The 140,739-nt window shown below is 41.5% G+C and overlaps 12 protein-coding genes and 1 pseudogene across 22 annotated transcripts in view; 9 read left to right on the top strand and 4 right to left on the bottom strand.

Annotated features, from left to right (window-relative positions):
• The window catches only part of map7d2b (MAP7 domain containing 2b), a 22,857-nt gene extending 6,532 nt beyond the window's left edge, over positions 1-16,325 (top strand). Inside the window, exons 5-17 of one of the 5 annotated variants that reach the window (XM_071484448.1) lie at positions 2,108-2,261; positions 4,173-4,262; positions 7,286-7,375; positions 8,215-8,333; positions 9,434-9,507; positions 9,604-9,812; positions 9,895-10,033; positions 10,486-10,666; positions 10,947-11,051; positions 11,557-11,620; positions 12,270-12,414; positions 12,811-13,106; positions 13,464-16,325. In XM_071484448.1, the coding sequence (XP_071340549.1) occupies positions 2,108-2,261; positions 4,173-4,262; positions 7,286-7,375; positions 8,215-8,333; positions 9,434-9,507; positions 9,604-9,812; positions 9,895-10,033; positions 10,486-10,666; positions 10,947-11,051; positions 11,557-11,620; positions 12,270-12,414; positions 12,811-13,102 (1,662 nt within the window). In that variant the 3' untranslated portion in view covers positions 13,103-13,106; positions 13,464-16,325. The remainder of the gene's footprint in view (positions 1-2,107; positions 2,262-4,172; positions 4,263-7,285; positions 7,376-8,214; positions 8,334-9,433; positions 9,508-9,603; positions 9,813-9,894; positions 10,034-10,485; positions 10,667-10,946; positions 11,052-11,556; positions 11,621-12,269; positions 12,415-12,810; positions 13,107-13,463) is intronic. The other 4 variants (XM_071484450.1, XM_071484449.1, XM_071484452.1 and 1 more) reach the window with 4 other exon arrangements.
• A 715-nt stretch (positions 16,326-17,040) lies between these two features.
• LOC139624964 (BCLAF1 and THRAP3 family member 3) lies at positions 17,041-28,797 on the top strand. Its single transcript, XM_071484447.1, has 11 exons — positions 17,041-17,272; positions 18,469-18,512; positions 18,680-19,342; positions 19,795-20,598; positions 24,158-24,327; positions 25,147-25,267; positions 25,415-25,487; positions 25,612-25,748; positions 25,980-26,079; positions 26,206-26,320; positions 28,050-28,797. The coding sequence occupies exons 2-11, from the start codon at positions 18,478-18,480 to the stop codon at positions 28,061-28,063; spliced, it is 2,232 nt and encodes a 743-aa protein (XP_071340548.1). The 5' UTR covers positions 17,041-17,272; positions 18,469-18,477; the 3' UTR covers positions 28,064-28,797.
• Positions 28,798-29,082: 285 nt separating this feature from the next.
• Positions 29,083-39,600, bottom strand: lipib (lipase, member Ib). Its single transcript, XM_071484454.1, has 10 exons — positions 39,387-39,600; positions 35,522-35,922; positions 35,046-35,154; positions 34,513-34,614; positions 33,917-34,006; positions 33,661-33,828; positions 33,036-33,125; positions 32,418-32,526; positions 31,793-31,966; positions 29,083-30,886 (listed from the first exon to the last, which is right to left on the bottom strand). Exons 1-10 carry the CDS (start codon positions 39,598-39,600, stop codon positions 30,802-30,804), a joined length of 1,542 nt encoding a protein of 513 aa, XP_071340555.1. The 3' UTR covers positions 29,083-30,801.
• Positions 39,601-43,320: 3,720 nt separating this feature from the next.
• On the bottom strand, positions 43,321-47,259 carry LOC139624962 (band 7 protein AAEL010189). Its single transcript, XM_071484445.1, has 6 exons — positions 47,145-47,259; positions 46,553-46,623; positions 45,813-45,895; positions 45,064-45,267; positions 44,633-44,767; positions 43,321-44,116 (listed from the first exon to the last, which is right to left on the bottom strand). Exons 2-6 carry the CDS (start codon positions 46,608-46,610, stop codon positions 43,907-43,909), a joined length of 690 nt encoding a protein of 229 aa, XP_071340546.1. The 5' UTR covers positions 46,611-46,623; positions 47,145-47,259; the 3' UTR covers positions 43,321-43,906.
• Positions 47,260-47,460: 201 nt separating this feature from the next.
• LOC139624963 (SH2 domain-containing protein 1A) lies at positions 47,461-54,964 on the top strand. Its single transcript, XM_071484446.1, has 6 exons — positions 47,461-47,603; positions 47,943-48,068; positions 48,857-49,187; positions 50,014-50,077; positions 52,800-53,025; positions 53,118-54,964. Exons 2-6 carry the CDS (start codon positions 48,059-48,061, stop codon positions 53,156-53,158), a joined length of 672 nt encoding a protein of 223 aa, XP_071340547.1. The 5' UTR covers positions 47,461-47,603; positions 47,943-48,058; the 3' UTR covers positions 53,159-54,964.
• A 1,396-nt stretch (positions 54,965-56,360) lies between these two features.
• cip2a (cellular inhibitor of PP2A) lies at positions 56,361-66,660 on the top strand. Of its 2 annotated transcripts, XM_071484443.1 has the most exons (23): positions 56,361-56,611; positions 56,870-56,972; positions 57,047-57,194; positions 57,393-57,505; positions 57,800-57,894; positions 57,982-58,078; positions 58,977-59,099; positions 59,640-59,785; positions 59,889-59,964; positions 60,253-60,492; positions 61,354-61,516; positions 61,597-61,744; positions 61,854-61,883; positions 62,101-62,200; positions 62,302-62,420; positions 62,818-62,998; positions 63,509-63,583; positions 64,216-64,326; positions 64,647-64,843; positions 65,209-65,322; positions 65,491-65,573; positions 65,776-65,915; positions 66,266-66,660. In XM_071484443.1, the coding sequence occupies exons 2-23, from the start codon at positions 56,871-56,873 to the stop codon at positions 66,410-66,412; spliced, it is 2,748 nt and encodes a 915-aa protein (XP_071340544.1). In that variant the 5' UTR covers positions 56,361-56,611; position 56,870; the 3' UTR covers positions 66,413-66,660. The 2 variants fall into 2 exon arrangements, with proteins under 2 accessions (XP_071340544.1, XP_071340545.1); XM_071484444.1 differs by lacking the exon at positions 61,854-61,883 and having other exon boundaries at positions 56,368-56,611.
• A 2,390-nt stretch (positions 66,661-69,050) lies between these two features.
• On the top strand, positions 69,051-76,420 carry LOC139624952 (B-cell receptor CD22-like). Of its 2 annotated transcripts, XM_071484427.1 has the most exons (9): positions 69,051-70,695; positions 70,948-73,258; positions 73,389-73,464; positions 73,833-74,216; positions 74,626-74,931; positions 75,057-75,317; positions 75,743-75,827; positions 75,954-75,990; positions 76,283-76,420. In XM_071484427.1, exons 3-9 carry the CDS (start codon positions 73,401-73,403, stop codon positions 76,316-76,318), a joined length of 1,173 nt encoding a protein of 390 aa, XP_071340528.1. In that variant the 5' UTR covers positions 69,051-70,695; positions 70,948-73,258; positions 73,389-73,400; the 3' UTR covers positions 76,319-76,420. The 2 variants fall into 2 exon arrangements, with proteins under 2 accessions (XP_071340528.1, XP_071340527.1); XM_071484426.1 differs by having other exon boundaries at positions 69,051-73,258.
• Positions 76,421-77,061: 641 nt separating this feature from the next.
• LOC139624957 (N-acetylaspartate synthetase-like) lies at positions 77,062-84,841 on the top strand. 2 transcript variants are annotated; one of them, XM_071484437.1, is made up of 4 exons: positions 77,062-77,200; positions 79,650-79,972; positions 80,585-80,749; positions 81,470-84,841. In XM_071484437.1, exons 2-4 carry the CDS (start codon positions 79,759-79,761, stop codon positions 81,856-81,858), a joined length of 768 nt encoding a protein of 255 aa, XP_071340538.1. In that variant the 5' UTR covers positions 77,062-77,200; positions 79,650-79,758; the 3' UTR covers positions 81,859-84,841. The 2 variants fall into 2 exon arrangements, with proteins under 2 accessions (XP_071340538.1, XP_071340537.1); XM_071484436.1 differs by lacking the exon at positions 77,062-77,200 and adding an exon at positions 78,820-78,975.
• A 695-nt stretch (positions 84,842-85,536) lies between these two features.
• Positions 85,537-88,085, bottom strand: LOC139624959 (GTPase IMAP family member 3-like). Its single transcript, XM_071484439.1, has 3 exons — positions 87,844-88,085; positions 86,424-86,467; positions 85,537-86,328 (listed from the first exon to the last, which is right to left on the bottom strand). Exons 1-3 carry the CDS (start codon positions 87,909-87,911, stop codon positions 85,736-85,738), a joined length of 705 nt encoding a protein of 234 aa, XP_071340540.1. The 5' UTR covers positions 87,912-88,085; the 3' UTR covers positions 85,537-85,735.
• A 142-nt stretch (positions 88,086-88,227) lies between these two features.
• On the top strand, positions 88,228-102,685 carry LOC139625735 (GTPase IMAP family member 8-like; annotated as a pseudogene).
• Positions 99,031-109,887, bottom strand: LOC139624958 (GTPase IMAP family member 7-like). Its single transcript, XM_071484438.1, has 4 exons — positions 109,730-109,887; positions 109,125-109,193; positions 100,374-100,413; positions 99,031-100,238 (listed from the first exon to the last, which is right to left on the bottom strand). Exons 3-4 carry the CDS (start codon positions 100,390-100,392, stop codon positions 99,520-99,522), a joined length of 738 nt encoding a protein of 245 aa, XP_071340539.1. The 5' UTR covers positions 100,393-100,413; positions 109,125-109,193; positions 109,730-109,887; the 3' UTR covers positions 99,031-99,519.
• LOC139624949 (caspase recruitment domain-containing protein 8-like) lies at positions 104,716-108,927 on the top strand. Of its 2 annotated transcripts, XM_071484418.1 has the most exons (3): positions 104,716-105,587; positions 105,841-105,949; positions 106,317-108,927. In XM_071484418.1, exon 3 carries the CDS (start codon positions 106,406-106,408, stop codon positions 108,338-108,340), a length of 1,935 nt encoding a protein of 644 aa, XP_071340519.1. In that variant the 5' UTR covers positions 104,716-105,587; positions 105,841-105,949; positions 106,317-106,405; the 3' UTR covers positions 108,341-108,927. The 2 variants fall into 2 exon arrangements, with proteins under 2 accessions (XP_071340519.1, XP_071340520.1); XM_071484419.1 differs by having other exon boundaries at positions 104,716-105,949.
• Positions 109,888-133,473: 23,586 nt separating the features above from the next.
• Positions 133,474-140,739, top strand: part of LOC139624940 (nebulin-like) — a 54,088-nt gene continuing 46,822 nt past the window's right edge. The window contains exons 1-3 of one of the 3 annotated variants that reach the window (XM_071484377.1): positions 133,474-133,558; positions 136,797-137,147; positions 137,561-137,611. The gene's annotated coding sequence lies outside the window, so the exon portion shown is untranslated. Of the gene's footprint in view, positions 133,559-136,796; positions 137,612-140,739 lie in introns of all 3 variants that reach the window. The other 2 variants (XM_071484376.1, XM_071484378.1) reach the window with 2 other exon arrangements.

Here is a 140,739-nt window from a genome sequence, read left to right as displayed (position 1 = left end):
CAGAAGAGGGTATGAGATGTTACTTTATTCACAAAACCTTCATTAGTATCACAACTATGCAGCACAGCTGTCTGTGAAACTGTGATTCCCTTAAAGGTAATTGGTATTGTACCTAGCATGGCCAAGAGATGTTTACATAGTAATCAATTAATCTCTGCTACTGAAGCGAAGAAGGAGATGGAGACTGATCTATTACAATAACAGGATTTAACACAGGGGATGTGCAAGTCTGAAAAGTCTTAAAAAAGCATTTTGTTTTAATTTAGTTTCAGTGAAATCTCTTGTCTTAACTCTTAACTCTTGTCTGCTGTAGGTTGCTGTGTTTTGTATGTGATTGTCAGCTGTCAGGGGGTGTTACACACTTATAAACTAAAAGTAGGATTGTTGTGGCAATGCACTGTGCTAGTGCTAGCTATAGTAGCTATGAAACTCATGGACTCGTTATGTGCAAGTGTAGGTTTTGTGACAATGTGAAAGAGGTCGTTCACAGAGACCCTACAGAGAATCAAACTCCGCTCTGCTTTATGGAGCGTCAGAGTGACTTTGAGCTCATTGTTTATCTGTCCAGACACAACTCTACTGTTCTGCTTTACACTCTCCTCTCTCACTGCATCGTTTTCAGCTGCAGGCCCGTGGACACAAACATGACTCTAAATGAATGATCATGTTGCTGTGTTGCTGCTGGATGTGTAATAAGCAAATGTTTGCTCACAGGCTCGCTATATCAATTTAGAGGCTGATTACCAATTTAATCCATCCATCTATTTTTTGAATTTAATCAATTATATGGGATCACTGAAAAAATGTGATGAATAATTGTAGACCATATGGTCCCTTTTGGTCTTCCATCATCGTGAAACAGATATTAAATTCCATCCCATGTGGTAATAAAAAAGCTTTAGATTTAATTTGGTGAACCCTGCAGAAACCCTGTAATAACCCATGAAATCCTGATATTAATATGTATCTGAATAATAGATTAGACACTGTGTAGTCACCAGATCTGACAATATCTCACAGTGTCTTCATTATAATGGTATAATAAAAACCCTAAAAGACTTTAGAGTGAATACCTAAGTTTAAAAGCAGAAAATCCAGAGAGACCATTGGAATTCTCTTCCCTAATTCAAGCCATGTTGGTGTTATGTACCTTATGTTATGCCACACCCTAATCATGGATGAATGCATGTTTTTTCCCTTTAAAAATATTATGTAGATTAGCCTGTTCAGGTAAACACAGGGCACTATTGATGTACACTCAGTTGACAGTTTACTACATAATTAAGTTTAATACACAGCCCCGTAATAAATCCTGTTTTCATGAGGGTATAGTAGGTAAGAGATGTGTTGATTCAATTTAATTCAATTTTACGATTTTTTAAAAATCTTATAGACCGAAAACAGTTAAATTGAATCATTGTAATATTTTATCATGCATCATATATGTTAACTGTGTATTTTTATGAAATGACAGCATGTAAACAGTATAGGTCCAGATGAAGTGGAGGAAGGTAAAAAGACTGAAGGAGACTGGAGATAAAGCAAATGCAACCAGTATCAATATCCAGTCCACCCACTCAGTCTGTGTGTGTGTGTGTGTGTGTGTGTGTGTGTGTGTGTGTGTGTGTGTGTGTGTGTGTGTGTATGTGGGGGTGGTGACGGGGTGCATTTGTCCCCTCCTGGAAAGTGCTCTGTGAAATAGACTCAGTCATTAGAGAGAGAGGGAGATCGAGGAAGAGAGATTGTGTGAAAGAGACAGAGAGAGAGAGAGAGAGAGGAAGGGTGGGGTGAACCACTGTGAGGTAGGAGAGAGATAGAGAGGGAATCAGTGCTACCTAGAGGGAGCAGCAGACGGAGAGAGAGAGAGGCAGAGCGGAGGAGAGAGAGCTGCTGTATAATGTATCACTGAGTGACAGACGAGCGAGCGACCGAGCGCTGGTGACCGCCAGCACACGAGCGTGAAGAGGACAGAGGGGTGAGGCTGCTGCGGTTGCATGCGGTAACCATGGCGCAGCCGTCTCCGAGCGCATCGCCAGGCGTCCGTCGCCGTAGTGATGGCTCAGTGAGAGAGAGTCTGTTTTTCCCTGTTTCTGAACGCAACGAGCAGGAGAGGCTGGAGGCCCTGGTTCGCCGGAGAGGTGGGGGCGCAGAGACAAGAGGAGGAGGAGGAGGAGGAGGAGGAGGTGGAGGGGAGGCTCAGGACCACCTGGATAACAGGCCCAAGCGGTGGACATGGGGAGGACCGCCTGATGGAGCGGAGGGTGAGTATGATGGGAGGTGGTTTTGTTGACGAGGTGATGGAGAATGAAGGAGAACGATTGTGATGATGTCAGTGGAGGGTTGGTTTGAGATGGAGAACAGGGGAGAACAAACGGGTGGATACTGAAGATGGGGGCAGGGAGTGGAGAGAGGTGTTTGGGGAGGAGGTCTGGAGGTCAGGGAGAAAAAGAAGAGGGGGATGGTGGGATGGGGATGAAAGGGTAGGGACGACAAAGCAGAAGAGGGCGGCTGTGGAAAGAGAGCCGGTGAAATGAGGATGAAGAGAGGGGGATGAGATGAAGTGATGGAGCAAAAGAAAAGAGAAGGGCAGCGGATGGAAAAGGGTGTGGAGGCTGCAATGCAGGAGCTGCTCAGCGCTTTGTCTCCAAACCTCATCAGGGTTAGGAGAGGCTCCGTTTGTTGACAGTGACGACGCTTCACTATGTGACCAAACACACTGAGGTTGTGCTTAGAAACTGCTGCTGGTTTTGGCTAAATGTGCTACAGGTGTGTATGTGTGTGTGTGTGTGTGTGTGTGTGTGTGTGTGTGTGTGTGTGTGTATGTGTGTGCATATGTGTTTATATGTGCGTGTCACTGCTCTGTTTTATTTCCGAGATGGGAGACAGGTCTAATTCCCAGAAGAGCGGGAGTTACACATCTAACCTTGAAGGCCACGCAGATGAAGTGCGACATGAGGCTGTTCATGAGCATCCATCTCTTTCTTTTTCTGTCGCGTCACATCTTCCTCGTCTTTTCTGGGATATTTCTGCTGTCACGTCGGCCAGCAGGAGGCCAGAGCGCCACCAGCTCAGCTTGAGATCCTGCGGTGCATTCATAACGCCATCAATTATTCACAGTACCCATCAGCCTTGCCGTTCTGGCACTGACCTGGGATCAGGGTCCACCCAGCAGCTCGTCTGGCTCCGGCTCGGCTGACTGGCAGAGAGGCTGCTCTGGGATCTGTCGGGCCCAGCAGAACGCTCACTGCAGCAGAAACAGCAGCATCTCATCTTACAGCTCCACTCGATTAAAGGACAGAGACTCACAAAGTGTGTGTATCTGTGGGTTTCATGCTGCGTATTTTAGTTCACTTTGAAATCTGTGTGCTGACGACAGCTGTTTTTTCTGAGTTTATTCTAAGAAGATGTTCAGTCCATCATGTCGGCAGTCATTTGTTTTTCTGAACCAGAAATACATCACAACAGACTCCTCCATGGCCACAAGCTTTATGGTCTGAAAGACTGAAAGAAATATGGAGGCAATTGATCAGCCAATAATAAGCTGACCTGCCCTGCTATAAATCAACCAGCTGTGACTTCAGCTTGGTAATAATATAAATACCACAGGAGCTTGATGCTCAGACATTACAAGCTCATGTTGTGCAGCAAACTTTGTTCAAACCCACAAAACTTTTTTTTTTTAAAGTTTCCAAAGACAGTGAACTCATCAGGATTGAATTTGGGGAATTGTGTTTAAAATGATTCACATTTGATGGAAGGGCTCAACAATAACAACGAGTCCTGTCTGAATATTTCACATAAAGCTTCAACAAAGAGTTGGAACAAGATGATACAAAAGATATGGGGGGGGTTTCTCAAGCTATTCAACCGTTCAACCTGCAGTTCTGAGTTTACCCTACGTCCTCTGCTGAAAATACAACCTCAAGTTCATTTTGAAGGAAGCTCTGGTTTACTTACAGCTTTATTTACCGATGCTTCACTTTGTTCAGTGAAGCTGTTGCTGCTCAGCTTGGCCTCTTCCTGGTTCGATGTGTGTGTGGATGGAGGCCGGTTGTTGTCACCAGTGTGTACGCCTTTGGTGTGTTAGTGATGCAGGTGTGATGTGTAAGTACATGCGAGTGTGTGAGTGTGTAACGCTTTGCTTTCTCCGCTCTGCTTCACCTGCTGCCCAGGTAACCCTAAGACCCCGCCCTGCCATGCCATTGGCTCCGCTCAGCCCAATGAGCTTCCCGCTGCTTCCAGTGCCAGCCAATCCCGTAACGGTACAGACCACATGACTCTCTGTGTGCCACGCTCACCCCACCCCCCCGCCACCACTCCTGCTGTCTCACCTGCAGCTGTTCCTGTGTCTGCATGTCTGTGGACGTCTCTGTGCTGTCACTCTGGCTGTAGCTTCGTCCTTGAGTGCGTTTCATTCAATTCAATACAGAGTTGGGGAAAATATTCTCATGCAATATATTCACAGTTCTGTTATAAAGACAGTCACAGCACGCTTTAGCATTAATAAACATACTGCACATATATGTCTGACTTTCTGTACAGTCTGGTCCAGGGAATGCAACAAACCCTCCAGTGCACAGATTAATAAACCCCCATTGGGGAAATCTGCAGATGAATCTGGAGGTCTTTGCAGATTTAGGAATATGTTTTTCTTGTCTTTATCATTACTTTAATGATTACTTTTTTTAAACTTTTTTACTAGTGTGACCTTATTTAGTAACTTTGATAGACCCAATACAACAATACAGTAAAACAACAGCAGAGTCCCACAGAGAGAAATTACAGTCTCCTTGATTTTCATTCTCTTGTTAGAACATGAACGAAGAGGCTTCATGTGTAAAGATGTGACGTCGACTGAAATGATCAAATAATAAAGCTTCAATACAAAAAAGAAGAAGTTTAAGACCCCAATACTACTCTGACGCTTAATTTTAAGTTCCCTTATTTAGCATTTACAGGCATCAAACAATATATTGTTCAAAATAAACTATGCTGTGGTTATAAGGACATTAACATCTAATATTTGTCTGAAAATATTTCATATTACACCTGTATTTTAATAAGAATCAACTTATTTGTGCCCACACGAGGAGTTATCATTATAAACACTTATATCTGCTTACAGCTGCATTAAGATAAGATAAGATAAGATGAGATAAGATAAGATAAGAAGCCTTTATTAGTTCCACAGTGGGGAAATTCACAGTGTTACAGCAGCAAGTGGCAGTGCAGAGAAAAGAAAGCTGCAAAGAAACTGCATAACAGATATTTAAGGAAGATAAATAATAACAATATAATAATATGCACATTATATATAGTAACAATAATAAAATTACATATCTACAGAATATACAATATAATTATAGTGTTTTAAACCATTAATTAAATGTTTATATGCTGCTTATAAATTTTAGTGTTGTAGCTGAAGCTCACCAGAACCAAAAGCCATCAAGTTGATGAAATTCAACGTAGGAGTAATAACAGAGAAAATGAGAACCACTGAAACTCCTGCTTTATTGTTTAAAGACAAACAGTTGTGTGACCTCCAGCACTGACACAGAAAGAGCCCATTTTCATCTACAGTTCACAGTTCATATTTCCACATACGTTCTCCTTTGTGGCTAATGAGTGTCACACACACACACACACACACACACACACACACACACACACACACACACACACACACTCCCCCACCCCCACCATTATCACAACAAAGGGCTGCTCCACTTCCTGTCTTCCTGGCTCAGAGCCATGTTTAGCGATGCATGCATATCATTCTCAGCAGGGAGCCCAGTCTATAAAACACCCAGCTTCTCTACACACACACACACACACACACACACACACACACACAAACCATCATACATCATACCAGACATTCACCCTGTAGCTATCTGTGAAACTTATTAGACCCCACCTACACCCAGGCAAGTGCAATCAGATCAAAACACACTCTCACACAAACACACACAGACATATGCACACACAGACAGACACACACACACACACACACACCAGACATTTCCAATCATCCCTGTCCAACATTACAGACGCAGCCTGTAGAAGCCCCTGCCCTCCTGCTCTGCACTCAACTGAACCGCTGCTGCATTTAGCTCAAACCCTGAGGGGACTTTCACAAAAACTCACACTCTTTTTGTCGTATTTTAAAGCTCTACCTCCATCGTGAGATCGTGGTGAAACATGAGAGTGTTGTTTTATAACCTGACGCTTCTTCTGCAGGCGGTTTGACCATCTTTGTTGAACTGCCTGCAGTATGACTGCAGGATGGATGCAGAGAGGATCATTAGAGGGGAAGAGGAGTTGAGACGAGGTCAGCAGGGACAACAGATGAACATGAGCCTTCGAGGTTAAATCTGCATCATTTCCAGCTGTTTCTTTCTGTTCAACCAATGAGTATTAGAAATAAACTAATAACATAAAATACCATTTTAAGATGCTTTAAATACATTTCTCAATGTGAAAAACTGTTAAATCCATTAAGAACCTTATATTTCCTCATCTTTTATTTACTGAATTTATTTATTTAGATATTAGTTTATTACAATGGATCATACAAATGAATGAGCATTGCTCTAATTGTACTGAAAATCTGTCTTTTTATCTGTCCAGGTTTTGCTTAGTCACCCTAAACAAGAGTGTAAAATTAAAACAGTTATTGACATGAGATACAAGCATTAACTGCAGTATTAGTAGAAAGAAATAGAAATATATTTGCATCTCTCTTCCAGACATTAGCTGTATATTATCAAGCTGAATATATGAACTCAGACGTGGTGGTTCTCAGTTGTAAAGTTACTCTGATGATGAACACACACACACACACACTGTTTATTGTCCAGGCTCCTTTCCTCTTTCCCCCTGGATGTTGTCACGGTGCCTTCAGGTGCTGTAGGAAACATTTTCCTCTCTGTTTCATCAGACTGCATCACCTGCATCTCTGTATCATCCACCTCCATGTCATGATGAAGCAGGTTGCAGACACTCTGCTGCTTCATGTCTGTCTTACATCACCAAGGTTAATTCATTCAGCGGCCTGCACAGCTTATCGATCGGCTGGATTATTTTCTGTGTGAGCTGGCAGTTTTGTGTTTGTCGTGCGATGGGTGTTTGTTTTGGGATCATGACGTTTATTGAACGTATTCCTGACATTTCCATCATCGGTCTGCACAGCAGCTGCAGCAGTCTGTGCTGCTGTGTCCGTCACAGATGCGCCTGTGTTGCTGATTTGTGATTTTTGTTTTGTTTTTTTTGTTTTTATCAGTCGTCGATTTCCTGTCTCCACCCGCCATGGATCCACCAATGAACAAACAGCTCTCCAACTCTTCAGCCGCCCTCCACTCACCAGATAGAGGTGAGACAGATGGTTCACATTCAGATCTTATTCAGGAATGTTTTATGAAACTATCGATGTAAAACAGGCCATGCTGTACAAAGCAGATGCCAGGCACATCTAATCTTAAATAATCTGTAGAGGTGTTTAAACCAGACAGGCTGGTCTGGGAAATCAGGGAAAATCAGCCTAAATATGGACAGCACAGCTGTGAAGTTTAACCCAACAACAAGAGTGGTTGTGGTTCAAATGACAGTGACAGTAAAACTATGATGAAATGATTTTTTACTGGAAATTATGCAGAGAATGAGATGGTTGTTTCTGCCCTGAGTAGAGCCTGCAGTGCACCTCAGGCTGCATGAGCCTCTGTGAGGAAAACAGGGAGAGTGTAATGAGTCTGAGAAACAAAACCTAAAGAGAAAAGCCTGTGAAGTAGCACTGAGCTCCTCTCCTGAACTCTGACGTCAGTTTTTGTCAGCTGGAACGTAGGAAGATACTGTTCAGAGAGATTTTAGTGAGAAAATCAACCTGGACGGATGAAAGTGTGGAGGTCATGTAATCCCAGTGGAAATGATACTCTTGATTACGCAGGATTAGGTAAAGCCATGATTAACAAATGATTAACCAATGATTAACTTTCTCTGTTTCCATCAGATGTGAAAGTAGGTAGATAATGTAATAATAATAATAACGTTGCTTTTAATTTAACTGACAGTTAAATGTCTGTTTGGGTTAAAGATCTTCACTCATGTGAGTTTCTGGTTTCTCTTTGTCAAACACTGGTGTCTTCATTTGTGTTCCTGTGTGGATTTTTCAATCCGTCTGTGTGTGTGTGTGTGTGTTGGTCTGTGACCCATCAGTGTCTTTTGTGTCCCATCGAACAGCTTCCCCCAACAACCACAGACCATACAGAAGTTCCTCTAACCGCAGGAGCATTGCTGGGCTCCCTGAAGAGGCGTCCAGAGCCAAAACACCCACGGTCAGCCCTCACACACACACACACACACACACACACACACACACACGCCTGCAGCTGATAACTGGAATTAATTTAAATACCTGTGCGGCGTCACTGTAAACTTCTTTGCTGATAAATGACGTTCGTCTCTCTAACACCTTCAGTCTTATAGTTTCTTAGACAGGTACAGATAAAGTTTATATGTATGTAATTAAAAATGGTGAAAATCTGATTTTAAAAGGCAACAATGCAAAAATCTGCCTGAACCTGAGGTGTTGTCTCTTTATACAGCATCTTATTTGGCTTCTCTCTTTATTTTTCTTGTGATCCAAAGAGAACATGGTTCACTGTAAATTATTGTCATCAGGAAACAAAAAACTTTCAATCTGTGTATTTTTGGATGTAAAAGAACAGCAAGCCTTAGTTACTACATTATTATCTTAAGTGCTGATATGAATTTAGGAAATCAGTCATAGGCCTGTCCTACAAATCAGGTGAGGGAAGCAGGTCTGATGCTTAATCTTCAACATTATCACATTTGAAGCAGCTTCTGCAGGACAATCACAACAGGACAATCACAACAGGTTTGCAGGTAGAGGTGAGAGAAACGAAGGCCGGACCGGGTCACTTTGACATGACAGGAAGATTTCATCGTCATGTCAGACTCTTATGTGGCTGACAGGCTTCTCAGTGATGGTCTAATATTGTTTTCTGTAGTTACTCTCATGTTTAAAAATTCATGTTGTTGTAAGTGGGTGAGTCAGAAAGCTGCACAAAGCAGGTTGAGAGGAAAAGCTTTAGTGATTCTCAGTGGTATGTTTCTATACAGTCAGTGAAGGGTTTGGAACGACCTGATGTTCTGCTTTAACCGGTCACAATCTGATCTGATCTTCATCCAGTCACAAGTTCAGACAAACACAAAGTGCTTAAGGTAAAAACCGTGTGTAAAGACCTGAAACCAGCTGCTTCACCTCAGACATATTCTCAGGGACGTATTCTGTGTTGTGGCTCTCTTCAGGTCATTGCACAGCATCTCTACTGGACGAGAGTCTGGGCTCTGACTGGGCCACTTCAGAAGGTGGATTTTCTGTGGTTTATAACACGTGTTCATATCATTGCAGGGGGAGACTCCAAACACACCGGTCCGCAGTTCTTCCTTCAGGGCCAACAGTAAAGGCCCAGCCACACCAAAAAGGTAAGACACACACACACACACACACACACACACACAAACACACACACACCTGGATTATAGTCCAGGTGATCTGATGCGGTTGTGTATTTTTTTCAGGGTGAGGTCGACCAGGAGTCGCGCCCAGTCTCCCTGCTCTCCCGGACAGTACCCCCCCTCCCCACTCAGACAGAGAGCCACCACCCCCGGCACCGACGACAGGGGTCACACTGAGGTCAAAGGTCACGGCACCCTGGAGAGGAAATCGACCAAATCTGAAAATTCAGAGAAGAAGATCCCCAAATCCACCAGCAGAGAACTGACTGCAGGTAGAGAGTTCACTTCCTGTTAATCCAGATCTTCAGCTCCACTGATTTTGTTTTTCAACCACACTTATGCCTCCGTACACAGAGTCTCCGGGCACACCCACAGGCAGGAGTGTTGGTGGGACAACAGATGCCGAGGAGGCGTCTAGGCTGCTGGCAGAGAGACGACGTCTGGCCCGAATACAGAAGGAGCAGGAGGAGAGACAGCGGCAGGAGGAGGAGAGGTGCGTGTTCTCGTATCTCACACAGACAACAAAATGTGACCTCAGAATATTCTGTAGAATGATGCTATAGTTTAAGAATGAAAATCACCAACATATGTGTGAAATCTAACGATGTACCTTTTCTGTGTTAATATAGACAATTAAAATGTTTCATTGATTGCAATTCAATCAATGTTGTGTTTTGTCGATGCACCGTGGAAAATATTATTTTTCTGACAAAGAGTGAACAATAAATATTGATCAGACCTTGTTTCCTCCATCATTGTCCATCATAGCAATCAATAATATCCACCCAGCTGTGTCAGGATTCAGGCTCCAGCTCCAACTAAAATTATCTCACCAAACGCATCTTTAATGATGCTTCAGAGAATATTTATAGAAAACAAACTACTGCACCCAGCTGATAAAAATGTCAGAGGCCGGTACGGTTCAACCCTCTTGTGCTCCCTCAGGCTGAGGGCTGAGGAGGAGCAGAGGAGGCAGCAGGAGGCGAGGGAGCGACAGGAGAGAGCTGCACGGCAGGCTGAGGAGGAGAGAGTGAGGAGGGAGGAGGAGAGGAGGAGCAAGGAGGAGGAGGAAAGACGGCAGAAGGAGCAGAGATGGAAGGACATGCAGGATCAGCTGGACAGAGAGGTCAGGTTACTGTGAATCTCCTGAAAGTGTTTCAGAATCATTCCAATTAACTTATAACTTATATACTTATATTAACAATATAATATAATTACATAAATTAAACACTTGCTAAATAGGCCTTATGGTGGTTTTCACTGATATCTTTGGACTGTATGATCATGAAACTGTAATCTTAAAGGTCTTTTAAGAGTCTTAAATTGAACTTGGTGATCCCCACAGAAACTGTGAGCACAGTTAAAGACAGAAGGTGAATGACTGGATGTTACTGGATGTTTTTCAGAGGGAGGAGGCCTTCCTGCGAGCCCAGAAAGAGGCTGAGAGGAAGAGACAGGAGAGAGAGCTGCTGCACATCCAGGAGGAGCAGGAGCGACTGCAGAGGAAGAAGGTCCACACACACACACACACACACACACACACACACACACACACACACACACACACACATACATACACACACATACATACAGTATATATGCCATAAATCTGTTTCATGAATTATAGACCAAGTTTCTCCTTTAAACATATCAGTGGCCTGTCTCTAAATTTAGTGTAAAGAACTGACATTACGCAATAATAAATAATACATTTTACAAACAGCAGTTGGTAAAACAATCCCACCACACACTCCATTTAGTTGCTGCTCTAGAGCTTTTTATCATATAACATGAACTTCATCAGCTCACTGAATTTTGTCCAGTTGTAATGAAAACAAACCCAGAAGAAATATTTTTTTTTATCCAGCATAAAATGGAAATTTGAACGACATCTGAGGAAACTCCCTCTGCTGATGAAGATCATACAATCTGATCAAAAGCTCCAGAAAACTGACTACATTTAGATTTACAAGCAGTAGAGTCTGTGTTTGAGCTGCGTTTTATGTGTTTTAACAGAGAATTGAGGAGATTATGAAAAGAACAAGGAAAAGTGAAGTGGAGCCTCCATCTAGTGCCTCAGGTGAATGTTAAATATGTCCTTCCTCCAATACACACACACACACACACACACACACACACACTTCCAAACTCCCTCCTCATATCCTTGATGGTTCATTATCTGCACCAGCAGCACAATTTATTCGCCTTTTATTTCTTTTCTTCTTTTATTCGTTTTTTTCTGTCGTCTCCTCTTCGTTTTACTTTCTTTGTGTTTTTTATTTGGGTGTAAAATATTTTTACCTCCTCTGTTTTTTTTGTTTCTCCAATAAGATTAGTTGTTGATGAAATTGGTTGAGATCGGCCTCAGCTGCAGTGTGACTCAGCAGTGTTAGACAGGCAGGGGGACAGTGCCTCCTGATGGTTGTTGGCAGTAACACAAACACCACGAACACTGCAGCGTTTGATCAACTCTCACAGCTCAGGTGAAACACGCTGAGAGTCACCACAGATTTTATATTTCTATCATCTGGGACATTAAAGCAGAACCTTGGGGATGTGAAATGAAAACCCATCACAAAGACTCAACTAAAACCTTCACATACAGACTGAGACGTGTTGTTTCCCTCACTGACAATAATTCTGTTTCTTTTTTAACAACTAAATGAAAAACAACATGTAAGTTAGAAAGGAGAGTGTGGATTCATTCTGACATCACTGTATTTTTTCAGCTTCTGACATGAGGGCCGAGGCCCCGGTGGTTTTGGAGGAGGACACCTCAACTCCTGCTGAACCCCCCGTCATCATGCTGGGCCCCCTGGAGAATAAGAGCTGCGTGGACGAGCTGTCTGACGGAGTCCAGTCCATGGACGTCAGGTAGGATGTGTCGGTTTGTTTGTCTCAGGCCCCTTTAACTGTCTGCATGACTCTCAGGTGTTTTCAGCTGTTTGTGACTCTTCATATCATGTTCAGTTCAAAATATAACAGCGTTGGCTCAGCATGTTTCTTCAGAAGACAACAAAAAGTTGTGTCAGTTGTTTTTCAGACATGTTTCTGCTCGTTTCTTCTTCATTTTAGTGTGACTGCCAAGTCTTGTCTGCATCGAGGTGACTCCCACATACCAATCAGCCTTTGTGGCCTCTTTTCTCATCGTCTTCCCATGTTCACTCTCTTCATCCAAACATCCAATGTTCTGTGTAAAGATTCGATCCTGCAGCTGTTTGAAAACTAATAAACGAAATATTGTGTCTGTGTCGTCATTGTGTCTTTAAGCTCTCCATCTGTCTCCATCAGTCCTGTGTCCAGGGACGAGCAGGCGAGCACTCAGGAGTTTTCACCTGTTACCGAGGGAACGGACGGATGCCCTCTGGAGCAGCTGATGGACCTCGACACCCAGGGGCGAGGACAGCGACAGGGTGCAGAAACGCCCCCCTACCCAAAGTTGCAGGCTGGCAGCGGGGTCGGAGACCTCAACAAGAACCTGCTGATTCAAGCGTACAGTGCCGCCTCTGAATCCTCCCAGCTCATCCACAGCGTCGGCCCAAGCAAGCTGGACGTCCAGTAGCCAGGTAGAGCCAGAACAAAGCTGGAAGCTTGACCCACATAAGAATTCAGATCTCAACCTCTGTTGCTTTGATTCAAGGTTCCTGTTCTTTCTTTACAACAGTACAATACTAAATATATGGACTGTCCCTTTAATGGGATAGTGACCAATTTGAGAAGGTTCAAGATTCAAAGTTCAGGTATCAAGGTGAAACTGTTGCAAATAATAGAACATTTAGGGTTTTTTGAACCAGTTTACAGCTGCCAGTCAGAATATTATGCATGAAATAAAATTAGGGAAACAAGGAGCTGCAGAAGACTGATGGGATTTAATGACTAATGACGACAGGAAGAAAAAATGTTCTTCTCTTTTTCTCTTTTAGGGCTTTTTTCTGGAGCTGGCAGGTTCAATAGAAACAAGAGCCTGAACAAACAGACCAAGAGACCATCATCTCCATCTGCAACAATAACAGTCATCATTTCCACAAGGAACAACAGCTGAATACCTGATTTCTCACCTGTATCACCAAACCACACACACACATAACTGTCAAGCTTTTGGCCACATTTTCAGGCAGTGCAAATGGGCAATTTTGACTCTTAGAAACAGAATTTGACAAAATCCTGCAAATAAAGTTTAAGTTTAAGAAAGTAAAATGACTGTATGGTCAGATTTATTTATCTAAAACTAAATCTGTGTTCATGTTGAGATATTTGTAGGCATAAGGTGGAGCTCAAGGTCATTGTCAGCTAATAACTGCACCCATAAACCCACTTTTTGTTTACAGATTACACATGTTTTTCCATTGAAGACATCTCACAGAAGCCTCTGACCTTGGACTTGGTCTCAGTCCTCTGAAGGTGTGAGGGTGTGCAGTACATCTCCTCTGCACCTGTTCCTGTTGAAGCCAATATTGCCCAGCTGCACTGCCACCAGATATCACTCGAGTATCATCTGCTTTAATCTCTCATCCCTGCTTTTGTAAAACTGTAAATAGATCTGACTGGGTGGTGGAGTCTGTCATCGTAGGGACAGGGAGCGGCTCTGTAGCAGTTTATCTGGAGGGACGCCGTAAAACAGACGCTGTTGTGTGAACCCTGTGTAGCATCTTCAGTGAGGACTAGCTAGTCGAGCTGTTTTATGGCCGTGGTTGTAGCTTTGTACTTCAACAGTGTGTGGGAGTTTCTCTCTTTCTCGTCAGTGTTTCTGATGGTTACTGTGTGTTTATCTCACCGCTGGCCTGCTCTTCTGCTGACAGCGACTCCTGCTTCTATAAAACCCAGTCCACTGTAGATTTCCTGTCATCCTAATGCTGGAGAAAACTATCACATATAGCCCCACTGTTGCTCCCTAACACGTAGAGCCTATAGCTTTGGTTTCTCTGCTGCTCGTCACTTACTTGATGGACGTTTTGAGGACTCACAACAATCCACAGCAAGGATATGAAGAAAACTTGGAAGGAAAAGGGTAAAAAAATACAAAATGTCCTGTATTTTTATCTGCAGGTCAGGAAAATATTGACACAGTGTGTTGTGTGTTTGTCTGGCACTGACTGTAACCACGCAAGCTGCAGTTTATAGTACTTAACAGTAGTTGTGTGTTTCACTGCTCTGAAGACGCTTACATCTCCACCTCAGCTCATTCCCCCAACTAAAATATACCTCACCGATTCAGAACAGACTCTGGTGTTAAACAGCGATCACCACCTCGCAGCTCATCACCTCTGAGGCCTTAAACCTCCGTGCAGTTAGCATCTTCCCCTACAGCGCCCGTCCTCTGTGCTTCACCCTCAGGCTGTGCTTCATCCAGCATGTGCACTTTTCGCTGTTTAAAAGCCCTTTTTCACTTAAAGATCCAGGAACTAGAGAAGCAGTTATGGGAAAGGATGGTTGGTTGACCATTTGAGCAAAACTCCTGAGGGCCGCAGACCCTCGGGGGCCCCAGCAGCCCCAGATTCACTGTGAGGATGATCAGGATTTTAGAAATACTGAGATAATGAATCTACATCTCCCCAGCAGAGCGCTACCCACTTATGAAAATTTAGATCAACCACCAACCAAACTCTGTACAATTTCCTCAGTATTTAGCATAATTCACATTCTATTTATTCAACTGTTCATTTATATTTTTGTAAATATTTCCCTACATTATGGTCTGGTGCCAGTGGATCATTCAGGTGGAGAACACTGAATTCTTTTAGTTTTTTTCAACCAACCGCCAACCAAATATCTGAGTATTTAAGGAAAATCACATTCTATTTATTTAACAGTTCAGTTGTAATTTATGTACATTTGATTTCACTACATTATGGTCTGTTGTCAGGTATGTTTTTCTGGGGCAAAATACTAAATTAGTTTTTAAATTTCATTTGTTGAGGTTTTTTTGGGGCTTAAAAACAGTCAAAAGATATTAGAACCAGCCTTAAAAATGCAACATGTGTGTAACTGTAGAATGTAAACTCCTCTTTAAGTCATTATAAACCTTCAAAATTTCCAGAAGTACTGTTCTCTCAACAGTAGCACCTTCTTTAATTTAGTTTAAGTCGGTGCATATTCCTGTACAAACAGCAAAGACAGGTGGTGTTGGTGAAGGTAGATCTTTGTCAGTGGGACTTTTTCCAGAGGCAACAAACCAAAACTAGATCCAGGTGCAAAGAGAGTTCTTGGAAAAGTTTCCTGTTGTGAAAAGTGGCTCCACTTCTGCTCCAAAGTATCAAGCTGAAGGGAGAAAGTGTTTCCCCATCACTGCTGCAGCATGTTGTTTTAGGTTTTCATGTTCCTTCTCTCCATCTTAGCTCATCATTCCTCCAGATTCTGCTGAAACTCATTGTAAGAGGGTCTCCTGGGTCCCCTTGTATATGACGTCAAAATAAAGGACATAATGTTTATCCTAATATTACTTAAACTCTGTGACACTGCAGCTTGGTGGAATATATCATTGTAGATGTGGTGCATGGATAACTGCTGAAAAAGAACAATAAACTTCATCAAGCCATTTGTGTCAGTGAGCTGGATAAATAAACAAATGTATAATAAAGGGAAACAGACGCCTCTGGTGACAGATTGAAGTGAAATAATAAAGATTCAGTCTGTATGAAATGTTTAGTCTTTGACATTCATGACAAGTGACGTATGACTTGACAAATCTAGTGTAGGGCTGAATGAAGCCACTTCTTTCTCATTATATCTCACTGTGTATTGACTTTATGCTGCACTGAAATTAAAACTCATCTGCAAAAACTGGAGTGAATAATGAGTTTTTGCTTGTTCAGCTGCAATTAACTGATGATATTAGTTAAAAAATATTATTAAGAACACAACATGACTTCCTACTTAGCCTTTCAAAATAAAACATTTTCTCACTTGATCGACCAATGTGGGATGGTAAGAACAAGATACTATCATCACTGATAAAACTGGTATAAGAATTACAATAGAAATACTAATAGTAAGTCAGAACTATGAGTTTTTAAATAAACAGCACAGAGAGATATAAAGTCACATTTACAAGATGCTATAGCTCTTGAAGTCAAAATTATAATGCACTTAACTACATTTAAATGCTATGGTAGAATTTCAAAATACTTTATATGTCTACTTTACTACATTTCATAGGGAGATATTGTAATTTTTGGCCATTACATTTATCTAACAACTATAGTTTCAAATGATCAGTTCACAAAATATAATGCATGTTATAAAGTACCAAGACATTAAAACATTATAATACTTCTTTTGTGTTAAGTCTGCACAATGAGCACTTTTACTTTCGTAGTTCAAGCATGCAGATAATTTTTGCACATTTTTACATTGTGGCGTTATTACTTTTATGATTAGTTGCTTTGTTGTTTGACAGCACAGACTGAACATAAAGATCTTTTTTATTATTTATAAATCTTTAATGTGCTGCTGTTGATTTCCACAGCTGGTGGTTTTATTCTGAAAACCGCGGCGGAAGTAAAGAACTCGTTGGTGTTCGGCGGTTTGAGGATTTCACCGAAGTCAACGACAACTCAGCCATTTTCTGACTTCAGTGGGAAGCAAGGCGCATTTAGCTAGGTTTTATTTGTATTTGGTAATACTTTGGGTTATGTTCCAACATTACAAACTGTTGTACTGCGGTGTTTTGGTGTGCTTGTCCCAGCTTTAGCTAACGGTAGCCTCGGTAGCCTGGCGTGTGCCGCGGACGGAGGTAAGTCAACTGCGTAACGTTAGCTTAGCTTAAATAGCAACGGTTTAATTTTTTACTAAAGGATATTAACATTAACATTGACATTACCTCTAACGTGTTCCTGTATGTGATTTTAGTAAAAGGTCTCTGGTACTGGCTTGTTCTAGACCTGTAAACTTAAAAACTGTAAAATTCTTGCTGTAATTAACTTTTCTTGCTTGATTAATTCATTCATTATCCACTTGCTGTTGTTTATTCAGGTCATGTTAATGCACTTGGTAATCAGGTCTGGGTCTGATCGTAGCCACTGGTTCATACTTTGGCTAGTTCGATAGTGAAAGTGACATTAGCTGTAGCCCATGTGGTGTTAAAGATGCCTTAAAAAGTCTAAATCCAACCTGCAAGCAAAGAGCTGCTGCTAATCTCCAAACTCATATTTTACTTATCATTGTTAAGAACATGTTTTTATGGTTGAAGAAACTCAACCTGCTGCTAATATTCATTTGTGCACCTGTGTACTGAAGATTGATGCTAATTAGGTACCATATTTCAAATTGTTAATGTCAGTATCTGCAACCAAACATCTGTGTCCCTTATTTATGCAGAATGAATAGTTCTTTGTCATGCAGTGAATTTCCAGTTTATTCAGTCCACCTGGCTGAAACCAGTGCAGTCGAAATCTAACACTTTCATGATGGTTTTAATGTTGAAATAGTTTGTTAGAGATGCGTTGTCTCAACTTTATGGTGGAGCAAGACAATATGGTTGAGATTGTGATCATAGTATTTATAAGGATAGTTAATATAGAGTTACTCCTGGAGAAACAAACAATTTCTTGAAAGACAGAATAAGGTCATATCATCATGATATGAGTCTGCATAAAGTTGTTTAACTTAAATAATGAATCATCTCTCAGTCCCACTATATACTCATTAATTTTAATGAGAGTAAAGACAGAATATTAGAGACGGTCAGAAAGTAACCTGTATCCTAGTATAATCATCACAGTCTCCTTGCTGTCTGTTTATTTCTGTTTATTTCTGTCTGTTTGAGCGGCTCAAGGATAAAGTCATAACTCATATTAACCTGCTGTCAGAATCTTGACAGTCAGGTTAATAGTTAACTTGGATGAAATAGTTAAGCAATACGTGCCTGTTCTGTGGTTTGTTGTGTTTTGCTTGCAGCGTTAATCTTGAAAACCTCTCCTTTTTTTGAAGGTTGACAAAATGTCAAGACCACGATCGCGATCTCCACACTACAAGTAAATACATTGTCATTCTTTTATTTTCATATATTTGTGCCTTAATTTAAACCCAAGTTTTTATTAGTTGCTTTTGTATAAATTATATTGCTGTTTTTTTTCTTAAGTTCCTGTGTCAAAAGCAGTGACATGAGTTTTTTTTTCCCCCCAATATGTGTTTTTTTCAGAAGGTTCCCATGGGAGGAACCAGACTTTGATCCTTACAAAGTCCTTGCAGAACTACACGGGAACCCATTGGACAGGAGTGAAAGGATCAGAAAGGATCCTGAAGAACACAGGGACTACTTCAGGGAAGACATGTACCCAGTAGATGAGAGAAGACCCCCTCCGTTTTCAGATGACCGTCAGTTTGCGCGTCGACGTCGTCCAGGCGAGGAGGAGTTTTACCACAGGAGGCCGTCACCCCATTATGATGTGCTCTATGATGACCGAAGGCTCTCACCACTGCGGAATGAGGGAGGAGATGGAGAGAGACGCAGAGGAGGGTTTAGAGAACACTTCCAGAGTTTTGATAGCAGGGAGAGGGTGACCCACTCCCCCTCGAGTCTGGTGAGGGAAAGATTGCCGCAGACACCAAGGTCTCACACAGACCACCAAGAGAGGGAGGCGGGGGTGGGCTGGAGAGGGGAGCAGGGCAGAGGTCGAGGGAGGTTCAGAGACCTCAGTCCCAGTGCGAGAACAGATGACCAAAGAGGGGGAGCAGGTAGGGAAAGAGGAAGGAGGAATGCACTGGATCCCAACAGAGACAGACGAAGGCAGGATCCACATCAAGAGAGGAACCCCCCCTTTAAAAGGCAAAGAAGAGAAATGGATGTCGCCAGTCACCTTGGGTAAATTTTAAGCAAAATGCTTTGCAGCACTATCGCAGGGAAAAAGGAAACGAAGAAATCAGAGGATTCTCATCATTCTTAAATTCATAGAGCAAAACCCCTGACTGTCTGTCATCGTGCCTTATTTTCCATAATACAAAATACTAATCTAACAAATATTGCATGGCTTAAAGTTTTCTTTCTTCGCAAGCTCTTTTGGTGCTTTTACATTTCTGCATGTCGAGTGGCGGACACTGCTGTAGTAGTTCATGCACATGGCAGCTTTAATGGCAAAAGTAGTTTTTAAAAAAATCATGTTGCATTGGTAACTGATAAATCCAAATACTTAATGATATAAGATTGTGAAATAAATCCAAAGCTAATGGCAAGTGTAAATTTAAGACCAGATGTGAAACTGCGATGGTTCCGTGTGTCATTGTTGAATCGTGTCACCTCCTCTTATGCTGTCACAGGTACAGGAATGAGGAGGACTTTGGGGAACAGCGTTACTCTGTGGACACACCCAGAGATGGGTTTGGAGGAGACATTCGGGGGAGCCCTCCCCATGGAGACATTCATCACTTGAGACCACTCGTCATTGAACATGATCATGGTATCACACGGAACAGAGAACCACAACGGTGGGAACAATTTAACAATCGCAGAGATCTGGACCCTGACTTTGATCGACAAAGGAGTCCCCGTCCACTAGGCTCCTCACAGGAGCGTTTCAGGACGTCAGACAGCAGGATGGATGATCGGGAAGACATGAGAGGACGCCGATTACAAGATAATTGGAGGGACACCAACTATATTGAAACCAGGAGGAGCCCTGTGACGCAAGATAGACCGAACCCCATGAGATATGATAATCGAGATGGGTCTGTGATCCACAAGAGCAGGGGCAGTCCTCGTCCTGTGAGAGGGAGATTGAATCGCGGACAGGGTGGAAGGACTGGACCACCCGCGAATCAAGCGTGCTTACAGCAGTCCTCCATGGGATACCAAGATCTTCCTCATGAAGAGCAGAGACCAGGGTACCGACCCTTCAGGCAAGAGTATGAAGATCCCATTGAAGGGAAGCCTAACTGGGCAGGACAGTGGGAAGATGTCAGGGCCGCAAGTCTGGACCGACAGCCACCGAGGGATGACTTGGACCCTAAAATGCCCCGTCAGAGGGAGCGCAGATGGAACGATCAGAAAACCAACATAGCCACTGTAAAGGAGGAAACGTTAACCATTAAAGTGGACATGAGCCGACCCATTAACCAAAACAGGTAGAGTATTTTTTAATCAAACTATCAAGGGTGAGTGGTGAAAGTTCACACTTCTGTTTCTAAGCTTGTGGAAAGTTGCTACAGGAAGAGGAAAGAAAAAAAGGCCAATGGAAGATGGAGATTTATTTAAAAGACTAATAATTACTGCAGAGAAAATACATTTCATTTAAGTGGAATCAGTAAAAGTAGATTCAAACACTGCCAGTTCCTGAAGGTTTTCATGAAACATCTTCTACCAGTGTAAGGCTCTGCTGGTACAAGCATCAACCAGATTATTTGCGCTTTTGACTCAAGATGCCTCGCAGAAGTTTCCTCAAGTAACAATACATTTCCATACAAAGGTGAAGTTGCCTTCATATTAGAACTTGTCACAAAACCAGGAAGAAACATGCTGCGATTCAAACTGAAGACCCAGGAGAAGCTCAAACATCCTGAAGAGATATGTTGAGATACGTATTCCTGAAGCTGAGCTTTGGGAACGTTTTGGGGAAGTGACCACGTTGTTGTAAACAAGCCTGCGTAACCTGTTCACATAGAGAAGCAAAGTCTTCCTCCGTAAAAATGAGTTTTAGTTGCATCTGATTCTGCATAAATGAGAGAAGTCACTCAGCACTCGACAGACTGGAAGAATTAACTGGAAATGAAATTCACTGATTAACTGGAAGGACCTGGTTTCATTCATACATCAAGACTACAGAAAAAGAAGCACCTCCAGATGACTGAATCCACAAATTCACATCTGCTCCAGCTGCTTTGTCAAAAACCAGACGACAAGGAGCTGTCATTGACCATAATGGACATGTTTTCATCAAAGGTGAGATGGCATAGACAATATATGAGAGGAGAATCTGGTAGAATTTCACCAAAGTCCTGCAGGTTTACACCCCAAGGCAGCAGATACAACCTCCACCGGTCGTCCCAGGTGTCTGTTTATCACAAGGAACCTAGAAGAAGGAAGACTATAAAATCTCTCAGGAGTGAAGAGGATTGGTCTGCAGAAATGCGCCATCACCGTCACTGTAGCTTGTTGTCTTCTGTGAAGACAAACATCTTGAAGAGCACGTTAATAAGACCTGAACCGGTCATTGATTTTCCTTTTACTCCAGTTTTCTTACCTAAAAGCGACTGTGAAAGCACACACCTCCAAACACACCTCGTTGTGTGAGTATGTTTGAAGGAATAATGCTGCATGTCATGTCTCAGTATGTTGTGAACTCTCTGGAAAAGTGGAGCACAGTCACTTAGACTGAAATGGAAAACTATCCTCATTTGACTATGATCAGAAGGAATGTTTGTGTTTTGCAGAAAGAAAAGAGAAGAAAATCATTATTCTACAAATGGCCCCATCTATGAGATTTTTATTAAACCAGCTCCTACGCCTCTGGTTGAGAGGACTGAGATGACTGGATGGTTTCCACTGACTCATCTGAAGAGACTTCCGTGTCTAAAGAGGTGGCTCTGGAGACTTAAAACCAGATTCTGTTGGAACTTTGAGGAAGCGTCTGTTCACTACTCTTGTCTCAGACAGGAAGTTGAGCAATGCTGACCGAGATGGGCGGTGATCTGTGAAAACATGGATGTTCAGACGTGCAAACCTGAACAGTTAAGCAGAATCACATGAGAGAAACCAAGACAGTAAAGCGGAAACATGTCAAGCAGAAATCAATCTGCAATGAAGAGGACAATGATCTGAATATGTTAGAAGATATAAGCATTTATGAGCTTGAGCCGAGCTGTTAGCTCAGGAGCTACATCATTTTTTTGGAGATACAGAAGAACATGGGAAGAACAAGCCAGACATAGTCAAGAAATTTACCAGCCTGGTTTCCCACCCTGTATGGAAGAGCAGGGAGAGTTTGTGTTTATAGCAGGGAGAAGATCAACTTGTGACTTAACTGAGCAGCCACTGAAACAGGCTCTTGGAATGTTTGGATGTTTATTTAATTAGTTTCTTATTTTGGAAAGAGGATTTCAAAGCGTGTCCACTGCGGGAATGCTGTGACATATCCAAGCTCAGACAAACATGAACAACTAAGGAGCCTTTTTCTTGTCCAGTGCCACAGGGACGGAATGATGGGGGAAAAACAAGAAGAAATTGAAACCAAGAAAATAAACATCATCAATCTCAAAAAAGAAGAAAATAAATCCATCACCTCAGTCGTCAGTGATTATACATGAAGAATTTACAACTTCATTAATGTTGTCAGAAGGATTAATCAAAACTATGACCATAAATATCACCAGTTGTGTTTGAAGGATAAATGAAGCCATAAATATAAACAGTCAGCCAGAGCTGAAAACTGCAGGAGAGTGAGGTTGTTTACATGAGAGATTGAAGCCATGAACGGAAATGTCACCATTCGCAGAAAAAGACACATTCAGACCATGAACCTAAATATTACTGTTGATGAATGGGGAAAAACTACAGCTTCATCAGCACTGTCAAAAGAAATGTGAATAAAAATATCATCAATACTGTTGAAAGGTGAAACTGAACCCACAGACAAAACTATGGAGGCAGAGAAATCAAAGCAGCATCAGATCTGTCAAAAGAAAAATCTGAAGCCATGAACATAATCGTTGATGCTGAAACACTGAGAAACTGAAGCATCATCAGTGCTGACCGAAGGACATGTTGATGTCATGAACAGAGCCATAGATTTGGCTTTAAATAAAACCAAGGATCAAATGAAGTGCTGAAGAACCTGTTGGACAAATTGGAAAAACAACAGCAGTCATAAACGTGACTGGAGTCTGAGTTTACCTGAGGAGGATCAGCGGTTGAACCAAAGACATGAAGCCACACTGAAGTGGATCAAACAAGAAAAGAAGTGTGAACTTTCACCCTACCTTTAACTCACCTGTCTGTTAAACAGAGCGGTGTCCTGGTCTCCTCTAGAGACACCCGTTAAGAGATTATGAATTTGTATGATTCTGTGCACTTAAGAGGTTGAACATCCCTCTTTTTAGTCAACATATAGGATGTAGTTACACTTAGATTGTGGGTTGTGGAACAGATGAAAGGTAAGTGTGTCGGGTAAGGTAAAGCTGTTGCTCGTTTTCCTCTCCTTTTGCTCAGATGTGACAAAGTTATTTTTAATATAAATTAGTATATTGGCTAAAATAATACAAATAAATACTCACAGTGAGAACATTCATAGTCTGCCTTTAAAATATTTCTCCTTCGGCAACAGTAGTAAGTGGAGAAACATTCAGAGGAGTCATTCAGTCATTGTCAGGCCACACTGATGTTGATGTTAGGCAGTGTAACTCTGTCAGCTTTCCTGCAGCACTGCAAATCATCAGAGATCATAAAATTACTTCACCTAACTCATGCAGCATTTCCAGCTGTTGAAGTCAAACACGAAAAGCAATGTAAACAAATTTCCCAAGTTTAGTGTCAACAAACTGGTGAATTCCCTGCCACAGTAGCTGGTAGATCAAATCTACGAGGCCATTTATCTTCTTTATTCACCAAAGGGCTCAACTTCATCTTGAGGGGAACCAAATTTGTCTTTTGGTTGTTTTTAACCTTCATCATCTTCCTCCTCCTCCGTAGCCCGCTGTGTTACTCCTCAGACAGGCAGCTCTCCTTAGACCTGGTCAATGTGGGTCGTCAGCGTCTGGACTTCCTGCCCATGCTGGAGCACTCTGGGACGTACCGAGAGACGGCCATGCACACTGGGACTTTTGCACAGGAGATCATCACACTGGTGCACCAGGTCAAAGGTCAATAAAATATAAATTTTTTTTTTTTTTTTTTTTTTTTCTTCGCTTTAGTTCTTCCTAATTGTCCTTTTATCCAAACTGTGACCATCTGTTGTTTAACACTGGGTGGCTCCTCTTTATACCAGTTTTTACTTGTCACTTTGCTTTTGCAGGCAACCAGTAGGTCACTTCTTAGCGCAGTGTCTTCTGTTATCTATACAAGATAAATATCATTAACATCTGATAACCTGAATTATCATAAAGGGTTAAATATAGATTTTAAAATTTAATAATGTATCCGTATAAACCTGAGATCAAAATAATGAAACATAAAAGACCCTGTAAACAGAACAGATTATGTTAACATAATATTCAGTAGAAAACAGAGACAGAATTGTGCTATAGTTGCTGTGCTACATAACAACCAAAATGAAAATGAAGTTTAATATTTCAGCACTGCGAACAGGCACAAACCAGACCTGAGAAAACCAGAAAACATAGACAAGTCCAAAAATTTACATCCCGGTACCTTTGTCTATTCAGTCCTCCAGTTTGTATCTGAAGGAAACAGCTGTGCTCAGACACCAAGCTCCTGGGACTCAGAGGAAGTTGTGAAATCTTAAAATGATTGATAGTTTCAGTCAAAAGCAGCTGTTTCCTGCGGCCAAACCATTTTAAATCTGGACAGAATTTGTCCATGTTTGCAGCCTGTCGTTTGTATACTGTCAGTAAAGCACATCCATAAAACCTACACATATTGTCCATGTGTTTCTTGGAATTTGATTGCAATATGGCTAAAGCACAAATAATGGGTTTCTGGTCTGTTGTCCGTGTTTACAGAGCAGTATTTCAGAGATGATGGGGTCACCCTAAACGAGCGTTTCTCAGCCCCTCAGAAAGGCGGCTCCTCTGAAGAAGAGACGGAGGAGCTGACGCTGGATGAGAGGTTCAGTTCAAACCGGTGCGTGTCAGACAGGCGTACTATGATTGAAGTAAAGTGAAACATGATATTTCAGAAGAAACTCACATCATCTTAAGAGCGATATTGAAACATTGAAGGTCTCTTAAACTCGGACCTTTTCCCTGTTTTTAATTTTCTCCTCTGCAGAGGCTTCAGTCTGAATATGAACTCACTGCTGGATGACGACGAGCCTCTGTTCTCCAGACTGGGACCAATGCAGGTTAAAAAAAAATAACTCTTTGTCTAATACTATGTTATGAGGACTATTGATTAGCTATGTATCAGTTCCCTAATGAATATATTGGTTGATTGTTTTATTAATCGTGTTGATGTTGTGATGACAGAGTTTGAGCCAGCAGCCGGTGCGAGGCCCAGGCGACCTGAGGCACGACCTGGAGAGGAGGAGGCAGGAGAGACTGGAGGGGGTGAAGGTCACAATACCAGGGAGCAGTACGTCACAGCGCCTGCTCAGTCCAGTCAGGTGAGACTACACTTTTCTTCTTTCACCTGTAGAAATGTGTGCAGTGTCATTAAATTCTCACTTATCTCTGCGGTCATAAACCTCTTGGATGCGATGAGGCAAAGTAACACACTGGAAGTTTTTCACAGCAGCTTTTAAGTGTCAGGAAGTAAAGGCCACCAAAATCCTTTTGTCAGCAGAGGAATTTTCATAACTCAAATTTTCTGCAACTTGCGTTTATGTCTCTGTCAGTGATCTGGGTTTAGAGTACAGTGAGGAGATGGCTCAGGTGGAGGACGAAGGATTCTCCACCTGGCCAGACGAGCAAAGCAGGAGACGAGAAGACAACATGGTGAGTGTTAAAGAGTGGGGGTACAGTGGAGTTTCTCCTGTGAACTTCTGGTCATGTGACCCAATGATGGAGATTACACAAAGCCAGCAAAGTGACTCTCAATCCGTTTTCTCTCCTTCTCTTTAGGTACCAAGGAGAGGAGCCTCTTACAGACCGAACACAGGCCCCCAACGCAGGAACAATCGCTTCGGTAACAGGGGTGGATCGATGAGGCGACAGAACAACCGCACCAACCCTGCAGGTAACTCAACACCTCTGCTTATTTATACCTCCAAACGTGCTTCACTCAGAATCACTTAAAGAAAAGTTGGCCGTTACACTGCTGATACTAATCAGAAAGAAGTGAAATACTAAAACAGCTGATGTATTGAGAAGATCTGTAGCAGAGGAAGTTCCCTCCTTTCAGAGGAAAATGTTCTTCAACATTTGCTTTATAATTTTGTTGATGTGCAGACAAACCAAAGCACAAGGTACTTTCCATGACCACATAACCACAAGTGTCAGTGTGATGTACTTTTATTTATCTGCCCAGGTCAAACACGACAACACGTGAACGTGTCCATGAATGAGGAGCTGCTACATTACTGTTAAAAAAGGAATCTTGATTTCTGTCACTACACCACTGAAACACAGAAGGCTGCAGTTGTGGCTAGATCATAGTTGTGTATCAAATATAAACACAACAAGTCAGACTGGGAACAAACAAAGAAAACTTGGGACTCTGATAAAGTCACTGTCGTTCCCACTATAGCTGCAGCACAGTGCATAAACAGATCAAGTGCAGATGTAGATTATGTAATGACCATTCTGTATTTTGCACAAGTAAATATTTTGTGAGTGAGAACTGGGAACTGTTGACAAAGGAGGATCAAATATTCACAGTGCCTGTAAATCTTATCAAAAAAACATGAGAAATGTGAAATTGTGCAAAGTGCACAGGAGGAGGAGTAGTTTGTTGATGTTAGTGCGTCTGGGAACAAAGTTCAGAACGGAGTAACAAGTCAAAACACGTTGATGACCTGGGCTAACTGCAGTGGCTCGGTTTGAATCAGACCCACAGCCCTGTGCTGCATGTCATCCCCTCTCTCCCCAACTTTCCTGTCTCTCTCTCACTGTACCTAGAAATAAACCTATAAAACCTGTACCTATAAATAAAGGCATAAAAAAAAAAAACAAAACCAAAGAAAAAACATGATGATCTGAGAGTTGGAGGCAACATCTTACTGGTCCAGACATGGAAACAAAATTGTGACTGGTTCCGGTATTTGATGGTAGTTATGTGAGGGTCCTATCACTCCTGACAGAGAATGAACAAAGACATTGAACTTGACTATTTCATAAATAAGAAAGAAAATGAAAAGAATGTTCTTATGATGGGCAACAGAAAGTTGTAGAACGATAACATGATTAGATTACATCATTGCTAAATGATTTTGCCACAGTTGATAAACAATAATATATATATTCTTCAACTGTAAATGTTTTGAAGCTACACAGCAGAAATCTGTCAGATGTGTTTTTCCCCTGAGGCTAACTGTTCCCACAGCTCAGTCCCGTCCTGTGTGCAGCTGCGGTCTCAGACTGTGATGCATTTAGTCAGATTTACTGTGTTGAACTCTTTTGGATGTGGTTGTGTAACAGCCCTGGAGGCTTCCTGCTCCTTCTCCTGGCAGCTTCATGTCGAGTCTTTGAGGTTGCAGGGTAGTGGAATATTCCCTTTGACCTTTGACCAGTTGACACGTTACCGTTTTAAGGAGGTTTCCCCGCCCTTCCACTGATCAGCTTCTAATCATACCTGAGCTCGTCCAATCCCATCCTCTCACCTCCTCTTTCTCCATTCACTCTGGTCAAATCCTCTTTTATTGTTACTGTTTATGCTTTCTGCTCTGGCCCACCCGTCAGCCATGACCCGGATTTCTCTGACCTCCTCTCTCTCTCTCTCTCTGTCTCTGTTTCTCTGCCATTCATAGGTCCTAACTGGTGATCGGACAACGGAAAGGTATTTCATTCGGATGTTGCTGATTTGTTCACAACTGGTAACACATCTTGTAAAAACCAGCCAATTAAAGGAAGAACTTCGTCCTAGACTTGGGCCGAATTGTGCCCGTGTTGATTCTGATCAACAGCACAATGTTGACGTTGTAAAAAACTGAAGAAGTCTCTGCTGTGTCAGTGTTTGTGCGAGTGAGAGCAGCAGACGACCTGACTCTGATTTCAGCCAATGTGAAACGTTGATACCTGCAGCGCTGGAACTTCACATTCTGCACCTTTCATCTGTTAATACCTGTTCTGTCGTCACATCTTTTTGAGTCTCTCTGTTATTGATTTCTTTCTCTTTTCACATTTTTGATCTGTCGTCTTGATTTAATCTTGAAACACTTGCAGTTCGTCGGGATGATGTTGGTTGAACGTCAGCATCAACGTCGTTACTCAGACAGATGTTGAAGCTCGGACTGTAAATGACTGTTGTACATTCATTCATCTTTCCAGCCGTCAGGTCATCACCTCCTCCCGCCCAGTTATCAGTGAAGTACACATCACTGGTGATGGTTTAGCTGCTCTTGAAGACATAAGTCTGTTAAATTAACAAACTCTTTCTTAAGTCCTGCTGTTTTCTTTTTTGTCTCCTTTGTATCGTCCTCGCTGTCGGTGACATGAGCAGACGTCACAGACTGCTCACCGACTGTCACTGTCCAAATAAAACATCTGTCCTTTTGATTTTGTCTGAGAGTCATTGGTGTTTCAAAGTCAACCTGGATGGACGAGACTGACCTGGTAACGTTAGAAGAATTATTGGTTATTTCACAACAAACGGTTCAATAGGCATTTTCACAGCCGACAGTTTGACTGGTGTTACCCATGACATCAACGATGGCTCTGTTTCTGATCTACTCAGATATTGCGGAAAACTGATAGTGTTACAATGGGCAATAAAAAAGTTGTAAAAAATAATAACTCAATTTAGAAAATAAATCTGTGGAAAAAATCATTATTGACCAAATATGTTTTGAAATCAGTATTTATTTCAAACATTAGATGAAAATGCAGAATAGAAAAACAACAGTTTCATGTTTCAACACATTTCTATGCTGCTCAGTTTTTTGTTATTTAAGTCCATGAACACAAAAGTTAACAAGCTACAAACACGAGTCCTTAGCTACCATTGTTTTCACATTTTACAACATAGCAATTCTAAAATCCTGCACACTGTCTGACTTAGAATAAACAATTGATTTGCTAGTTTTGGTGCTACAGACCTTCATCCGTGAGGAGCCACCTAAAATAGGAGCAACCAGTTGCCTCATCCACGTGAAATAGAAAATAACAATTAACAGACGTCAGTTTATAATATAAATAAAGAGAAGATTTGATGCTCCCTATAGTGACAAATATGTATACTCTTCTTTTTTTTTTTTTTTTTACATTAAAGTAGAGTTAAGTAATAATAAAAATAAAAACTGGATAATTCAGGTGCATCAACCACATACAGACAAATCTCGTGCAGGATTTTTTAGTTGCTACTTGGGGTCCACTCATCCTGCCTCACAAAATAGATGTGCAAAGTTTTCTTCTGTTTTCACATTTGACAACATCACACACTGATAGAGAACCACTGCAGGAAAACAGCTTATGTCTGGTTACGTATTCCTGTGGCCAAACTTCATAGCAGCATCACTTCTACAGCAGCAAAATACTTGTATTAATTAGTATTTGAATGAAACGCCTGCAGAGTATAAGGCACAGAGAGGAGAAATACTTGCAACTGCAACAAAACTGATCACAGGGTTGATTTCTGTAACAGATGAAACAGTTTTTCACTTAAAAAAAAAAACAAAAAACTTATTTTCATTAAATTTTCTCATTGCCTAATTCCCACAGTCTGATTATTTATCATATTTAATATTTATATATTTATTTACCCATTATATTTTTGAAATAAATTCTAGTGGCTAATTCTGAAGGGGAAGCTCAGGAATTCATCTTCTGCCTATGATACAAGTGGAAAATTTAAATTTGATGTGCATTCAAACATTTAAACAAGAAAAATGTTATATAAAATTTGTGAATAAGCTTTTTTAGTTCGGGCAAATCTCTTAGTAGCAGCCACCCAAATGTGTTCTGTGTTCAGAGGGTCAGATGTCAGATATGATGTATGACGTGTCTCTGAAGAAATACACCATGGTTTGTTTCATGAATCCAAGAATCAGATTTAAACCGTAAAAGTTGTGACAGAGCGACTCATTACATTTGCTGCCTGGATATGGTGACAGGTGAGTGACAGGTGTGTACTAGTACTGACTGTTTGACTACAGTTCCAGGTGAACTGGCTGGAGATCCATCAAGAGACCTGATGTCACAGTGATGTAAGTCTCTCCTGCTGCAGCTTTTTCCTTAATCTTTTAACCAATCTTGTTGCTGTGTTTCCTGAGTTCACAGCTTATCATGCGTCACTCTTAATAGCTTTGCAAAAATTTCCCGTCAGCACCAGCAGAGATGTGACTTCAACCATACGTGATGGTATGTCAGCTGTCCAGTAACCAGGAGCTTGTTTGGTCGTTCTCATCAGCCAGTGAGGAGGCTGTAGCTCGTCCTGCGGGGCCCCCGGAGGTCCTCCTGGGGCCCGGGACACCCTGTAGCATCCAGAGGATGTCTGAGTATCCTTCAGCAGGGTTAGGGATGAGATGTGTTTCCATAGAAGAAGAAGTTTGTGTGGTCAGGGAGTCAGAGGTGAGAGTTGCAGGGCAGAGGTCGAAACGCCACCTCCATGTTCTCCTCCAGGATGATGTCAAAGCGGCACATTAAAGGCCTGAAGGAGAGGAAGACTCGATCAATACCTTATAGAGCTGCAATGATTGATCAGTCAGTTGACAAAAAAATTAATCTGTGACTATTTTCATAATTGATTGTTTCAATGTTGTCTGGTTAAAGCTTCTCAGTTGCTTTTCGTTCCGTCATATGACAGTAAAGTGAACATCACTGGGTTTTGAACAACGTGGAGACGTCACCTGTGATGGTTATTTTTCAATGTTTAGACAGATTTAAACACATTTGTGAGCAAACTTTAAGAGAAATAAACCCTCTATGTCTAAAAATCTTAGATCTTTTATGTCAACTAATGAAAAATGTAAGCAGAAAGTGTTGCGTTTGTATTTTTGTTCAGTGTATAATGTAGAAGAAGAATAATGGAAATAGTGATCAAGAAACTCAATGAGAGATTTATAGGAAATAATAATGAAACAAAAGGTAAGAAGAGTGTTTGAGAGATTAGCGGTAGCAGAAGGATGACATGGCGGTCGGAGGGGTCAGAGGTCAGCAGTCATGTGCCCTTAAGCAACACACTAGCAACTGTATGTCCCAGTTCTATGTTGAATTTTAGATACTGTGGTTGTAAAACAGGTTTGGGAACATTTGAGAAAATAAAAAAAAAAACATTTTTCTGTGTATCTGTGAAGCTTAATTGGCTGTGAGTAGTTTGATTAACATCCACTGACACATTAGTTGTTTCATTTCCTGTTAAAATAAAATGGAAAAGTTTGTTGTTTTCTTAAACCAAAGCCAAACTATGATTTAAAGACAATTATATATATAACCAAGTTGGAGTATAGAACTGGGACACACTGACTGACACTGATTCCTTTATAAAAACTAATGATAAATAATAAAACTACAGCCTGACTGCAGCAGAGAACAGCACTGTGGGCTGAGGACTGACCTCCCAGGACGCTCCAGAGGTGTGAAGCGTATTCGCAGCAGTCTGATTTTGTACCGAGGGCCGATCACGTTGCCGGTGCTGATGCGCAGCGAGATCTTCTGGATGTGCTGCAGGTCGTCATCAAACTGGGCCAGCAGGCGGGTGGAGGTGTACTGCTCCAGGCGGAAGAGCTTACTGCAAGAAAAGAGGAGGAAAATTTTGGAATAAAAATAGTTCTTTGATCTGCAGACTAAAGGTTGTTAAACATGACTTTTTCCTGGAATGATGCCGCTAAAAATCTCTAAACTGAGCCAAAATCTGGATGAGGACCATTAGAGGGTGATGTATGGAAGCCCACAGTGGCCATGGCTGCAGTACTTTTATTTTATTCTATTATCCTGAAACTACAAGTGAATTCCCTCACAATAATAGTTTGATTGAAATTAATAATTTCACAAGAAAACAACTTAGATAATTAACCTGTGATCTCAAGTTAACGGATGAAATTTTTGGCTCCTGTTGTGATTTTTTTCTGTTTTTTATTGAAGCCAGATGTGTGTATTATGTATTTCTGCCTGTGTGATGTGAATCTCTTCACGCAGCTTGTTCTAGCCGCTGATGTGAGGTGTTTCACTGACGGACTCACTGGTCTATTCGAGCCTCTGTGAAGCTTCTGCCACTGTGCAGCCGGATGTAGACGACCCCCCAGCGGAGGTACTGGTTCCAGGTCACCATGTCCACTCTGTAGCTCAGCTCTGCCACACACAGGAGACACACAGTTTTACTGTCCTGTCAATCACTGCAAAAGATCTCAATCATCAGTCTTTTTTCCCAAATTAATTTCTTGAAAGAAGCCAGTCGCCCTCTGTTTCAATTTTACTGATAGAGTACGGTGATCTACTTTTTCCTTAACGATACTGAAACTGAGGAGAACTCAAGAAAAGTCCTGGAGGATGCACTGGAAACAACAGAAATAATCTCAGCTCACATATTTTACTGTTTGTTTCACGGGAAAAAAAATCTTGACGGCTGAATTAGACTCTGAACAACTTTTTGGGATTAATGTTTTTTGCAGGGCAACATGAATAATAATGTCAACTTGCAGGTTTAAGTTTTACATTATGTTATGTAAAAAAACAATATACATTTTATTATTTATTTATTAATACATTTAGTATTAGTTACTGCTGATGCTCAAAGCATTTTAGAGTTATATTTCATATTGTGTTTCCTGAGACTTTCTGTGAGAGTGTGTCGGACTCACTCCTGTAGGGCAGCGAGGCCGTGGTGCTGAAGAAGACTTTGGTCTGTCCGAGTCGCAGCAGAGTCTCTCTCCACGGGCTGACGTCGTAACCTGCAGGTGAGACCACACAGGTGATCAGACACCAGTCATCATCCTGGTGAGAGCTCAGACTCCTCAGTGTGTTTAGTAAAATGTGCTGCAATGTGTTTGGTTCAGTATCTCTTCTACTCATTCTGAGCTTCTGGTTTTAAAATGTAAAAAGTTCATTTCAAAGGAGGCCAAGGTGATAAAAGGATTGAGGAACAGTAACCTGTGACCTCACACGGTTCAAACTGAGCAGAGGTCAAATCAGTAAAATCACCTGTGAGGGTTTACATGACTTTTAAAGGAACTAAACATCCCTGACGTTATTTTCAGGTCTTTGCAGCACAGAAATATCTTGTTTAGTTACAACAGAGTATTTTCTTAATGGGATTAATTAGAGATTATTCATGTGCGTGTAAAGAGAGGTCATGATGGAGGACGGTGCAACAGGCCAGAAAAATCTGTTGAGGTTGTGATGAAAATAAAACATATAGGATGAGGACTACTGTTTTCTTCCTGTCGTTCACCACTACAGGTTGACGGAGGTGATGTCACCACCTACCGAGCACGGGGCAGGAAGCAGGTTTGAAGGCCTCACACTGCAGACACCTCCCGTCCATGAAGTCGCTGTAGGACGAGCAGGGGTAACCTGTGAGGCTGCAGGTTCGGTTCAGAGCGCACAGGAACAGAAACACCGAGCGCTGGTGGTCACACACAAAGTAAGATTTACCTGTGGGAGACAGATGACGCTGCAGCTCAGAGTGTTTGTGTGTTAATGAGTGTGAGGTTTTTTTCTGCCTGTGTGTGTGTTCGTTCACCTGAAAAGATGGTTTTAGGACACCCTGGTTGGTCGGCTCCACCGTTGGCGTAGAAATCAATATGACCGTGAGCTCCTCTCAGTCCAAATGCTGCACATAGAAAAGCAAAGATTCAGGACTGAAAGGGACGACGTGTGTCTTGTCTGACAGGAAGTATCGAGGTAAAAAAGCCTCTGAATCTGCACTAAGATCATCATCTTCCCTTAATCAGCGTCAGCTTTTTAATGCAGGGTGACCTCTGACCTGTTGTGACTATCCAGAAGTAGAGCCTGTGTTTAGCTTCAGAACATCAGCAGTGAGCAGGGTTGGTATTTATGCAGCTTTTAGGAACTAAAAGATGAATTTATCTTTAAAAGGAGATTTAATTATTTACTAAACCAACTCTGTTGGATTTTACTTTAACGAATCTACGCTGGTTTTCACCAGGATCGCTTCATTTTTGATTCTCACAAACACATAACTTTAAATATTTTAATTCACAGTCACTTTAACTCACTAACAAAATGATAAAAGGAGGAACCTCAGTCTTTTGATATTTAAAATCACATCGCAGCCAAATCATTTATTGTTAGTGAAGTTGATTTTCAGATGCTCACAGTTCATGTCGGTGTGAAGTACGTCCACAAACATGGCGTCTGAGGGGTCCAGCCTCTCCTCTGGTGTGGCGCTGGTGAACATTGGCCCCGCCGGGTCCAGACCTGAAGAGAAGGATGGAGAGTCTAAGACTTTTTGAACTCTAAATATTGACATCTAAGGCGTCTGTCCTTTCAAACTGGTGATCACACATTTAAGTTTTATTTATACCAGTTTTCTTTTGCTTTATTGAAACTTGATTTACCTAAAAGCCACTGACACAAAAAACTATCTCTATGAACATGTTTTATTTATAATTTATCCTGAGTTGTTTTGTATTTATTATATTTGTATTTGTGTTTGCAAGAAATGATTTATTAACAATAAAACACTTCATACAAAAAGATCCATCACAGTGTGATTCACCACAGATCAAAAAATCATAAACATTCAGACGTAAGAAATGGGGGCATTTTGCCAAAACGATTTAAAAAGAGAAAACAAAGAAGCTTAAAACGACAATTCTTCATGTTTTCCTGCTTGTTACTAGTTTCACCTGTGATGCGTCCGATCTTTCCCTTCAGGTTTGCACCAACAAATCCAGCCAGGTGAGCTCCCAGACTGACGCCGATGAGGTGAACTGAACTCAGAGCGGCTCCTTCCTCCTGCAGACGCACAACATTCAGAACTCACCGTTACATTCAAGGTACTAAATTGCCCTCATAGGATCTGGAGGGAGGGGTACCATAAATCTACAAGAAAATACCATATTTTTATTTCAGACCATCATGTCTGAGAGTTTGTAAGGTCTGAGAGTCTTTTTACCTCCACTAAACAATGTTCAGGAGGAAACCGTGACCTGACCTTACAAACATTGTAATTCTGAAGTTATAGGAAAAATAAAATGAAATGAAATAAGTAAAATAAAACCAGTTTGAACTCTCTGACACTATGTCAAACTTTGTCTTTTTTGTGGTTTTGGTCTCCACCATCTCCACCTGTAATACAGAAAACAATACAGAAGAGTCTCACCTCCATAGTCATGATGAAGCCGGTCAGGTTGAGGGCAGCCTCCCTCGTGTAGGTCACGGCGGTGAGGTAGTTGAGGTTTGCTGCCCCCTTGTTCCAGTCCACCACGATGACGTTCATGTCCTCCTGCTCCGCCAGCAGGTGGACTATGTGGTCGATCCAGATCGGGGGCGCTCCGGTGGGCCGGTAGCCGTGGATGACGAAGGCGGTGGGGCGGGAGACGTTGAAGAGAGGCTGCGAGGACAGGTGGTGGTGGTTGATCTCACGGCCACAGTCGAGGTTGGAGCGGGTGTAGAGCAGCAGCCGCACGTACAGGCTGGTTCCGATGAAGCAGTGGGACAGGTTGAGGTCTGTGAAGTTATCACAGGACTCCCCCTCTGCACCCTCCCCACTCTCCTCCTGGCCTGGAGACACAAGTCAGGCGACAGCCAAGGTTCATGGGAATGGAATAATTTATAATTGTATTTGATCCTAAAACAGTGTTGAGCAAATTTTAATTTTTTGAAATTATATTCAAATTTATATAAACACAAAGCGGTAAGAATATACTGTTCATACACTGAAAAGTTAAATATAATATAATAATAAAATTAATTACTTCAGACAATTGAGCCACAATTAAAAAAACACAAACCAGATGTGAGGTCAAAGGTCACTGAAGCTTAAACAACAAAGCCAGACTGAAACACAGCAGCTGCCAAGAATTGAATCATTTTCCATGTCCCAAGATCACAGGTTAATTATCTCGTTACCTCGGGTCGTTTAGTTGTGATAAACATTTTGTTTTCATAAGAAAATAAATGCATTTCTTTTCTTAAGATAATAAGAAAATAACCTTGTTATTTCTAAATAGTGACTTGTTGTTTTCTTCTGAAAATTAGGTCATTTATCTCGTTATTTCAAGAAAAAGTGAGATACACAACTGATGGTGTCAAAATAACGCTCTCAGCTACTGACAGATGAACAGCAGTGTGTTGGCAACTGTGGTGTTAAACTGGATCTAATGTTTAATTTGAACTCTACCATTAAACGGCAGAATTAAATCAGCCAAGAGACAAAGTTGGCAAAGAAAACTTTCAGTTGTTGTTCAGGTTGTTGACGCTAAATTCGGACTCAGAACAGAAATCCAGCCTCCTCAGACCAGGCTGCGTTTTCCAGTCTCCAGCTGCTCTGATCTCTCTCTTCAACAAGCTGTTTCAGTCTGCAGAGCTGCTGTTTGTGGTGTTGGCTCAGCAGATTCAGAAACACTCCAACCAGCCTGTCTGACACCAACAATCACCTCCTTCTGATGTTTGATGTGAAGCTGCTGACCTGTATCTGCAGGATTTTGTGTGCTGCACTTCTGCCATGTGATTGGCTGGTTAGATAACTGCATGAATAAGCAGGTGTTCCTTTTAAGGTACTTGAATGTGTGTAAATCTGTTTCTATCTGCAGAAAAACGCTTAAAAATGCTGCAAATTAAAGACAGAAGCCTCATGATAACAAAAGCAGCCAGACACCTTTGTCATGGTCTTTATTTAAATGTTTGGTGACGTGTTTAAACGTCTGACCCTGTTTCATCCTCTTCACGAAGGTCACAGGTTCCTCAGTCTGACAGTAAATGCTGGGATCAGGTCTTTGTCTGGTTTCCCGCTAAGTGACGGTGAGTTTCAGTTTGACCTCTTTAGCTCTGTGATGTGAGGATTAAGCGTGAGGTATCCAGGGTAACGGAGAGTCTCCGGGCCTATTTAAAGTGTCTTCAGCCTGAACGCTGTCGTGGATGGAGGAGGCTGGAGAAAAGGTTTTCTGATGATCAGAGGGCGTTGTCTGAGCCTCATATGGACACTTACCTACATGAGAAACTGGAGTGTGTTTAATTAAATCAAGAGAAAAGAACTGAAGCCTTCAGGAGAGCTAGGAGGAGACTGTCGGGTTAATCTAGTTAGTGGGTTGTCTTAGTGGTCAGAGGGTAACAGGCTGGCTTGTTAATGTTTGCAGGCCTCCTATTCTCATTTGATTCGGCTCTTTGAACATTACTCGCAGCTGCAGACTGTTCCCAGTCGAGCACACTGCATCTTCGATGGTATTTTGGTAAAATCAGACATGTCTACAATTTGCCCAGAATGATGAAGGGTTTAAATCTGCTGTTTCCACAGGCAGGGATCTTGGATCTACATCAATAAATCTGTGTTTATCCAAAACTGACTCAGGATTTAAAGTGACCTTAAGTGACCGTCTGTTAAATCTGCTTCCTCAGCATCTTCAGCTCTCACTCACCATTGGTTCCTCACATAGCAGAATTTCAAGCTCTGTGATTGGACGTTTCTTGCGTTAACTTCTCTTGAGAAGTTTTTGTGTCCTTAATCTTTAGGACTCATGACTTAACTGGGAGAGTTTCATAAGCTTCAACCGTGCTTCAACTTTTACTCCGGAACCAGAGGCGACTAAAATAACTGCTGCCACTCATTCCAGGACTAACTCTCTGTAAAACCTCAAACTGTCACATTTACAGTTCACTGTTTATTCAACAAATGAGATATGATGTGTTTATTAATGAGCTTTAATGGAGTTCACAGGTGTATTTTTTACCTTTGGACTAGGCTGGCTGTTTCCCTGCCTCTGGTCTTAATCAAGCATCAACCTTCAGGTCTGAAACATGAAGCTGAGAGCTGCAGTTCCTCTAGTGACCACCAGAGTCTGTCTCCAGCAGTGAGTCCGTCCCCAGAGACTCCCATGTTCAAATGTCCAACTTTACAGCAGAAAGAAACATGTTTACAGCCTGGTACAGAAACTGTTCTGGTCTCTAGAGATCATTTGTGAGCTGAATTTTATAGAACTCAACTGTTTACTTTTTATTAAGGACTAAGTTTTGATAATTGAGGTATGTGGCTGCTTTGATTGACAGGTGGGTGAGCATATGCTTGCCACAAACTGACATGCACCGAAGTCTTGGCTCCACATGCCCCACCTCTTTGCCCATTTTTGGATTAGCTAGGAGTTAGGGGCGGAGTCAGGCGCTGCCAAGATGGTGATGGTGGAGCAGCTCACTCTGAGCTTCTTCAGAAACCTGTGGGTGAAGTCACTGAGGCTACGTCCACCTTCATTTACAGTCTATGGTCTTTAGAAGTGGGTTTCCATCCAAATGTCAGTACAACAACTTTACTCCATTTTTTATACAAATGAAAAATGCTCATAAAAACAGATGGGAACCTACCTTATGTCTTTATGCTAAGTTAAGCTAATTATCTCTTGGTTCTAGCTCCGAACTTCAAGCGCAGGTATGAGAGTGGTATCCATCTTCACATCCAGCTCTCAGCAACAAAGCGAACAGTTAACATTTAGCATCAGTGCTAGCTGGCTGCAGCACGTAGCAATCCCCGCTCTGCAATTAGCACACACGGTGCGACACTGCCCTCAATAGGATCAGGCTGCTATAAAAAAACACCTCATCCCGTCACCACCCACCCAACCCTCAGCACAAGAGGTGATTACAGCTGTCAGTCAAACAAGAAGGGTGGGGTTAAGGAGTGGAAATGGCCCCAATCCAGCCCCACATTAGTCAGGTATGAATAACAGAGGACTGACCAACACTGTGTGAGACCTGCTGTATATTTACTTTCACACCACCAGACAGAAACAGAAACACACTTTTCCATTTTAACCTCCAGCCTGGAGCAGATGGGGGGGGGACTTTAAATAAGCTGTTCTTTCCTACACTTCACTAAGCTGTTTCTGTCTGCAGTCACACACAAATTGAAGTTTGTAAACCACTCAGTTATTCTCATCTCAGCTTCTTGCAGGATCAGTAGCTGCTCAAAGATAAAGGTTCACAGTGACCAGAAGATCCGTCACAAATGATGAATAAATACTTGTTGGTGTTTTTCTTACCATGGCAGAGCACGAGGAGTCCGAGCAGACCTAGAAGTGTGCGGGGCAGCATCCCTCCTTCCTCCAACCACAGAGACAACGAGGGAACGAAAGAGGGAACGAGGCAGACTGAGAGAGAAGGAGCTCTGACTGCAGAGTGAAGGAGGTGACTGAACGAGGGAGGGATTGTTGTGAGAGGGAGGGAGGGAGGGAGGAGGAGAGGTGGTGTCTTCATTAACCGTACGGATCAGAAGGATGGAGAGGTGGAGAAAGAACCAGAAACCTGGAGACAAGACAGAATTAAACTAAAGTAGTAATATTTCAAATTAGAGAACTCCTACATGGACAAATAATTTTAATTAAAAAAACTTTGAATTGTTTGCCAGACTAATAAAACTAATATGTTTAAAGTTTGTTAAATTATCTCTATAAGTTAGTGAAACTCTGTTTGGATAGAATTATGTTTGAGGCCACAATGGGACATTTTTAAAACATGAATCGCATAAATCATGTTCCTCATTCAGATTCACACTGTGGTACTGGTTGTGTTATATTCGTGTGTTGCATGTTTGCGGGAAGTGACTAATATTGTGACAAATTGTGTTCTTATTTAGTTTATACTGCACTTCTCCATTTTATTGCTTTGCATGTTGTGTATCGTGCACTGACAGTGTAGCCTAATGATGCACAATGCAGAGTTTTTCACTGATCTTTATAATCATAAATTCTTTTTAGAGTCACTGCATCACATCTGTGTCACATTCAGGGACTAAAGATAAAAAAAACCAAAAAAACCTTTGGTGAATTCTGTGCATTTACACCAGTGTAGTGTGAATAACCCAGTATATATATACAACAAATAATTCATTTTGAGCAAACAAAAATCTATTCTTATTCGGTTTCACTTATATCATAAGAATTTCTCTTCAAAATGTAATTTATCTGTATGTGAAAAATATTTTCATGAGCTCTGTAGCTATGAAATGATTCTGTCAGGGTGAAAGTCTGGGATGTTGGACCCATGAATGTTGATCAGTGAGCACATCGTCATCTAATGCAAGAAGCAGAGTCTGTGCTGCACCTTAACGTCCCCGCTGAAAGCTCTAAACGCTGTTAAAATGACATTTTATAACACAACACGAAGCAGGGTGCAGTATGAAAATATAAATCCTGGTAGGTGGCCTTCAACTCAGCTGCTCCTCATCACTGCTCAGTGAGGTTCAAGCCTGATTGTGGGTAATCTGTGCCATCAAAAGTTGGAGCCACACCAGCGATGGTTATTAATAGCTCCACAGTCTCTGACCACAGAGCACCCAGCCCATCCTGCCCTGTACTCACCGAATTCAACATGAACACATGTAATTTAACATCTCCAGGGAGCAGGGCCCCGGCGACAGACTCCGAAAACACTTCAGAAGCAGTGAAACTGAGCGGACATGTGATGTAAGATGTAATGTGAGGGTGCACTGCACAATCAAAGGCAGAACAGAAAACCTCACTGGCCATAGTAGGAGAATTACAGTGACTTCATGCCAAGTGAGCCCCTCGAGATGTGTTGGAATAAATACATAACTATGAATCCTTTAATTCAGTTTGCTGACGTCATTCTTTTGTTAAAAATCTGATGCCTGCCGCTCTGTCGTCCATCTCTGATTCTCCACAGAAGAAAACGAAAGAGAGAAATCTGCACAATCCTGCATTTAGCACCAGCAGAAGATGAAGATCTCCCTCTCACTGAATACAAGAATCTGTGTGACAGTGGTGCGTCTGACAGATGAGTAAATGTAAATCATTCTTTGTGCAGGTGCAGTCAACCTGCACCAGAGTTCTGCACAGACCTGAACCCAGATGGTGTGTCAGGACCTGCTGGGTTCAGGATTGTGGCAGAACAGTACACACAGTACAGTACATGCACCTTATGGTTGAGTCTCTCGGCATTAAACTCTCCAGCATGTCTCACAGACGAGGCACAGGGCTGATGATGCTGCTCTGATGATGGTTAACAGCTTCAGTTTCAGGTCACGCTGTGTCACAGTGAATGAAACCACATCGACCCAAGAAAACTTACATAAAAATGCATTTTGCAATTTTTTCTTTAACTTTGATACTAAGATGCTGTAAGTATTTTATCTAAATGTTGGAAGGACCTTGAAGTTTTTCTCATGGTGTTTTTTTCATGTTTTATGGTCCTGTGTCTCTGCAGGCCAGGACTGAAATGTGATGCAGCCAGGTGAAAGATCACTGTAAGGTCACGATGTTCTGCAACCAGTTAAAGAGCTTATCTTTGGAGGCCACACCCTCTCACCAGTCACCTGACTTGGCAAACAGCAGAGGCTGGTGTGGACGGAGTTGGAGACATTATAAAACCAGAGACATGTGGCCGGTCTTTGCTGTTTCTTTGTAAAATTAAAGTACACACTGCAACTGGTTCAGTTTCAACTTCACCCTCAAGCACAGAGCAGTAAAGTCAGCTGGATGTGCAGCCTGTCTGCAGGAAGGAACCTCAGCAGCCACTCATTGCAAAGTTAAATCTTTATTAAATCTTTCTGCTCCACACCCACCACCTCTTGGGTCTCCGTCAGTCATCTTGCAGATAATTTCTGCTCTAAAATGACAAAGATTATTGATGCCTTTGTCCCACTAAGTCCCTGGTGCCACACTGGTAAAAATTTCAATCAAAGAATGTGTCAAAAACCTGAAAACAAATCTTCAGGTTCAGTCAACTTAACATTTAAAATCTAGAACTGAGACATCCTCCTTCTCCAACATCACTATTGAAAACAGTCATGATGCATGTTGCTGCTGACAAACCCTCCTGTGTCATTAACTCCTCAACTTGAAGCTACGAAGTCCTGCAATGGATTTGTCTCCTTATTCATTGTAGAAGTGAGTTCCTCCACATCAGGTTTCACTCTGTTGCCTCGACTTAAAACCTAATTCATCAGCATCAGACATATTTGATCCTATCAACCATTTAATGTTGGAAGAATCTGCATCAGAAATGTTCCTCTCTATGCCTTGATATTCAACCTCCAGGCTCCACAAATAAAAAACATATCAGGCATTTTTTTATAGAGGTTTTGTTGTTTTTTTTCATCTATTTACTTTATAGTTGACACAAGTTTTACACAATATCAATTGATGATGACACCTGAGCCTGCTTCATTCACTGCATTAAGACTGTGAGATTCAAGTTGCAACAGCTGATGAAGTCCTCGTGCTCGTGCTGCCAGTGGCATTCATGCTTGAGCCCACCAGACGTGACAGGGCAGACCTGGTTGGTGCAGGAGTCACCGGTGGTGCTGTGGAAGAGGCTGATGTGGTTTAAGTCGACCACATGGACGGCCAGCCCAGTCGTTGAGGTCCTCGCCTTCGGCTACCTGCACGGCCTGCTCCGGATCCAGCCCGGCATTCAGAGACGTCTGGGCCTTCTTGTTCATGTGTTCTTGCTCCGTCCCGCCCTCAAACTTGCACTTGGGCTGGAATCTCCCTCTGCATAGAGCACTAATGTCATCAGCTAAATACTGATATAATAATGACTGATGGAGCTGGGTTAGCTGGAGTCAGGGACAGGAAGAGCTGGATGTTCTATTATAAGAGTCTTCAGCTAAAGCTGCTCAGATAATCACAGCTAAACCGCGGAACCTGAGCATATTCATGTGTCTGTAGCATTAGGTAATGATAATAGGATCCAGCATGTATCCGCTCTCTGTATTTTCAGTTATTAGCATGCACCATCACTCCTGAGCAGAAGTCCATCTGTGGGGTCCTGCAATAACTAACGAGACCCATGAGAGCTGCTTTGATCAGTGATGTCTTGAGACTAGAACTTGGGACTCAAACAGCTCAGTTATGAGTAAGTTTTAAGACTGAGACTTCAGTTCTTAGTTCTTCCATGTGTTTCCACTGTTTACAAACCAGTTTGTCCCAATAAAAAGATCATCATCAGATAATATAAATCCTAGAGAACATGTTCATACAGACTTTATTTGAATTAGACATGGCCTTTAGCAGCTGAAGGTGCTTCATTAATTAAATTTTGATTTTTTTTTTTTTTTTTTGGCATTTTCTTTTCGGTGGTGATGAGGGAGGAGAAATGACATGCAGCAGAGGTGCCTGGCCAGGATCACAGTCCACAGTATTCATCCTAACCACCAGGAACACATCACATGACTGAGTTCGTTTCACATGTAAGTGAACATGACTCCTTCTGTGTCTACACATGAGGAATCACTGTGCAGCTGTGGCCACAAAAACCAGCACGAAGCTGCAAAGACATTAATATATTTAAATAACTAATTTCTAAACTAATTTAATATAAAAATTATTAACAGAGCAGCTGATAAACACTGAGATCACGTATTTACAAATAATCACAAACAGCCACAGAGAATTCAAACACTATCAACATCTTGTCAAAGACATTTAACAAGCTAGTTATCTGTTGTTTGCAAAGCAGGTTTGTTCCTTTGGTTTGATGTTTTTTTTTCGTAATTCACTTAATCAGCTGAATCCGTATTTTAATTTCCCTGCAGAGATCCTCAGGTTGTGTCGCCGGTGGAGAGCCCGGGCTGATGGGAGATGAACACGTCCAGGAGTTCTGTGGGGAGGGAGAAGACCACGATGGACGCACTGCTGGAGACGGAGGACAGAGACTGGAGGTATCTGAGCTGGAGAGCCACGGGGGAGAGTCCTGACGCTGCCTCCATCAAAGCACGAGACGCCTTCACTTCCCCTTCGGCCACAATCATCTTCAACACAGAGCGGGAGACGATTTTTAAAGATTAATTTAGACTGCAGGAGAGGGTGCTGGAAATGTTCTGGAAATGTAATTCAGAAAGAATTTAAAGATGAAATAAGCAGAAGAATGGACCAGAAAATAAACTGGTTCACAAGTGATTATTACAAATTCCTAAAATTGAATGATTTTTTTAAGGTTTTGACCTTCACAGTCAGGCACAATGCTTGTGGATGAAAAGCTGAGCATATTTTTACAGATTCAAACAACAGCTTCTCCTGCTCTTCACAGACGTCAACATATAATATGTTTAATGTGTTTAATGACTTTAACCTGCACTGATTACATGAAACAGATGGCAGGAGCTCAGACGTGTTTCTCTTCTGCTGAGGCGAAACGGACAGGGAACATCTGACGGGCAGATCAAGTGTGTGTGTGTGTGTGTGTGTGTGTGTGTGTGTGTGTGTGTGTGTGTGTGTGTGTGTGTGTGTGTGTGTGTGTGTGTGTGTGTGTGTGTGTGCGTGCGCACTTTGGCTCTGGCCTTCCTGGCAGCCTCGGCCTCTGAAGCCATGCAGCGCTGCAGGTTGACAGGTAGCGTCAGGTCCTTGAGCTCCACCCGCTCCACCACAACACCCCACACCGTGGACGCAGCACACAGCACCTCCTGCAGGACAAAACAGGTAAGACACGTTCCACTCTGTAGTTTCCTTACATATGGAATATATGTAAGGAAATAAATAAAATATTAAAATATGTTTAAAAAAACTAAAATAATTTAGTGTTTAAAAATGTTAAAAGTATTCTGGAATTGCAAAAGTAAATGCTTCGCTCTTTAAAGTCAGATGCAAGAATAACACAGAACAAAGTGGAGTCTTCAGATCAGATGAAACTAAGAGCTCTTTAGTTTCTGGCTTTATCCACTCAGCAACCAGCCACGATGAACGTGACCTTTCCACTCACTTCCACTCTGGCTGTAACTGCTCTCCTCTGTGTCAGGACGTCTGTCAGGGTGTGTGCCCCCAGCGCGGCCCTCAGCGTCGTCTGGGCCAGCGCGTGCGTGGCCTCGTGGCCGTTTTGAACACGTGTCACCCAGAGACACGGATCCACCACCCGGTAGAACACCACAGCATCCACCTTCAGCGGCACCCCGTCTGCAGTCAGGACCTGGGGAGAGGAGACGGGGCTGAGGTGAGGTGGGCGAGGAGATAACTGCTGAAACTCTGAAGCCACAATCATTTTATAATCATTTTATTGATTATGAAACAAATGGAAAAAGTGCTTGGGCAGATTCTTAGTCTTGTTGATCAGGTTTTTCCTTTTCATATTGTAATGATGCTGATTTTAGACTTGATTTCATTCAGGCAGAGTTCCTGTCCTGCTGCTTTGTGTTAACACAAACATGAACCCCAGAGCCTTTGAGATATTTGGTGTGTTTTTGGAAATATAAAAAATAGCTTTGTAAAAATTTCCATTTAACACCTCGCAGCCATAAACATTAATAAAGAAGTCAGTGCTGTTGTTTTTGTGTGATTTCTTTGCTGTCATGTTGATTGAAGAGCAATAAATAATAGCAGTCAGGAAATGTTTTGATACTCAACCTTTGGCCCACGATCAAAAACGGCAGGGTAGTAACTCAACCGTCCCACGGGAGGAAGGTTTCTTTTCTTACGTTAACATGATGCATTCATGACAGAGCTGCTGCTGCTGACCTCTTGTGGGCGGATGTTAAAGGAGACGGTCCGCAGGTCCACTTTCTGAATGACGTCCAGCCAGGGGATGAACCAGAACAGACCTGCACAGATACAGTCAGGTGACATGGTCCCAGCAACACAAATCAGAAACCTTGCAATTCAACATAATTTAATCTTATTGTGTGAAAGTAGATTCATAAAAAAATAAAAATGAATTTGGTTGAATCAGGAGTCCATATTCAGTCCACTCTGAAGTTTATAACATCACCAGGGCTGAAAATGATCAATTAATCTGTTTTATTGTTTTTTTTTTGGTTAAATGTTTCTTCACATGTTTTGTTTGATCATGATCATGATCATCAATACTCAAAAAGATTGAGTTTACAATTATATATGACAAAGAAAAGCAGGACAATCCTCTCATTTAATTTTTATTGAATTGGCATTGCTTCACTATTTTTACTTGACTGAAAACAATTAATTGATTAACAATACAGTATGAGATTTAGTAAATAAAGAATAAAACAGTGTTATTATGATGTTCATGCTCCCTGGGACTCAGTGCTGCATCTCCTGTAAACTGATCACTGTGAGTTTTACTTGTAATTTTAATGATAAGCTTTAATTTCTGCTTTTTACCACAATCAACATGTTTTGGATAAATTCCTAAATTTATGATTTATGATTTACAAGCCCGACAGTTCTGCTGTCGTAGGATAAAAGAGGATCAGTTGTGACTGAGGAGAAACGATCGGTACCAGGTCCTTTGACTCGACCTTTAACGACCCGGCCCAGTCTGAGGATGACGGCTCTCATACTCCTGCACGACCTGCCCGACAGAAACCACAAACACAAAGAGCCACAGTGCAGCTTTACACTGGGTTAAATACACACAGCCACAGGAGTCGATGCTTCATGTTGACTGCCTTAATATAGCTCATATATTGCCCTTTCATTCACTCATTTGTCCTTTGTTCATCCCTCTATTGTATATGCATATATATGTGTATTTTCCACTGAATAATGCAGGATATTTTACAAGATCATCATGTGTTTTTTCTTTTTCTTTATTTTTGTCCTGAGAAATAATCAGCTAAATAAGTAGTAAATACAGTTAAATAATGCAGTGGAGTAAACCTTTGAATTATAGTGGGGGGATTAGAAAGTCGCATTAATTCTCTTATTTCTGTATCTTGAGGGATGAGGATTTTAATTGGATGTAAAGCACTTTGTAAACTTTGTTTTTAGAAAAGTGTTATAGAAATAAAGTTGTTATTATTATTAGTAGTAGTATTATTAGGTTTATACACCATTAAAAACAGTGTTGTGTGTGTCTTTGTGTCAGGTCACCTTGGCACACATCCAGGCTGTGAGGGGGGAGGTGAAGAGGATGAAGGTCACGGACAGCAGGGTCAGCACCGCCCCGACCACCTCCAACACACCGCCCCTGCTCCCGCCTCCACCTGCAGCAACAAGGTGATAAAACAATCAGACCTCTGCAGGACAAGAGGTTGCAGAGGAAGTTACGCCTTCAGCCGACACCAGCCGACACCAGCCGACACCAGCCGACACCAGCCGACACCAGCCGACACCTGCCGACACCAGCCGACACCAGCCGACACCTGCCGACACCTGCCGACACCAGCCGAGCATCTCCCTCCGTGCACCGACAGCGGCCCGCGGACCCACCGGAGGATCATCTGTCGGTTTGTGCTGTTAGCTCCGCCCCGTGGCCTCGACGTCACGTTGCCTGGCAACATGAACACGCCCCCGACCCCCCCACCACGACGGCCTGGAAATAAATAAAAGGTCTGTGTTAGGTTTCTCTCTTTGTTCTGTTTTATCAGTAGTGTCCTGAAATTGTTATTAATCTTATAGATCAGGATATAGGGGAGGAGTAAAGATAAAAGGAAAGAAGGAAAGAAAGAGGAAGGGAAAGGAAAAGTAAAAGGAAAGAAGGGGGGGTGTACATATATATATATATATATGTGTGTGTATGTATATAACTGAAGATTGGTGGGAGAACTGACAGTGGGCTTGATAAGCTCCTTTTCCCTGTAAAGTGCCTTGAGCAGATATTTATTATAATTGGAGGCTGTGAAAATAAAATTGAACTGATTTGAGCTGAATCACCCCAGTTTCCTGCAGACGGTGGTGCAGAGAGATACACAGTGAGACAGAGACAGAAGTTCTGCCGTCTGCTGGTTCCCTGCTGGGACAGGTCCAGTCTTCAAATCTCAGAGTCATCGTACGTCACACACTACATGGCCACAAGTATGTGGACATCAGCCTCTGCTCCTCCTGCACCATGGAGACCATCCCAGACCTGAAGGACACTGCAGCACAGTGTGTGGGCAGGGCCGTCCACTGTCTGTCTTTATATCTCAATCACATTTGACATTCTCTTGTCCCTCGTTCTTTCACTATTATGGTTTTATTGTTATTAATATTATTATTGTCATTAATGTTATGGTTTTTCTTAAAAGCCTCCCATGGACAAGTGTTGAGAGTTAGCATGTACGCTAACACACTCAAGCAATGCATCTGGTTCATCCAGTGTATCCATCATCCTTGTGTTGTCCATGTCAAATAAAAGAGAAAAAAAATGCTGACTTGAGCTTTGCACCTACATTATTTTTATTTTAAGAAGAAACAGACCAGATGTTTTTGTTCAGTTGGGTTGTGTGTATTCATGTCTTTCTTGAATTTACATTAAAATTGTTTTTTCAAGAACTAAACTTGTAACGTGAATTTTCTCCTCTTAGGGAAAGTTCTATTAAGTTCTATTGTATCTTAAGTTTCAACATCAGTACTTCTTTAACTAGCAATACTTCCACAAACACCTTTCTTGCTGTTGATGGTGTTTCTGATATTCAGAAACATGTTCCACTCACTTTATCTCTCTCTTCACACATGCACACACACTTACACGTAAACACTTCCTGTGAAGCTGTTGCAGTGGTTTTTTTCTCTCTGTGTTTTCTCACTGTCATTCTGTCAAACTCCTCCATGTGTTAAGTGCTGACCTCTCTCTGCTTTGTCTGTCACCCTCTCTGCTTCAGACGCACCAGATCTCAGAGGACAAAATCAGCCCTCAGCCACATCACCCCCGGGACTGGGTTTCTACGACACCTGTGTTAAATCTCATGGAGAATACAGAGCTGCTCTTCTGAGAAATGAAGCTGTCCTGAGAAAGCAGGAGGTGGTGGTCGGTGCAGTGGATGTCTTTCTGTTGCAGTGTCTGTTTGCCATGGCAGCAGCTCTGCCGGTGTGCTACCACGGCTCCATCAGCAGGAAAGAGTGTGAGGATCTACTGGGAAAGAAGAACAAGGATGGAGCTTACCTGATCCGAGACAGCGAGACCATTCAGGGAGCCATGTGTCTGTGTGTCTAGTGAGTACTCTGCACTGGCCGGGGTCCAGACTTCCTTTTCTCTAAGGTCTTCTTCTTTTAAAATTGCAACTGTTACTTTCCCAAAGCTGTTTCCTCATGAAACATAAAGTGTTGATATTGAAATATTTTATATTTGAATATTCATCAGAAAACTTTATCCAGTTTTCATTAATAGTCAGTAAATAGGTTTGTTGAGAAACAAAAGATTTAATGTAAGAGCAACTTCTGAAACAAGTTTACTTATCAAACTCATTTGTTTAAGAAAAAAAGCATAAAGGGAAAACATTTTTATTTAGTTCCATTTTTTTGTGTTTGCTTTAATTGTTTCTAACCTCACTGTCATTTTGGAGCAGGTAGGAAGGTTTTGCCATAGTTAAAATAATTAAAAATTAAATATTAAAAATTGCATCTAAAATGTATGGTATACACTGTTTGCAAGTATAGTGTAGAACTAATATATTTCTTTTTACTCTAGTTTGGTTAAAGAAATAATGAATTGACATTTATTAATGGGTTTTATTACTCTCTTTACAAATGCTGCACCTTTGGTATTGTCTGGTGAGATTCCACTGTGGTGGGCTGCTGCCACCTCGTCAGTGTTTTCCATTACACTGTGATGAGAGAGAAAAGCTTTTACTTCAGGTCTTAGTGACACTGGAAGGAGGATTCAGACAAGTGCACAAGTGACTCACAAGATCAGTTTCTCTTTGTATTGGTTCCTGTAACTCATTAGCATCATGTTTTATTTTATCAACCAAAAGCTGTTTGTAGTATAATTGGTAGTTTTAGACACGTGTATTGACGTGTATCTTCTTTATCTTTTCAGCAAAAAGAAAGTGGTGTATACCTACAGACTTCTTCAGACACACACTGGACAGTACACACTCCTGGTAAACACACACACACACACACACACCCACACACACACACACACACACCCACCCACACACACATATACTTACACAAAAACACATCACTGTGGATGTCAACCCAAACAGTTTATTAGAGTCTAAATTTATAATTAATTCATTAAATCATTCATCATTTATTTATTTTTTATCACTTCAGTGTACACTTCCAACAGGAAATATAAGCTCCAACACGTACCAAATAAAACGCGCTCCATGATCTACCAATACTTTGAACAACCTTTATTTATACAACACCTTTCATAAGTGTAATTACAATTCAAAGTGCATTATAGATGTCTGACAGATTATATTAAGAGAAGAAATAAAAATTTATAAAACCAATAATAGAGATTTAAGTTAGATTTACAAACTATGGCATAGATAGAGACAATAACATAAAACTGATAAGATGGAATAGGACATTTTAAAACACAAATAAAATAAAATAAATTATGAAATAACATAAATAATGGCCATAAAACATTAATCACAAGCCAGACTAACATTGTGGCTTTTAAGTTTATGTTTAAAGATATCAATACTTTGAATTGTTTTCAGAAGCAAATAATTTTGTCCTGCACTTTAGAGCAATTAAAAGACAAGAGGACCTGCGCGAATTTTGTGACTGGAAGCATGTCAGACAAACAGGCTCTTGCAACAAGACGTACTTTAAAGAAAAGTAAAGGAATTTTAAAATTGGCATGAAAACGGACATACAACAAACGTAAGAAATTTACGATAGGTGTGTTCTCTCCTTCTGGTCCTAGTCAGCACTCTGACAGCAGAGTTCTGCATCAACTTTAATGATTTATAACTGTTTGGGGTAGACCATAGAGGAGAGCTTAACAGTAGTCCGGTCTGCTGGATAGAAAGGCGTACATTAATCACTCTGTGCAGCAGGTAACGGCATTGCTCACCATGACTTTACCCCCGATGATTTAAAAACCGCATCAGAACCAGGCACTGAAACTTCAGTTTTGTGCTCGTTGAGCTGTAGAACTCAGCCAAAGGCAGAGGGTCACGACACAGACTGACATCTATACTAAATACATGAATAAACTTCTGGACAATTTGATTTTCCCAAGGGATTAATAAAGTATCTTTATCTTATCTGTATGTTTATATATACAAAAATGGCATCAATTGGTTCACATAAAGCTCTGTGTCATCAGCATAGAGGGATAACATATGCAGAATAAAAAGTAATGGACCTAAAATCGATCCTTGAAGGACCTCATCATTTTACAGTGTTTTAGATATTTATGTGTATAATTACTGAGACAAAAACAGATAAGAGCCAAACTAATCTGAGACAATCAGTCTTTTAAGGCACATGTACATACATCAGACATCACTTCGTTACATTCCGTCTCTAGACGTTTAAAGTGAGTAATGGTTTAACAACATTTGAAATTCCACAGTTTGACTCCGAACTTTGAAATACACGTCTCCTCTAATGTCATACATGCAAACTGATTTTCATGCAACTGTTTTATTTCAGTTTTATTACCTTTGACTGGATAAAAAGTCTGTTTTTATATAATTGAACCCTTCCCTTCAGTTACCTTTATAGATAGCTGATAACGTAGTTACATCTTTACTACATAGAGCATTGTGCTTAACAATCTTACTTTGGACTATTGTTCTTTTTAGGACAAAATTAACTAAAATTAAAATACAGAGAAAATATTTTTTTAATCTGAAAAACATAGGGGGTAGTATTGTTTTTCAGCCCTGCGTAGTGTTGACATTTCAGGCTGCATACAGCTCCAACAACCTGAACCGATAAGACAGGGCTTCCTGGATGTCACCTGCTGAGCATTGTTGTGCTGCTACCCTCTGTTGCTCTTTAAGCTGTGAGTGTGTGGTAATAACCGCAGGAGACTCCGATGAGCATATTAACGTTTTTATAAACAGACAGTAAGAGAACAACGTCCATTCAACCTAGACAATAAAAGTGTCTGCGGTATATACAGAATGGAGGGTTTATATTAGTTGTATAAGTGCTGGCCCTCATCACAGTAACTAAAATATGGTCAAATATGAGAGAACCACAGAAGTGCCTTATAATCCAACATTACTTTGTTTGGAACAACTGTGAAGTATTTGCCGTCTGTCAAGATTTTCCATCCGGCAAAAACAGACCCATAATTCCCTCTCTAACAGACATGACTTATCAAAGTGTTTTTTATTAACATTTCAAGCCCAAAATGGAAACATGATAAATATCATCTCACCCCCATACCACAGGAAACTCCTCTGACGTTGCTTTAGGCACAAACACACCACACAACATTTAGTGAGACACTGATGATCTGGTAGATGCTTATTGGGGGTCATTTATTTCCATTCCAGTCAAAGCATGAAAGCACTAAATACTGATAACAAATGGCAGAAGTTCAGCCTTCAGATCTCTTGTGCAATATTAATGTAAAATGCATGTTATGGTGCAGAGAGCTGAGGTGGTAGTAGTGAGGATGAAGTTAGAGCAAATGTAGTGGTAGGGTTATAAGCAAAAAGGCCCAACACAGCAGAATAGTTCAGTGGACACTTCACAGACACACTGCTGTAAATAGTCCTGTCTGCAATTAAACATACATAACATGTAGAGCTGAGGTCGGTGAGAGGAGTCGTCATACAACAATACATACCCCCCCAACAAACAACTTGCTCTATACTCTATGCTTTGTTACTCCCTCAGACAGCAGGAGGTGTGGAGGAGACATTTTTTAAGAATTTGGACGATCTGATTCGCCACTATAAGAGAAAGAACCAGGGCCTGGCCATGCACCTGCGCCACTCTGTCAAAAGGAAGACAGCCTTGTTGATTAAACCCCAAAACCCACCTGAAAAACAACCTGAAGAACCACCTAGAGAAGAGTCACAGGTGGATCAGGATCCTCTATATGAAGACCACGATTATGAGAGTACGTCATACATTTTTACCAACATTTCTGTCTTATTCTCACATCATCTTCTTTGACTCATGGTGTATTTTGACCTCCTCCTCTTCTTCCAGATGATCCTTCCTCTGAATACGTCGAAGTCCTCCCCAATTAACATTAAGCATCAAACACATGAAGAAAGTGCAAAAGATGTTTTGGGGAAAAAAGTCTGAACTGTGGGGGCTTAAAACGGGCACTGGGCTCACAGACTGGATCAAAGTCAGAATAATGAAGAAGGAACTTGGACAATGGACTCATGTTTAGGAACGGAGATCTCCAACTGCCTATGATCTTGTAGTTTTTGGTTTTTTTCAGTGGTCGTTCCTCCAGTTTGGTCCAGACTGAAATCTCAACCACTGTTGAATGGATTTCAATGAAATGTGCTTCATGTTCACAGTGGAGGAATCCTGCTGACTGACTGTGATGATCCTCTGACTTTCCCTCTTTCAAGTTTACAGTTGGGGTTTTAAATGAAATTTCCCAACTAATGAGTGGATTTCCATGAAATCCGATACGCACATTCATGTCCTCCTCAGGATGTGTTTCCGAGTAACGATCAGTCTTTTAGCTTCTTGTCTGAAGTACTCTGTTATTGCTTTGTGGCTGTACTTAGTTCTCAGTGAGGTTGTATGACTTTGTACATCTGATCATTTGGATACAAGGCATGCTAAATTATATTCATATAGAAACTCTTGACTTACTGAAGTAAGGTCTTGATGCAGCAAAAATTTACCAGCTTGAAGGACAGTTTCACTCTTCCTCAGCCCTGGTCTCACTTACATGTTGTTTATTATCATTAACTGTTGTGCAGAGCACAACCTAAGTTTTCTGTAAACTAAGAGACTAACCACTTTAACCACTCGCAGCTTGTAGCTGAGCTTCAACACAATCCAAGACACGTTATCTTGGTCTTCGAAGGCTGAATTAATATAGAAATAGGAAACACACAGAAAAGTCATGTGTTTAAAAAAAACTCTCACATCAAGTTTCCTGTCAGATTTCTTTTATCCACCACTGCAAGAGCATTTGTTGGGGACTATTTTCTGTGGTGCCCTGATCCACATGTGACTGCTGTGTGTGGGACTGAATCAAAATAAGCTGCAGTGTGTGTTCATGGTGACTCACTGGTGTGTTTTTAATAGTTTTTGGAAACAACAGCGCTCTATGCTACAGAGGAAGAGGATGTTTTATTAGACCTTTTCATGTTTTTCCCAAACATTAACTTTGATTATTGGTTCTTGAGTCTGGAATACTTAATGTTATAAAGAAATATTTCACTGGGTTTGACTTTTGTTCCGTTATTTTCAAAGAGAATAAGGACAATCTGTAATATTATGTAACCATAAAAATTTAATAAATATACTATAATTTAGAGAAAAAATGAGCCTTTACAACAGACGGATTATGAGAACCACCACTCCCTTATACAATATGTTAATATTGACAAGAAAGTCATTCATTTGAACTGCATCGTGATTAATGAGAGACTAAAATGGTCTGTTTTTGTCAGAAATCTGTCTGCTGTATCTGGAACTGACTAATTTGTTGTCCCCTGTTCATTATTTCCTGTAAACTTTGTTTTTCAACGCAGCGAGGTGACGGTCCAGACACAAAACAAAATGTCAGTGTGTATACACCCTTGCTACCCATGCTAAATTTAACAAGTACTGTAAACTTCACAGACATAGATTCATTGCAACCAAAGAATCATGATCACTTTGCTCTGGGCATTGCATCTCTATTAATGCCACGTACATGTGCGGTTTTGTCTTGTGTGGTCTGGCTGCTGTGCACTCAGCCTGGTGTCGCTTTATCTTGAACACCATGCTGAGGTTCTATTGCAGCACATGTCATATTATTGCTTTTATTTCTGTTATTTACACAGGAAAGAAAATAAAAAACATTTCTACATTTGCTTTTATTTGCAGTCACACACTGAGAATGAATCTGGAACATTGACTTGATTGGTTTTAATGCTTTATGATTATAATCCTGTGTGATTCCCTTTGACAGTCATTAACACGTCACTTTTGCAGACACCTAAAACTCTTAAATATGACTCTAATAGTTATATTTTGTTCATGTAACATGTAACGTGTGTGTTACATAGTCAGACCTCTCATCTCGGCCTTATTGTCTGTGCGGACAACACATCACCACACATCCTGTATTTGTTTTCACACCCCTCCAGTGCAAGCTGATCTGAGCCACTTCATATTTCTTTTCTTTTTTTTTAAGCATTGCATTAGTTCCTTTTGTACCGGTGAGTCATATTCTTTTGCACATTCTTTTTTTTGTTTTTCTTCTTGTGGAGATTAATTTATTATTGGACATTTGAAGTGAATACATATCTCTTCCTGTCTGTTTAATTTGTGTGACCAAACAAGTGCATAGTGGAAACAACAAAGACACGAAAAAAAGTGGAAAAAGTCAGTGGTCTAACTTAAGATGTACACATGGTCTAACCACAGTTTCCACACATAAATACAGAAGCAACTATCTACATCCACATCTACGCACACCTACATGCACCCATCATCAGGCAAATTGGCAGCAAATCTTTATTTAAGAAATCAAATTACAACATGACTGACTTATAGGGGCTGTCCTCAGGAACATACACTTCTAAGGAAGCTTTAATTTGATTGGCAAGTGCATGTGTTTGTTTGAGTATTGTGGGTTGTTAAGTAGTTAGAATGCAGACCATGTAACTGCAATGCCCCCTTTTTCTGGCCAGGGATAGAAGAACACAATAGGTATAGGCTAATAGAGTACACACAAATATTATATGTTAAAAATGGTAGAAAATTGACCAATATACTAGTGTTTTTTAAATCTCTCAAATATTGGCGTGGTTCTTAAAAATGTGGTATTGGTTGCCCTCTATGCATATATGCAGTTGGTACATCCAAATACGTCAAGTAGTATGGACAAAACATAAAAAGAAATATCACCACACACCAAAGTTACCGACACAGTGTTAAACCTGAATAGGCTAATTATGGTATATTTATTAAATATGTATTAAATATGTATTAAATATGTATTATATTTAAACCTTATAAAGATACAAAACAATAATGTTTTAATGTATTTTGTTTTATTTGGTCTGTTTAATTTTATTTATTTTCCTTTATTTAGTTTAAGTCATACATTTTATTTTATTTTATTTTATTTTATTTTATTTTATTTTATTTTATTTTATTTTACTTAAAGTGCGAGTGTTTCTTTCTCCGCCCCTCTGGTTACGTAGTCCTCGCATGGCCTCATCTAACACATATAATGGGAGGGGGGGGTTATACTGTTAGGTCGTTCAATAAATGACGGACTCGCAGTTAAGTTTTTACATTATGTTTTTATGTACGGTATATCTAATTTAGTAATAGAACCCATTCGGTGATATCACACGTCAATCAATATTATCTTTATTGATATAGATCAAAGTGTATTTCCCCCCTTCTCTCGAACATGGTACGGTCCTGGCCGTTCGAAGCTCGACGCGGGAGGACGTTGCCGCTGTGTCGCCGGTTGTTGTTGACATTTCCCGAGGAAAGAAGAAAGTCTAAAGGTATTCTGTGACAGACCAGCAGGGGATATTTCATGTGGTTCTTTACATACATGAACAGCGGTTAATAGTTAAAAGCCACTTTTGAAATAGCTCGCCGAATTTGCTGTTGTCATGACAGACTAAGATAGACTTGCTAGCTAGTGTTAGCAAAGTCCCTAACTTAGAGGTTCAAGATGGACGTTGTTTGTTGTCTTTGCGAGCTAATGAGGGGCAATGTATCACTATTTCAAACTTATAAAGAATAGTTTTGTTCTACAGGATGGACCTGACTACGTGTTTGAAGTCTCTGTTGTTGGCTATCCAGCAGTACAGAGTCGGCAGGACAGCACCAAATGCAGCGCAGCTACAGAAACAAGTGGAGGTGAGCACTGCTTTCTGCACTTACTCCAGTGTAGCCTACAGTCTCTGCATTATACACCTTCTGTGTGTTTTCAGGAGATTTCGGCCCTAAGATGTGACCAGCTGCTGTCCTCAGGCCAGGCTTTACCCAGTGAGTGTGTGAGTGGACTGGTGGAGTTGGCTGGAAACCCAAACACCAACCCGAATCTTTCAAGCGCCATCATCTCCCTGCTGGCACAACTAGGTAGTGAGCACCTGTGTACATACTTTATACCCCTTTTCCTCATTCCACATGTGCTATAACCTAGATACTGTCATGGTTTTTCATGATGGTATCACAGGGAACAGGATCTTGTTTCTTGAGGTAGCAGATGCACAAAACGTCCAGCACTCACTGAAATGTTATCCTTGTATTTTTTCCTCACTTGCACACACTCCTCAGCCTGTGATGATGACAGTCGGGAGATGCTGCACAGCAGTTACAACCTCACCAGCACCCTGGCCTCTGTCATCCACTGCCACAGTGCTACACCAAGAAAGCCACTGGTACTGCAGGTATGTTGATCACTGCAGACAGTTTGATGGTGCCTCGTCAGTCAGCACAGGGAAATTACAAGGCATGACCGCATATTCTGTACAGTATATTCTCAGTGTACATTTTGATCATCATACTAAAACAGATGCATTGAGTAGCATTTAAGTAACAGATACTGTTGTCTCTATGAATCCTTTTGGTGCTGTTTATTGTTTGATTACCTTGAACTGAATCGAGCTACAATGAGCTATTGTTGTTAGTCTTGGTAAACACTGTAATAGATCATATGTTGTAATGTTGTTTTTGTGTTTCAGTGTTTACAGGTGTTACAGAAACTGACATACAACACTCGCATCTTCCAGTCAACCAACTACATCCATGAGCTCATAGCTTTTCTCATGACCAATATGTAAAACCCGCCTCTCACATCACTCACTATGATATCATGAAGTGAAGGATGGCATCCAGCTAACCATACTATGCTCTTTCGTAACAGCCAGTCTCACAGTGATGACATCATCATGCCTTGCCTTGGCCTCATGGCTAACCTGTGTCGTGACAACCACTCTGTGCAGAGCCACATCAAGTCTCTGGTGAGTCTCTGCAGAATCAAATCAACCAAATCTGTGTGTGAGGACGGAAATGAACATTTCTACTTTCAATTGCATTTTGTTTTAACAGGTTTGCATGATGAACCTATCGAACACAAAAGTACAGAGCTAAAAGGTTTTGTTGATCAATTAATTAAACAACAGAAAATTAATTGAATTGATTGATCGTTAAAGAGATTTTTTTTTAATGGTAAACTTCTAAACATTTCTTAGCTCCAGCTTCTCAGTTTTTTTTTTTTAAAGATATTTTTTTGGGCATTTTTTGCCTTTATTGACAGGACAGTAGAGAGTGACGGGAAAGGGTCAGAGAGAGAGGGGGAATGACACGCAGGAAAGAGTCGGGCCGGTCGGGAGTTGAATCGGCGCTCAGCTGCTAAGAGCTTCCGTTCATGTGGTACGCGCCCTAACCACTCAGCCATCGGGCCGCCCCATCTTCTCAGTTTTAACAATTGTGACAGTAAATAAAATATCTTTGGGTGACTGTTCGTGAGGCAACACAAGACGTCTGAGGACTCCACTCTCCACTCCACACTTCACATAAAAATTAGAGCCTTCTCAGCGCTACAATAACTAAAATAATCAAGTGTTGTGATTACATGTTTTTTGTTTTTTTTTCTTGTAGTTATTTTCAGTCCAATATGAACATCTGTGTTGTGCCAAATGTGATGAAAAATAGTTGTTGATGTTTGAATGTGTTTAAATCACACTGTCTGGTCAGTGTTTGTTGACTGTGGTCATTTTGTCTTTGTATCACTTGTTTTATTTCTCACTGCACTTACTTTATTTGATGTCCAGAAGGTTTTGTTTGTTTTTTGTCAGCCCATCAAAGCAAATTACTGTCAACTATAAATATCACACTTTGGTTCTTGTATTTTTCTAGGACAACGTGAAGCCGTTTTATCGTACACTGATCAACTTCCTGGCTCACAACAGTCTGACTGTGGTGGTTTTCACCTTATCCATACTGTCCAGCCTCACTCTGAACGAGAAGGTTGGAGAGAAGGTAGGTGGGAAAAACTCTGCTGCGATCTATTGAACTTGCGAGTCAGAGCAAAGTAAACATCTTAATTTTGGTACTGCAAACATGTGTAGACTTGACTAGACTAGACTCCTCCTTTTTCTCCACCCTGGCTGAGTCACTCCACTGTAAATTTAACTGACTGTGGTAGAATAGGAAATTGCCACTGACAAAGCTGCAGAAATGATGTGATGCAGTCATGTCAACATGGAGCAGAGTCTCAGAGGAAAGTTTCCAACATGTGCAACATCCATGCAATATTGTTTGCACAAGAAAGGCCCTACCCAGTGTTGGTATGGTGTTTCTAATAAGTTGTGAGTCTTTCTTTTTACTGTGTTTGGGTTTCCTAATGAATGACAAGGTTTTTTTTTTGTTTATTTTTGTCTCAGCAGCACAAATAAGTGTTTGTTCCTTTTTTCAAATTGTTCCTCTTTTCACTTCTGATTTTATTTATCTGTGGGAAAATAAATAAGTTATAAGTTTCAGTCTCACTCATTTTCTCTGTATTTGTGTCTTTCCCATCAGCTCTTTGATGCAAAGAACATCCACCAGACTTTCCAGCTTGTGTTCAACATCATTGTGAACGGCGACGGTACTCTGACAAGAAAGTACTCGGTAGATCTTTTGGTTGACCTGCTGAAGAACCCCAAAATAGCAGACTTCCTCACTAGGTATTCACATAGAGATGTTTCACATAGTGCGTTTAACCTCAGTTGCTGCTTAAGTGCTCTGTGGTGTGGATTGTTCTGTTGAAAGTCATGTTTCCATTGTTAGGTATCAACACTTCTCAGCATGCGTGTCTCAGGTTTTAGGACTGCTGCAATCAAAAGACCCAGACTCTGCAGCCAAGGTCAGACGGCCGACATCAGACAGTAATTGCATGCAACATTATACAGATATCTGCAGGTTGTAGCACACAGGTTCTCAAAACTTAAAAGCAACAAAAAGCCTTCAGCTGTAGCTCAGGTAAAAGTCAGAACGTCAAAAATTGTATTTAGTCTTCACTTAGTTTTTTTCATGATCTGTTAGCCTGTAAAATATTTTATGGTCGAACTATTTGGTGTTTGATCTATTAAATATCAGAAAACAGTGAAAAATCCCCTGCAGTTTGGTCGTGGTTTGTGTGTGTTGTTTGCAGGTTCTGGAGCTCCTCCTTGCCATGTGCAGTGTGTCAGGTCTGCGTTCGCTCCTGTGTGAGGTGGTTTTCAAACCAGCGGGGGCCAAACTCAGAGCAGCAGGGCGGAGGCAGGTAGCCGGACTGGACGGGGGACGCAAGGCAGAGTCTGGACTCGCTCTGGTGCAGTGGCTGAGTTCACCTGTGGAGGGCGCTGAATCTTGCTCTCTCCAGGCCCTGCACCTGTTGAATGAGCTGCTGGAGGTAGGACAGCCCCACTGAGACTAACAGGGTCCACAGAGGTTTGAATCAGCTGGTGTGGAGTGTTTTTTTTGTTTTGTTTTTTGTATGACCACCTGTGATGTTAAGTATAAAGTGAGTAGTTGTTAAGGCTTGGCATTGATTCAATTTTTCCAGTGTTTTTGCCTGAATTTAATAGTAACACAACAGGAGGGATGACATGCAACAAAGGTTTTGATGCTAGTGCAGCTATATAAGAAGTGATTTTGGTGCTGAAACCAAAACAATATACATGAGGAATATACATGTTTTTCTAAAAAAACATTTTTTCATTCAATTAAAGGAGGAGACAGATTTCTAAATCAATTTCAAGATCAATACTGACTAAACAAAATTTGCTGCACTAGAACTTTGATTTTAATCAGTAATTATCAAAGAATAAATGAACCAGACATTTTAGACTCTGGACTGTGTTTTTAATACTGTGTGTCGCAGACACATATTTCAACTGGTACTAAAACAGTATTGAGGGTTGATAAGCAGTTCTACTTACATTTACAAAATGAGGATTTCTGGTCAATATGTTTAAATATATGTCATATACACTTCCTGCTCTTTTACAGTGCTTCATATGTTCTTTTGGTTTCTGTTTGTTTTTTTGTTTTTTTTTCTTGCATGACCTGCTGACATGAGGTGCATATGAGTCCATATTAGTTCTTTCAGTTGAGCTTCTACCACTCAACGTGACTGAGCGTCCAGAAGGTTCAGGAAGACACTGTATCTGTATCTCTGACTGACAAATTTTCAACTTTTTACTTTGTCATCTGTTTCTTTCCCCCTTCCCCTCCTGGTTCTGATGGTGTGTGTGTTTTCCTCTCTGTTCAGGAGGCACTGGGAGCAGAGACTCTACCCGATTGTGTGGTGAGCTTCGTAGAGATGTTGCTTCCAGTCCTGTTGGGGCTGCTGAAGGGTCTTGATCCTGCAAAGGGAGATGCTCACCTGAGAAAACACTGCCACTGCATCACACACGTTACCAGTTTGCTGCTTAATATCCTTTACCTGACTGTGCCGCTCTGCTTTCAGTGTTTATTTGTGTTTGTGTTTGTTTTGAAGCCTTAACTCCTCCACTCCTGTGCACTGAGGACTCCACCAGATCCTTGGTGTCCCGTCAGGTGAGCGCTCAACTCTGCCTCTCACAGGTTGAAGACCTCCTCTCCTGTTGCCATAGTAACAGCCCCCTCATGTGTTTCCCTCCCGGCTCTGACAGTGATCTCAGGTGGGTGACAGCTGAAGTTATGATCACCAGGTTTAACTGTGTATATATTTGGCTGTTACTCTGATTGCACGTGTTTGAAGTTTGTCAATGTTGTGTTTCTGTTGCTCAGTTTCACAGAAAGAAGAAAGAAGTGTGACAAGTAACTGTTAAAGTTATTTTAAAATACACAACAAATGCACACTAAACCGATATGAAGACCTTAAATACAATCATAATATAATATATAATAATTTGACAACCTGTTTTTTAATATTGAGGACTTAACTAATGTAATGTAAGTAATGTACGTTTTACTTCTTTACTTTAGGCCTGATCTGAATACTTCCTAAATACGTAAAGTTGTGTGTTTTTCACAGTCAGGTGTGTGCAGAAGCTCTGCTCAGGACTCTGGAGTTAATGAGCAAACTGAGGCAGCAGGTGAAAGACATGGAGACCAGCTTCTACAGGATGTTACAGGTACACACACACACACCTACACCTCCTCTGTGCTTCATCTCGTTCTTTCCTGTTCTGTGGTTTTTTCTGTGACCTACTTCTTCTCGGGCTTTATCTGTCAGGATCAGAGGATAGTTACTCCTCTCTCTCTGGCCCTGACATCCCACCACAGAGAGCGCGTGCAGACTGGCCTCTCTCTGCTGTTTGAAGCCACGCCCCTCCCCGACTTCCCCTCATTGATGTGAGTAATCACTGGAACCAACATGTTCACAGCCACAAAATGTATTTGAATGTATTTCTTCCACACAGATCACAACATATTGCAAGTTTAAAATTTTACCCAGTTCCTCTTGTAGTATCTCCCATAAGACACTGTCAGTTAGTGGTTCTCAACCTGCGGTTTGTGACCCTAAAGACACACCAAAGGAAACTTTTACTGATTTCCTTGTTGTCTTGTCGCTTCTTCATGTCTCTAAAAGCTTTTACAGCAGCTATTTGTATGTTGGTATTTGAAGGAGTAATACTGGATTACCTATCTAAGATAATGATCAATATCTACCTGTAGTAAAATGAATGAGGTGAATACACATACATAATTTGCTGTTGTTGATCCCATCCATCAAACTGTATTTTTCAAGTCTGGGAGAAAGTATCGCAGCAAACAACGCCTATCGCCAGAGGGAGGCCGAGCTGTCCATCAAACGTGTTGCAGTGCAGGAAGTCCCACCTCCCAGGACAAACACCAGCGTACTGGACTCTTCCAGTGGTTCCCTCAGGAGTGTCCACAGCCTGGTTGAGAAGATACAGAATGGTTTGGAGGTACAGCATGAGTTTAAATCAATGCTGGGAAGCTCCTGTATTTTGTTTAGTGTGAGAATTGCATCATACACTGAGACTGAAGTTTGGAGTTTCAGTTGATTTTCTTAGAATTTACATCAGTAGGGTTTATGAGGTTCAGCGTGATCTGACTTAAATGAGGCTGAAAAAAGGCTCAAGGAGGAAAAAACAACATAAATATTATCATTATCTTTATCATTAAAAAAATCAAGTGGGTAATTTAGCTATGAGCTCAGTGGTTCCAAACGTGGAGGTCTGGACCTCCTCTGGGTTCACAAGGTAATTTGAAAACCTTGCAAGATGATTGACAGATGATAATTTTGTAACTTGGTTTATTCGTGTATTATTTGTACTGGATCTTTTTATCTCTTCAGGATCCCAAAGAGTCGCTCCACACCTGTAGCCACCTGCACCCAGTGACGAGGCGTCACAAATAGACATAACTTTGTTTTTTAAATGCATTTTTCACTGATGTCCTTTTGTTGCTTGCAGCTGCAGGAGCAGGTTAAAGACTCGCATGTGTCTGAGATCATCGATGTTTATGAACAGAAGCTCTCTGCGTTTGCGGTGAGTACGTTTGTCCACATAACATCTGTTGTGTGACGTGTGTTTGATTCTCTTATTAACTTTTTAAAAACTTGTTCCTAAGATGGTGAAAGGGGAAAGTCGTAAATTATTGTGATCTGAGGACAACTGATTTTACTTTCTTCCTGCAATAAATCCTGACTTTGTGAAGTCAAGTTTTTGAGCAAAGTTGTTGACCCGAGATCTTTGGTCATTTTATAGGGCAGCTGTTTGCACTGGTGTTCTGTTTATTTGTCTTTATTGACTTTTTTTAATACTTAAATTGTGTTGTTTTTCATTTTTCACATCACGTACATGTTACAGTAGAATATTAGAAATAAGAAATTAGATAATATATAGAAATAATTCAAATCAGGCCATTATCAACAAATCTGATGTTGAAATTACATTAGATCATATGAGAGTTTCTCTGTTTCTTGTCATTTTTAAACTTTGTCTCAACTTCATTAAAGCAGCTTCTAGTGCAGATGCACACAAATGGAGATAATTGGATTATAACCATAATTATGAAAACATTTAATTGATTTTAGAGCAATGACAGTATTAGCTGTGATTTTTCAAGTTTTACATGAAATGATGGTTGGCTCAGTTCCATGTCTCTGTCACTCCATCAGTCTAAGGAGAGTCGTCTGCAGGACTTGTTGGAGGCGAAGGCTCTGGCTCTCTCTCAGGCCGACCGTCTCATCGCTCAGTATCGTTTCCAACGAGCTCAAGCTGAGGCTGAGGTGACTTTCACACACCTGCCAGAACAATTCACACAGCAGCTACGTGAATATGTCTCAGATTAGTCCTTTTCTATTGTTTTCTAAACACTGGGGGCACTGGCACTAGTTTAACTTCAGACTTCAGGGCTCTGATGTTGCATAAACGTTGGAATGGAGTTCCTCAGTTTAATACTGCAACACTCAATTATCATTATTAATACTTATTAGTTTTGAATGTGACATATAAACCACAGGGAAGGTGGAGTCAAGTCAGTGTCTCCATCCACAGCCTAAATTCTCCAGTAGCTGAAACTTATTTTCTGCTGTTTGTTGTTCTTCAGGCTCGTAAGCTCGGCTGTCTGCTGAAAGATGCCGAGCGTCGGCGCGAGGATCTGCAGGGCAAGCTGAGCAGCCAGGTGCTGGAGGTGGAGCGCTCCAAGGCAGACATGGAGGAGCTGCTGCAGCACAACGCCAGACTGCAGCAGGACTCTGAGGAGCACCAGGCTCTCAAAGGAGCCTACAACACCCTGCTCAACAGGTCAGAGGCAGAGAGACAGCAGCTGGAAACACAGGCAGGGAACACAACAAACAGGGAACACGACAAAATAAAATGAAATGTGATTTCTGTATGTGTTCTGCACAGTTACAAACACCAAAGAAGAAGAACACAACCTGGTTTGATGACAAAGTGGTGCTTTTCACTAAGAGATGGAGAATGAATTAATAGATAAATATCAACTTATTAACTAGAATTTTGTTCTTTTGTATAATAACAGTTTGAAGGCTGCTATAATTAAAATTCAAAATTAGAAGAAACCAACTGTTGGATTGTGGGGGAGTGGACAGGTGAACTGGGACGTAAAGTCTTTTTTTAGATGAGTAACAGGTTGATGTTCTGTGCAGGTTCAATGAGAGCGAGCGGCTGCTGAAGGAGCTGCAGGCAGCTCACATCTCTCTCACCAAGCAGAACGACACACTGAGGAAGAACCATGAAGCTCTCCAGCTGCAACATGAAAAGTAATACACACACACACACACACACACACACACACATTCCAGTCGTATTCATCTCTGCATCTTTATTTGTATTGAAGAAATAGTGTCTTGAGTGAAGTTTGACACTTAATTCATCAGTTTCAGTCAAAGGTTCAGGTGACAGCTTCTCTCTCTCTCTCTCTTTCTTAGGATGGCGGCAGTGTTGGAGGAGAGAGGGGAGGAGATCAGATCCCTCCAATCAGATATACAGCACAAAAACAGTGATATCGCAGGTGAGTCAGAATTCAACACCTGTCAGTTTGTAACTAAAGAATCACAACTACAAGGATTACATTAGCACTGGTACATTTTTTTTGGTGTCAAGTGTGTTTAAAGCTGCTGTAGTTAAAGCAATCATCTCTTTGGCTGCTTGTGATTGTCACAGTAAGAATGACTGTGGCAGATTGAGTAGATGCTTTGCCTCGTTCCTGCCAGGTCTGCGTGGTGAACTGCGGGCCGAGGAGGAGAAGTTGAAGGAAAGGGATCAAGAGAGGAGGGACCTGGAGGAGACTGTGGATGTTCTGAGGAAGGAACTGAATAAGACGGAGCAGGCCAGGAAGGATGCCAGCATCAAGGTAAAGAAGAGAGTTAAAGCAGTGGCCCAGTCTGACCCCTGCATATGAACACTTCAGAGATGTTTCACTTTATCATTTATACTCAGGCGAGTGATGTTATATTGTTTGTGCTTGTAGAAAGACACTAGTTATTCCATAAGCACCTCCCCATTTTATTGTTGATCTATTAGTTAATGAATTTGCTCTTTACTGGATATTTGATATTTTCACCATGTCAGGCATCGGTGTCATCCACATAAATTATATCTTGACACATCCAGAGCAGGGGTTTAACTCTCTGTAGAGAGAGCAGAGCCCCTGCCCTGAGGTAATCACCCAGGTGAAACTGTTCATTTACCCATCGATTACAGGCGTCCTCTCTGGAGCTGCAGAAGAGCCAGCTGGAGACAAAGCTGAAGCAGAAGGAGGACGAGCTGAGCAAACACTCAGCGATGATCGCCATGATCCACAGCCTCAGCAGTGGCAAGATGAAGAGCGACGTCAACCTGTCGCTCTGACGAACACAGCAATGCAGATGAGCGAGGAAAGAAAGAACAGATTTTTTTTTTTTTTTTTTTTATGCAACAAACTTTATAGACATTGATCTTACTTTTTAAACTGGTTTATAATTAAAAAACACAATTAATGAACTAAACTAAAAACTAAACGGTATTTTTAAAGTCAAGTCATATTGAAATCTTTGTATGTGTCATGTTTGTATCTGTGTTTTTATTCTTTGCTAAAATAAATTTCTATTCCAACTGGATTCCCAAGTCCAGATGAAATGAACATATGTTTACATGTGTACACTGGAGCCACTTTCTTAAAAATTCATGTGTACTTATAGTGGCAACTACATATATTAAAAAAAATCTATCTATCTATCTATCTATCTATCTATCTATCTATCTATCTATCTCTAATAATGATATAAGTAACATATATGGTAACATCACTCTGAATATAGAGACATATATGTCATATTACATTTCTATCGCTGCAACATTTCCCACTGTTACTTTGTCATACTTGAGGTTTCTTCCTGGTTATTTTTATATGGATGATATTTGACTGTCATTCATCTTAGAAGTCGTTAATTTAGATATTTAAACATAAACAAACTGGTTTCCAATAGCTCTGCAGCAAGAGCTGAAGAAGAGCAAGAGGATCATGCAGGGAGTCAAAAACTACCTGGAGCAGCAGACCTCCGACATCAGGGACCTTCAGCTGAAACTGGAGGCCCTGCAGAGAGAGAAGGAGGGCCTTCAAGGACCATAGAGACATTTACAGTTGACACACCTGTGCAGAGATGGTACCAGTAACAGAGGAGAACTACGGGTACCTGTAAGGACCTAACAACAATATTACAGAGATGGGCGATAGATCAGTGTTAAAGCTGGGTGTAACATGAAGTATAAGTGGAATTCACCGCAGAATTAACACAGTTAATTTTAGAGTGGAGAACTGAAACCTGTGGGAGTCAATTTTATCTTCCACCTGTGTCCTGTACTTTGAGCCTGTGCACCTCAGCTGATCAGTACTCTGTGTATCACTGGTAGGATATCACCATCTGCTGGACACTGGATGAATAACTGTTTGAATGTGGTGTTGCAGGAGTACTGCTCTATAAACATGCACTATATATGCGTGCAAATGTGAATATACTGTATATATGTGTTGTGTTTCCTGTCACAACTCTTTGAATATTATAGAAGTACAATGACTGCAACTAGTCTGTTCTGTCAAATGATAAAAGAAATTCCTGGCTGTATGATTTGAATTTATTTTAACCTTAATCCACAGACCCTGGCTTTCTCACAGATTTATTAAAACTAAGATACAAGTACTTTAAACACGCAGGCTCTTTGTTAAAAAACTGGTTTTAGACTGATCCTGTGTCCTTTGATTGTCCATGAGATCTCTTTATATTGAGTCAGCATTTTACATTACCTTCACTCATTTGGCGCTTTTGTCCAAAGTGACTTACAAGGGAGGGACATCAGTAAAGTGTCAGTGCAGTGGGAAACCTCGGTGTAAGTGTTAAGTAGCACATCGATTTAACAAGTGTGAGAAGAATGTATAAGGAAGTGCACCAAAAGTGCTTAATAAGAACAAGACATGTTAGGTTCTCAGAAGAGATGAGGTTTGAAGAGATTCTTGAACACAGAGATAGTTCTGATAAAACTCGGCACCTTGTTCCACCACCAGGAACCACAGATGAGAACAGTCTGGATGGCAGCAGGTTCAGAGAAGAAACAAGTGCCCACAGTATGTGGAAACACATAGAGAACATTCAAAGAAGCTGTATTCACATGTGGGCCGAGCATTTCAGAGACATAAACTACCCAGTGTCCCTCTTCAAACACATCAGCATCAGAGGACATGCACCGTATTCTCTTATTCAAAGAGGTCTGAACCAATTATGTAAATTTACATTTATTTATGGTTGATCTCCTTTTCAATGCCTTTCCAGTCTAAACCATGTGTACCAGTGGTAGAAGAAGTTTTCAGATTATTTACTGCAGTAAATATACCGATACATTTTGTAAAACTACTCCAAGACAAGTAATTAGATTAAAGTAAAGAAGTATAATTATAATTACATATTTTTATTATTAATAATATTTTATATGTATTTATAATTACATGAAAATGTAACTTTCATTTCCTTTTTTCATGTCTCAGTTTTTATCATGTAGCTGTGAACAGGATGCTGATCTCCACGACACCAGAAGCATCTCTGCTCACACATTTACAGAGCAGGGCGTTTTTAACACGAGCTATTTGAATTTGAAGTGAGATAAATACATTTCTTATGATTTTCCCCATCATTCAAGTCTCTAGAGTAACCCTCCCCCCAAAAATTGTACCTAGGATAAATATTTTTTTGTTCATGGGCTTATTTCTGTGAGTGGCAACAAAAGTTGCCAGTGGGCACATAGCGTGTCGCTAACGAAAGGAAAACACTGTCTGCAGGATTGCTCCTAATTTACTTATTTAAAATTGTAGAATGATGTACAATGGCTCATTTTAGTCCTCTTAGAATACTCTTCCTAGCTAAATAAATTCACAGGTATTCAAGGCCTGTGTGTATAGGATTTTTATACGTTACCATACATCATTTTCTTCACACACACACACACACACACACACACACACACACACACACACACACACACACAAATCCCCCTTTTCCCTCAGGTATGCTATGTATGTAAGCATTTTTCATAAAATAACATAGGTCAAAATAAAAATCAATCATGTATGTTGTCCTTTCCTTAGGTACACCGTAGCAGAGATCCTGGCCATGCTGCAGGACTCTGAAACTGTGGCGGACATCACTGTTGTGCCTGAGTCAGAAATGCACACACATGACACAGACTGTGACAGCGACCAATCTGATGACGAGGCCACTGGTGACCATAACCGCCTCCCATCGAGATTACTGAAAGGTAAAGGCTTTCTACCTAATTCAGACATGCAACTGCCAAATCCCCCTGATGATGATCCTGGGTCCTCATCCTCAGTGAGTCGGACAGAGACTAGAAAGGTCAGTGGCACAAATGAAAAGGTGACCAGTCAGATCGTTGGGTCCAGGCTCCACAAAACTAAGAACCAAGACAGGAAATTCAAAAAAATCAAGATTGCGGCCAAAGCACCAGCACAAGCCAACAAAAAATACCCGATCCCTCGCTATGTCCCCAAAGAACATGATCCTGGCTTCACATCAGATGATCCAGTGGATATCTTCCTCACATTCTATCCCAAGTCCCTCAGAGATGCCACACTGGAAATGTCCAATCTCTACGCCGAACAAAAAGGGAAAACACTCAACCTGACTGAGGATGAACTTCTGACATTCTATGGTATTCTGTTGATCAGTGGATACAACACAGTCCCAAGGCGGCGTCTTCTCTGGTCAGACGATTATGATGTCAGCAACACTGCTGTAAAAGATGCCATGCGGAGGAACAGGTTTGATGAGATTATGTCTTCTGTTCATTTAGTAGACAACATGAAGATCACAGCTGACCCGTTCTTCAAGGCGCGTCCCCTTTTTAAGCATCTGAATGACATCAACAACGCAATCCCGATAGCAGAACGTGGCAGTAGATGAGGTGATGATTGAGTATTTTGGAAGGCATGGGTGCAAACTGTTTATTAGAGGGAAGCCTATTCGTTTTGGGTATAAAATATGGAGCTTAGCATCCTCCTCCGGGTTTGTCCATCAGATGGAGCCATATGTAGGAAGCCACACACATCTGGTGGAAACTGGACTTGGTCAGGGTCCAAGTGTGGTCCTTGGCCTGGCAGAGAAAGCTGAAGTGCCACCTGGAGTCAAGTTTTACCACGACAACCTCTTCACAACCCTGTCCCTGGTGGATGAGATGACCCTGAGAGGCTATGGCAGCTGTGGCACGATGCGACAAACTCAGCTCCATAACATTCCCTTCACAGCACCCCAGACCTTCAAGAAGACACCCAGAGGAGATGCTGAGTATCTGGTTGAGGCAGAGAAGCTGATTGTAAGGTGGAATGACAACAGCGTGGTCACTGTGGTGTCGAATATGGAGAGGGAGTTCACCGAAACTGAGGCGAAGAGATGGAACAAACAGAAGCGGACCATGGACAAGGTCAGACAGCCCAAGTGTATCCAGGACTACAACACACACATGGGAGGAGTGGAGCTGCATGACCAGTGTGTCAGCCGCTACAGAGTCAACATCTGGTCCAAGAAGTGGTGGCCGTGCTTCAGCTGGGCCCTGAACAGTGCCATGGTGAACAGCTGGTGCTATTACAGGTACACAAGGCTGTACGTTATTTAGCGATATCACAATCGAGTTTGTGATGTTTGACTCGAGGTCATCGCGAGTGTTCTTCGGTCGACAAGAGCAACAGTGATGAACATCAAAAACTCAAGTGTGATATTGCTTTTACAGAACATTCTACATATGCGGCATGACGCTGTAGAAAGGATGCTATTGATGATTCATCAATAGCATCATATGCAAACAAAAACATGGCACATTCATGCATCGTGTCATTCGTTTAGGTCCTGGAAAAGTGGGCAGAAGGATCTCCTCTCCTTCCAGAGGCTGGCAGCCCAGACCCTCCTCCTGCGCCATGGAACAAAGCCAAGTAGGCAGGGCAGAAGATCTTCAATGGCGGTGGTGATAACTGATGCCACCAGGTTTGATAGTTTCAACCCCTGGCCCTGCAACACTGGTAGCAGGTACAAGCAATGCAAGAACTGTGGCGGACGCACATCATTTGTGTGTGGAAAGTGTGATGTGCCACTACATGTGGAGTGCTTCAAGAAGGTTTGTGCTTCATTGGTTCTGGACTTCAACACACAGTACCAGTCAAAAGTTTGGACACACCTGGTTTTTCTACATTGTAGATTAATGCTGAAGACATCAAAACTATGAAAGAACACATATGGAATATTGTAGTAAACAAAAACGTTTTAAACAAACCAGAATATGTTTTATATTTTAGATTCTTCAAAGTAGTCACCTTTTGCTTGGTGACAGCTTTGCACACTTGTAGCATTCTCTCAATCAGCTTCATGAGGTAGTCACCTGGAATGGTTTTCAGTTCACAGGTGTGCCTTGTCAAGAGTCAATTTGTGTAATTTCTTGCCTTCTTAAAGTGTTTGAGACCATCAGTTGTGTTGTGCATAGGTAGGTTTGTTACACAGTTCTATACTGTGAATAGCCCGATTCAACTACTGTTCTAATCCATATTATGGCAAGAACCACTCAACAAAGAAAAGAGAAACAACAGTCCATCATTACTTTAGGACATGAAGGTCAGTCAATCTGAAAAATTTCAAGAACTTTGAATGTATCCTCAAGTGCAGTCATGAAAACCATCAAACCCTACAATGAAACGGGCTCTCATGAGGACCGCCCAGGAAAGAAAGACCAAGAGTTACCTCTGCTGCACACAATAAATTCATTAGAGTTACCAGCCTCAGAAACAGCAAATTAACAGCACTTCAGATTACAGCCCACATAAATGCTTCACAGACTTCAAGTAGCAGACACATCTCAACATCTACTGTTCAGAGGAGACTGCCTGAATCAGGCCTTCATGGTCGAATTGTTGCAAAGAAGCTGAGAAAGAACAACAAGAAGAGAATTGCTTGGGCCAAGAAACACAAGGAATGGACATTAGATAAGTGGAAATCTGTACTTTGGTCTGATGAGTCCAAATTTGAGATTTTTGGTTCCACCCACCGTGTCTTTGTGAGATGCAGAAAAGGTGAGCGGACGGTTTCGACAAGTGTGGTTCCCACCGTGGAGCATGGAGGAGGTGTGATGGTGTGGGGGTGCTTTGGTGACACTGTTGGTGATTTATTCAAAATTCAAGGCACACTTAACCCAGATGGCTTCCACAGCATCCTGCAGCGACATGCCACCCCATCTGGTTTGTGCTTAGTGGGACCAAAATTTGTTTTCCGACAGGACCATGACCCCAAACACACCTCCAGGCTGTGTAAGGGCTATTTGACCAAGAAGGAGAGTGATGGAGTGCTGTGTCAGATGCCCTGGCCTCCACAATCACCCGATCTAAACCCAGTTGAGATGGTTCGGGATGAGTTGGACTGCAGAGTGAAGGCAAAGCAGCCAACAAGTGCTCAGCACCTCTGGGAACTCTGTTGGACTGACTGTTGGAAAACCATTCCAGGTGACTACCTCGTGAAGCTGATTGAGAGAATGCCAAGAATGGGAAAAGCCGTCATCAAAGCAAAAGGTGGCTACTCTGAAGAATCTATAAAACAATAAAAAACAATATAAACAATTTAAAACATATTCTGGTTTAACACTTTTTTGTTTACTACATAATTCCATGTGTTCCTTCAGAGTTTAGATGTCTTCAGCATTAATCTACACTGTAGAAAACAATACAAATAAAGAAAAACCATTGATTGAGAAGGTGCGTCCAAACTTTTGACTGGTACTGTGTTTATTTATTTATTTATTACATTACAATGATGATATTTTTAAGTTGGTTTAACATTTTATGTTTCAGCAGTACAATATTCATACATGCTTTTCTCATATAATAAACAAAGGGAGTTGACTTTAGCTGCATCAGTTTGTTCTACATGAGCAGCATCTAGAAAGTTTGGGGAACTTGTGGTATTTCCACTATAAGTCTTCACACTCTCAGTAGAAAATGTTCATACAAATGTGTGAATTGTAACTTTATTCATCATTTCCTGGAACGCAGTGAGAGAGGTCATGTTTTGATCTTCCTTCCTTCTCATCATCTGTCAGTTCACAGACCCGTGGTTTGTGCTGGACTGTGACCAGAGACCTGATCTGACAGCACGGCTGCATCGAGGAGCTGCTGATGTAAGTTGATGTCTGCTACAATCCTTACAGGAGAAGTTCCAGCTGTGAATGTGAACAAGTGAAGAAGAAACTGAGCTGAAGAACTTGAATGTTTGGTAAAATCACTGCATCATTGTGTCTGTAAATCCAGGTGAGGAGTCTGATGGCGGTCCTGTCTGTGAATATGGTGACAGCCACCGTGTTACTGAGTGTCTCCTTCCTGTCAGGTGAGCTGTTTGTTCCGTCTCTTTTATTTGGAGACATCACTTGAATCATTGACAGTCTGAACTTCAAAGCTCTGAACTGAAGTGAATATTGTGATCTGTTTTTCTGGCTGACTTCTTGTTTCTCTGAGACAATATTGACCTAATTATCTGCAGATGTTCTGGTGGGTATAGGAGCCTTGGTCATCACTGGGGTTGGACTTGTGGGGGTTCAGGGGACGTTATTAACTGCTTGTTGTTCACCAATAAAAATGAACCATTACAAAACAGATTATTATCAACAAACTGCTGAAGTATGTTGTGTCTTTCTCCTCATGGAGCTTTTTCCACATTATGTTAATCACGTGTTAATCATGAAACTGGGTTCACAGGTGCTTTGGCTGCTTGTCCTGATGAATCAGGCCTCTTCATCACTGCACCACAGGAGATGGAAGCACTGACTGGATCTTGTCTGCAAATCCCATGTAACTTTAGAGCTAAACCTGAACAAGAATTTGACAACAGAGGAGAAATCATCGGAGTGTGGATTAAAAATGATAACAGATTTGGCATCAACCCAGAAAATGTGATTTTCAACAGTGGCAGGACAGACAACAAATATCCAATGAAAATTACTGGAAACCTGAAACAGAAAAACTGCACCACTCTATTTTCTAGTTTAATCACACAGTACACAGAGAAGTACTTCTTCAGAATTGAGACCAAAGGATTCAAGGCAACAGCTCTTTGTGATCCTCTTCATATAACAGTTAAAGGTAAGAAAGTTTTTGTTATTTTAAGTTTAAAGCTCATAGTTTAGAATAAACTGTTAAAGGGACGTCTCACGTTCGTGTAGAAATATTTGGACTCCTTCATGTTTCTCCTCAGTGACTGAAAACTTCTCCATGAATTTGTCTCTGACTGGTTGTGACAGATATTTTCTCTCCCTGACGGCAGCAGTGAATGATCACACAACAGCCTGAGAGAGGTTCACTGTCCCATGATGACATTTTTCCATGATGATGAAAATGTGACTGAATCTTTCAGTTTTTCTTGTCTCACATTACACCTGCTAAAGCTCAGTTGTCATCGTTGCATGTTAGCATGCTGACGTTAGTACTGAGCTGACAGAGCAGAGTCGACTCTTTCTTCACTGTAAAACACGTGTTTGACTTTTCACCACAGATTCTCCTCCGAGCCCCAGGATTCAGATCCCAGGTGATCTGAAGGAGGCGGAGTCTGTGAATATAACCTGCTCAGCTCCCACTCCCTGTCCACACTCCCCTCCTAAACTCACCTGGAACCTCCAACAAGACCCTCACAACAAAATAGAGGAGAACACAGATGGAACCTTTACAACTAAAATCCAGGAGACCATCACTCTGACAGACAGACATGATGGATCCAGCATCACCTGCTCTGCCAGGTATCCTGTGGATGGAGGAAGAGATGCCAAGACAGCAGAGGATACACTGACTCTCAGTGTTTCATGTAAGACCAGAGTTTGTTGTTGGATCCTGTCAGAACATGAAGATTCATTAGATGTCAGTTATTTTCCTCTCATAGATTTCATGTAGGGCCTGAAGCTCCTCTTCTCTCTCACATCTTTGTTCCAGATGCCCCCAAAGACACCTCAGCATCCATCAGTCCCTCAGGTTTGGTGTCAGCAGGTAGCTGGGTGAAGCTGACCTGCTCCAGCAGAGCCAAGCCTCCAGTCAGTCGCTTCACCTGGTTCACCAAGACCACAGATGGAGCCATGATTTTATCTGAAGGAGACTTTTACAGTTTCAGGGCCACAGATGAAGGAGTTTATTACTGTGTGGCCACCAATGATGTTGGTAATCAGACGTCATCAGAGATCCACCTGTCTGTTCAAGGTAAATACTGAACTGAATCCACTGTGAGCTTTGAAAAGTAAAGAGAAGAAGATAAACTGACTCTCACAGTTTCATCTCAGTTGTCATTTCATTTTGTTTTATGAGGATTATGATGATAAAAAATGGTCTTACTGAGGTTTCTTGAACATGGTGCTCAAACCTGACCTCTGACCTTCATGAGGAGAGATTCACTAAGATTTTCCTATGAAGATAAATAAGGTGTCACAGTATTAGTGCAGTTTGTATGATGTTAAAATGCTGCAGTTCAAAGATAAAAAGTAAAGAATCACCATCTGTGGAGAGAGCATTGTGGTTTATATTTAATGGTTTCCTGACTCACCTCAAAGGGTCGAACTTTACTGTCAAATATTCTTCTCTTGTCACATTTTCCATGAAGTAAAGCTGATCATGTTGTTGTGTTACAGGTGATCAGCAGCTGGTTGGTGTCCACATTATAGTGAAAACCCTGGGAGTTGTGATGCTTGTCGGTGTCCTGGTCGTCTTTGAGTGGTGAGACAAACTTTTCTATGAACCACAGACAAACTGGTCTGATTTTCTATGTGGTTTGTCTGCATGAGAGAGATCATGGTCATCGCAGCAATGAAACAACTTTATTCCATCTTCTTTGTCTTTCAGCTGGTTCAGATCAAGATCCTTCACCAAACCAGTTGAGGTAAGTTAGTAGATGAGGAGAGGGTCGTCATTGTGATCAACTGAACTTTCTCAGGAGGAAGAAAGAAAATCCACCTTAAAAAAACATACAAACACAAACTGCTGATTACAGAACAGTAAAAATAAATACCCATAAACTCAGATATAATTACATTATCATAAGTCATATTTGAAAAAATTATAGATGAAAACAACATAAAACTTTTTTTTCCAAACGATTCATGCACAACAGCTTTGGATCTGTTTTATTTTTGGCCACTTGGGGGCAGGACAACCAACTGTTATCTCCACAGGAAACAGCAGAAGCAGAGGATGTGAACAATGATTGAGTCGTCATCATGAGCCACAAAGAGAAGAGGAAGAAGTCACGTTCACTGTAAATGAACAACATATACTGCGTTCTCTATTCTGCCTTCATGTTTTAGTCTTAGTTTGTAACTTACAGTAAAGTGGAGTTCCTGTCCAGATTAAAGTGGTTTCCTTTCTTTAAAGGTGACCCCAGGTTTCGTTGATTCATAATTTTATGGAATGTTTTTTTCTGCTCTCTGTTTCTTTGTTAAAGTCAGTAGCTATAACACAACAGTAAGAACAACTTGTGGAAAAACTGATCTCATGTTAGACTGATTCATGGTACCTGGTTTTCCCTTTGTATATAAGATATTAAAAAGATGCTTTGACCTTGTAATGACTTTGCTTTGCTGCTGTTTTCAGTGGATGCATGTGAAATGTGTGAAATTAAATAAAAATGTTTTCAAAGACATGAAATGAAATGTTGAGATTTGTACTTTCAGACTTTTGGTGAAGAAACTTTTCACACAGCAGAAAGTTTGTAGGAGAAAAGCATTGTCATCACTTATTCTACCACGTGTGTTAACATGTGTACAGCTGTGTCACTGTGTAGATGGCTGCTGATATAATGTGACGTTTACAGTGCAGAGTGCAGAAAAAACACTGCATGTGTGATCTTCATGAAGGTTTCTCGTGGGAATCAAACACTGGTTGACTTTGTGGTGGTTTTATTGGTCTATCCATCTCCCACAACCTCCAAAATACAGACTCTTTTGCTCTTTATACATCACCTGACCTGATTTGTTTCTGTGCTGCTCTCATAGGTTCATGTTGTCTTATGATAAAATGTAACAACGGTTCGAATCATGGGGGCATTGATGGAGTCTGACCTCCTGTTTACAACATGGAACCACCCAAAAGAGGTAAAAACAAGTCAAGGGGGTTGATATATCCGACTTACCTTTAATTGTAAATATGACAATACACACCACGTCTTCACCTTGATGTTTGCTGTGCCTCACTCCCGTCTGTAGTTGGTGTCTCTGCACCTGTGCATCACAAAAGCAAATTGAGACGCTGTAGATAAATTTAAGTAGCAGTAACTAACTATCTAGCTTGTTTAATGCACTTTATTTTCTGAGTTTCTGAATTAAACTGTGTCAGGTACCTATGGATGGATGCTAATGTTAGCTGGTTTCTAACTTTAGCCTTAACTTTCAGTTTAGGTGAATAATGTTAGCTAGTTTCTAACTTTAGACTTAACTTTCAGTTTAGCTAACTATTGTTAGCTGGTTTTTAGCTTTAGCCTTAACTTGCAGTTTAGCTAACTAATGTTAGCTAGTTTCTAACTTTAGCCTTAACTTTCAGTTTAGGTGAATAACGTTAGTTAGTTTCTAACTTTAGACTTAACTTTCAGTTTAGCTAACTATTGTTAGCTGGTTTTTAGCTTTAGCCTTAACTTGCAGTTTAGCTAACTAATGTTAGCTAGTTTCTAACTTTAGCCTTAACTTTCAGTTTAGGTGAATAACGTTAGTTAGTTTCTAACTTTAGACTTAACTTTCAGTTTAGCTAACTATTGTTAGCTGGATTTTAGCTTTTGCCTTAACTTGCAGTTTAGGTAAATAATGTTAGTTTCTAACTTTAGACTTAACTTGCAGTTTAGCTAACTATTGTTAGCTGGTTTTTAGCTTTAGCCTTAACTTGCAGTTTAGCTAACTAATGTTAGTTTCTAACTTTAGACTTAACTTGCAATTTAGCTAAATAATGTTAGTTTCTAACTTTAGACTTAACTTGCAGTTTAGCTAAATAATGTTAGTTTCTAACTTTAGACTTAACTTGCAGTTTAGCTAAATAATGTTAGTTTCTAACTTTAGACTTAACTTGCAGTTTAGCTAACTAATGTTAGCTAGTTTCTTACTTTAGCCTTAAATTACAACCTATGTCCAAATTCAGGGGCCACAAGGATACAACAGGTGGCTCTTGCGTGGCACAACCTATCCCAGGATTAAATACCAGCTGGTAATAAAAGGAATAATAATAATAATAATAATAAAAGGAACCGTAAGCCAGTCTCATTTCCGTTCGGCCTTCACAGTCAGCGAAAGCTGTGAAGGTCCACACGTTCATAGACGAGGTCCTCCGAAGGATGCAGCCCCAGAGTTAGGACACAGCTACAGTTTAGCTAACTGCTGTTGGCTGGTTTTTAGCTTTAGCCTTTATTTACAGCTTAGCTAACTGCTGTTGGCTGGTTTTTAGCTTTAGCCTTTATTTACAGCTTAGCTAACTGCTGTTGGCTGGTTTTTAGCTTTAGCCTTTATTTACAGCTTAGCTAACTGCTGTTGGCTGGTTTTTAGCTTTAGCCTTTATTTACAGCTTAGCTAACTGCTGTTAGCTAAGTTTCAGTTCAGCTTTTTTTTCTTTTTTTTATCCAGTAACGCCAGGCTTCATTTCATTACCAATATAAAGCGTCCTACTGTATCTAATGTAGGCAAACACTGGTGCTCGGTCATGAGCAGTGAGACTGTAGAGGATTAGCTGTCGTCGAGGTGTGTGTTCACATCAGCGTATAAACAAACGGCAGCACTGTCTCAGAGGAAGGATTTGTGAAGAACCCCCCCAGTCCTCCCATAACCCCCCAACCTGATCTCCTCTGTGAACGTCCCCACCCACTCCACTCTCACTGACACTACAGCACGAGGTTCTTCAACAGTTTTGGTTTAGTTATTTAAATGCAATTTGTTTTATTTCAGCCTGTGCAAAAAATAAGAATTGAATTAATGTAAAACAATGAAATTGGAAAATGAATATGTGCACAGTTCTCTCCATAAAATGTCAGTTTGCTGTAATATGTAATCTACTGCAGTTGGGTTAAGTGAGACAAGCTGTAGGTCACATCTGGTTAAACATCGTTTTTCTAAAACATCTTTGAAGCAAAGTGAATATTCACAGTTAATGTGGTTGAAATTCATTTGATCTTCTCATCATTGAAACATACATCATTCTGCACAGCCAATAAAAACAAACTGAACGGTCAAAGTTGTCATATTGATATTTAAGGTTTGCTGATCGATTTGTGGCATCAACTCCCCCACTCAGTGACATGTAGGCCTTATAATGCACCCACTCATTCATTTACAGAAATGGCTTCATTATCATCTTGCAGCCGTGTAATCATTTGACTGATAACAGATTACTGAGACAATAAGGACTCAACCCTCACCACAGTTACTGTAACTTGTTCTTATTGTGAATAAATGAGCTGTAATGTGATGACTGCATGAACCTGAGATTTTTTTTCTCCTTCTGAGAGATAATTATTGTTCTTTTTGTATTTTAACCGTATCATCTGCACATTGTCCACACTCGCATTAGTGTGACAGTGAGGATCCACGGCCAACAACACGCCCACGTACAGATAGAGATCTACAGGTGTTGTGAGGAGCTGCAGCCTCAAGCTGACAGCGCCGTTCATGTTTTCGACATGGAGCAAGAAGCGCAGAGAGAGGATGATGAAATGTGCACAGATGTGAGCAGACGTGGGCTCCAGGCTGTGGCTGTGCGGGAGTTCAGGCCGGCGGACGAGCCGCAGGTCCAGCTGATCTTTAATGAGGGGCTGATGGAGATGATACCGGACACGGCCTTCAGAGGCCTGAGGCACCACCCTGAGAGCCTCCTGCTGTACGCTGCTGTAACAGGTAACACACGTACAATGTTTGATCATTACAGAACTATAGTAAAGGCTCAGTTTTTTCACTAATCAATCAGTTAATCAATCAGTTCGAACTGCTGCAGCTCGGCTCCTAAAAATGTCTTCATGCCATATCCTTACATTGACTCCCTGTATATTTTAGGACTGGTTCTTCCTTAATCCTTGTAACTGCTTTAAAGGCCGGGCTTGGGGCGGCCCCTGTTATATTCCTGAGGTCCAGGATCCTCTGGTAGAGCCTCCCAGGCCATTCCAGACTAAAGGAGACATTGTTTTCTGGGCCCCTGAACTTTGGAGCAACCTGCAAAAAAAAAGATCAGATTGATTTAATGTATATTTTATTGTGATGTGTTTGTATGATTTATATTGTCGGATGTGAAGCACTTTGTTACTTGCATTGAAAAGTGCTATACAAATTGAAAGGGTAATAACAAACAGACCAGGAGGCCTGAGACTGTGAGGAGATCAGTGTTTTTAACGTTGCATCCAGTTTTACACCATTGTGTTACTCTCTTGTTGTTGGCCTCTGCTTTGTGGAGAAAGTCACAGTAAAATCACCACTACAGCCTCAGATCTTCTGTCCCTTTCTTTCCTCTGGCAGGTCTGTGCTTTGTCATCACCAGGAGTTGGTTGGTGTTAGCGCTGCTCCCAGCGGCCGCGCTGTGTGGCCGCTACTTCTACAGCAGGCGTGTGATCCATGGTTACCTGGAGCAGGCCATGAGCGCAGACATGGGCGACATTCAGGGGTTTTACATGAAATCGCCAGGTAGATTTTGCTTATTTTGTCATTTCGTTTACATTTCTTATGCAGCATATCACGACTAATGATCTGCTCCTGCTGTTTCTGACCGCACAGACTCTACAGTACAGTGTTCTTCTTGTTTTTCCTGCTTGAACATACAAAAGATTCCTTGACCACCAGACAAGGGTAGTGAGTGTTTCCTGATCCTGTGTAGCCAGACATTCAATAAAATCTATCACATCCTGTTTCTTAGTTTTGTTATTTTACTATTTCATCAAAATCTTAAAGCCTGAAATACGTTCAAGTTGTAATTATTATGGCGAGAGTTGTGCTTGTAGATGGAAGACTTGTCATCTCCAGAGTCAAAATGCAGGCAGGTGATTCAAATGAGAGCCAGGTTAAAAATAAAAATAAGATACAGCTTCCTGTGTGTTTTCTTTTTATTTGTATGTGTGATGTATCGATAACATTTCTAATGAAATACAACATCAGACTTTGTGAAGGACGGAACATCCTCACTGTCCACCCACTTTACTGAGATAGCAGTCGTGTTGCTAGTTCACAGGCTTGCTGGGAAAACTGGTCTGTCCAGATTAATACCTGACAGGAAGTACACACCACAAACCTGTACTGGGTTCATAAAGAGGTAAATAAAAATAAAAAAAGAGCAGAATTATGTTTTTAACTGAATGATTTCCCTTTTCCTGTTGTATTGTCTTTTGTTGTCCTCGCCCTCCTCCTCAGACTCCTGTCTCTGGGTGGCAGTGCTTGAAAACAGGGTGGTGGGTCTCGTCGCAGCGCTCGGCCAGCGGAGGTCAGGCGCTGCTGTCGAGCTGCAGCGGATGTCTGTGGACCGGAGCTGTCGGCGGTGTGGAGTCGGTGTTGCACTGGGACGGAAAGTTCTGGAGTTTGCCGCCGCTCACAAATACTCTTATGTTGTGCTGGGAACCACGGCGTACACACCGGCTGCCCACCGGCTGTATCTGCGTCTGGGCTTCCGCTGTGTGGGGGTCACAAACGGGTACACCACGCCTGGCACGAGGAGGTCCTTACTGCAGGGAGTTTTCTACAGAGTCCGCTATCACCACTACAGTCAGGAGGTGAAGAAGATCACCTCAGATGGACAACACTGACACACACACACACACACACACACACCCTGGCCACAGCTTGTCCAACTGATCTGTTTGTTCTTGTCAGGCATCATTTTATTCTGAAAATCCTGACAGCAGCAGCAGCAGCAGCCTGAGAAACAGACACTCAGACAGGTGAGCTGCAGGCTGTCAGGTGAGCTCTGACAGATTTAACACGAGGAAGTTTGATATCATTTAAAGATAACATTGAGCACGGCTGTGGCTCTCTTGAGTTGTGTCGCCCTAATGGACACAATGACCGGAGGACAGAGACAGAATCTCAGGTGTGAACAAACAGAGCAGCTCATCACCTGCAGGGTTTTATACACTCATCTTCTGGTGCTGTGACTGATCGGCTTGGTTTTAGGTTGTGTATGTTTTCTTTTGTAGTATCTGAAGTTCCATAGGGTGTGTGACTTCATGGGTTTGGTATGTTTAGATAGGGGCCCCAGGTCTAGGTGCCTTGGGAGATGGGTCTCTCTCTGAAAATGAGGCCTTTGGTATGGATCATATACTTTGTCTTAGGTTCATGAAGACAACCAACCTATATAAACGGGGAGTTAGAGCTGTTATTCAGAGGAGATTCATATTGGCTTCGACTCCTCTCAGGAAACCCATGGTGCTTGATTTGATGCTGGACTTCTTTGTAATAAACCTCTTTATATACAAGCAGAACGGTGTCAGTGGAGTTTCCTTCATCACCTTCACATCATCGCTGTTTAATAAACAACACTTTCTCTGTGGCCTGAAAGTTGGCTCGACAGGTGAATGATTGCATGTGTGCAAATGAGGTGTGTGTGTCAGGACGAGCCAGTGATTGGTGGACAGCACTGACTCTTGCAGCTGATTGGCTCCTGTCCTCCAAAAAGAAGAAGCCAAGAGGGCGCGGCCGAGCTGCAAGAGGAGATAACTCATCTGTCTCTTGTCCCAAACAGCCTCACCACTGTCCAGGTGACTTTTGTGGTATCTGAGAGTTGGTGAGTGTGGACCACCAGTTTCTTCTGACCACCTTCTTTAGTTGTTGTAATTTGGTTTTGTTATATTTGGGTTGGTTATGTTGGTGTTACGTCTGTTTTGGTGACGCTGGAATACACTGTCAGTTTACTGGAAAGTACTTTGTAAATAAACACACCAGTGAACATCCATCAGAGGTCTGTTCCTGTGGATACTTGGGGAGGGTGGGGTCATGAGCATGGGCCACTGGCAGCACGACCCTGTGTGGGTCACGTTGAACCCATGTGAAATATCGTGACAAGGTTTGGAAGAACTGCGGGTACATACATTCCAAGTCTTAATCACAGGGTTTATAAGCACTGTAAAACCGTTTAATAAATGGCTGTATGGCCATATAGCTATGAATGACAATATGGTAAAATATACACTTCCAAATAATGTTGTCATAAGAGAAGTTAGAGGTTAATTGTTACACAACAGCAGTGGTTGAGTTCAGGACAGACACAGAAATTCAAACAAAATGAAAACCAAAAATAAGAACAAGAACCATAAATCAACACCGGAAAGCTGCATTTCAAAAGGCTTTTTATACAAAGGACGACAGTTTTTTATTATCATGCTACTTTCCTACGTTCATTCAACACAACATCTGGTAGGGAAACTGAGCACACTCCTCTCTACAGCCAGATCCTGGACTTTCTTACCAGAAGACCACAGCTGGTCAGGACAGGGAGCAGAAGCTCGAGCACCAGCTCTGCCTGGGGGTGTGTGCTCAGTCCACTTTTGTTCACCCTGCTGACCCATGACTGCACAGCGAGATTCATCCAACCACATCATTAAGTTTGATTATGGATGGTGAATTTTGAGGAAACTCACTACAGAGAGGAGGAACTGGCAACATGGTACAGAGAAGTTAACAACCTGTCCTTAAATATTTGGAAGACCAAAGAGATGGTCATCCACTTCAGAAGAAGACGCAATGAGCACCCCCTGCTGACCATCAATGGTAATGTCGTTGAGAGTCAGCAGCAGCTGCAGTTCCTTGAAGTGCACATCATCTGACCCGATCCACCGACACTGCAGCTCACATGGCCTCCATTCCTCATTATGACCACATTCTACAGAGGTACCTCCAACACACTGTATCTTCCTGGTGTGGAAACTGCACCGTGTCAGATTGCAGATGCCTGCAGCAAGTAGAGAAACCTGCAGAGAGATCATAGGTGTCTCTCTTCCTGCCATAGCTGACATGAGCCCGGCGCGCCCCACAGGCTCTAACATAGTAGATGACCCCCTGTCACCATCTCTTCAAACTCCTGACATCTGGAAGGTTTCAGAGCATCTGAACCAGGTCAGTCAGACCAGTGAACAGCTCATTGCCCAGCCCATCAGGACTCTGAACAGTCTGAGAGTCCTGCCCCTTCCCCAAAAACCCTGCCGAACCAAACAGTCCCACACTTCACCTGCCGCTTCCTCTCTTTCTTTTTATGGACCAATGAAGTAATTCTTAATGCACTTTGCTATATTTATATTTATATTTATACCACTTTTATGTATCTGCTTCTTTTAATTCTGAGTATGTACGGTGTCTTGTTGCTTATATTGCAGTGGAGAACGATAGCACGCTTCCAGGTTTGCTGTGTGTGTGCTTTGACAGTGACAACAAGGAACCTGAACTTGGTAATAGTAGTATTGTGATTAAGGTTGTCGCAGGGCCATGGATAATGGAAACAGTGGGCTTTGTTGCTGTATATACTACATCATTAGACATTTCCCTTTGCCCCGTCATCATTACTACGACCACTAGATGTCATCTAACAACAAAAAAGGACTACAAGGGTCATAATAACCTGCTGACAGACGACCTGTGGGCTCATTTCTTTTTGCATGAGGACAATATAATGTACTCTCAGAATACTTTAAAATGAATTATGATATGAATCATTCTACAATAAAATACACTGCGAAAGGTTAAACCAGTGCAGCATGGAGCCTCCCTGTCAGAGGAGAGCACCTGAGGAGGGTAAGGAACATGGACATCAAATGTCCAGTAGGTGGTGATATTTTACCAGTTATGGACCGGTTCACTGTTTGAGGCTGCAGTGTTGAGTTGATCCTGTTCCTAAATGTGCATTTGCTCAAATAGAAGAAGAATAAAAAGTTGTGGGGAGACATTTATTTTGTTATAAAAGATAACTGACATATAACTGACTCATATGTCAACAAGACTTGTGAGATTATGGATAAGATATGGTGGGAGACATTATGTTTCTTATTTGAGAGAATATTTAGACCAAATTCAGACTGAAATAAATATTTTAACCATTTTGACTTACTAATTTTGATTCTGTGATTCTTTGTGACAACAGACAATAGATTAAGGCTTAAACAACTTGTAGATCTGATTAAATGCAACAGGGGTAAAATAAAGCATTGCCATGTCAGTGTGACAGATAAATAGATAGACAGTCATTTATTTATCTTCCAGGTGTATTTCAGAAGTTTAGGTGGAGACAAGCCAGCACCATCACACTGTGAGGGACATTCCCTCCTTTTCCTCCAATACTTCTAAACCCACACAAGTGCCTGTTTATAACCTTTGTATCTGTGCAGGTGAAGACCTGAGAATTCTGGGTATTCTTGGTGGAGGATAGGAAAAGTATTTAAATCAGTGTCTGACAGGATCTGTGTGTTAGAACCAGCAGAGACCACAGAGACACAAGGTGTAGGACACAACTTGGTTTTTTTGGTAAATATCAGGTTTATCAGAGTCTAACATCATGAGAAAGATGAAGAAAAGAGACACGTTCAAACAAACATAACTGACATATATCAGCTGACTAGAAGAACCAAGTAAGGAAAAGCAAAGTGACATTTCAAACTACTCTGTTTAGATCTATACATAAAAAATCAGCCACAGTTATTATTTCCTCTGTGTTTCTAAAAGTCTGCTAACTGTCTGCATTAGTTTTTCTGACTGATCTGAACCTGAAGCTCTGTTCTCAAAAGTCAAACACCTATAGCCACATTTTTCAATTATCATCTTGAGGCCAGGTTGGCAGGACCGCAGAAACTCCTCCAAGGTCATTCCATCGCGCTGCAGCTCTTCCCCGCAGGTAAACAGGATGATTGTTTGCTCTCGAGCTCTCACACCAAAAGCTTTGTCTAACTTTTCCAGTACGTTTCTCTCACCATCTGTAAACCTGCCAACCTGCATCACAAGTAAGAACACACGAGGATCTGACTGACAGAGCTCGTTGCACCTTTCCACATGTTTGTCCTTATCTGATGGTTTGATGTCATCATCAAAGATGTCGGGGGTATCAATGACACGAACAGGTCTGCCGTAAATCTCAGCTTCTACCAGCTGGCACTCTGTGGTGACCTGCTTTGAACTGGCTCTTGACTCGAAGTGTTTGTTTCTGAGGATCGTGTTTCCACTTGCGCTCTTTCCGGTCCCGGACATTCCCAGCAGAACCAGGTTCACTCTCTGTTCCTTAGGCTTTTTGCTGCCACCTGAATGAAAATAAGAATTGTTTGAGTAACATCAAAATGCCCTTGTGGCTGTTTTAAATATTTTGGTAAAACACGACTAAGAGGCTGTGGCTTACTTTTCCTCTCCTGATGAGATTGTGACTCAGAATTGTCTGATTTCCTGTAACGAAAGAAGAAACAATGTTAACTGACCAGGAAAATGTTTGCTTTTGTTGAACCAATTTATTTTCGTGTGATCTACCAACACATTTACAATAGTTTCCATTTAACCTGAATGTACAGTAGGTTGATGGTCCTATTATCAACAAGTCTTCCAATCTCAACAGAATATATCTGACAAATTAATCTAACTCGAGGTCCACTTGCTAGCTTTTTTCACAGTTTAAGATTCTTTGGCTCAACTGCCAAGGCTGTAGGTTTGATTTGGGAAAGTGTTGGGAGCATAAGGCTAAATCTGGCAGGACGGCAACATGAGGACTGGACCAGACAGAACAAGTTTAGTGTTTCCTCACAAGACTCATAGCAATTACAGTTGTGCCCTCAATGCTTAATGCTACTTTTTTGTTTTGAAAAGGAGTCAGTTTTCTCTCTGTGATTAATCCCCTGTGTGTTTGTGTTTGTACAGTGATAACTTTAGCAGGACTGTTACAAAGTCTGTAGTGAGTGAGCAGCTAACCGTGTCTTTCATATCACTGAACAATCAACAGCTTTAACTCAATGGCAGTGCTTTAAAGTTATGATCACAGAAGCCAAAGCACCTGAGACATAAGAGCCTGCAGTGCCTCGTCCTCCAGTGTGCTCCCCCTCTGACTAAGCAGCACTGCTCTGCTTCAGTTTCATCAAGACACAGCGCTGCCAAATGGGAAATGTTGTGGTATTGTACCAGATGCTTAAAATGATCAAACACAATTCATAACCAAGAGAACAAATAGACATACATGACTACTTTCAGAAAACACATGGATTGAGATTAAAAACGTGCTGGTACCGCCTACAGATCAAGTTGCATTTGAAAAACATTTAAATGTTGACAATTATATGAAAAGCTGTAATAGTAAAGTACTATAAGGGACATGAGGGAGTTAACCCTTTTTAGAGCTGAATGGAATCCGGTTTGACGTAAACTCATGCAGATAATGTTGCTAATAACAAACAGCCCGAACAAAGTGATTCACATGTTTTCTGATCTGCCACCCCTCAGGTTAAGCTCTGGTTTGGTTTAGGCACACTGACAAGCTTAACAAGGTGAAAGACTGTCCACCCAGACTTCATTCCTGTGAAGTCTGGCAGTGCTACAACAACCTCAAACTACTTTCACTTTTCAGTTGAACAATTAACTGCTGATGATTTTCTTGTAAGAAAAGTCTCGTTCAAAGCATCAAAAGGCTTTTTTACTGGTTCAGATTTGTTCATCAAATACAGCTTTAACCTGGATTCAGCTCACACCACTGAAAAGAGAGTGTCCACAGTATATTGTCAATGTAGCCCACATGCAGGTCTGATCCTAAATCTACATCTCTGCATTTACAACTTGACCTCTTTCTGGTTGGAGTCGACTTTCTCTCTTCAGTCCGTTTGCTCACTTTGCTGCGTTCCTCCTCCATGGTGGTGAGTTTAGATCAAGATAAACACTGAGTGGCAGCACAACTTTGAACACCTCTTCAGCTGCTCTAGTCTTCTGTTGAAACCCCACCCTCTAACACAAATACACACATCAGGATGGGGGTCATTAACTAACTTTTTCTTGTTAATACTAGGAAGACATGATGTCATATGTATCATTTTCATACATGTTAAGTTTATCATTAGTTTTTCTGAAGCATAGTGCAGATGAATCTTTGCCTAGAATCTTAGTTATTAGATCTTAACTGCAGGTAACTGCAGAATGTGCTGGTCTCTGTATTATATGGCCCTGTTATGCAGAAACAAGGGGGTGTGTCAGCTGCCACCAGATAATGAACAACAAGGTCTTAAACAAATGTTTTAAGATTCACTGTCACTGTGCAGAGACAAAGGTGTTGAGAAAAGATGGCTTCAATTCCTGAAGGTAAGATCTACACTTATTTATTCTATGTACTATATAACTCATTTACTTTCAGATCTATCACAAAGTATTTATACCTCAAGTCAATGATAAACTCTGTCAGACAGCTTTAACAGAGTGTATGAATTTTATTGCAGGACCTGATCTGAGAATTGTGATGATTGGAAAAACTGGTGTGGGGAAGAGTGCTGTTGGAAACACCATCCTGGGAGAGACTCGGTTTAGATCTCGTCCCTCTGCAGAGTCTGTGTCTATGTCCTGTGAAAAAGGTGTGAAATGCTTTGGTAACAGAGTGGTGAGTGTGGTCGATACACCAGGGATCCTCGACACTAAAGTCTCCTCAGAATTCATCAAACAAGAAATAGTGAAATGCGTCACAGTCTCATGTCCTGGTCCTCACGTCTTCCTGCTGGTCATGTCAATCGGTCGATTCACCAGGGAAGAGAAAAACTCTGTAGAAGCCCTGCAACAGCTGTTTGGTCCAAGATTGAACCAGTACATGATTGTGCTGTTTACCCGTGGTGGTGATCTTGGAGACATGACCATACAAGAGTTTGTACGTGAAAACAGGCCAGAGCTGCAACAAGTGATCCAGAGATGTGGAGGCAGGTTCCACGTCTTTGACAACACCAGCAAAGACAGAAATCAAGTGGTGGAGCTGATCAAGAAGATCGACGACATGGTGGCTGTTAATGGGGGATCACACTACAAATGAGATGGCATTTATCAAGAAGTTTAGCCAGCGGCTGACATTGATTAGTTCAGAGGTGCACAGTTACTGTTTAACATACTTTATCTACACATTCGTGGTAGAGATTAAATAACTCAACACATCATCTAGATCCAGTCAAACAGGAAACGGCCAGCTTCTGTACCCATGTGTGAAAACATGGAATATATTAAAAAGCTTTCACACACACATACAGTGTACAAAGATGTGTGTATTTTATTTTATTTATAAGGGACCATGTACAATATTGACCATGAATGTTATAACTTAATTTACTCTGCACCAGAGTTAGATGAAATCCAATTTGTGTATTGATAAAGATCCAGAAATCATAAAGATCAGGGTTTTTTAGAGCGAGCAGAGTTGGATACAGTGAAGTGAAAAAGCAAAATAAAGATTCATTAGCCATTCTATCCAATAGTCACAAGTTAGTTTAGCATGAATTCATTATACTTTGTCACTTGGAATGTGCGTGGAATTAGCTCAGATGCAAAGAGATCTAACAACATTACAGGCAGACATTGTCTTACTGCAGGAAACACACTTATCCAAAATAGGAATCATACACTTAGTTCATCACAGTTTCCTCATGTGTACTTAGCTATACTTCAAAACAAAGAGGAGTAGCAATTTTTATTAATAAAAGAATACATTTCACATGTAAGGATACCAACACAGACCCTGAGGGAAGATTGATAATTATCAACAAATCAATACATAACAAAGAGATATGTATCGCCAGTATAAATGGTCCAAATGGCAATGACCCATCTTTCTTTCACCGCTTCTTCGCTGCAATTTCAGCACACTCAGACACAGCACTTATCGTGGGAGGGGACTTCAACTTGGTACTTAATCCAGAATTTGACCGACTTAGTAGAGCAGCTAGTTACTGTAACTGCCAATCATCTGAAATAATAAAACAATATATGAACGATTTTGGTCTGTGTGATGCTTGGTGCTCTTGTCACCCCATGCTCAAAGAATACACCTTCCTCTCACCAGTTCACCACTCTTACTCCCGTTTAGACTTTTTCCCAGCAACCAGCAACTCTTTCATGAAGGATATATCTGATACACAAATTCACCCTATCACATTCAGCGACCATGCACCAGTCACTACGACAGTCATCAGGAAAGCATGCACACCACCAGTTAGACACTGGAGCTTGAACACATCATTACTTACGGACGTGGAGTTTATTGAATTCTTCCAAAAAGAGTGGACAACTTTTTCTGAAACAAACGACCTGCTCGGCATCTCTCCTTGTGTTCTCTGGGAGACGACAAAGGCTGTAATGCGAGGCCTAATAATTTCATATTCATCACACAAGAAAAAAAAGTGTGTGTGTGTGTGTGTGTGAAAGCTTTTTAATATACTCCTTGTTATCTTACATGTACAGAAGCTGTCCTGTTTCCTCTCTTGACTGGATCTAGATGTGTTGAGGCCATTGATAATAATTATTTAGCTTCTACAAAGAATTTGTAGATATAGCATGATATGTAGTAACAGTGCACACACGGCCATATCCATCTCAGCCGCTGGCTAAACTTCTTGATAAATGCCATCTCATTTGTAGCGTGATCCCCCATTAACAGCCACCATGTCGTCGATCTTCTTGATCAGCTCCACCACTTGATTTCTGTCTTTGTTGGTGTTTTCAAAGACGTGGAACCTGCCTCCACATCTCTGGATCACTTGTCGCAGCTCTGGCCTGTTTTCACGTACATACTCTTGTATGGTCATGTCTCCGAGATCACCACCACGGGTAAACAGCACAAGAATTTGACAAATCATAAACAGAAATAATTGTGTTTGTGTGCACAATGTTTCCTTCAGCATTGTTTAATATTATATCCTCATTATTAATTGTGAGTCATTCTGTAAACTGTTTCCAGAATATTTTAATATTTACAATCACAATTTGACTTCTGTCTGGAGCCTGATGAGGACGTCTCCGGTCCTGACAGATGAAGTTTAGAGTTTCTCATGGAGACACAACATGGTTGTTAGTGACTATTACATAATGATTGTTCACAGCAATGATGGAGAGATCACAACAGAAGAAAAGAGTGAGAGTGGTGGAGCACAGGCCATGGAGAAAGAGAAGGAAGGGGAGCAAAAAGAGAAAGAAGAGAAAGAGGAGAAAGAGGAGAAAGAGGAGAAAGAAGACTTTTTTTTTGCTTTTTAGAAAATACTTTATCTCAATATGTTATCAATCACATTAAAACCTGTCAGACACAGATAATCTATTCAAGATGACTGGTGAATGTGAGCTCTCATTGATCAGAAACTCTGCATATAATTTGGTCACATCCCCACTGCTCTTTGAAAACGTCCATATTCGCTGTGGCCTTGTGGAAGCAGAACTCCAGCCTCAGTCTGGCTTTAACGCTCTGCCTCCACAAGGCCACAGCATCACATGTGGTCCATCCTGCAGTTTGTCCCTGCGCGTCAGGTAAATCGCCAGTTTGGCTTCTCCTATTAAAAAATGTAAAAGTTGGCACTTTGCTTTTCTTGTTTTGTTGTATGTGACTCCACCAATAAAAACAGGCGCAGAGAACACAACATTAAAAAGTTTAAAAACCCAGTTAAAACACTGAACAGCTCAGTGAGTCTCCTGCACTCAGTAAAAACATGGTGTCAGACAGACTGAAGAACGGACACTCATTCACAACACTGCTGTTTAAAACAGATTAAAAAGTGTTAGTGGCAATAGCACCATGTAAAATCCTCCACTGAAGGTCTGCAGTCCGTTTTTTTAGTGGTTTGTAGAGAGTCCTCCACTGCGGACTCTGTCCCCCCAGTCTGTCCGTCCACACGGTGGCTGCCCTGTTGAACAGGCTCTTTGTGTTGGTTGCCTTCACAGTGTTCCTGTATATTGTCTGTTTGTCTGCTCTGTGGAGGCTCAGCTTCTTCTGGTTGTAGACTTTTAAGAGAGGGCCACCAAGGGGCCTCAGATGGAGATCAGGGAAGGTGTCCGTGAGGTTAGGCTCAGCTCCTCCTCTGCTGTGGCGTAGGAGGAGGCTCCTCTCCTTCACTGAGAGCTTCTGTCTCCAGAGGTCCAGGCTTCTCCTCACCAGCCGGACAGAGTGCACCCCCAGCACCGAGCTCACAGCCTGGGCATCAGTGAGCGCCGGCCCCGCCGCATCCACCAGCTGTTTTAAAGTGAGGGTCTTAGAATGGCACAGCGCCCCCATCAGCCCAGGCATGGTGTGGCTGCAGACATCTAGTCTGCCACTGCAGATCAGAGGTTCTTTTAACAGCCAGTGCAGAGAGTCAGACTCTTGAATGTTCTTCCACAGGATTTAAAAACACCCTGATAAAACGGAGGCAACCCACTTAATTTAAAACATCTAAAGTCAGTTAAAAACAGAGCAGCATCCAGCCCCAGACTGTTCACACGCCTGAATATGCAGCTGGCCACATCCCTCCACACTAAGTCAGACGGCCCTGTCAGATACCTCTGAACAAACTGTATCCTAAAGGTGGCCGTTCTACTGGCCAGGTGGACCAGGCCCTGCCCCCCCTCCTCTCTGGGTAAAAACAGAACTGACTGTGGCACCCAATGCAAACGATCCCAGGACAAGTTGACCATTTTGGCCTGGATCTGAGCCAACAGACCTGACGGTGGATCCACACAGGCCAGCCGGTGCCACAGCAGAGAAGCTACGAGATGATTTAAAACCAACACTCTTCCTCTGTAAGACATCTGAGGGTGAGGCCATCTCCATTTTGACAGCTTGGCTTCTACTTTTTCAATAATGTTTTCCCAATTTTTCTTCACCACATTTTCATTTCCAAGATAGATGCCGAGGTATTTGAGGCCGTCTCTCTTCCAGGTCAGGCTCTGAGGGAGAACCCGGAGGCCCTCACGCCACTCACTGACAGCGAGGGCCTCACTCTTCCCCCAGTTCACCCTCGCAGCCGACACAACAGAGAATGTGGGCTACTGTGTCGACATCACACCGATCTTTTATAACAACAATGACATTGTCAGCATAAGCAGATAAAACCACATTACTATTGTGGTGGCAAAAAATATTACCTTGTTCAATAAAGAGTTGAAAAAAAGAAGATCTTCACGCGTCAGCTGAAGTCACAATGGAGTGATGGAGTCACACAAACACAACCGAACAGCAGTACAGTCAGTGAGTGAATGGCCTGAAGATGTTTCCAGGGCCACAGTCTTATAGTCCCAAAAACACATCCCACAAAGACAAAATACAATCCTCTCTTTCACCTGCTTACTCTCCCTGAACACAATGTCACTGTATCTCACACAGTTCTGCCTCCACCGAGGTCAAATGAGCTTCCCTTATCATGAACGGAAGGCAGATTCCACACATATTGTCGACATGTTTTTATCATGGGGAGACAGGCAAGGGCATCCAGATATACTGTCTCCATGTGCTTATCCTCAGCTCACCCAGAGGTCTCTTTTATTGCCTCAAAAGGGTGTACAAAGGTTACTTCAAAACTTTATTAGAAATATCCACACAGTCTTTGGTTACACAGTTTTTGCATAGTCACACATGAGTTACAACAAAATTTCCCATTACACTATTAAAACCAGGTAAAAACAGGCCTGGAGCGCATAGAGCATCCCAGACAGAGCGCAGCCCTGCCGGACGCCTCGATGCGCTCTGAAAGGAGCGCACAAGCTGCCATTGATCTTAAGCACACTCTCAATGTCACTGTGCAGCACCTGGATCTTGGCTATGAGACCAGCGCTGAACCCAAACCTCTCCATGGTCTTCCAGAGGAATTGGTGTTCAACGCGGTCAAAAGCTTTTTCTTGATCTAGTGCGATCAGTCCACTATTTCCTGGAACAGGGATGTGTATTGTTGTTACCTGCTACAACCTGACACACAGGCAATACTTAATGAATAAAGGACAGACTCGTGCCACTTTACCATGTCTATGTAGGCAAGATTAACCACTTTATCCACAGTCCCTCAGCTGTGGATTCCACTTTTCTACTTTTTTTTCTTTCTTCACAACTTTTGTGACTGAGCTGTGTGCCTTCATCTTAACTTGTCTGCACTGTCAAAATGAAACCACTAAGATTTATCTACTGATATGTTTTTACTGATCTTTACTGATATGAATAATTTACCATTCAAGGACACTACCTAAAGTTAAACCTGATCTGTCAGCAAATTACCTTGGACTTTGACATCTGATATTGTCACCTCCACAGCCACATCCATACTTCTGTTCCCCTGTATAAGAGCTCCACATCACATGATCAGGTCACATAACTGGAGCAGGCTATCCACCTGGGTTGATTAAACATTTTTGAAAACATTGTTTTCTGCCCTTTTCTCAGCTGTATGCAGAGACTCCTGATAATGTGGACCCCACCAAGTCTGTAAAGCCTGCAAGGAGTGCTTGCAGACAGCCAGGTGGAGACAACAAAACACACTGGTTGTTAGTCTGAGTAAAAATAATGTTGAGCACATCAATATAATCTCTATTTACAAGCTAACATGAATAAGCCTTTGGAGGTCCCCGGACCTGGAGCCTCTGTTTGGTCACTTTGGCCTCAGCAGAGTGAACACACTGTGTGGCCCAGTAAAGGATAGAGGGGTTTGCCCTGATCCACTGGATAATATCTCATAATGAAAAGAAGAGAAATGACGTCAGCTTCGGTGTCTCACACATAAAACATTACTGACACTGAGAACAGGGGCCTGCTATAACCTGACACACAGGCAATACTTGAATAAAGGACAGACTCGTGCCACTTTACCATGTCTATGTAGGCAAGATTAACCACTTTATCCACAGTCCCTCAGCTGTGGATTCCACTTTTCTACTTTTTTTTCTTTCTTCGCAACTTTTGTGACTGAGCTGTGTGCCTTCATCTTAACTTGTCTGCACTGTCAAAATGAAACCACTAAGATTTATCTACTGATATGTTTGTACTGACATTTACTGATATAGTTTACCATTCAAGGACACTACCTGAAGTTAAACCTGATCTGTCAGCAAATTACCTTGGACTTTGACATCTGATATTGTCACCTCCACAGCCACATCCATACTTCTGTTCCCCTGTATAAGAGCTCCACATCACATGATCAGGTCACATAACTGGAGCAGGCTATCCACCTGGGTTGATTAAACATTTTTGAAAACATTGTTTTCTGCCCTTTTCTCGGCTGTATGCAGAGACTCCTGATAATGTGGACCCCACCATCTATTTACAAGCTAACATGAATAAACCTTTGGAGGTTCCTGGACCTGGAGCCTCTGTTTGGTCACTTTGGCCTCATGTTAGCTTGTAAAGGGAAGAAAACAATGTTTTCAAAAATGTTTAATCAACCCAGGTGGATAGCCTGCTCCAGTTATGTGACCTGATCATGTGATGTGGAGCTCTTATACAGGGGAACAGAAGTATGGATGTGGCTGTGGAGGTGACAATATCAGATGTCAAAGTCCAAGGTAATTTGCTGACAGATCAGGTTTAACTTCAGGTAGTGTCCTTGAATGGTAAACTATATCAGTAAAGATCAGTAAAAACATATCAGTAGATAAATCTTAGTGGTTTCATTTTGACAGTGCAGACAAGTTAAGATGAATGCCACAGCTCAGTCCAGGCTGTTTCCTTCCTATGCTTTACCTTTGTCAATAATTCTTTGGTCATCACAGCGCTGTGTAAATACTTTGATTTCATTTTGTTAAACTGTTCCCTTAATGTTTGTTCCCTGTTTGTGACTTTTCTTTTTTTCAAGTAAAATTATTCCAATCAGTACAAATTTTTGTGTCTGCATTCTGACAGATTGAATTTTGAAGAATTAAGCTGAATGCCACAGCTCAGTCACAAAAGTTGCAAAGAAAGAAAAGTGGAAAAGTGGAATCCACAGCTGAGGGACTGTGGATAAAGTGGTTAATCTTGCCTGATCTGTTGAACTTTAAATATAAATTGCATTCACTGGCCTTTAAAATATAAGCATCATATGTGTTGCATCAGAATCAGAATCAGAATCAGTTTTATTGCCAAGTATGTTGCCACATACAAGGAATTTTTTCTGGTGATTGGTGCAATTGGGGATCAGGGGGATCAGCAACAGTGGGGCTCTCTAGCCTTGTTGATGAGGCTGATAGCAGATGGGAAGAAGCTGTTTTTGTGGCGAGAGGTTTTGGTCCTGAAGGACCGCAGCCTCCTGCCAGAGGGGAGTGACTCAAAGAGTTTGTGTCCAGGGTGGGAGGAGTCAGCTACAATCTTCCCTGCACGCCTCAGGGTTATTGAGGCATACAGGTCCTGGAGGGATGGAAGATTGCAGCCAATCACCTTCTCAGCAGAGTGGATGATACGCTGCAGTCTGTTATTGTCCTTCTCCGTGGCAGCAGCGTACCAGATGGTGATGGAGGAGGTGAGGATGGACTCAATGATGGAGGTGTAGAAGTTCACCATCATAGTCCTTGGCAGGTTGAACTTCTTCAACTGCCTCAGGAAATACATCCTCTGCTGAGCTTTCTTGATGAGGGAGCTGATGTTCAGCTCCCACTTAATGTCCTGTGTAATGGTGGTTCCCAAGAAGCGGAAATGCTCCACGGTGGCCACGGGGGAGTCGCACAGGGTGATGGGGGTGGGTGGGGCTGGGCTCTTCCTGAAGTCCACTATCATTTCCACTGTCTTCAGAGTGTTTAGCTCTAGGTTGTTCTGCCTGCACCAGGTCACCAGACGGTCAGTCTCCCACCTGTAGGCAGACTCATCGCCATCAGAGATGAGTCCAATGAGAGTGGTGTCGTCTGCAAACTTCAGGAGCTTGACAGACTGATGGCTGGAGGTGCAGGTGTTGGTGTACAGGGAGAAGAGCAGAGGAGAAAGAACGCAGCCTTGCGGGGATCCAGTCCTGATGGTCTGGGAGTCAGACACATGCTTTCCTAGCTTCACGTGCTGCCTCCTGTCAGACAGGAAGTCGGTGATCCACCTGCAGGTGGAGTCAGGCACGCTCAGCTGGGAGAGCTTGTCCTGCAGCAGAGCCGGGATGATGGTGTTGAAGGCAGAGCTGAAGTCCACAAACAGGATCCTGGCATAGGTCCCTGAGGAGTCCAGGTGCTGGAGGATGAAGTGGAGAGCCATGTTGACGGCGTCATCTACAGACCTGTTGGCTCTGTAGGCGAACTGCAGGGGGTCCAGGAGTGGGTCAGTGATGGATTTGAGGTGGGACAGGACAAGGCGCTCAAATGATTTCATGACCACAGAGGTCAGGGCAATGGGTCTGTAGTCATTTAGACCTGTGGGCCTTGGTTTTTTGGGGACAGGGATGATGGTGGAGGATTTGAAGCAGGCTGGCACGTGGCAGGTCTCCAGTGAGGTGTTGAAGATGTCCGTGAACACTGGAGACAGCTGATCAGCACAGTGCTTCAGGGATGATGGAGAGACAGTCAGGTCTTTGCGGGGGTTCTGCTTCTTAAAAAGCCTGTTGACATCTCTCTCCAGGATAGAGAGAGCCGTTCCTTTGGTAGGGGAGGAGGAGGGGGTTCTGATGTGGCTCGTTGTTGAGGTGCCAGGGCCTCTGCTGAAGTGGGGGAGGAGAAGCTGGTGGTCTGGAGGTGGTGGCTGGACTCACGGGGGTTGGTGTCAGGCCTGTCCCACTGTCTTTCAAAGCGGCAGTAGAACTCATTCAGATCGTTGGCCAGGTAGAAGTCGTTAATGGAGTGGGGGGTTCCACAAAACCATAAAAGAAGATATTATCATATGCACTGATTAGCACTAAACCTGTTATTTGTTTTCTGGGAGGTGAAAAAAAGAGAGGGAGAAGGGGAAATTTCTAGCATCTCCAAAGAAATGCCATCTCTTGCTGTTCCTCTCCCCTCTCCCTCGGTGACAGTGCAGCTCTTTAATATCACAGGGCCAGTGGCTGAGTGAAAAGCCTGGGTGCTGGAGCTCTTGTGTGTGTGTGTGTGTGTGTGTGTGTGTGTGTGTGTGTGTGTGCGCGCTGCTCTTTAAAATCACAGGAGAAGTAGCTGGGTTATGAGCCTGTGTGCTGGAGCGCTAATACGGGGGGGAGAGAAGCATGGATGTGGCTGAACATGATAACACAATTGATTTCTAATATACACGCCCAAAAGTCCTGTCATCCCTCTGCATGATTTCTGAGGATAACAGTGTCGGGCTTTGACCTCTTGAAGTGTGCTAAGCTACTTCACCTGGATGCATGTGGGTGGAAACTCTTCACATGACAGGGAATCTTCCTTTTATGAACTTTACTTAACTCCAGCAGGTGAATACAGAACACAGCCGTTTACATCAGTGATTTAAGCAGTTGAGCTGGGTTGAGGACTCTAGCCGGGGCACAAAACAGCAAAGCTAGTGCTGTTCATGCAATGAGCTGCGAGCATCGTTAAACCTCAACACTAACGCTTTGACACGTGATTGCGTCATGCTGGCTGACCAACCAACATCCTACAGTTAGCACCAGTAACATTGAGCAAAGAAAGAGGGGCAATCCTGTCTATTGAACTGTCTTACAACAGTTTTGACTGGACTGCATCACTACCACTAACTGTGCAGCCTCCAGTTGTCTCATTAAAGTGCTGCTGGGTGATCTTCATGTTTGACTTGAGACTTCCTTGTTTCAGCGAGGTCATCGACATTCATCATGTACCAGTAATGTGACTCAGTGTCTCTAAATGCATCATGTAGATGCAAGCTAACGTGATACAGTGGGGTCCAGAGGTCTGGGACCACTTTCCCATTCACTTGAATGTCCAACTTGCAAACAGATGGATGATCAGCACCCTAAGCCCCTGGACCACCAGGACACTGCAGCACATAATTTCATGCTACTGTAATAAGTAAATATTAGCATGAGCTAATAATTGCTGTCAATGCTGAACAGAGTCCAATGCGCGGTTAATATAATACCTACAACACAAATATTTATCAGTGGAATATCTGATTTCATATTACAATAACATGACACTCAAAGTCTGATTTATATATTTTATTTTGCCTTCATTTACCATAATTAAACCAAACATTACATTTTCATGACCCACGTGTTACATCAGCAAGTGAAGATTGAACAACATACAGTGAAGTTCTGCCACAACAAACTACCACCATTGTACATGTTTAAAAAAATCAAGAACAGGTTCATGTACCGCAGAAAGAAATAACTTTATATATATCACAGCCTGTATTATATATACTGATTCTTCATTCTTCAGTCTTTTTCTTCATTACTTTCAAAGGCTTTTTTATGATCAATAATATACATTTTCTTATGTTTTTTTACATTATTATTTTATAGATGAACCTGATAATCCTATGCCAATACAAAATAACATCACACATCCATCTACACTTTAAATGTGTGTCATAGCTTTTTCATATATATCATATTTTCACACTTGGGTACAGAAGGCATCCTGTTCTGACCTGAAGATGACGTGGTTAGGCCATTGACTATGGTCATTTAATCTCTTGCAAGAATAGACAGAAAAACTCTGATACGATGTACCAGCAAGTGTAGAAACATGTATTGGTGGCCATCACTGACTGCAGATGAACATCTTGCTACCTTGTGCTGTCTTGCCTGAACTTCTTTATACATGTCATCTGTGTAGCATGATCCCCCGTTTGCTGCCACCATGTCATCGATCTTCTTGATCAGCTCCACCACTTGACTTGTGTCTTTGCTGGTGTTGTCAAAGACGTGGAACCTGCTTCCACATCTCTGGATCACTTGTTTTAGCTCTGGCTTGCCCTCACGTACATACTCTTGTATGGTCATGTCTCCAAGATCACCACCACGGGTAAACAGCACAATCATGTACTGGTTTGCTTTTTGACCAAACAGCTGTTGCAGGGCTTCTACAGAGTTTTTCTCTTCCCTGGTGAATCGACCGACTGCGATGACCAGCAGGAAGACGTGAGGACCAGGACATGAGACTGTGACACATTTCACTATTTCTTGTTTGATGAATTCTTCAGATCTGTTAGTGTCCAGGATTCCTGGTGTGTCGACCACAATCACCTCTCTCTTACCAAAGTGTTTCGCATCTTTTTCACAGGACGTAGTCACAGACTCCGCAGAGGGACGAGATCTAAACCGAGTCTCTCCCAGGATGGTGTTTCCAACAGCACTCTTCCCCACACCAGTTTTTCCAATCATCACAATTCTCAGATTAGGTCCTGCAACACAATTTAAAACTTCTTTTACGAGAGAACATCATTTGCTTCATGTACAAATACTTGAGTCAATATGACCAAATACTGATGGATTTCATAGCAAATTAGTAAAACATGCAGCTGTGTTTTTACTCTTACCAGCAGGAATTCCAGCCATTTTCTCTCAGCGCTGTTGTCTCTTACAAGGATGACAAAGATCAATGTTAAGGCATTCATGGTACATTTATACAGCTGATATATAGCAGCAGACACACCCCTTTACATTTGCATAACATGTCCATATAAAACAGATAGATACCAGCACATTCTGCAGATACCACACAGCTCGTCTCCTGTATTGTTCTGCTGGATCTGAGAGCCATGTCTGACAGTAAGTTCTGCCATAGTTTCTTTCCATTGAATATGTTAATTTTTAAAACTGTCTGTGCTTTGCATCTATGAGACAGCATTATTTTGGATAATAAAGGGAAATGCAACAATGTATGCTGTAGGTTTTCTCATTGCATATATCAGGTAAAAATGACGTCATGTTTGCTGTTTTCACAGAGCGGAAGATTTCAGTTGTTGTCCTGGGAACTGAAGATTCTTTGAAGAAAGCCCTAATAACCATCATCTTAGGGAAAGATTTAGCACAAATGAAGAAGAGAAATGTTTTGACAGAAACTCAGATATATGAAAATGATATATATGAGGTTATGTGCGCACCAGACTTGTGCAAACCATGTCAGGACATAGGAGGCCTATTTGCTAGTGATCAGCACCATGACATGTGTTTGTTGGTGGTAGAGAATGACTTCCCACCCACAGAGGTTTGCCAGCAGATTGAAAACCTGTCCAGGACTACTAAAATACCAAGTGAACAGTTTAAAGCTGTGCTGCTGCTCAGCTATGAACACACACAAATGGATCCCCGATACAAACTCTACACCATTGAACAGGTTTTCAATGAACTGAGAAAACTGGCTGAAGACAGACATCTGCTCACCAACAAAAGGTAAAGGTGAAAGGGGAGATATATAGATTCAGTATTCAACTTAAAGTAATTAAAGCAAAATAATATTGGGGGGAAATTCTCTTTAATGGTTTACAATGATCCATGTACAATATTTTGTAAATTTAGTCTACATGTGGACTGTTGGGGACTCTGTATGTTAATATGGTTCTGCCTTATGTTACAGGTATGCTGGACAGCCTGTGCCAACATACACTCAACAAACAGGTCACAATCTCTCTCAGCAGCATCTGAGTAAGTGATGACAAATGTGTGTCTGTGTTTGTGTCTGTATTCTGAGGGGTGATTCTTTAAAGGGTAACAAAAGGTTTTATCACAACTTATAAATCACAACTACATTTTAAAAAGTGAGACCAGTGTTTTCAAGATGTGTCTGAACTTACAGACAGTAAAGTATTAAGAAGTGTTGTAGTTTTATGAGTAGTTATATGTTTTGGTGAAAGAAATCAAGCTTGGTTTTCAGAAAAAGATGCAGCTGCTTGGATTTATGAAAACAGATAATTGTAAAGTTCTCTCAAGGTCTTGTTGTTCCACATCAATGTAGGAAATCACGCTGGCACCAAAGTGAACCTGGTTCTGCTGGGAATGTCTGGGACTGGAAAGAGCGCAAGTGGAAACACGATCCTCGGATACAAATACTTCACATCAAGAGCCAGTTCAAAGCAGGTTACCACAGAGTGCCAGCTGGTAGAAACTCAGATTTACGGCAGACCTGTTCGTGTCATCGATACCCCCGACATCTTTGATGATGACATCAAACCATCAGATAAGGACAAACATGTGAAAAGGTGCAACGAGCTCTGTCAGTCAGATCCTCGTGTGTTCTTACTTGTGATGCAGGTTGGCAGGTTTGCAGACGGTGAGAGAAACGTACTGGAAAAGTTAGACAAAGCTTTTGGTAGGAGAGCTCGAGAGCAAACAATCATCCTGTTTACCTGCGGGGAAGAGCTGCAGCGCGATGGAATGACCTTGGAGGAGTTTCTGCGGTCCTGCCAACCTGGCCTCAAGATGATAATTGAAAAATGTGGCTATAGGTGTTTGACTTTTGAGAACAGAGCTTCAGGTTCAGATCAGGTGGAACAGCTGATGCATACCATGGACAGGATGTTGAAAGAACAGCAGAAACACTAACTGTTCATGTTTGACATCAGCTTAATATAGTGCTGGCACATGATGTCTTTGTAGACAAGATTGAGAAATTATATAATAGCTTGAACTGGTTGATCGCCAGTTAGAAAGTTCATATTAGTTTTTTCCTCGTCCTTGGCTTCTTAGTAATCAGCATGTAACCAGAAGCCGATGTGTGTTTGTTTGAAAATGGTGCACGGGTTTTGTCAAATGTAAGTCTTCACTCTGCCTTTCTCATGATGTTAACCTCTGTAAATTGTGATGGAATGACATTCATGCTATATTCACCAATAAAAGCAAGTGTCTCTATTGTCTCTGTTAATTCTTCCCCCTAACTAATACATAGAAGTTTAACCTGCACAGATATGGAGGTTATGAAGAGGTACATGTTATCCTTTAGGGGTGTTAGAGGACGAGGGGGCAAATGTTATCCTTAACGTTGTGAGAGTGCTGACTTGTCCCCCCTAAATGCTTACCAAAGAAATAACTGGAAGATAAATAAACTACTATTCATTTGTGTGACACAAGTAAAGTGTAAAGTGGTTTGCTTCATTATATTCAGACTCAAACGGAGCAGTTTTAACAGCAGTCTTTACAAAAATAAAGGAATGACACCTTATATTTTGAGTATGTGTTTTTTTTGCCGTCTTCGCTGCTCGACCTTTACAGTTCAATTTACATTTACATTTACATTTTCTGCAGTAAAATAAATTCCTGTTGTCTGTGTTTTAACAAATGTTGAGAGTACATGTCTGGAACCCCTGTCCAGTTACACCAATTTAGCTTCATTGGCTCATTGGCTCTTTATCCATATCATTAAGGTGTTTTTAATTACATACAACATCCGAACTTGCACCTTCATGCATGTCCGATCTCTTTAAACCTAATACTCTATCTCATGCTCTCTGTTCCCAGAATTAGTCTGTCCCCACAGTTAAAAACATGTTTGTCGGCTGCAGGGCCCATCTTTACTATCAGGCCCTCTTCCTTAGGAAGAACGTCCCTGCTGGCATCAGACCATCTAACACTGCTGAAGTGTTGACATTTAAATTCAAAGTTCATCTTTATGCCTAATCTTTAGCCAGTGGCTTATTCTTTGATTACTTCAGGCTGTTCTGTTACCAGGTCGATCTCAGTCTCATTGAATCCATTAAACCTAGTATGTACAGTATAGTCTGTGCGGCCCTGCCAACATGATTACTGTAAACTTTCTCAAAACCACTGCATCACTCTCGCTCCCTGTTTATTCCCTCAAGCACATGAGTGCCCAGGCTGTGAAGTCCTATCTGTTGGTGGCTCCTGAAAATCGCTCAGTATTCTCCCGCCTGTTGTTCCCCATGGAGGGAGAAGGGGTCGTCGATTACAGGATTGACCCCTGGAACAGGAGGCTCCTGGCTCGGCATCACAAGAAGCCTGCGCGCTCATACATGAATAAAACTGTCAGAAATTCTGTTTGAAAGTTTAATTTATACAAAGCACTACTGTAATTCATTATTACTTGAGATTAATTAGAAGAAAGAAAAGATGCACCAACAAAAAGAAAAGGTGCTGGAACTTGAAAACAGGGGAGTTGGTGAAAGAAAGGAGTTGATCAGCCTCAGGTACAGTACTCTGTGGCATCACTGGTAGAATATCAGCATCTGCTGGACACCGATTGTATAACAATGTGTTTGAATGTGGTGTTGCAGGGCTAAACATATATATAAATGTATGTATGTGTCTATGGAGTACAAGTCCTGCAGTTTGCATTTTTTATATGAATACTCTGTGGTGTAAATATGTTGTATATAAGTATATTCTGTTTGTTTAAAATTCCCTTGATTTTCTATTCCTTTTTAAAAATTATTTTTTATTTATTTAATAGTTGCTGTTATTACTTATAATTAAATAATAAAAATCACTGTTTACCATTTTAAGCAGTATATAAATATTTAATAAATGTTTTCTAACACAATATAATGCAATGGGAAGCAGATATAAGATTTATTAGGGGCCCACGGGATAACAAATGGCCATATAGTCATGAATGAATGAATATGGTAAAAGTTGTAATAATGTCAGAATAAGATAAGTTACCAGCTTGTTGATAAATAATGTACATTAGTAACCACTTGCAATGTCCTTATAGCTGTGTGTTATTAAACCATTCATTAAATGTTTGTACACTGTTTGAAAGAGTAAAATTGGGACTAGATGCTTGAAAGAATTTGACTGTGACAGTTTTGTCATCCAAGCAGCTCATTTGTCTGATAATAATTCCCAGAGGAAAACAGATTTCTGATTTTGATTATTAGTTTTATTTTTTATTCTGCTCTGGTTTTGTCAATCATTTGCGACCCCCTTGGGGTCCTGGCCCATAGGTTGAGAACCACTGCTGTATTGTAAATGAATGGCAATAGGGGCGCACTAACACCAGGAATATGGACTCATGCATGATAAACACACTTTTACTGGGACAGTAGTTTTAAAATTCCCTGTAGAGGTCTCTGAGCTGACCCACTCACCTGAACCTGGAGAGAAAGAAAAATGACAAACTCCCCAGAGATCTGACATTTAAGGTCTGTGTACGTTCAGGAAGCTCGTTTTGAAACAGAAAACCTGGTATTTCCGTTTTCTCGTGTCACCTGATCGCATTTCTTCCTTCCTCAATTTAACAAGGGAAGATTAAAACAGGGGATTTGCAAACACTGAAATCGGACCGTTTCTTCTACTTTGATCTTCTTGTTTTGTATTTTATCTCTGTACTGAGCAGCTGCGTTCAGGGGTCTATTCCAGTACTGACAGATCTAACAACTGATATTGATCGATGATTGGAGACAAATGGTTTTATTGGTTGCAGTCCATCAGAACCATGGAATCAGAAGGCCTGAAGTTCTGCGTCCGAACCGATTAAAAGCTGGACCAGCGCATTCAACTGAGTCGACCCCGGGAGCAGAGCCCGCTAGCCGGTCAGGGTCAGGGTCAGGACCGGTCCGGTCAGGAGGGTCGTTTTCCAACTGACTCTCAAACACTAGAAAACTCTCACAAACACTAGATTTAGTGAGAAACCAAACCTCAGTAGTGGGTGGAGGCAGAAACTTCCTCCACGGCGCAAAGAGAGCGGTCTGATCTCTGCAGCTCAGCTCAAAAAACTGGTGAAAGGGGACAGACCACAGCGTCTTACATAACCTTACAAGATCAACAAGGAGGACAAGCAGGCATGTGGCTTTAGGGTGAGTCAAGACAAAATCATATTTCACTGAGTCTAAAGTTTCTGTTCCTGTTTCTGGCCACCACTGGCACGACTCTAGTAATTTATTATGCTTTCTAAACAGTCTCGCACCTACAGGATGTGTGGATGGCTACACCCTTTATTGGTTTTGATAGACAGTGTACTTATGTGCACACAAGTTAAATACACAGGTTAAATACAACAGAACGCACCGTTAGATTCTAATAAGAAGAATCTACTTTTTACTTTTCCAGTGAGTGAAGGAAGAGATGAGAGGAGATGGATAAACTCAAAGAACCTAAAGAAAGAGCAGCTGATTCAAGATTTGGAACTCATGAAGCCAGAAAGAAGACATGAAGTCAGGTAATGAGAGAAACATGCACATGGTCATTTATTCTTTATTTCTCTGAGGAATAATCTCAATGTGAAATGAAATATTACAGGGACTAACACTGCACAAAACTATTAAGATTATTGTTCCCTGATGCAGAAAGTGTTATTTACATGAGCAGTGCTATAGTGTGAACACGATTTAGTTAATTTGTCAACTTTTCCTTGTGTTTTAGCCTCCATCTCTCACTTTTAATTATTTTAAACATGTATTTTCCTGGGTAACAGTTGTTGTCTTTGCTGTTTTAAATGACATCATTTAAAAGCCCAATATACTGCAAGCACTAATCAATAAGTTAATGGCAGATATAAATGTTATCGTTTCTCCTCAACTTCACAGGGGCAAAAAACATGGCAGGAGCCTAAAGAAGATGGTGAGGGAGCAGTTTTTAAACACTTTTTAACAGGGATTCACGAACACAAGGGAAAATGAAACGTAGAATAAAGGCAAAGCACCAGTGCTCCTCTGCTGATGATGAAGGAGGAACATCTGAATGGTCAGGAGACACACTAGAGAAGAAGAAACAGCTGGTTCAGGATAGAGATAAATCAGCTGACACAAATCCGCAAAGTCAAACTTTCTGCCCACATAAAGACACAACTTTCGAGGAGAGAGAATCAAGTGAGGACAAGCTTCGCTGGAAGAGTCGACCGCTCGTCTTCGAGAGTACAGGGGCATATGAGTCAGATGCTCCTGTCTCTCCTGTAACTCAATCACAGGAACCTCTGTTTGCGAGTGAACACTTGTCTTGGGAAAGTTTCATTCATTCCTCCTCTTCTTCTGTTCCTGTTTCTGTTGGTTTTCAGTTGCCTGGAGATCATCAAGATCAACCACAATATTCTCTGGAATCAGTTTATAACATCACTGGCTCCCCCAGAGTCGAGTGGGGTTTTGACCCAGAATTTTCTAATTCACTGGACTTTTCCACCATGTATGCACATCCACAACAGCAGTCTCATGACTTACATAGAAATATTAAAGATCTTTTAAAAGAACATTTAAAATATCAGAAGTTTAAAAGGAGCCTACTGGTTGAGGGTTTGCCACCTATCATGATGGCGCCCTATCACTCCATGCCATCCCATTATCACGTCCAGTTCTCCACCACAGATGCCTCTAGGAACAGAATGTCCAGGCCATTGACTCGTATTATGAGCTTTCCTTCACAGAACAGCGTACACTGTAAAAAGAACAGTATCTTAACACGATCTAAAAGTTTACCTGACATGATGTTAAAAACCAGCTATGAGGAGTTTACACCTGATATCACTGATGAAGAAAATGATGAGAGCTACAGTTTCCAGTGCTCCCGTCCAGGCCTGTACCAGTGCAGTGTGACAGACCTGTTGTTCCACATGGAGGAAGAAGGGGTCGTGGTTTACAGGATCGTCCCCTGGAACAGGAGGCTCCTGGCTCAGTATCACAAGAAGCCTGCAGGACCCCTGTTTGACATCAAATGTGTCCAGAAGTCAGTGTGTCAGCTTCATCTCCCACACTGTGAGATCAGCTCCACAGGAGGATGTCACTTCTTGTCCGTGGCTCATGTGAACGATGAGGGCATCGAGTTTATCACCCCTCATAAGATAACAGAAACTCACGTCATCATAAACATCTCTGGGTTTTCTGGTTTCGGGAATGTCAAGGATGAGGACTCACCACCTGTCCCGGTCCGAGCCTTGGTTCTGCTGTTCTACAGGCCCCCCACTGATCCCGATCCTGAATCTCTGATCAATGTGTTGTTGCTACCAAAAAATGTTTCTCTGCGGGACGTGCAGCGCACCAGAAAGAAGTTAGTTGGAGATGAGAGGTACATAGAGACATCCCCACACTGTAAACTGCAGCCTGATCAGGTTTACACACTGTCCACTGGTCCTGAAGACGACTCTGTTCTAGTTCAACCAGCAGAAGCAGAGTTTGACTGTGACAACTACGACAACTTCTTCCCATCATTCCAGGTGATTTTAGAAAAAGTTATGAAACATATGAAACTGTTTTTGAGAGACAGCGACAGCTCCCACAGTGTGTGGGAAAGACGAGTTTGTCTTTCATCAGCTGGAGTAAAAAGGTCCTGTGGGCAGAGTCCTCTGAATCTCCCCCCAAACCAGAGGCTGTTGGACACACGGAGCAGCTTCATTGATGGGATATCAGGACCTGTTCTCAAGACTCTGCTGGACAAACTGTTGGACAAAAGGGTGATAACTGACTCTGAGAGGGAGTCAGTGGACGGGATGCAGGACCAAAGAGACAAAGCTCGTTTTGTTATCGACACAGTGAGGAAGAAAGGTGAAGCTGCTAGTTCAGAGATGATTGAGTTTCTCAGTGAGATCGACCCCTTCCTCTGTGAACATCTCGGGTTGACCTAAAGCACAATGAAGAGGTGGGACATACAGTTCCTCTCCTCTGACTTGCACTGTTGTCACTCACTGTCTATATATCCATGTGTTTATGAATTTTTCATGAGGTGAAGAGAATAAATATTACACATTCCTCTTGTCTTATATAGAGATAAGTAGCTGGCCTTGAGTCACAGTCCTGAGCAAAAGTTTTAAGCACAAAAACTAAAGTGAGGATCCTTTCAAAATAATGCCATGTGCACGAAGTCCAGTAAATAGACAAAACCTAAGTCAAATCAACATTTGCCGTAATCTCCCTTTGCCTTTAAAACAGCACCACAGTAAGTGCTGTGTCTGCTTTAACTGTGAATGTTTTCCAAGTTTTATCAGTTTTCTTTTATTTTATAAAGATATGCAGTGAATGTATGATTAGATGTTGAAGTTGTCTTTGTATACATTTAGACATTATCACCAATATGCTGCATATTTTCATTTTAATGCAGTTGCTGTCTATGAAGATGCCAACAGGAACCAGGTGTCATTAAGTTGTCAGTTAATCAGGATCCAAATAAACCAACCACTGTACTTAGACTAAAACAGTAAAAAAATGAATGAGATTCTGAACCTGTTTGTTTACTTTTTACTTTATTGTCAACCGTATTAGTAATACTCTCACTCTGCAGTCAGTGAGATCAATAATCTTCATCATTGTACCTTAAATGATATTACCTTGTCTTGCTATAGTTCATCACATAGTAAATCCTCTCATTAATTACCTGTGTGCCTTCATCAACCAGCAGAGGGAGTCATTTACCTGTTAATGGTCACAGTGAGAGGAGCCGTGTCATTGGTGGGATTGCTGGACTTTAACACTGGTTCCTTCCTGAAAAACAAGCAAATTGAGTCAAAACCCTCATTGTGGAATTTACAAGAAAAAAATTAATTATAAGCCATTAATAAGACAACTTTCTTACTTTTATAATTTTGAGAAAATCATTTTCTATCATTGCTATTTGAGGATACTGAGGGGTTATTAGAGTTATTTGTACGTTTTGCTATTGCTACACATACATAGCATAGCAACATTAGCATTAAAAACTGTTTACTGCTTACTAGTCCAGCTGAGACAATAGAAGAGGTTATAATACGACCTCTGGTTCACATTTCTTAGGGTCATAGGTCAGGGCAGTAACTCAGGAAGTGATGAAACAGGCCGGCTAGGTTAGCATGTTAAGTTCAGTTAAAGTACAGAAGTGTTAGTAACAAAAGCAAAACAAAGGGGTTGCTCTCCATCACTGGAGACAGCTCCTGGTGATTAGAGGAATGAAGTTTGATGCTGAACTCGCAGCGTTTCTACAAGACTGGTGAGTAAACAGGTGCACATGCTAACGTCGGCTATGCGGTGATAGCAAAACTTACAAATAGCTTCTTTAAGGCTTCGCCTGATATCAGCTGGAGGATTCACTGGCATCTAGTGGAGAAGTTGCACATTACAACGGACCGAACCCCCTCCTTTCAAACCGTGTGGGATAATTTATGTAACGTAAAAACATGAATTTCCTCTGCGTGGTTTTGTCGAAACTTAAAGATGGCGGTTCAAAATGGCGGCCATGGATGCGAAGTAAATACGAAGGGCTCATTCTCAGCTAACGAAAACACATGTTTCAGTTTAGTTCCCCTTTAATCCTACACACTGGTTCTGTAATTGGGGTTTTATTTTGACAAATGTCACATTGAACGTTAATTAAAAGCCTTCAGTTGTATGAACAGAGGTAAACGTTTACTTTAACTGTAAACTTTTAGAACAACCGGGAAATATGTCACGGATACAGTGAGTTACACAGGTGGGCTGCAGCTTCAACCTGTTTTTTAGAGTACATTTACTGATATTTTGTGAAAGTTAAGTAAGCCGAATTAGTCATTAACAGTCTATATTTTCTTGGTACTATCGGATGTACTGACAACTGTCAATAAATTACTTTGTTACTGAAAAAACCCCTAAAAATCGATCATTCTCAGGCATGTTTTGAAGCGTTCCAATTCCTGCCCGGATTAGTCTGTTGAATATTGTTTTAGTGATAATAATTGTGAGAAACAATCTCATAACTACAAGATAAGGTGTCCGAATCTTTTTCTTTTGTGAATTATCATAATAATTGTCGTTCTTGTGCTTTGACTTTGAAGGGAACGCAAAGCCATTTCCGGCTGTCTCCGAGCTAACTTCCGCCAGCTTGTCGGCAGCGGAGTTATCGGTCCCAGCGCAGCATCCAGCCCCCAGACCGGACGGTGCGCCGCTGATCGACGGAGGGGGAACCACGGCTTCTCAGCTCCTTCACTTCGTTTACAGCGTCAGGTGGACGGCTGGGACCTCGGGGTGCACTCTGGACAACATTAGGTCCCTGTAGGACAAGTGGAGTTTACCCGCTGGAGTACAGAGGAGGTTTGGAGGATGAACCCCCAGTGTGCCCGCTGTGGGAAAATCGTCTACCCCACGGAGAAAGTCAGCTGCCTGGACAAGGTGGGCACTTTTGTCTATAGATAAACATACGCACAGACATAAAAATCAACAACAACAACCCAGAATCACTTAGGTCTGTTCATTCTGCACATTCTGAGTCAGATAAAACCTTCAGATGTTCAGACATCCAAGGATATGCTAGATAAAGTTATTAGAGACGCAGGTGGAGGAGTGGTGGAAGAAAAATGCATCTTACACAAATACATCCAAACATAACCTGAGAGGTGTAGCACTTTAGGTGAGAGTTCTCCAGAAAAAAGGGCCATTGAAAAGCAGCAGGAGCTGATATCTTACAGTTTGATTGATTAATTCATTTAATTCATATAGAAAACGTCACATTTCTCATTTTAAATGTCTCCAAGGTTGATTTTATGTTGTTGGTGCTGCAAACCATAAGTGTTAACAATAGAGCTGCACTGACATCTTTGTTTTCCCAATGCTGATTATTCTTTGCAGTACACTCTAAAATGACCATTGCATAAATACATAAATAAATAATATCAATAAAGGCATTAACAGTCAAACGACCCAAAATATCCAAACATTCATGTAATAAAACTGAAAAAACAACAAATACTCTCATCACACGCATCAACTTATAATCAGAAATAATGTTTATATTCACCCAGAAACAGCTTATGATGACTTTATCACATTTAATGGTAACTTTGTTTCCCCTGGTTTTAAGTCAACATTCATATCGTTCTTTATTTAATTTGAAGACACTGTAATCCTCTATGGTCAGTTGTATCTTCTTGTATTTTTGCCCCCCCCCCCCCCCCCCAAAAAAAAAAAACAAAAAACAAATTCTATAAATAACTGTAAATCTGTTTTTGCAACAATGGAAGAAGTTCCCAAATAAAACTGTTATAGTGGCATCATTAAAGATACAGAAATATCCTGACAAATAAATATGAGCACTCTATTGCAAACAGCTGAAACAGCACAAGTGGTTGTCATAATAATATGATATGATAAATAAAGAATATAACAGGGATATATCTTTTCTTTTTTTATGCCTGACACAAAAGTAAGTTGGGTTTTGTGTTTGCATGGTAACACCTCAGTAATAGTCTGTTGCATAATGGTGATAAATTATTAATTTTTCTTCAGCAGTCTCATGCAGCCACTGTCTGTCCTGTGAGGCATCAGATGACACAACAGCATGTAGGTGCTGCACATAATATTAGCTCCCATATTTCATAATAAAAGACTTCCATTTTGCAAATCTGTAGCAAATGTAGTGTTTGTTGATTGTTAAAGTGAACAAAAAATATCGCTATCCAGCTTTATCGTTCAATATCTCTTTAAAAAAAAACAAATTTATCTTCTGTTTCCTCCTGTCTTGTAAAAGCTGACATGACTTGTTTAAAGAAAGACTGTATAAATGATGACGGTACAAAAGAGCTAAGACAGTGTGAGAGGCAGTGATTCAGAGAGGAGGCGGCTGGCAAAGAAACAGAAGAATACGGAGAAAGATTTTTAGTCAGGCTTTTCGAAGACAAGGTTTCACTTTTGTGGATGCAAATTAAAAACACATTTCTGCACCACAATTTGAATAATGAGACAATTTCATAAATTGGACACACATCATGGGGTTACCAATTAGTTAGGGTTTGGTTACTAAAAATGTTTTTGGTGGTAATAGCGGATTTTTTATTTTTTATTTCCACAGTCATTTGTGTTTGTGTCCACCCAATGAATCTAAGTCCAGTATTTCCTCTCTATTAGCTCTGTGTTTGGTCTCCACCAGCTGCTGAGGGAAATATCTGACACCTTAGCTGCTAAATGCTCCACGATGTTCACCAGCCGGTTTCTGACTGTGTCTGTCTGCTGTTTGCTGCTGAGCAGGTAGAGGACAGAGGCCTTTTACAGCTGTTTCTCTGAAAACATCTGCCTGCTGCGGCCGAAGACAACACTAAAACAACGTAAAGCCTATGACAGCAGGTGTACACACCTTGGTTGTCATGGTTACAATAATAAACACATGAACTGCACCAAGAGCGGCATACCTACCCTCGTCGCCATGGTAACTATAATAACAGTCATGGCTTGGTTAGGTTTACAAAAAGATGGTGATCTGGGTTAAAATAAGTACTTCCTCAACATTAGACGATCTTTGTTGTCATGGTTACAATAACAACAGCGAATGGTCATGGATAATAGAAACAACATAAGCTGCTCCTGTCACATGGGAATCGAACACCGCTCTCCTGGGTCATATTCATCCATCCACCCCAACCTCCTCCTGACGTGGACTTTGTCGCTCTATAAACTACGTCACCGCACTTTTCCCTTTGCTCCTGTCATCATCACTACGACCACTAGATGTCGCCTAGCAACAGAACCTAACTATGGGTCATAGTAACCTGCTGACAGACGACCTGTGACCTTGTTTCATACAAGACAGTCCCGTACAATGAGCTAAAACTTTTTTTTGGATGAAAAATAACCCTGTAAGTTTTCGTAAGACCCAGTGTTGTCAGGATGAATTAAGTGACAGTTTTATGAACTCAACACACAGAACAGGTAGTAAATGATTGAGCTATAGACAAGTAAGAAACAGTTAATCTGCATTAATTCTTTCACCACCTCCTGACTCTGGTTAAGCCTGGTGCAACTTGTCATTGGTATTTGCATTTAGACACACCATGCTCTGTCATCACAGGGAAGCACAGGATAAATATAGAATGCATACAACCATGTCAACATCTCAAACACATAATTTAGTGCTGATTTGCTTTCTAAGGATTTGAGTAATCCTAATGCAGGACAGATGGAAGGCGATCTGAACTGGATGTTGAACAAACAAATGTTTGGCAGTGAGCTGACTTTCCCTCTGCAGTCTGTCGCATGTTGATCTGAATAAATGTCAGTGTCCATCCAGCCTCCTACTGTCTATATCCAGTCCATGAAATATTTCCATTTGCTTCTCTTCAGACACTCGACGTCAAACTGCGTCAACGGAGTCTAATGAAGACACGCTGTTTGATTGACAGGTGGTTTGTGAGAAGTGCCGAGCAGCAGAGATGGAGATAAAACAGATTGAAGCTTACAGAGCTTTCAGCCACATCTCATGGCCTTCTTTAGCGCGTGGACCCATTCAGTTGTCATGGAGACGGTTTAGTTGTTATCATGTGGTTATGTGATAACAGGTCAGGCCGTCAGAGCTCTTCTGGTACACCCTGATGACAGGACACGCCTGAGTGGTCCAGAGCCGTGTGCGATGTTACAGGTGAAATGTATTGTATTAGGAATGCTATGTCAGTGAAACAGGGGTCAAAGGTCATTGAGGACATTTACATCTTACACCAGGGTCCAACAGAAAGAGGGCTTGTGTATCATTTTCCCACAAATGCGACTACACTAATGTCACATGACAACAACTGAACTGTCTCCATGACGACTGAGCATCATCATCTAGGGAAGGCCAAAAGTAAGTGGACATTGTAGACATGAAAGTGACGAGTCAAATCCAATACTGATCTGAAACTCTGTGTGTGTGTATGTGTGGTCTCCAGAACTGGCACAAAGGATGTTTCCACTGCGAGGTTTGCAAGATGACGCTGAACATGAAGAACTACAAAGGCTACGACAAGAAACCCTACTGCAATGCGTGAGTCCAGATCTCTCTCTCTCTCAATCTAACACTTTGCTCTCTCTCTCTCTCACCACATCCTGCTCTAATCTATCATTATAATAACTTTAATGTTTTGTTAGTTTGTTATGATTTTCATGTTTATGAACTGTCTCTGAGTAGAAACACCAACATCACCACCCCCCAGCTGGTTGTAGCTGCTGTGTTATTATGTGCATCTGCTCCCTGCCTGCAGGCTCTTCATATCTTGAAGTTTTTTATAGCAGCGGTGGTTTTGGTTTTTGGTTGGTTTCTGTGGTTTTGGTTGCGAGCCCAGCCCTGTTGCTGGTTCTGCTGCAGTTTACACCCCTGAATCTGTGCATTTCTCTACCCTGCTTGTTATTATCTGTGCAGCTTGATGCACTACACTGCCACTTAGAGCCCTTAAAGAATATTTAGCTTATGGCCAGAGACACCAGGAAAAGGAGGCAAAACTTGGATCTGCGTTTGATGGATGATAGCAATAATTTATAGCTTGTGCTGGGGTAGCATAGTATAGGGAAGTCTGTGGCTTTGACCTTTGACCTTGTTGCTGTTAGTTGCTTGTCATGTCAGCGATTTAAGAGTTGAAGCTTACTTGTCTTCTGTGCTTCTAGAAGGGAGTATCAGCCACACACCTTAAATCATGGGACTGTGCAGTTAAGTGTTGCTACTTTCCTCCTCTCTATAACTGCCCCTACACACACACACACACGTTTGTTACATGCAGCAAAAGTTTAAAAAGATAATAAATACATGAGGGAACTGAATAGATTATTTGTTATTTCTTTAATTTTATCACAGAAAAGATCCAGAGACAAAAACGAAAACACACTCTGTTCACCTCACCCTCCTGTCAGACAAATCACAGACTTAATGGCTCCACACACAAACACATACATACACACACACATATACACACACATGCACAATTGTATATATACAGATACGCAAGCTCATAACAGTGGACTTAATGACAGAGAGGGGTTAAGGTGACCTTTGACCCTGTGAGCTTAAAAAGGCGTTTCCACTCAGCTTGTGGAACACACCACCTTTGTTTCCACTCACGCCTGTCCCACCCCCCCTGTAAACAAACAGCATGTAAATCCTGACCGGGCTGCTCGCAGTGATAATAGTACCAGGTGCAGCCATGAAAAGTCTTTTTCATGGCTGCACGCTTGAGGACTTAAACTTTACAGTTCGCCCAGAATCAAGGAAAAATTCACAGGCAAGATTTAGAAATGTACAAGTAGGATTTTCAGACTTGTTCTGCTCATCCTCGAGACTTTTTTCAATTTTTTTGAAGGCAACATTAAATCTGCAGTGAACCAATGACAGTCTCATAAAAACAGATTCAGACAGTCAGGGATTCATACGTCATAGGACCTAAGGAACCAATCCTGTCAACTAGTGGGGATGGGGGGCGGGGCTAAATGCACCTGAACCCTTGTCAGTGCAGAGAGACAGAGTTAGCATTAGCACAACCACTAACACTGTGTCAGCCACTGCCAGTTACAAGCTAACAAACAATATAAACAAATAAAAGACGCTAACTGTTCTGATCCGTCTGCTAGTCTCTGATTCTGGTCTCAGCAGACTTCTCATCTGAGTCTGGGTCTGACTGAGGCTCACAAATTTGTGGGTGAATTCAGGTCAACCCACACTGCTGTCTCACACACTGGAGCTAATGGCTTTAGAGTGTGTGTGTCTGTGTGTTTGCCCTCTGCTAAAGAATGTCACAGCAGGGCATTAGGGATCTGCAGGGTTATTTATTCCACTTAACACGGCTGCTATAAAGACAAAACTGAAGAACTGAAAGGTTTGATGTGACCTTTCTAAAGTCTGGCCCCTCAGCTTCAGGGTCAGAGATGAGTAATGTGATGTTTATATATGAGGAAGAAGAGGAAAGAGGAAAATCATCAAGTAATAATTGTAGTTATTTGTCAAGTAAAACAGTAAATGTTTAATGGTTTCATGACATTTGTAGTTTCTTAAAGCTCCATCCAGTCTAAAGGTAGACGTCCATGTGTTTGTGATCATAAAGCAGGTCTAGGTTCTATACTAATACTGTGAAAGTATCAAAGCCTCAGTCCACAGAGAAATGCACACAGCCTGTATTCAGACACTGAGCCTTAAAACCAGCCGTCAGGACTTCTGGAACTTTGTGATGTCACAACAAAGCAGTCACCATCCTCAGTCATGCCCCAGGATCAGATCCTCTCTTCTGATTGGCTGACTGAGCTGTTGTTGAGAAGCCTGAGAGAGGAGATGAAGAAACTACACTGAGATGGTTTTTGGTTCTTAAAACCACAAATATATCTTCTGATGGGGATCAACACTTCAGATAAAACGTAGAAGAAGAGTAAACTATTTAGTTTTTCTGTCTTCTCACACTAAGTAAGTAGTTTCAAGGCTTCAGTTGTGATGGGTATTTATCATTAATAGTTCAATGTAATAGTTTAAAAATGAATTAATCATCAATATATAATAAGGAACCTTGAAGAGAAAATTTTTGGACCTGTTTCTGTAAAAATATGAAAGAACAGAGTTCAAACAGTTTGTGTGTTTAAAGGGAAAGAGAGAAAAAGCAAAGACAAATAAAAACCTTTTCCTCACTGTCAGAGTAATAGGTCTCTTCCTCTGCTGCTCTCGTCTCCTCTCTCTCTGTGCACAGTTACTGTGGCAGGTTTGTTTACTGTGCAGGACACAGCTGCAGACTTCCTGCAGGGATTTTATCACTAAACAGTGAGAGTTGTGCTTTTGTACCTCAGTGTCACATGTAGCGTTCAGCGCTCAAACCAGCGTCCTGTAATTAAAGAGCCTCTTTAATGCTCCGGCTCCCTCTGACACTCATCGCTTTTAGTACAACAAACCCGGTGTGCGTTGTGAAAAAGCCCCGCGGCTCTGTTTGTCTTGGCTACTTGTGTTGTGATCCGTCTCCATTGTTGTGCTGTGGTCGACACTCTAATGACAGCGATCACATCTGAAAGCTTCACATCTTCATGTTATTCTACTACTTATTACCTGATCCTCAAAATCAATAAAATACAATCTTATTGTGGTTTCTGCTGTTGAACTGTGTTGTTTTAAACACGGGGAAACAGAATAAAGGGCAGTTTTTGACCTCACTGACCAGCAAATACAAGGTAATGGCATAAGTCCAGTGATGGAGTTGATGTAGAAAACAAAGCAATAGTTTCCATCCATTAAACCTTAAACAGAAAAAACAGGGATCACAGCAGGTAAATGCACAAAATCTGTGGCTGCTGTTGTGTCTGCATTAGGTGCATGATGATACACAAACATTTATTTTTAAACAGGAGTAAAATCTGTCGTATTTGTTCTCTGAAATTGAGGTGAATAGAGACGAGCGTGCAGAATTTGACTTAGAGCAACATGGTTGTAAAAGAAGATAAACTGAGAGGAAAGAGTCACGTGATTTGGCTTCAGCTGCCAGTGAAAATAGACGGATTTCATTAAAGACATATTATTGTTACAATGATGACGATGATGGAGAAGTTGTGTGATCGGACCAAGTAGTGTTGTTGTAGTAGTGTTTCACACTGGCACCTTTTAGTTTCTCTTAATTACCTTCAGGATGATTTTAAATTTGGGCACAGCCAGAGTTTAACTCTGAATGTTTCAGATCATTTTATGGTCATGGTCCCGTGTTTCTTAAGATCCAAGCTGCAGTGCTAAGGGGGGGGAGCAGACAAAAAGGTGGGGTACTACTGGGTAGAGGGATTACAGAGGCACATGAGTGCTAACACACTCTAACACACAATGTTTGCTGACTTTATTAAAGAACTAATACAACAAGGTAAAAAAAATACACACAGGTAATATTCCAAAACCTCAGTGTCACTTCTCACACACAGAGCTCACCGTTTCCTTTAGGCAAAAACATGCACACACACCTTCACACACACACATACAAACACATGGATTCCTATGTCAGGTGAGGAGCTTTAATCTGTAGTGTATGACCGCCCTCTGTGAACCAGGACACCCTTTGACTTCTGAGCTGCACCAAAGCTTTCCCAGACATCTTTCACCATAAATATGGTAAAAAAAACCAAAACATAAACATAAATAAAATGTAATTGACATGAAAGTTTTGTTTTGTCCATTATTTGCCTGTTTATTTTTTTCTTTGACAGAAGTAAAACTCTCCCTGAAATCTTCAGATTATAACGGAAAAACGGAAAAAGGAAAAGGAAAACATAAACATAAAATATAAAAATATAAATTTACTAAAAGTCAAGAAAGTGCAGCAAGAAAAATGAGAGACTTTCTCTAACAGATCCATACATGTACACAATAATCACATAGTGCAGGTTCATAATGAAGCTGGAGGTGTTTCCTCTTTGTTTCTGGTTTAAAATAAAAAACACCAGTAAAGATCCCGTTTGCTGCAGAACAGAAACGACTACATTCACAGCAGGCGTCTTCCTGTGTGTTTAATTAATTTACCCTTTATGTTAATTAGTAATAATCAAAGCTTCTTATGTAATGCTGCACACTAGTCGCTTGTATAAACATGTCTCAAGTTTTAAAGAGGTCACTTTCTCTCTCTCCATCTTTGTGTGTGTGTCAGTGAACATGTGTTAACATGATTTTTACGTGTCGCGTGCATGTTAACAGCCTTTTTAGCAGCTCAGATTGTTGTGATAAAGACTCTGATGTTATGTAACGCATCTGCCCACGTAACCCAGATTACTCCAGTCTTATTGAGCTCCTCAGTAGCACAGAGAGAAGAAAGTCTAATTCTCTGCTACTTCACTGAGGCAGTAGAGAAGCAGGAAACAGATCCTGCAGCAGCTGGAGGATAAGAGCATCATTTGCATTTAAGACATCTTGGCCCCGTAGTGACTGACTGACTGAGAGAGCAGGTGGAAGATGAGTGTCTCCTCTTTAAGTATAGATGGAGGCATCAGTCATAGAGGAAATACCAAAAGCTCCACAGCTCTGCTTTGAGATTTTAGTTGTATTAACATTGTGAATGTATTGACTCAGAGCTACTGGAAGCTCGATAGCTGACAGTCCAGCTGATGTTGATGGGTGTTACAGGAGGAGAAATCCTACATGAATCCATGTTTCATGTCCAGTTTATGGATATGAAAGTCTCCTTGTTGGATCATCAGTGCAAAAGCTGAACAATTGAAGTCAGAAAATATTTGGTTCTAATATAAAATATTAAGGAGAGAAGTCAGCTGTGTCTTACCAAGTGCTGTTCTGGAAGAAACCACCACTGAGCTTACAATTCTGCTGCATGCCCTGCAAACAGCAACAGAAACATGATTAAATATTCATTAGCTTGATGAGGAACCACATTCTTGTTGGCGTATTATGGTAATAGATTTTTCCATTATACATACAGTATACTGTGTACAGTTTTTTTGAGAGTTGGAGGGCGGGTTTGTCATGATCTGCCTCCATGGATGGTCTTATTTTAGTTGATTTTCTGTTTTATTTTGAAATGTCTCACTTGTTGTGTATATGGGTTTGTTTGTTCTTTTTACTTTCTGCCTCAGTGCGTTTCCCGCCTTTTGTGATGGTCTTCCCCGCCCAGATTAGTTGCACCTGTGTCTCATCACCTGCTCCACTTGTGTGTATGAAGTCTGTATCTTTCCCTCACGTTTTAACTGTGCTTATCGACCTTGGATTGCTTGCAAAGAGTCATGGCGTCCTGAGCAGAGAACAAAGCCACACCCCCTGTGTGTGTGTTGTAGAAACTCAGTTTTTTAAGCCTGTGCAGACGGAGAACTGTCTGCTGTAACACCACAAACCAAATGGCTCCATCTTCCAGAGAGGAACTGAAAGGAGAGAGAGGGGGGAGACTGAGAATAAATCTGACTGTGAGAAACAAAGATGGTGGGTGCGGCGTGTTGAGAGAGGAAGCTGCTGAGAGATACAACGCCGGGAAACTTATGTAACCCTCTGTCTAATCTTTCATGGTTCGAGCTGAGAATATGCTAAAAGGAAGGGGGGCAGGAGTGGGTGTGAGAAAGAGAGGCAGATACCGAGACAAAGACAAGAGTTAAATACAGTTTAAAAAATAAATAAATAAATCAATAAAAGTGTGAAGGATTTGAGAAGCAGACAGGGACTGGGAGGCTCAGTCGTCACCACGAGAGAAGAGAGAGAACGAGGAAAGAGTGGCCGAAGGGATGAGAAATGGCTCTATTGAAGGCCGGCCGGGAGCGTTACGCATGAATGAGTGAAGAGAAAGACGGAGGACAGTGAGGAGAGATCACTGGAGACAGTGTCATGGTGTCTCTATAGACAGTCCTGTGATGGGACAGTTCTCTTCAGTTAGACTCATGTTGTTTTCTCATCCGAGGCTCCATCATGTCAGGGAGAGGTGGTGTTGTTGGAGGAAGAGGCTGTTTTTCCTTTTTTCAGTCTGTTTGTTCTCAGGTCTGTTCCAGATCTCCTCCTTTTTACTTTCTCTGTTTCTATGTGTTGCTTTCTTCTTCTATCCTCCCTCCATTTCCTTCCCTTTCTTTACCTCTCCTCTAACTCTTTTCCTTTCCTCTCCTGTCCTGCCTCGTCCTTTCCTATCCCCTCGCTTCCTTCTCTGTCAGTATGATAGAAATGAACTGTTAAGGCCACTGAGGACACTGCAGTCCTTAATAAAGACGTAAAACTCCTCTATGAACCAGTACAGTTTGCTGAGTGAGACTCTCGTCTCCATGAACCGGAGACAAAGGTCCCGTCCACACAGCTCTGACATCACCTGTGTGGTTAATAGCAGTAATTGCACAGACAGAAGATTCAGTCCTGTGATGGTCTGTAAAATTTGTGGTACAAATCCACATGTGGAGGCTGGCACACAATAGTCCCAATTCAGGGGCCACATCCTTCGGAGGCGCGCTACAAAGGTGTGGCCCTTCATAGTTGTTGTAGAATGTGAAGGCCAAACTGAAACGAGACGGTCTGTGCTCGCCCTCACTGTTGTGTTGCAAAGCAAGCATGACAACACGTAACTCTTCTTTCACAAAAACATGAGGTTTTAAGGCCGTTGGTTTTAACAGTTGTACCATTACTGTTGAACTGAGCACAAACCCAATACTTAACCCAAGCGTAAACATCGGGCTCTCTGCGGGGGTTGTTTACTTGTATTGCAGGGGTGCAATGAATCTTGGGATAGCTAGAGCCCTGAAAGATCCACCCATTGGATCTTTTGTTGACCAGGAAAAGAAGGCCACATTTCTTGGCTGCATTGGAAGGAGCCTTTGAAACGGGACAGCCTAATCGCCCTGCTGTGACGCAATCATCCAAACATCCAGTGCAGCCGCTGGATGTGGCCCACAGCTTGTGTCTCAGCAGAGGAACATGGAGTCCTTCTCTTCCAGGTTCAGGTTAAACACACACTTTTTGGTAAATTAATCTACAAAGAGCTGAGACTGGCTTTGATGCAGAGAGTTAAGGAAGTGACAGTTTGTGGGTTGCAGGCTGCTTCAGAGAGGGGCACCAGCTAATTCTTCAAATGTGAGAAAAAAAGGAGAGAGAGTCTAAGGATGAGAGGATGATAAAGGAAAGTGGGGCGGGTGGAAAATTGATGTGACAGAGTCATAAAAGAGATGAGCTGCTCCAAAATATGGGAACAGTCCCAGCGATGGGAGAGCTGATTGGGTTCTTTTGAAATGATTTTGGGTAATTAGATAATAGATCAGCCTGTTTCCCTCCGAGGAGGCAGGATAATTGATACATCTATTAACAGACTCTTTACCTATAAGAAGTTTTCCTTGTGATGTTTCTGTTTCTTCAGCCATGTTTTCTCTTTATTCTGCGTCTTTTCCTCTAAGTCACTGTGAAAGTCAGGAGCTCCTGTCCTGAACTCCTCTAATCACAGCCGTACATCAGCCCGGCAGCCTGCTATTAAATCCACTGGCTGATAATATCTCTTACTTAAATAAGCACAGGCTGAATTAAACTCCCCTCATTTGTCATGGCCTTTTATCAGCGGCTGCCACCAACAGAAAAGCATGAGAGGTGATTATAAGCGTTAAATGCTGGTGATGAAGGTGAAGTAATTAAACATAAGTCAGAGAAGAACTTCAGGCTTTAAAGTCTGTCGTACACACAGGAACTCCTGGAAGCAGCTGAATATTTGTGCCTCTAAATCTTTTTGACCTTGATGCTTTTTAAAAACTAGTTGCAGTTATTTCATCCTTATTTTATGGTTTTTTTCTTCATAAATTAAAAAGGCAGCAGATGAAACAGTTTCAGGCGTTGTAAACTTGAAGCAGGTCTGATACGGAGGCGACTCTCTCCGGAGGTTCTGGCACAGCAGCGTGGCGACCTTCTCGCAGCAGGGTGGAGATGCTGAGAAAACACTCAAGGAATAAGAAGCAGTCCTGTAGGTTTAAGGCAGCAGGAGTCAGGACTGATTCCTCTGTTCTTTAATGGTGAAAGGAAACGATGACGGTGAAGGTGATTAATCCTGGTGGCTGCAGTGATGTGGATGTGGCATGCAAGCAGATACACTGACACACACACACACACACACACACGCACACACACACACACACATTCATGAATGCCTGGGGGTGTATAGATGCAGCAGTGTGTCTAATGTCAAACTAGGCCACTGGTTGCAGAGCGCAGCCTCTCAGCGTGGTGGACTGCAGCGATCACCGCGACTGTTTCTGTGCTGATGTTATGAAACAGTTTAACTGATTAAATGATCTGATGCTGAAACAATTTGTCAATTATCACCAATTATCACTTTTAACACTGATCTCCACTTTATATCTTTGTAAACTGATCAGTCTTTGAGCAGGTTGGATTCTGGGAAACTGTGATGGACATTTTTCACATTTCAATTTATTGATAATTTAAAAAAAATAGTCAACAGAATAATTGATCATGAAAATAATAATTAGTTTGGCCTCACTAATGACTAATTTATACAGTATTTTCTTTTTCTAGAGCTAACAATTATTTTCATGATCTATAGATTATGTTTTGCATTATATATGAATTGTTGAGTCTATAAATATGTCGAAATAGTGAAAATGATCACCAAACTAATGCTTCAAAACCCAAAGAGCGAAATAAATCCTCAGAATTTAAAAAGGCAGGAAACTATTGGTGATTTTTTATGAACAATAATCAGACCGTCTTAAACTTGTGTTGACCACAGACCTTATTTCAGTCATCAAACTAAAAACCTCTCAAAACACCCAGAGACTGAAAGACGAGGGAACCAGAGGCTAAAATGCAACTAATTTATTTCTGTGTTTAGGACTCATCCCTGCAGAACTCCGCTGTACACAATCTGTGAAAGCAGCAACAGTGAGCTGCAGGAAATTCTCTGTTATGTAGTGAGTGAGTGCATCTTTAAATAATTAAGTAATGATCCTGCACAATAATACTGCTGCAGCAACCACAACACAAACTGGGTGTTCATGCATATTTCTGTGGTGTTTTACCACAAATACAAAACACCACATAACTGGTGCAGCTGCTTGTGAACTGTGATACATGCAGGGAACATGTGTGTTGACGGTCACACAGAGATACAGTAAATACAGTGTGTTGTCTGTTGTGCTGCTGAAATGTCAACAAGGTTTTTCAGAGCCAAGTCTGTCCTGAGCTCACACTGAGATTTTCATCAACACCTAAGCAGGAAGATGGAGAGCGGCCAGACTGACCACTAACACACACACACAGAGAAAAACACACTCATACACACACTCAGCTGTCCTTCCTGCCCCCTCTTCCTCCTCTTCATTTGTCTCCCTCCTGGTGATTCAGAGAAACAGCGTCCATGTTGCTTTACGTCAGTTTGTTTTGTGTGACGACGGTTACTAAAGAAACCAAACTGTTGGTGTCCAAACACGTGGCGCCGTCTTCCTGTCCGTGTGTTGTTTGTGTTGGTGTTGACGGTGAAGAGGACTGAGGACTGTGCTGTCTCTGGTTCGTCCGCCATCATGTCGCCGGCCTGGGTTTAGCTGCAGCGACGGCCATGAGAACATTAACAACATAATTTATCCAAACCACGACTTAAAAAAACTTTTTTGTAGCTAAACCGCCCAAAAGAAACTCAAATAAAATAATTTCCCATCATGGATTTCACCTTCCTGACATAAATTTCAGCAAATCACAATGCAGTTTTAAAAATGTGTGTACGCCTCATCTGTATCGGGGCTGATCAGGACATATTGTAATGGATCTATATCAGTGACACAGATTTGCTCAGTTATAGCAGGGAGCTGTGCAGAAAACATCCAGGTGTTTGTCAGCTGTTGCTAATTGATGTTCATTCAGTTCAACTCATCTGCTGCTGTTTATGTTTCCTGAAAGCCGGTGTCTGTACTTGACCAAAGATTGTTTGTGAATACAGAAGTTCACTCTGTTACACCTCTGTAAACCGTGAGTGTTTCTGTATTTTAAACAAATTCAACAGAGTGATACCTCCTCTCACCTCATTTTCAGGAGTCACACTCCCAGTTTGACGTTTTATTTATTAATTAATCGTATCAGTAATTTAAGCTCATAAAGCATTTCTGGATCAGAACCTGCAGTTTTTAGATCAAGTGGCTCTTGAAAAGTAACATGTGCCACATTGAGTAGTTTGCAGCTGTTGTGTTAATGTGTCTGACACATTTTAAAGACACTGAGGTGAATATAAGTATTGATTCAAGCAATCAGCAAATATCCTATATTATCACTGTACAACTATTATGACACCAAGATGATGCTCTGATGAAGCAAGTTCAGATCTCAGCTCATGACAGCAAACATGAGGTTGCTTTTCTGTGGCCCACACACACACACACACACACACACACACACACACTGTTTTGTGTGTCTGAATGCTCTGTTAGACTTGTGTGCGTCACTGCTGCTGGGAACGAGGGGACTGTCGTCGTTTGGCAAATGCCACAGCAACGTTATAGACAATGGTAAATCTAAATCTGTATCCACAGCACACCCACTGTGCTGCATCACACACACACACACACACACACACACACACACACACACACTGGTGTATTGTAAATCTGGTGTCTTAACCAAGCAGTAACAGAAAGGCAGGATGTGTCTGAGGGTATTATTGGAAACAGTCTAAAGGACACTGTGTGTGTGTGTGTGTGTGTGTGTGTGTGTGTGTGTGTGTGTGTGTGTGTGTGCTTTAATGCTGCATGTGTGTGTTCCTGTTATTTTAGCAGAGGTTATATTTAGGACGCCATAGCTGACAGAGGTATGAAACACCTTAATGTTTGTTAAGCAGTGTGTAATTATTTTTTATCCTAGAATTTGTGTTATCTGTGTGTGTGTGTGTGGGTGTGGGTGTGGGTGTGGGTGTGTGTGTGTGTGACATAGAGAGAGTAACTGAACACATTCAGTATTTCCAGCTCTCTCCAGGTTTAATTTGCCGATCATTACCACATCGCTCTAACTCAGCTCTTTGCGTTGGAAGCTTTTAGCTCAGCTCTTAACTTCCTCTCTGTAATTAACTCCATGTAGCTGCCGGCGTTCATCATCAAGGTTGCAGCTTATTCACGTTAAATACAAATTCATTCACAGGGTAAATTAAAATTAAGTGTTGGAGCTGAGATCAAAAGCTTGACGGTGCTTTCAGCTCAGGATTTCACTTCACGGAGGATGTGGAACCACTGAGGCCAACAGTCAGGAGATGTTTGTCTTTTGTGTCTCTGCCTTCCTCCTCACTGCTCTAAACTATTTCTGCACTACACTTACCAGAAGTCACCTGTCGTCTTGTGTAATTTCACCTGCATGTTGTTACTGATCATTGCTGCCGTCAGTTGGAGCTCGAGAGCTTGTGGAGGTCGTGTACCATGTACATGTATTACCATACTGTATTATTTATCTGTTATTTAGCCTTTAGCCTTTAGCATTTATACTGTCCACTTTGCTGCTGCAACACTGCCAATGAATAAATAATAAAGGAATCTGTTATCTCATCTTTGCTCATCTCATCTCATTTCATCTTCTTTTATCTTCTCTTATTTTATCCCATCCATCTTCTCTAATCTCATTTTCTCTCTTCTCATCTTTAATCTCATGTCTCATCTCATTGTCTCTTATCATCTCATCTCATCTTTTATCTTCTCTTATCCCATCAATCTTCTCTAATCTCATCTCATCTTCTTTTATCTCATCTTCTCTTATCTCATCTCATCTCATTTCATCTTCTTTTATCTTCTCTTATCTTATCCAATCCATCATCTCTTATCTCATTTTCTCTCTTCTCATCTTCTCTCATCTCATATCTCACCTCATTGTCTCTTATCATCTGATCATATCTCATCTCATCTCATTTTCTTTTATCTTCTCTTATCCCATCAATCTTTTCTCATCTTGTCTCTTATCTTCTTGTCATTTCATCTCATCTCATCTTTTGTCATCTTCTTATCTCATCTTCTTTCATCTTCTCATCTTATCTCATCTTGTCTCATTTCATCTCATCTCAAGTTGTGAGATCACTGCTGCTAGGCAACAGGCTCCTCATAATTAATCTTAATGTCAGCGTCTTGAAGACACAGGCTAACAGTTTAGCAAGCTAACAGGCGCGTAATGCAACGCATGAGGTTTGTTCAAACTGCTGCTGCCATCAGGGTTAACTCAGGTCGTGTCATGTTTATAGAAAACCTGCATCGCAAGCAGAGGTGGAGGTTGGAGGTGCCAATAAAAGACACTATTATGTTGCATTATGGGAAATGTAGTAAGCAAAAGTCAGGATACTTTCTTCAATTATGATTTTTGTTATTTTGTTTTTAATTGGACTCTTTCTAGTTCTCCACCTAATGAAAACTAGTTTAAGTGGTTTGTACAGATTCAAGTTATTTCCCAAAGTGAAATTTGCCCTTTAGATTCTTTAACCTTTGTACTCGCTCAGTAAAAACCCAGATGATGTGAAGAACCCAGCAGACAGGTCTGTTTGTCTCCTGCAGGCGTCTGGATGTCAGCTGGCTGTTAGACTCCACACAGACTCAGTTATTGTCCTGAGCTGCTTGTTGAGCCAGCACAGGGTTACCTTGGCTAGCTGTGTGTGTGTGTGTGTGTGTGTGTGTGTGTGTGTGTGTGTGTGTGTGTTTATAAAATATCACACAGAGACGGTCTTTGTCTCAAAGGATTGGGTTGCACCAAATGAACAAAGCATCCATGGTTGCCAGTAGCGACGGGAGCAGGTGAAGTGAAACTTAGGCTGAAATTAGTTTGTGTGTGTGTGTGTGTGTGTGTGTGTGTGTGTGTGTGTGTGAATGTTTATAAGACCAAACTAAGAGTAGGAAAAGTGAAACAAAGGCCTCTTGGTTGAAAAAATAAATGTGAGAATTCTCACACACACACATGTTGTGTTTTTCCTTCGTGGTCTCTGACAAGTGAACTAAACCTCTACAGGAAGTCTTTGTGTGTCTGTTTCAGATGAAAAAGGAAATAATAGAGAAAGTTTGAAAGCTTGAAACAGGAGGAGGTTGAAAAGAAGAAGAAGAAGTTATGCAGAAGTAGAGAAAACCATCAGGAACAGACGACAGCTTCCTCCAGTTTTACACCTTAACGTAGCTTTAACATCACAACAGTCCACAGAAGAGTCGCACAGAAGAGGAGGGTGTTGTTTAGTTCTTTAGTTTTTGTTGATGTGAAGACGTTGTTATGTGTGAACAAAGTTTAACAACCTAACATGACCTTTTGGAGAGCGTACAATCTGTTATTGTTGGTATTTAAATAATTGTTGTTTCCCCAGAAAGTGCTGGTACCAGCTGTCATTCAGAGGAACAATGTGAAGCCTGCAGCAGGAATATGTTTTATGTTGAATGGATGCATGTGTGTCCTAATTTGCAAAACAAAACAGGAACCCACAGGACACCTTTCATTGTGTAGAGGTTGAAATGTTTGTGTGGTTGAGAAGCTGCTTCACTTCTGTGAATGATCTCATGGCTCCACTGCTGCTGTGATGTGGCAGATGATAATGATAAGAAGATGGCAAAGAAGACGATACACATCATGCTGTAGAGCAAGGGTCGGCAGCTACGTTTAGCCCTGGGCCAGTTTTTTCAAATCCATCAAAAAGATGGCGCCCTGAACATAATCAGCTGGAATTTACTTTGTTACTGTTCACGTGTCACTATCACATATTATACGTTTGACTGAACATGTGTTATTTTTTCACATCACACGTTATTATATCTGCTATTTCAGAGGTTTGTTGAGCAAGCAACAGAACTTCCTGTCAGAACTTTTCAGAATTAAAGCTCACAGTAGCTTGAAATAAAGAATAGCTGATTAAAAAAAAAAAGGAAAGGGTCTTGCACTATTATTTTGAAGGCAAAGTCACTAAGAGGAAGTGATTTTGTGGGTAACTGCTGCTGCCATGATGGAGATCTATTTCAGCACCAGACGCTTTGCACTGACTGTGTGTGTCTGTCATTCACTCTCAACATGGATAAAAGTTTAATAAGCATCTTGGGGTGGGGAGGATTCTCTGTTTGGACTTTATATCTAAAAGTGGGACTGATATTGTTAAGATTATAAACCACTGACCACTGCTCTAGAGTCTCCACAGTACCTACACAACAATAACACTGGGGTGATGTGGCATGGCATGGTTGTGGACTAACACTGACTGTGGAGCCAAACATGCAGAGACAGACAGACAGAGAAACATGGTGATGACTGTTTATGATCTTCTACTAATTATCAGTTAAAAGACACAGACATGTGCAGACCACAGCAGACTGTCTGTGGCCCCATCATCATCATCATCATCATCATCATCATCATCATTATAATTGTTGGGTAAAAGCAAAGACGGGAACAAAACATCACAACAACAGAGTCACTCACTGACTTTAGAAGTGTTATTTATAAACCAGGCTGCTGCAGCGTTTTACATGTGAAATATAAAACAATAAGAGCACAGTGTGGTGTCAGATGACTCAGGTGATTCAGTTGTGTGTGTGTGTGCGTGCCAGGTTTCTATTACTGGCTGTGTATTGTGGTTGACCTCCAGGGTCAGACGGTGACAGCGGAGGTGTACAGTATAACACAGGACATCTCACATCACCTCCACGTCTGCTGGACGGTCACAGTCTCACAGGCTTTGACCTCTGTGACCCTGTGTGTGAGTCTCTCTCACCAAAACTCACCAAACAAATCATCAGTTAATTGATTACAGCCTCGACAGTAAATTGAGCTGCAACTGTTTTGATAAATGATTAATTTGAAGTGATACTTGAAGCTTAAATGTGAAGATTTGATGCTTTTCTTTGTCTTAGATGATGCTGAACTTCAGATCTTTGGGTTCTGACTGTTGGTCAGATAAAACAAGCAACTTATAGATGTCACATTAGTTTCACTACTGTAATGCAGAAAATTATTGATCAAGGTAATAATAGTTAGACTGATTATTCAATAATGATAATGATTGTGTGTATCCTTGAAGCCTGATTAATCCCTTTTCTTCATAAACGTCTGTAAAGCCGATTTTTTCAAACCTGCATTGTTTACTCCTCTTGACATTTATACTTTTCTTGCATCATTTTCCGTTTAATGGTCAGTGAGATAATGTTTTGCATGCATCTGTGTCCATTTGCATCTTCACAACATGCAACCTAACTGGTGCTTTTCTTTGCTGTACTGAATTTGTGTTTCTCATGGTTGTTGGGTTAGGTTAGAAAACTGCATCATTTTTGAGGGAAGTAGAGTCATTGTGGTTGAAATGGTTTTTAAAAGCATCTCACAGCCTCACTCCACTAAACCGAGAGAAAAAAACGATCTTTGAAATGTGGATTTTTAAACTATGAAGATTGAATTTAAAATGGGCTGAAAGGTGGAAGGTCACACGACCAACACAGCCAGGTCGGACAGAACTGATGAGAGTAGAGATGGTTTTGTGAAGATATCATTTGGGAGGTAATTGGTGTTTTATATTGTAATGTCTTCATCTCCATTATGTTATATAGAGGCTTACCTGCTACGTTTTTAGAGAGGATCCATCCTGCGTGGGTACTGTACTGCAGGAACAGAGCATCCCTCTAGATACTGATCATCTACAGGAGTGGCGAGAGAGAGAGAGAGAGGCAGTGTGTGTGTGGGAGAGGAGAGAGAGAGAGAGAGAGAGAGAGAGAGAGAGAGAGAGAGGATGAGAGTGGGAGGAAGAAAGAAGCAAAGTGGGAGGATGAGAGGAGTGAAGGGCAGTTCAGTGGAGTGGTCAAACTGTGCCACAGAATACGCTGATGGCATCGATGATTCACACACACACACACACACACACACACACACACACACTTCCAAGGCTCTATGAATCAGCCAACTGGGAGGAAAACTGCTGAGAGCGAGCGGACCAGTGGCCTCTCTCAAGAGCTCCTCCGTTGTTTCTAATCTGCTCAGAGATCACAGACATTAACACGACGTGACCCTGGACTCTGTCAGCATCATTTCACTCGTTTCAAGTTCAGAAAAAGTGCCAGCACACACTCCGGAGTCTGGGCTACAGGTGTGCAGGATCAGAAACCTAAAAAAAAAACACAGTCCATGACTTGAACTGTATGAAGGCAACAGTTCATCATCATCATCATCATCATCGTCATCATGTATGTACAGTAAAGGCTTTAGGCTTTTACACAGCAAACGCATCCAGTCCGAGGACGACAGCACAGTATGAAAACAAACTGAGGTCAATGAGCTCCTCAAATACAAAAGCAACGGCTCTGCTCATTATAGATACACCAGTATTATAAAAACATTATGAAAGTGTTCTCAATGGACATTAGATGAGACATAAGCTTAATGAAATGTAGTGAAAGGCTCTAAAGCAAGTGGCATCCTTAAAACGAAGCCGACAATGAGAGCTGCAGTTCCTCTAATGACCACTAGAGTCTGGCTCCAGCAGTGAGTCAGTCCCCATAGACTCCCATGTTCAAATGTCCAACTTTACAGCAGAAATAAACATGTTTACAGCCTGGTACAGAAACTGTTCTGGTCTTTTTAAGGTGTCTGATCATGTAAGATGAGAAGTCAAGTTGATCTTTATTTTTATGATATTATTAGGACATGTAACATGAGTCAGTCTGGTGAAGCTCGGGGTGTTTTTGTTGTGACAATCAGAGCTGCTGGTTAAACCATTTTTAAAGCTGTAATTTGCGTTTGTTGTGTTTTATTCAGCGTCAGTGATGGTTTATTGTTCCTTTGCAAACGCAGTGTTTCTGTTTGACACATGTCTCGGTTTGGGTTTTGTTTTCAGATCTTGAAATGACTCATATTTCTTCAGCTACCTTTGTGTCTGTGATTCACTTCCTTCTTTGTTAAATATCCTTTTTCATGTTGTGTTTCAGTTTCGTCCACCCACTGTACATCGCAGCTACAGAAGTGAGCCATTAAGATACAGTATGAGTCAGTTAGTCACACTTGCCACAGGTGACATGAGGTGAAATATCGAAATTAAAAGAAAGCAAATATTGTTGATGTTACTGTTATTATTATTATTATTAGTAGTATTATTTTACAATGAGATACAAATAAATCATTAAAGCTCCATATTTAACTCTTCTTCTGTGTTTTATCTGAAGTGTTGATCTCCATCAGAAGATATATTTGTGGTTTTAAGAACCAAAAACCATCAGTGTAGTTTTACATCTCCTCTCTCAGGCTTCTCTCTGGCGCTCTAGTGACAACAGGTCAGTCAGCCAATCAGAAGAGAGGATCTGAGCTTCTCTTCTGATTGACTGTTTTCTGAGTGATCCAATAAAAATATTGCAGATTTCAGGTAAACACTCAGAGGAACCAAATCCTGCAAGGTTGGATGGTGGGTCCAGGTGAGCGTGGCTGAGGGCGGTGACTGCTTTGTTGTGACATCACAAAGTTGCAGAAGTCCTGACGGCTGGTTTTAAGGCTCAGTTTCTGAATACAGGCTGTGTGCATTTCTCTGTGGACTGAGGCTTTGATACTTTCACAGCATTAATATAGAACCTAGACCTGCTTTATAATCACAAACACATGGACATCTACCTTTAGACTGGATGGAGCTTTAAAGATCACAGACTTTTTCTCTTCCTGGTCTAAACATTGGTTAGAATAAAAATCCCTTTAAAGTTTCTTGGAGGTGGAGTGTGGGAGTGTTTCCAGCCCCCGTCTCCCATCCACCCACGTCGTACTGTGGTCTCTCAGATCCAGCAGCAGCTCCATGTCCTTCGTGCTGTATGTTCCTGCAGACAAAGGCTTTGAATCCAGACTCATTGATGCTGTTTTTATGGATCATACACAGAACCAAATGTATATTTTGAGCATTAACAGGAGACCAAAAGGTCAGGTGAGATAATGAGAGTTATGGCAGGGTGTTGCTTTTTAATTTTAGACTCTGAATGGGTCATTGTTTCTGCTAATGTCATCGACCTGCTGGGTCATTAACTCAGGGAGGTTATTCTCAGCATGGAAAGGCCTCTGACATTTTTCAGGCTGCAGCCTTTGTTGTTACAGTGGACTGAACACAGAGCCAGAAAAAGGTTATGAATGGTTTACAAAGTGTTGTAACTCCTGTCAGAATGAGATCATAGCAATGTCTTTGTTTTAAACTTAAGAAGATTTATATGTATCTGGCTCGTTTCCATAAAAACAAACAGCTACAAGCTTGGTGAGTGTGAAAGTGCATTTAAGATTGAAAATTCATGAGGAGGTTGCAGAGACGTTTGGAAAAGTGAGCTGTGAAACTTGAACGTGACCTCCACAAGTTGAACATGTCAAAGTTCATCTACTGATACTAAAACCCAGGGTTTTTTAGATGATTGTTGCTACATCCTTCCAGAAAGACTGAACTGAGGGACAGGAGGAGAAAACACGAGGATGATCAGCCGTGATTTCTGCACCGGGAGTTGGTGGACAACTGTATTTCCTAGCATTCAGCCACACGTTGTTATAGCTCTTTTTCTGTGGTGATGTGATGCTGTGGTATAACTGATAAGACCTTTACCAGTTGGTGTCTGTCTCGAACCTTTGCTGTTTCTGTGTTGATGAAAAGTTGATATTTTACGTCTGTGACCCTGCTCTGTCTCTTTTCAGACATTACCCCAAGACATCGTTCACCATCGTGGCCGACACACCAGAGAACCTGAGACTGAGACAGCAGAGCGAGCTACAGAGCCAGGTAAAGACACAGAGACACACACACACACACACACACACACTGCAGGCCTCAGGTGACAGCAGGCATCATCTCCGACCTGCTTTGATCATGTCAGTGTCCCGTTGTGTTCAACCCTGTTGCTCTGGAATCAAACTGAGCAGGTTTGCGCAGTGGAACAAAAAAAAAGTAAAATATTGAGATGAGGTGGAAAAGTTGGTGTATTGATAAAAGCACCGTGTGAGTAACAGACGTTGTAATCTAATTTAAAAAATGTGTTCAAAAGGCAGTTTTTCACACACAGTTTGTTCTGTTGACATCAACCTGCTCAGATTCAAACTTTAATATCAAGTGTTTCTGTCATTTTATTTCCGACTGAATGTGAATACAAATACATGAACCACTTTACTTTACTGTGAAGTTCACAGTTTCTGTCTGACCAACATGTGATCTAAAGCATCTTTCTGGCTCATGACCCCGCCCCTCTGGTACCGCACGGAGATAAAAACAAACACTCAGGTGTGTCAGTAGAAGCTGCTCTGACAGTTCTGCTTCTTGAAGCTGAGATGAGACAATCAACCCACTGCACCTCTCTGCCATATGTCCTCATGCTGTGTGTGTGTGTGTGTGTGTGTGTGTGTGTGTGTGTGTGTGTGTGTGTGTGTGTGTGTGTGTGTGTGTCAGCCCAGCAGACCACAGTACAAAAGGACAGATGTCCACTCAGCAGTCTGCAGAAGAGAACGTGCTGTTTTTCATGCAACGTGCGTTTGTATTTGTGCGTGTTTGTGTGTGTGTGTGTGTGTTTGTGTGTCTTGCTTTGCCCTCATAAAGATCCATTTATTAGCAGTTTGTCATTTACAGAGCAGAGATTTACATGTTTGTTTGTCCTGTCCCGTCTCCCTCTGATTCTCCATCAAGCATCTTTCTTTTCTTTCTTTTAACCAAACTGGTGGAAAAAAATGGAGCGAAACTCCACCAGTCCTCCAACCAGTACAACCACATAGGTCGTTTTGTTGTTGTCTTTGTTGTCATGGTTACAATAACAACAACAAACTGCTACTGTCACATGGGAATCGAACACCGCTCTCCTGGGTCATATTCATCCATCCACCCCAACCTCCTGCTGACGTGGACTTTGTCGCTCTATAAACTACGTCACTGCACTTTTCCCTTTGCTCCTGTCACTGTTACTACGACCACTAGATGTCGCCTAGCAACAAAACCTAACTATGGGTCATAGTAACCTGCTGACAGACGACCTGTGGGCTCGTTTGTTACAGGACAGTCTCATTGCAACACCATGAACGTCTTCCTTGACAGATGTGCGCCCCCATATTATCCTCGTATTTAAACGATACCCCCTCCCCCAAAAAAAATGTCCCCCACTCCTCTGTCGTAGGGAACAACCATACACACTTTTGATTTCTGACATTGGAGCATCACCTGCTGTCCATCAGCTCCCTCTTCCTCCTCCTCCTTCTTCTCCACCAGTTAAAAGTCGCTGCAGTGACACTGGTTTTCTGCAAAAAAAAACTGAACAACATGTCAGTTTGCTTGGATTTTTCTTATTCCCACCCTCTGTAGCTACTTTCTGGTGTGTGTGTGTGTGTGTGTGTGTGTGTGTGTGTGTGTGTGTGAGGTTTAGCTCGTTAGCTCGTCATATTAGCTCAGCAGGGAGCTTACGGCTGATGAATGGGGATTTAATCTGCTTTGTGGTGAGGACGGGGACAATCACTGTGAGAGTGGAATACCAGAACACACACACACACACACACACACACACACACATGGTAACTGTCTGAGTCATACTTGTGCAGTTTACAGCCTTATGTAACTGTGTTCTGAGGCTAATGGGCTGTTAACGCTGACTGATAGACACCAGCAGGATGACATTAAAGGTAAGCGAGGTGCAGTGTTTGCTCTGAAGGTCGGACTGAGGAGCTGAGTCAGAGAGGACCGCCGGCTGCTCTGCTGCTGTGGCGGTGACGCAGCAGGAGGCTGTTTTAAATGTGGTTATAATTATTTTTAAAATCAATGTGAATCTGTTCTGGATTCGGTGAACACATCTGGATTTAATAATGTTAATTATAATTAAGAGGTGGGAATTACTTTGAATTCCTTGACACAGATTTTTCAGCTCTGGTACCAAAGTACTTTTTTCAACACTTACTTTGAGAGATATTTAACAAAGATAAAACTTCTCGAATGCATCATTTTGTATTATCCATAATATCCATAAAATCATTTTGCCTTAAAGTAAAAGAGAATAAACTGGATCAAAATCTGATAATATCTCATTAAATAATAAAAACGATGAGGATGTGTGTGTGTAAGTGCTCGATTCCAACATTTGACTCCTCTGTACTTGAGTCAGTACTGAGGTTAAATACATGGCTGTACTTCTAATGAACAGATAACCAATAATCACTCAGGTAGATTCTGTTGTGACTCGAAATAACCTTTTGTGTGACCCTGACGAGTGAACAAAGGTGAGAGATGGTGTTGGAGTCGTGTCTCTGCTCAGCCTGTGTGAGGGAGGTATCATAGAGTATTTAAAGATCTTTTCAGGCTGTGTGGAGCTGATTCTGTCTGAACGCTGAGCTGTGTAATTATTTCTGCTGTGTGGGCACATTCAGAAGTAAAATCCACCTCCAGGTGGACTCTCATGTATCATCACTGTGAGGTGAACTCTACTTATCCTGCGGATTAGTTCATGAACCAGGTTTCGACTGCAGCCTCTGACCTCTACAGATCATTCAGCTCTGTTCCTTCTGTCTGTACGATGAGGAAATGTTGGAATAAAATGCCAGTTTGAGACTTTAGACTCTGAGGTCCTGACACCATCATGAAATTACAGTTGATGATTAATTGTCATACAAATAATTATGATCTACATCTTTTTCTGTTCATTTTATATCATTATTATTATATTAGAAGCCTAATCATAGTTTACTTATACACATAAGAAATATGGTGATAACAGTCGGATAAAACTAAATATGAAATTAAAGAATGTCTTTGAGCTACCAGGCATATTGACATTTCATCGCTATATGTCGTTCACAGGTGAGAACTGCACAGGAAGCAACCTTTGCAGCCTGTGCATACAACTGATTTTTACACATTTACAGTCAGTTGGCAGTTTATTAGGAACACCTAGCTAAAGCTAATGCAGGCTAATACAACAGTTCTGCAATTTGAATGTTATTAATTCTGATTTACGGGGAATGCTCCTTTAATATCCCATGTTTCTGTCTTGCAGGTGAAGTACAAGAAGGATTTTGAGGAGAGTAAAGGTCGAGGGTTCAGCATCGTGTCCGACACTCCAGAGATGCAAAGACTCAGAAGGACTCAGGAGCAGATCAGTAACGTATGTACACACACACACACACACACACACACCATGCTCCTGTTTGTTTTGATATGTGAGTGTGTGTATGTGATGTGAAGCAGTGAAAAGTGTGACAGGGTGAACTTTGGTCAGTGAGCACGGTCTCTCTTTCTCACACACACACACACACATAAAATATCTTCATCATTGAGGCCTCCAGTTCTGCAAACATCAGCCTTTTGAAGAGGAAGAGGAAGAGGAGCTTCTTCTACGACCATCAGTGTAAGTGATACGTTTTTATTTGTTGAATTTAAAACCACTGAAGCTTATTTCAGTTGCTTTACTACAAATGATGAGATCCTCATTTTTACAGCTGTTTTGGAAAGAAGGGAGGTTAACCTGCCAACGAGGAGCATGAAAACTGTGCATTGATAAATGACAGGGTGTGAATAATGAGGAGAGCGGAGGTGAAACAGAGTCACTCTTCACCTCCGAGTGTGTGATGGTTTTAATACAGTGACCACTGACAGTTAGATTCACTGACGGAGCCTGAAGCATCGCTACTGTTGCCATGGTTACTGGAATACTTTATACATATGAAGCAGCACATGTTTATTTTAAGTGCAAACAACAGGGAAATGTTCATGTCAAGTCTGATAACGGTTTGTGTCTGTGCTGTGAGTGTGTGTGCACAGGTTGACCCGTGTGTGCTGATGACCCCGTGACCCTCAGCAGATGATGCTAAGGTAGAGTGTTTATCTGTCGCTCCTGTAGTTCTTGTCTCTTTCCCCTTTTTAAACTGTTTTTATTGGCTTTTGTGTTTGTGTTTTAGTAGCTTCAAGGGTGTTAATATGGGGGTGGAAAACAATGAGATGTAAATAAATCATTAAAGGTCCATATTTAAACTTCTCTTAAGTGTTGATCTCCATCAGAAGATATATCTGTGGTTTTAAGAACCAAAAACCATCTCAGTGCAGTTTTACATCTCCTCTCTCAGGCTTCTCTCTGGAGCTGTAGTAACAACAGGTCAGTCAGCCAATCAGAAGAGAGGATCTGAGCCTCTCTTCTGATTGGCTGACTATTTTATGAGTGATCCTTTAAAAATACAGCAGATTTCACATAAACACTTAGCGAAACCAAATCCTGCAAGGTTGGATGGTGGATCCAGGTGGGCGGGGCTTGGTGTGTGACTGAGGGTGATGACTGTTTTGTTGTGACATCACAAAGTTCCAGAAGTCCTGACGGCTGGTTTTAAGGCTCAGTGTCTGAATACAGGCTGTGTGCATTTCTCTGTGGACTGAGGCTTTGATACTTTCACAGTATTAATATAGAACCTAGACCTGCTTTATAATCACAAACGCATGGACATCTACCTTTAGACTGTGTGGAGCTTTAATGCAACAAACCATTTTAAACCTGCTCCCTCTGTTGTGTCTTTTCCCTTTGTTTTTCTCTCTCTCTCTTTACTCCTGTTCTTCTTTTCTTTCTCTGTCTGTCTCTCCTCTGCTCTCCCCCTCTCCTCCTCTCCTCTGTTTACCTGACCGAGTGATCGCATCATTCCGCTGCGTTAATACGCCACAGATTCTCCCTTCTCATTCGCCCTGCGTTAATTAATACACACACATCGCCTCACTCCCAAATGGTGTGACATTCAACAGCCCACACATTTTATTCATTTTATTACTCAGCTCTTTTCAAGGCTGACCTGGCGATGAAAGGAGAGGAGGAGGAGGGCAGGAGGAGGAAGATGTGAGGGAGGTCGAGGACTGTGAGGGAGAATAGAGAAGGGGATTTCTGTTTGCTTAAAGAGAAGCTGCACTGATCAAAAACATGAATACACTTTTATTTTGTCACAGTAAAAGGCCACTTTAAAATGTGCAGTTTTATTTTGAAAAAAAAAAAGCTCCATACAAAAGGTGGTTTGTCAGGTTGCTGGTTGTTGGACTGCTTCTCTTATTATTGGATATTGGCAGGGAGTGAATCACGCCGTCGTACACACAGACCCAGATCATCCCAGACATGCTCAGTGGGTGACATGTCTGGTGCTAGAACTGGGATGTTTTCAGCTTCCAGGAATTGTGCTCATCGCGCTGCAACATCTGTGTGACAAAAAAAAAACCATAGACCTTCAAACATTTTATCTGCACAGAATAATATTTAATTGAAATTAAAAGATCTTCTGCAGGTGTCTCATTATTTTAAATGATTTGATTTGTAAATTCGAGACTGTTTCCCAGACCGAGTGAACCAACAGTTTCACAATAAAAGGTTTCTGATCTCAAGAAAATGTTTTATCTGGATTTGGATTCATCAATATTTGAGTAAAAAAGTGAAAGCTGTTTCACGAAGTCGAAAAGCCTGAAGTGTATGTGTATGTATATGTATGTGTGTTACTTCCTCTGAGCTGCGGCTGCCAGTGAAGCTGGTTCACATCAGGACGAGATCACAGGGATTTCTCCCAGGAAAAGCTTTGTGTTTCAGAATTCATTAACAAGATCTGAGGGAGAGAGAGAAAGCTCCTGGTCAGTGAGGCAGCTTGCTTTTTTTTTTTTTACCACTTATAAAAACTGTGTCTCCCAATTTAGAAGAGAGAGATTTTTATTCTGCAGAGAGTCTTGTTTACTGTGATGCTGGGTGAGACGGTGTTGACTGCAGGCAGGAGGTGCAGCCAGGATTCAACTGGCAGGACTCAGCTGTTATTCAGGCCACTAAGCCCATGACGTGTTTAAAGACCTTATTAATTAGCCGGTGCCTGTATAAGTGAGGACTGGTCTGTTTTTATGTTTTATTGGTTTGTTTCTAAGCAGATTTGTGTGTGCAGGGAAATCAAAAGAACTGAATATCACAGAAGAGTTGGCTGTGGAGGAAAAGTTGGAGTAATAATAAAGAGGAAAAGCCTTGAAGACGTCAGCAGTTAACAAGAGCTCGTTCTGTCAGTTTACTTTCCCGCTTAGGCCGAAAAATTCCAGCTAATAAACAGCCACAGGAAGTGAAGTAGACTATAAAAGTTCCCGCTCCGGTTTTCCAGAGGCAAAGATGACCAGATTCAGAAATGACGCCGATGACATTATTGCTCATGATGACGCAGCAGCAGAGATCAAAGTCACTGTGGTTCCATGTATTTAAAGGTTACACAGGTAATCAGAACATGTTTACATGCACAGTAAACACCTGGTTACTGTAAATCTGCATGTACATGTGAAAGCATGACTTTATATTTTAAGATTTAAGGTTGCCTTTATTAGTCCCACAGTGGGGAAATGTGCAGCACTACAACAGCAAAGTGGACAGTGCAGGAGAAAAACACTTCAGAAAAAGATAAATAATAGATAAAAATATAATATGTACAACTAGATATTTACAAAATATACAACAATAGCACAGAAAGTGCAGCAGAGCAAAAATGTATCAATGAAACAAATGGAAAACCAATGTGTCTTAATTTTACTTTTCTTTTCAAAGTATATTTATTGAGTTTTGTTTGTTTGCTCAGCACAACATTGGTCCTCACAATCAGAATTAATAATAATGACAGAAATATAAGATTAAGAGAAACAAATAAATAATAATAATAATAATAATGAAAACATATTAAAACAACACTTTTGCTGCTCCTTAAGTAAAAAGTTTGACTTATTTTAATAACAGTTTTAGTCAGTGGGGGCATCGCTTTGCATTATATTGTAGTTACGCCCCTGTCTGGGACTGTAGGAAGGTTACGTGTATACATGGCCAGTAAATCTACCTTAAATCTAGAGTTGATGCTGGTGGGGCCCCTCAGATCGGGGGCCTGATCACGTCTGAGGTCACAGCCACTGTTTCAAGCGAACTGTGAATGAATTGGTTGATGAGCCTTCAGCAGTAGTTTGGTTTC

Source organism: Trachinotus anak, unplaced genomic scaffold (assembly GCF_046630095.1).
Source record: "Trachinotus anak isolate AG129_WGS33_773 ecotype Australia unplaced genomic scaffold, CSIRO_AGI_Tana_v1 ptg000009l, whole genome shotgun sequence".
Classification (NCBI taxonomy): Eukaryota; Metazoa; Chordata; class Actinopteri; order Carangiformes; family Carangidae; genus Trachinotus; species Trachinotus anak.
This window is presented reverse-complemented; position numbering and strand designations above follow the sequence as displayed.

What these genes read in the sequence shown, in the direction of transcription:
- LOC139624964 (XM_071484447.1), top strand. Translation starts at nt 18,478, where the DNA reads ATGTCAAGACCACGATCGCGATCTCCACACTACAA. An exon ending in GATGTCGCCAGTCACCTTGG is followed by an intron (nt 19,343 to 19,794) that starts GTAAATTTTAAG and finishes ATGCTGTCACAG; the next exon opens with GTACAGGAATGAGGAGGACT. An exon ending in CCAGACTGGGACCAATGCAG is followed by an intron (nt 25,488 to 25,611) that starts GTTAAAAAAAAA and finishes TTGTGATGACAG; the next exon opens with AGTTTGAGCCAGCAGCCGGT.
- lipib (XM_071484454.1), bottom strand. Translation starts at nt 39,600, where the DNA reads ATGAAGACACCACCTCTCCTCCTCCCTCCCTCCCTCCCTCTCACAACA. An exon ending in GCTTCATCATGACTATGGAG is followed by an intron (nt 35,155 to 35,521) that starts GTGAGACTCTTC and finishes GTGCGTCTGCAG; the next exon opens with GAGGAAGGAGCCGCTCTGAG. An exon ending in ACAGAGGCTCGAATAGACCA is followed by an intron (nt 31,967 to 32,417) that starts GTGAGTCCGTCA and finishes CTTTTCTTGCAG; the next exon opens with TAAGCTCTTCCGCCTGGAGC.
- LOC139624962 (XM_071484445.1), bottom strand. Translation starts at nt 46,610, where the DNA reads ATGAGAGCCGTCATCCTCAGACTGGGCCGGGTCGTTAAAGGTCGAGTC. An exon ending in AGGTCGAGTCAAAGGACCTG is followed by an intron (nt 45,896 to 46,552) that starts GTACCGATCGTT and finishes GTATCTGTGCAG; the next exon opens with GTCTGTTCTGGTTCATCCCC. An exon ending in CCAGGAAGGCCAGAGCCAAA is followed by an intron (nt 44,117 to 44,632) that starts GTGCGCACGCAC and finishes TCTGTGTTGAAG; the next exon opens with ATGATTGTGGCCGAAGGGGA.
- LOC139624963 (XM_071484446.1), top strand. An exon ending in GCCATGTGTCTGTGTGTCTA is followed by an intron (nt 49,188 to 50,013) that starts GTGAGTACTCTG and finishes TTATCTTTTCAG; the next exon opens with CAAAAAGAAAGTGGTGTATA. An exon ending in CTGGACAGTACACACTCCTG is followed by an intron (nt 50,078 to 52,799) that starts GTAAACACACAC and finishes TTACTCCCTCAG; the next exon opens with ACAGCAGGAGGTGTGGAGGA.
- cip2a (XM_071484443.1), top strand. Translation starts at nt 56,871, where the DNA reads ATGGACCTGACTACGTGTTTGAAGTCTCTGTTGTTGGCTATCCAGCAG. An exon ending in AGCTACAGAAACAAGTGGAG is followed by an intron (nt 56,973 to 57,046) that starts GTGAGCACTGCT and finishes GTGTGTTTTCAG; the next exon opens with GAGATTTCGGCCCTAAGATG. An exon ending in CCCGACTTCCCCTCATTGAT is followed by an intron (nt 62,421 to 62,817) that starts GTGAGTAATCAC and finishes GTATTTTTCAAG; the next exon opens with TCTGGGAGAAAGTATCGCAG.
- LOC139624952 (XM_071484427.1), top strand. Translation starts at nt 73,401, where the DNA reads ATGGCGGTCCTGTCTGTGAATATGGTGACAGCCACCGTGTTACTGAGT. An exon ending in GAGTGTCTCCTTCCTGTCAG is followed by an intron (nt 73,465 to 73,832) that starts GTGAGCTGTTTG and finishes CTGGGTTCACAG; the next exon opens with GTGCTTTGGCTGCTTGTCCT. An exon ending in ACTGACTCTCAGTGTTTCAT is followed by an intron (nt 74,932 to 75,056) that starts GTAAGACCAGAG and finishes TCTTTGTTCCAG; the next exon opens with ATGCCCCCAAAGACACCTCA.
- LOC139624957 (XM_071484437.1), top strand. Translation starts at nt 79,759, where the DNA reads ATGGAGCAAGAAGCGCAGAGAGAGGATGATGAAATGTGCACAGATGTG. An exon ending in GCTGTACGCTGCTGTAACAG is followed by an intron (nt 79,973 to 80,584) that starts GTAACACACGTA and finishes TTCCTCTGGCAG; the next exon opens with GTCTGTGCTTTGTCATCACC. An exon ending in GTTTTACATGAAATCGCCAG is followed by an intron (nt 80,750 to 81,469) that starts GTAGATTTTGCT and finishes CCTCCTCCTCAG; the next exon opens with ACTCCTGTCTCTGGGTGGCA.
- LOC139624959 (XM_071484439.1), bottom strand. Translation starts at nt 87,911, where the DNA reads ATGGAGGAGGAACGCAGCAAAGTGAGCAAACGGACTGAAGAGAGAAAG. An exon ending in TCGACTCCAACCAGAAAGAG is followed by an intron (nt 86,468 to 87,843) that starts GTCAAGTTGTAA and finishes CTTTCGTTACAG; the next exon opens with GAAATCAGACAATTCTGAGT. An exon ending in ATCTCATCAGGAGAGGAAAA is followed by an intron (nt 86,329 to 86,423) that starts GTAAGCCACAGC and finishes ATTTTCATTCAG; the next exon opens with GTGGCAGCAAAAAGCCTAAG.
- LOC139624949 (XM_071484418.1), top strand. Translation starts at nt 106,406, where the DNA reads ATGAAACGTAGAATAAAGGCAAAGCACCAGTGCTCCTCTGCTGATGAT.